The sequence below is a fragment of the Pyrus communis genome, chromosome 10, assembly GCF_041283825.1.
Source record: "Pyrus communis isolate YQ-2024b chromosome 10, ASM4128382v1, whole genome shotgun sequence".
Lineage (NCBI taxonomy): Eukaryota > Viridiplantae > Streptophyta > Magnoliopsida > Rosales > Rosaceae > Pyrus > Pyrus communis.
In genome coordinates this window covers 26190248-26328439 of record NC_142574.1, presented here as the reverse complement: position 1 = coordinate 26328439, position 138192 = coordinate 26190248, and the positions used below count along the sequence as shown (strand labels likewise).

Genomic DNA, 138192 nt, shown 5'->3' with positions numbered 1-138192 from the left:
TTCTAATTAGGGTAGTTGCCTTGGTAATATTCAGCCAAGCTTGACAATTAACTGGCCAAGCCATTAAAATCCAACAAATAACATCTCGTGTCCACTCCCCATGAGCCTCAGGCGTGTCATGTATTTTTTGAAAGAGAAATGATAAGAAGACTCATTTAAAGTGAGATTTTTTTATGAATTCTCTGGCACCTCACGGTTTAACATTATTTCATGCTAACATTATTAAAAAATATTGTGCCAAAAACATAAGGCGCCAGTATAAATCTCATGTTGTTCTTATTTTATATTAATCATTGTCCAATATTACAAGCGATAAATGATTAATTTATGCATCCAAACTAAAGACTCGGATTTCTTGATTCTTAAGCTCTGAGCAGTAATGTCCGGAGGATCCAAATTCCATTAGTACGCACCTTTAAAGTACAAAGTCCCAAAACTATTATTGTGACATTAGTGGGAATCGTTTTAAATATGCCAAACACCATCATCACCACTACATCGTGTTTTGACTTGTGACAAATAGGGTTATGGTTTAGATAAAGTTTACTCATTTTTATAGCGTACTTGTCAAATACAATAAATCACTCATTTTAGTTCCATTTCAACCGATTCGCCTCATGGATTTGAACACTATATAAATACACAAAGTTCATGGCATAATTTTTTTTTTTTTTTTTTTTTTTCAAATCTTGAAGTTTTCTGAATTTAAAACACTCTATATATGGTTTAGAATATAGCATAAGTTAGTTTGTTTGATTTTTTTGCTTTAAAAAACTCACTTACAAAAATACAAACACATTACGCAACAACGATAATTCATGGGTAGAGACAAATACAATTCTATTGGCTTATTAGTAATTCGATGTTCGATTTTATTCTTAATTTTTTATTTGAAAATACAGACATCAACTACTTGAATTACAATCTCTCAATAGATCTTCAAAACTAACCTTAAAAGACTATATTCTTTTATTTGAAAAGTCCATCAATTGCTAATAGTAATAGGTGTACTCTTTCTTTCTAATGTTTTTCTCTTTGTCTAAGGTTACTCTACCATCTCTAAAGACTTTGTTGCTCATATGATTAAAAAAATATTAGGCAATTGGTTAAAATGATCAGAAATTAAATCTTTGCCAAACTAATTACAAATCCATCATTATCTCATTTTTTATAAATCCACCCTTTCACCCTGATAAACTCATTAATTTTTTGAATTGGTTAGTTCAACACTTAAGTGGGGTAGAATTATTAGAACGAATAAGTTTTCAAAAATATTTGTCCAAGCATCCAGAACCACACCTCAGTCGCTTGTAAATATGAAAGAAAGACAATGACGAATGAGTCCTGACCAATAGCCAACCCCCTTCAGCATATACAAAGATTAGTTGCGCTATCTATTCAAGAGCTTGGAGTTTTGGCCATTTTGCTCCTACTCCATGCAACTTCTACCTCACATCTGTTCATATAATCCCCAAGTATTATGTGTACACGTTCACATCTACACAGTCAAAGAGTCATGTTGCTCAAGAGAGTATGAAACGGGTTCACCTCCACGTCATGTTTCATTTCACATGAATTGCTCTTGTTTTGCAAACTATATAATTGTTTCTAAATGATGTTCAACCAGTCGTCGTCTCTAATCATTTCAAGTTTTGGCTTGTGTTGAAATATTATTGTCACATGCAACTTTAACTGTAGTAAGTAAACCAGAAAAGGCCTTCCTTTTATTTGATTGGTCAATTTCTATTGCACAAATTTCAGCAATGAGCCATATTCAAAATATGACTTTGACAAAAGCAAATGTGGCCTAAGTTTTACAGAGGTATATGTATTGTATTTGATTAACTCAAACTACTACTACAAGCTACAACATATGTGTGTGTGTGTGTGTGTGTGTGTATTCCGTGGCATGATTGAATTGTATAAATCATGACCAAAAAAGAGTAGTTGATAAAAAAGAACATGACAAAATGTTGCCATCTTCCCCAACCTATTCACAATTTGTCCAGTCAATGATCTTGACACAAATTTAGGTCAGCTAGCTTCAGTTTGCCACTCCTTGATCAACTGTCACGAAAACAGAAGCCGGAGCCGCCACATTCGACTCGATCACAACACGGTTATTCGACACGTTCCTTAGGGTATGGTTAGGGAACGCATTGCCACCGGCGCTCAGCGTGTATTGGACATGCCGAATAAGGTTAGGAAATAGTAGAATTGGATTGAAATCTACGGTCCATGAGCTCCCATTGCCTTGCACAGACCTCCTTCCAACTGTGCCTTTTGTGTTCATGCCCCTCACATTGTTCCTGTCCACATATACTTGTTCAACCTCTTTGAAAGGCCCATTATTTTGGTCCAATTGAACAATCTCTACCCCCTTATCGAACCCACTAAACATGTTGTTTACAATATTGACCCCATTGGCAACCCCTTTTATTGATTTTAGGACAATGTATGCTTCACCAAGGAAAAAACTGTTGGAGATATCAAGCTGCACCGGATCTTCCGCAACAATGCCGCTGTAGTCCATGTACGAATTCACAATTCGGGTTTGTGTCAACCCGGGCAATCTCAAATAAATACCGGTGCCCCCAAATCCGGTAGCCTTATTGTAGCAATGTACCCCGGAAAGTATGTTGGCTGGACCCGAAATCATTATACCTACTGCAGCAGAAAAAATCACCACATCTGTCACAGCATTATCATTCCCCATTAGGTTAATCGCAGTCCCGGAAAAGTTTCTTTCACCGCAATCACTACCGGCGGTGATGTGCTGCCCTAGGAAGGAGTTTCGGATGTAAGTTTCGTGGCCACTTTGGACTAGGATTCCATTGGTGGTGAAATGTGTTATGTAACAATTGTCTATGCTTATTCTAAGTGAGTTTATGACTGAAATGCCCCCTCCCCTGTAGTTAGAGTTCAAAAATAGGTCCTTGAGAGTCATGTACTCATAGTTGTAGGATGATGAAGAAAGCTGTGCGGACATTGAGCTCTCCTTTTTGGTTTCTTCTTTCTTGTTAGCTGATGATGTTGGAGATAAATCAATTAGGTATCCGTCGGTTGGGAAATCGTCTGAGGCGCGTAATGTTCCTCCGTGAATCTGTTTGATAAAAAAAAAATGTTCAAATTATTACACAAACCTAATCACATCGCTTAATTCATATCATCATGTTGATATGTATTTGATCAACAATTAGGAAACACATATGAGACTCGGTACATTCCCGAGGGCGAGCCAAAGAATGAATATCTGGCATAACTCGCATGTATTGGAATCCCGCGGAAAATTTATGGTAGGATTTTATCAAATCTTCAAGAAAATAATGTTAATGGGGGCATACCATAAGATTTCCTACTCCAGCTCCAGGCAACCTCAGGGGTCTGCTGATCAGATAATGGCCACCCTCAAGATCGATCTGGGCACCTCCAAGATTGGCAATACCCTCAATCAAGAACCCTTCAGTTGGGCCTCTAAATGCATCTGCCATTGCTTGAGCAAGTGCATCACTGCTGTCTCTGCTCCCCGTCGGATCAGCGCCGTACGATGTCACGTGATAAACACGTGGACTAGTGCTCCCCTGCACCAACCATCACCCATTTTCAACATGGACTGACAAATCACAAATACTTTTCAACAACAAAGCTTCTGTCCCAACATTTTGACCAAGAATTAAACAACCAAATTATCAAAGAAAAATTTGAAAGTTTATGCACAAAGCGATTGAATTACCGTTGGCGGAACAATAGGGCTAGGACTAGGAGAGGGTGGGATTGAAGATGGTGCAACAGAAAGCGAATCGTGGCGGGTGAGTGAAGCCTTGAACTCTTGCAGTTTTCGCAAATGATCATTGTAATCGCCACCGGAAAATGGACGATAACCCATTTGAGAGTCCTCTGCGTAGACATGAATTACGATGAAGCTACAAAATGCCATGAAGAATGACCATATTAGAGCCGTTTTCGGCATTGTTGCCTCCATATCTAAACTCCTCTGTTTTTCTCTCTGGTTTTAGCAATGTTAGATACAAGTTGTTGGGATATATTTGATCACCTTATATGTCCGGGAGAGAGAGGGAGGAAAGGGGAAGGAGAGAAAGGTAGAGTAAAGGGACATGGAAAGAGATGGGGCTAACTAAGATTTGCCAAGAATGTTGGACGAAATGTTTTCATATAGATTATGGGATCATACAAAAGACACCACCCTTCAATTGTTGGTATTTATACAAATGATGATGACAAATCCTTAAAAATCTTTGTTGTTTTTAAAACTGATGAGAAATTTTAATTGTTGTTTTAATTAATCTTTCCATAACGGAAAAGTAGTCGGTTACCAACTTCATACTTTTGGGACCCCAGCAAGTTTGACATTGTTTAAAAGGTATTTTCACGTCGTTGGGTTTGGTTGATCTATTTATTGAATTTCAATAAGACACTTCACTCTTATATATTCATCAACAATATTTTTACCTATACTCATTTATAGAAATTTAGAATATATACAAGGGATGAAAATATGGTGCAATTACATGGCCCATGATAAAAAGGAATGTTTGAGCTGGAGATGTATTTGGTTAAAAAATAAGACTTTATGCACCGTGACTTTATTTGACACAATAATAATAAACTGATCGAAACTGTTCATTCTATTTGTCATCGTGAAGATATTATTATTATTATTTTTTTTAAATATTCGATTTAGAGACGATTTAGTTGTTCATGTGTCAAATAAACCGATAGTTATGGTAACATGTGATGAACTATAAATTTCTTAGATTCATATGAATGATTAAGCAGTCTCCAGAGTGAATAAATTCTTCTAAAGATGATCTTTGGAAAATGCTAGATAATAAATGATTCCAATTATGATATTTTAATAGTAAGTTAATGTCAAGTTAGTAGGAAATGAGGAAAGTTTTCAAGTTAAAAGGACATTGCATGTCACGAGTCATTCTTTATTGCAAAGAATAATTTTCATGCAACGGGGGTATAAGTGAGTAACATTTGCATATGGTCTCGAGAATGACTTCCGTGCAAAGAGGGTGCAAATGTGGATGTATTTTTGTTATATATGAGTTTCTCTTGCATGTCACAATTTAATTTACAAATAATAAGGAAATGCGCATTGCCCCATATATATAATCGAGAATATTTTTACTCATAATTAACCCTCAAGTGATGGTGATGATCACCGTCCAATTTAACACCTTTAGATGCATTTAAATTTCGAAATCAATGCAGTGGACAAACATAAATCTCAAATTCAAACTCATCTAAATGTAATAAATAAGATGATAGTGAGCATTACCACAATTCAAGAGCGGTTAGCAAAAATGCACCCTCTATAATCAATTTATTAGCATGTGAAAAAGTGCTTAACCTAATTGCTCTTGTAGTGGGTTCATTGTTTGAGACAAATCATGCGTCTTAAGTGCATAATTTGAGAAGTAAAACGACAAAGAATGCCTATGAGGTTTTGGCTCTTCCTCCTCCTTTTCTATCTTTTCTTTAGGCTATGAAAGAAAAGAATGCCTATTGTAATTTGTAATCTGCCATCTGAAAAATTTGGGCAAGTGAAAAACAAGACAACCTTAGGATAACATGGAAATAACTACACCTTCAATTGACAGCACACGATGACAATTGATTATAATTTTCAAGTACTGGAACGCATGCTTTCTATAATAATGTTTGACAAACCATGTCTGATGCCCGTGAAGTTATTAGGATGATAAGGACGGAGATCGGTGTTGATGCGGAGGTGGGAAGCATAGTGCATGACATTTGGGCTAATTACAAATGATGTGGGGTCTGTTTCATTCGAGTTTGTTTGTCGAGAAGGCAAACCGAACGGCACGTTCTGTTGCAGCGTTTATTGAAAAAATTGGAGGTTCTTTTAAATGGGATTATATTGATCTCGAGTTCCTTTTTAACATCTTGGCGGAAGATGTAAACATTTTAATTATAATTTAATAAAGTCTATCTGTTGAGGAAAAAAAAAATTAGAAAATTGTTATTAGACCTCCAAAATCTCATTCTACACTCCTCATAAGTGTATTTTTCTTTCTAATTATAGAAAGTTTAGAGTGCAAATGAGATTTTTGGAATAGTAATAACAATTCCCAAAAAATAATGCATGCTTTCTCGACTCATAAGCTCAGATTCCATGCAGTCAAGGACTCATGATACCAATATATTTTACAAGATTTGCAAATTTTTGGGTTAATGCTATTTTGTTTTTTACCTTGAAGTATTTTTTCTTTTGAATGCAAATTACTATCATAGGGCTTGTGTAGAATTGTTTTTAAAATGATTGAAAGTATTTTTAAAGAAAATGTTTTTGAGTTTTAAAAGCACTTAGTGCTTCTTGCAAGAAGCATCACTTCTTGTATGAAGCAATAAAGTGATTTCTTAGGATTCACTTGTCATTTTATTGAGGATTGATTCTAAAAACATTTTCACTAAAAGCGGTTTCAGCCATTTTACAAGCACTTTCAAATAAGCCCCTAATCAATAAGTGTTGTGGGGATCAAACCCTAGAATTCTTTCCAAAAAGAAAACCCAAGAATTCTTTCGGTCACATATACTTGTGAATAAATTTACGGTCATGAAAAAAAATAATAAAAACTTTTAACTTGAGGATGAACATGTGAACCTTTAATTTTGTCATTACTCTTTAATTTTTTTCATTAACCTAACTTTTCCCTCACTTTTCATTTCCAACTTACATGGCATGTTTACATTGGGTTAATGCAATAATATGCTGCCTTATCATATACCATGCAAGAGCGGAAACAAAGTTAAGCAACATTCTCCATTTTGGACTTGAAAAATTCTTATCCTTCTTTTTAACAAAATCAAAGAAAACAGCAATGGAAAAAGTTATGTTAAAAAGAAAACAGCAATGAAAAAAGTTGTGTCTATTTTTCATTATGCGATCTAAGAGCATCTTCGATAATATTAAACGACTCAAATGTTAATTTGGCTAGCCATCACAACAATACTAGCTTTTAGCTTAAGTTAAATTTTTTTAACATTATTTTTTCTAAACTTAACAAACCAAACTCCTTTTCTTATACTAAAAGCCGTGCTATTTTATAGTTTTTAACATTTAGCAAAAATTTAACTCTCTCTCTTTCTAGCTAAATTTAGCTAGTTTCTTTTCAAAAAATTAAGATAATTAGTCATTTAACTAGCATGTTGGAGCTTTATTTTTTTGTATTTTTTTATTAATGTGCCAAAAACCTCATTTAGTTAGGAATCCGGATCTTCTTTGTGAGGATTCTAGAAATTCGTGAATCGTGTCTATTCATTGTATATCATGTGGTTAGAAATCATTTTAAATATTTTTATTTAAAATTAAACACAAATAATACCTAACAAAAACTGACCGCACGATGTACGATGAATGTACACGATTCATGAATTCCTAAGATCCTCACCAAATGGATCTGAAGAGGATCCTGTTGGTTTAGTTATGATGTTGGAGATGCTCACGAGAAGATCGATATAATTTAATTTTTACTATAGTATTTCACTTATGGAGTACGTGGTTGTGTCCTGACTCATGATAACTAGTGGCCAAGTAGAAAACAAACACTTGGTTCCGACCATTTCATCACAACCCTAATTTATAAAAAGTTTAATCATTGTGTCAATGCGAGGCCCAGCAGATCATATGATGGAATGGTATAACAGAAGGTCACGGGCATGCATGAGTACTTTTTTTTTTCAGTGTGTGGAAGCCTGGAAGGACACCAAGCTGGATCAAAACAAAGAGTTCTTTCCCTCCTTGTGTGCCAATTTCAATATGTACATGAATCTACTATTGCTTGTCTTTGCTTTGTCACTTAAGGTCACAAATATCAATTGCATCACGTAGGACAATCAAGGAGGGGAAATATTAGGTAATTTTAGATGCCCTAACCCTCAAACTATATTCTTAGTTCAGATTATTATTAAAGAGTTCGACCGTATAGAAACAATAGCATATCAACTGTATACTTAAAGCGTTTATATATATATATATATATATATATATATATATATATATATATATATATATATAATGAACACTAAATTCAGCATATGATGCATTTCAGCGATCCAAACATTGCACATGTAGCTCCATTTTGATTGCACACCTGTGTGGAGCATATTAAAAGACAGTTTCTATGCCAAATTAATTATATGATTCACATAATAAAATTAACGGTGAAATCAATTAAATTGATTTGTTAAGATCGGCGTCTCTATGATATATGGATGTGAGGTTCTGAAGAAATGTTATGTATTAGAAGTTTATCAAACCTTGCAAGGAGTTGGACTATTCTACATATTGTAAATTAACTTTATGGTGGAATCTTAATTTTTTTCAGTGTTTATGTCGAAATTTCAATATGATTATTTTAGTTGAAATTACAACTTTCACATCACATTGTAGGTTTTAAATACGTTGATGAAGTTCCACTTTTAAAAAATGTCTAATGCCATAAAAAAAAAAAAAAAAAAAAAAGTACCGTACAAATGTAAGAAAATAAACCTTCAAAATGAATTGCTTCCTTTTAGTCATCAATTGGATATAAAAATCTTGGAAAGGTACAAAATTGGTAGATATTTCTTCACATCATACTTTGATTGAAGAATAATAGTGATGAGGTTCCTTTTGTTGGCTTGGGTTTACATGTCATATGCAATATATAAACAAATTTGACATGTCTGTTGGTGGCAAAGTTTCGTTGGTTTTAATCTGTGTACAAACAAAGAAAAAGAAAAAGTTAAACTCGCTTTTCATAGGTCATGCATATGTAGAGCGTATGACAATTGAGTTAAAATATATATATATATATATATATATATATATATATATATATATATATATATATATATATATATATAGGAAACATGATGTTTTGATGAACAGATGCCTCAATAGACTAAGAAATAACTATTTACATGAAGTTCATCATCTTTGATGAAATTTTATTTGAACATGTCAATATATTTTGAAACAACCAAGTTACTAGAAGGGGAAGAAAAAGTTTGTCACACCATTGGCCATTGTCTATAAAAGTCTTTATTACTGTATCAAGACATATATGTAAGTTTATATTTAATATATATACACACACACACATATATATACGTGATGTACATGTAGCATATATCCGTGGATTAGACCAATTAGTTAAAGTAGTGTACTTAGTCTTTACTCTCGAGTTTGAATTCCCTCCTCGTAAATTAAAGTAATAGTTTAGAAGTTGCTTTATGAAAAATAATATGTTTGTAAACAACTAATTATGTGTGAATTAGAATAATATTGTTCATATAATAATAATTGATTACATGCAAACAAGGAAGTTTACCAAAGATCTCCTGATCACATGAATTTCAAGTTTTAGTTACTGAAATGATGGAGAATATGATTGTATATCCCCACATTGAATAGACGAGAAAATTTATTTTCTAATGTTGTAGCTCTTTATTCTTAGCTGCTTAAGGCGTGACTTTTCCGTTTGAATTATCATGCATGCAACATCCATCCCCATTAGGCAAGGTTAATGGAGATCAAATCATATGGTTAATGAAAAATCTAGTCTTTTACTATATGACTAATATGGATTTGGGCTTCTTAAAATAAACCCAAATTTAGGTATAAAATATGGAAGCATTAAGGACTATGAGATTTCTCTGGCTTTCAAGAAAAACTTTATACGATGCATTGTAAAAGTAATCCGTTGTGAAGGAGGCTGTTGATATATATGTGTGTGTGTGAGGAATGTTACTAATTCATGATATAGCATGTACAAAATAAAAAACCTTTTTGATTCTATATCGCAACCACATGGGCGGGAATATACTCTTTGGTTAGAGAAACCATATAGCGTAACTAAATATTGCCTTCGGAGTAACTCCGACATTTGGTGGTATTCATCAAGAAGCGTTATACGATATACCAAACAGAAGTATATGCGTATCATAGGTTACAAATGATCATTCTATGTCTTCATGAAATTTGTTAACTACATTGCAGCGTTTGGGAATTGAAGGGAAAATCAAGAAGAAAGGATGAACAGAGGGATGAACACAGAGATATTAGAGAGAGTTTTAGGGAGAGAAATATGATTTTGTATTGATTGACAAAATGAAGATTACACACTGTTTTTATAAGAGAAATCCTAACAACCTTACTAACTATATTACTAAATGTATTTTTAACTGTATTACACTTGTACCCTTAATACTCCCCCTCAATCTCAACTGGGGAAACCCAGTTTAAGATTGGAAGAACATCTGCAATCACTACTATGAAACCCAGAAAGACAGAACAACTTGAACCAACTGCAACCTTGATTCTACAAATATGGAAATTCTCTCGAACCTTTTCTGAATAAAGAGTTTGTTATAGCTGCAGAGCAGCAATGAACATCAATCTGCCCCAAATATATTCACTGACTCACTGCAACAAACTCAATCTACCCCAAACTCAATTTGCAAGCTCAATAGGAAACACATCCAAAAGTCTAATATTTCTCTGCCTTGTGCAGGAGCTTCAATTAAAGAACAGCCTCTTGTAAAGTTGTAATACACCTTCATGCCGGTTATAACAATTTCTTGCGGGTTTACCCTTCGTGGGATTTACTGTCAACAATCTCATCAACTTGGCTTCAACCTTTAATATTTACAAAAACAAAAAATTAACAAACTATAGTGTGGCATCGACCTTAACTATAGCACCACGGGATCACCCTTTGTGATTTTACCAAAAAACTTCTTTGAACAATGGCATCGACCTTCACAATTTCAACAACTGAAAATCAACATCTATGTTGGATTACCTTTCGTGGGATTTACCTACTCAAAACACGAGATTATCCTTTGTGGGATTTACCGTTAACAACTTCTTCTACCCTTCGTGAGATTTATCGTTTACAACTTCTTCAAACTTCATCGTATAACCGAACTTACTGTAGATTCATGCTAACAACTGAGTTGGTTAGACTCTGAAATTATAGGTTGTGATAAGGAATATACTGCACAACTCCTCAGCTAGCACCTGAACACTCACTCCAGTAACCTCTGCTGAATCTAATAAACAGAGATTGATGCTTGCTTCTTTGCTTTGAAGGAACATTCTCATGCATCGTCGTCTTCTTCCTAAAGCCTCAACCTTTCACAAGAATTAGTACCCCAACAAACCCCCTAATCAGGCATATCACTCTGCGGGGTCAATTGTTGCAATGGGGACTCAGTCCCAACATATCAATCTACCCAAATCAAACACTCATCAAAACATTCACAAGAAAGATGAATAAAATCAAACATCCGTTCATCAGCAACTTGGCAACAGTCATCAAAAGATTCACAAGCACTTACCAAATCAATCTTCAGTACATCAATATTATGGGACTGAGATTCATAAACACTCATCAATATTGAAGTTCTTAGTCCCATATATGTAGTTGCAATGCAGATTTTGTTCATCATATTATGGGACTGAACATCAATCTTCATCGTTTTTTGAACACTCACCAGCATAACTCAGCAAATTAACCTGGCTGAAATTGATCTCCAAGACATTGTGCACCAAATCAAATATCCCAAATATCACAAACACTGATCTTGAAGTAATGACCAATCTTGAGTCCAAATATCACACTAATATTCCAGAAAAGATTCACAAGAAAGATGAACAAAATAGTGAACATTTTCTTATTGAAACATTTAATCAAACATATTATTTGCACTGTGAAAACCAGAAATCAAGAACCTGATAAGAACTTCAATCTTGAGCCAAAGAATGCAGAGGAAGCAAACCAACTAGAAACCTTGGCAAATCAATCTACCGACTAACAGCAACCATGGCTTCTTTCTCGCTCACACACACTATGAAATCCAAGGCTGAGCAAAACCCGAGTGAGAAATGACAGTGGGTTTTTCTCTAAACCCATGAAGATGGTCTGGTAAGGCACTCATTGGTCTCCACAAAGATGACGACCCAAAAAACGGCTGAGTGGGAGAAGGCGTCGAAGAGGAAGAGGCGCCGTCACGGAGGTAAAACACCTGAATCGAGCTGCCGAAGAAGGTGTTCAAGACTAATAGTATCAAGGCGGAGATGAAGAATGGCGTGTTGAAGGTGGTTGTTTCGAAGGTGAAGGAAGAGGAGAGGACCGACGTCTTCTACGTGAAGGTTGAGTAGTGGTGCCATACTGGTCTAGCCGGCTTCATCTTGAAACCCAGAGGAAAAACCCGGCTTCATCTTGAAACACAGAGGAAAACCCCAAAACTAAACACGAAACTTTAGGCGGAAAAATCTAGAGACCAAAAATAAGAACTATGAATACGGAAGCATAAACGATCAAATACGCAAAAACGACAGAAAGTAATGAAGAAAGATAGAAAGTAATGAGAGAAGAGGAATCGACCACCAAGATCCATGGCGTGAGCCTTGGTGGCTCTGATACCATGTTAACTACATTGCAACGTTTGAGAATTGAAGGGAAAATCAAGAAGAAAGGATGAACAGAGGGATGAACACAGAGATATTAGAGAGAGTTTTAGGGAGAGAAATAGGATTTTGTATTGATTGACAAAATAAAGATTACACACACTGTTTTTATAAAAGAAATCCTAACAACCTTACTAATTATATTACTAACTGTATTACATTTATACCCTTATAAAATCATCGCAACTCTGCGGCTGCCATTTATGCCTCGTGAATTTCATTCGCCATGCCACTACGGTTATGTGCATGTTGGAGGTCCAACGATCTACCTTATTCTACCGCATTCATGTGCCCAACCTCTACATTTTATCTTATTTTTGAGGCAGAAAAGATGCATGTTATTGTATTGGGGTATCAACTCACACCGAAAACAAAACTAGAGAGGGGTCAAACTTGTTGCCACTTGTTTCTTTGGTTGTGATACAACGAAGTCCCACATGTCTGAGATCTGTCATGTGCATGCTTGGCTGCTTTGCGTCGTATGTTTCTTTTCTTACTAAATAATGAGTTACGAAGCTTGTTGATGGAAGGGTTTCTTCCTTTCGTTTGAATAATGCTTGATTGGGTGTGGCTACGTGCAAAAGAAGATAATATTGGAGGAAAACAAGAAGATCACCGTAAATTCAGAGGCGTTTCCTTTATTTATATGGTAATCCTAATTTGAAGTAAGGCTTAACTAGGTTTTTTTTATTTTTTTATTTTTTATTTTTACTTTTTCTCTTTGAGGTTTCTAATAAAGTTTAATCTAATGGATGGATGAGTCATTTTTCTTTAGACACACAGAACATGTTACAAAGTTCTGAAGCTTTTATGTTTATTCATGCCTCACAAAAATATTAGGTTTTGAAGTCCTAAATTTATGTTGCTGCAATTTATGGCATTGAAACTGGCCTATTCTGTATTGACCAATCAACTGGGTGAAGATGATCTTCAAGCATTACTTCCGATTTCTTCCTGTTTTATGCCTAGCCTGACTTGATAGTAATTATATTGTTATGTGCTCCTTCACCATCAATATTTATATACTTATGCATAGGATTCTACTCTTCACCATCAAGATACACTTGCCCCCACACACAAACACGTCTCAATCTTTATGTCTTTTCATTTTCTCGGAGGATTATATTTTGATGTCCTAATTAACTTCATACTACTGCAATATGTAGCCTTGTAACTTATCCTGCTTGTGTAACCAATCAACTTGGCGAAAGGAATCTCCAAACATTGCTTCAATGTCAATCTAGCTAGATTTTTTTATGGTTATGTCAACCCTTGTACGTGTGTGTAAATAGGGTTAGGGCCGGAGAGATGACTTACTTTCATAAATGAGACCTGCATAGGTGCATAGATGCATGGTTTATGCCTGGCGTGACTTGATAGTAATTATATTGGTATTTGCTATGCTGTCAAGAATTCTTGACAATTAAATAGGAACATTTTCATCTTCGAAGTATTTTTTCCTTCTAAAATACAAGTACCTTTTTAGGAAGAAATCAAACTCCGGTTTTGTGTTGATCTTGTATTGCGTTTTATTTCTATGTTATTTCATGTTCGGTCCTATATAATCTTCTTCAACATCTATTTTTTTTATTTGAAGGAGCTGAAGATGCTTTATTTATCACCAAGTAAAAATGAATACTATATGGTAATGGCATGAAATTTTTTGGAATACATCATAATCATTCTCAACAAGTCCATAAGAAGTGATTGCATTTTTTTCATCGGGTTGGTGAAGATGGTAGCGACAGATCAAATGTTAAGATTGAAATTTGTCCTTCATGTTTTGACCAATCAGCTGGGTGAAGATGGTGTCCGCCCAGCTAATGTTTTCTTGTCAATCTCAAAGGATGTTATATTATATGGTGTGAAATGTCAAAATTTAACATTTCTCCTCTTCATAAAGTCAAATGTTCAAACTAATTAATTCTTAAACATGCTTAACCATCTGGCATCAATCAGATAATGACCTTAATTAATGAAATGGGTAGGCTGGGTAGGCTCCTTGTTTCGAACTCACACTTCATCTATCCCTTCTTTAAGCCTACGTTTTCTATGCTCAAATATAAGCTTTGACAGAATATGCAGCTTGCACTTGCAGTAAATATTATGTGCTGTACCAGTACAACATTTTACGATGTGTCCAACTGCATGAAACTATTTTTCTCATTTTTATATTGTTTCTTCCCCATGCATCCACTTTCAACGATTCTTGTGCATAAAAAAAGAATCTCGAGGAATATTTTGTAGGTCCACTACTGCTCCATATCAGTGGAATCCTTAGGAATTTTAGTGCATGGTAGCTTGAACTATATTTTAATAAAACTAAGGGAAAGATAATCGTAAAATATTGCATAGAGGGATATTCGTCACCACGCACATATATAATTAAATAACGCACTGCAGGCATTGCTCTCCGGTCTCCAGGGAATCTTCAGACCACCTTTGTCCTTCCCTTACAGGTGAAACTGGGAAAAAAGCCAAACATAAATAAAAGGAGTTCTCTGTTGTTTGGAGATGATAAGGAGAAACCGATTTGTTGAAATTTTTAGATCGACGGGTTCAGTGGTTCCATTCTAACGATATCGATACGATTCTCAATTTTACCGCATGTTCAATTCATCAGGTGTGAGGTTTTACCAGGGATGATCATATTTAAACCCATTATTTTCTTTTTGCACCCTCCGATATGGGATTCTACCACTCCTCCTCACGTATAACTCCATTTAGTGGTTCACATATGAGAATCCACACATTGGTAATTGAAACTCAAAGGTCGGCTCTATGTTAAGAGTCCAGATTTGTTTTCAATAGAACTCAGAGGCCAGCTCTATGTTAAGAGTCCCGGCTTGTTTTCTTCCTGGTGACAAGCTCGTTGGCGTGGACAGGCCCAAACCTTGGCTCTGATACCTTGTTGGAATTTTTAGATCGACGGGTCCGGGGGCCCCACTCTAACAACACCGATAATGTCCCCAACTTTACCACCTACCCAATCTGTCAAGTGTGGAATTTTACTACAAACGACATCGATATTAGTTAGAGTGGGGTGATCATATTTAAATCCATTATTTTCTTTTTGCATCCACTGATGTAGGATTCCAACACGATTGAAAAAGATAAGAGTGGGAAGGACAGAATTGTAATATAAGAAGAGGAAATGAATTTTGAAGCTACCAGTTTTGTATTTGAAAAGTTAGAATGGGGTGATCATATTTAAATCCATTATTTTCTTTTTGCATCCACTAATATAGGATTCCAACACGATTGAAAAAGATAAGAAAATAAGTGGGAAGGAGAGAACTGTAATATAAGAAGAAGAAAAATTTTGAAGCTACCAGTTTTGTATTTGAAAGTGAGTACGTTGCCATTTGCCCATAGTCCAAGTTTTGGCCTCCTTTTTTCGTCAACATTGAAAGAGAGGCCTAGCTTGTTTCAAGATTTGAGTAATACATACAATACATGTGATCATCAAGACAAGAACTTGCTTGGCTGGTTAAACTACTTGACAGATTATGACAACTTTAGTCTTACGTGATTTGTTTGAATTGCAAATTAAGCGAAGAAGTCACTCACGTAACTTCAACTTGTCCACTTTTGTGAAAAGAACATATATATCTACCTATTATATATGTCAATATAGGCTGGTTAACAATTTACTACTAATAATAGTGTTATTGCTTTAAATTTACTACTTGCACATATGCGTAGACGCATAGTTTCATCACGAAATATCTTGATATTTTTTATGGCGAAACTATTACAAGTAATAATATATTTTATTAAGTTTCCGATGGGTTATATTCTTTAAGCATGTATTTTAATTTTATTAATGGAGTCGTGGCAATCCAAAAAAAATTTTCGATGTGGGATTCCATTCTTTATGTCTATAATTCTATTTTCAAGGCAAACATGTGAATCATCTTCAAGGTAGCCTGTTATAATATAGTATAAATGAGCATGATTCTGTGGCTTATTGCGTTACTAATTTTCTTCAAGAAAATATGCCCATAGACAAGTGTGTCGGCCTTAAGCTTTTGTCTTCATCATAGGACGGTAACACCCGAACATTCTCAAACCAATCAGTTTGATGAGCAATCTTTTTTATTTATTTTGTGTTATTTTTTATTAGTTGACATGTGTTAGTCTATGACGATAAAGTTTAGAAGGGTTAATAAAATTAACTCGTATCAATCAATGATGAGGTCATTAAAAAACTACACATAAAATTGGTGCAAAAGATTTGAACTACTATTAGCTTACTGATTTTTCTCTTCTTAAATTTGAAAAAGATAAATGTTAGAGACTATCTTTTTAAATTATTTTTGTAAATCATATGATGTGGCGGTTAATGATTGCCACATCATGTGTCTACAAAATATAATCTAAAAATATGGTCTCTTTTTTAAAAAAATTTGGACAATTTAGTTCTAAATTCTCATATTGAAAAAAAAATATTTGGATATGTTTGTTATAATATTAGAGCATATTGTGCTATGTGACAATGCAGCCACTCAACTTTTCCATATCTTTCATCACCTATCATTCATGTTTTTCTTTTTAGTTATTCACCTTCCACTAATTTGTTTTCAAGCTTTTAACTTGTTTGTTCATTATATTCTTTTTGAAAGGGATGCGATTTTTTTCAATCCCTATGACACAATATCAAATTTCTTATTATTTGCACTGAAGGTCGAATCCCTCCTCAATCCTTTTTATAATTAGATTAATTTAGCTAAACTATAGCTTGTATAAAAAAATATTCTTATATAAAAATATTAATAATAGCTCTATAATAGTTTGAATTCTCCCTCTGAGTTATAGAAACTCTTCCTTTTCAGTTAACATACGCGGATCATTCGGGTGTGAAATATTTAATCTTTAATGTGAAATAAGTTAGAAACGAGAACAGAATTTATAAATTATATATATATGATATATATTTTTCTGGTAATAAATATGCTATAAGCTGCTAACATTAACAGTAGTGTCATTTTCTGCCAGATTCGACGTAATTTATAAAAGAATCCTTGTGGGATAAACCACAACATATATACCATTTTAAAATCTTGTTTTGAATTAAAATAATTAATATACAGTCTCATTTCTTGCATGGATGCTCTCCACATATTAAAATCAAGATTCTGCCAAGTCATACGGGACTCACATATATAGTGGGGTTCAGAAGAGGATCCTCTGATTCATTTTGTGAGGATTATAGAGATTCCCACATCTTAATCATTTATCTTATATCATACGGTTAGTTTTCGTCAGATACTATTTATGTTTAATTTTAAATAAAAAAATTCAAATGATTTCTTACCGCACGATACATGATTAATGACTAAAATATGAGGATCCCTAAGATGTGAGAATCCTAGGGATCCCCGCAAAGTAAATCCATATGGGATCCAATTACGTGGTGTCCACATCAACCCACCTGTCATCATCGTCACATTATCACACAACATATTGATAAATGAAGAAGTTCAACTTTTATATGGGATTAGAACATGTTGTTTATGCATAAATCTAATGAATACACTTCACGCTACCTTATTTGTGTTGTCTATATGTTAGATTTGAAAATTCGTCACAGTATAAATCTAAAAAAAAAACGCCAATGCACATGCTTATAAAATTAGTCTAATTTTCATATTAATTTTATTGTAGAATCAAAATATCTTTTATCATTTGCGTGGCACCCTGCCTCTCTCTGGTTTTGGTTCAGGTGGCAGCCATGGCAACTGTTACACATGTCGACAAGAGAACCTATTCAGCCATTAATCCCACCTCCATTTTCACCTCCTGCAGTTTCCATGATTCAGTGGTTTTGGTCAGCTATTTGATGCTTCTGCTTTCTTCAACCATCACTCCATCTTTTGGGGTTTCTGGTAATTATCAATGGCACTAATTGACATGTTTATCTTAAAATCTAATTTGTATTTGTCTTTTATCATTAATAATATTCGTACGAATAGGTGTTGGAGAAGAGAGCGGTTCGTATCCGGAAATTCTGAGGGATGAGGCTGTGGCTAGACTTCATCAGCTTGGACGGGTATGATATTTCCAGACTTCATGTTCCTTTTCTTTTTCTTTTATTTATGCTAATTTAATATCTCCATCTTTTATTTTTTTTGGAATATAAAAGAAGGAGATATTAAACTAGTTCGATATATACTAATTAATTTATCTAGAACCCATGAATTTTCCATTTTTCATGGGTTCGATTATTGTCTATTTGAAATATATAATCTTAAGTAGGGTTCTTGCAATTGTTACAACTACTGTAACAGTAACAGTAATCCTTAGCAGTTGATCCATGTATGGTTCTTGCATTGGTTTGGTGTTTCTTTTTGGTTTCTCATTACTCAATTTTGCAAATCCATGTATGTTATGGTGGTGAAACTGATCATGTTTTGATTTTGATTTTGTTGCCTTGACCCTTGAACATCAGGTGAGTGATGGTGATGGATATCTTGAGAGGACATTCATGAGCCCGGCTGCTCTGAGGGCAGGAAATCTTATCCGGGAATGGATGGAAGACGCGGGTTTGAGAACGTCAGCTTCTATCCATCTATGCATCCAAAATGTGTTTCAGGAATTCTTGTCTCATGTTTTTCTTGATTTTCAGATGGGTTGATTGCTTGGGGAATGTACACGGTCGAGTTGAGGGAAGGAATGCTAGTGCTGAAGCTCTGTTAATGGGTTCTCATTTGGTAATATTTTCTTCCCTCAGTTTCCTAATTATTTGAACTTAAACTTGGGAGTGTTGTTTTTGGATCCTGATATTTAACAATTCGGGTTATAACAGGATACCGTTGTTGATGGTGGGAAATTTGATGGAGCATTAGGCATCGTTTCTGTGTTATCTGCATTGAAGGTTTTGAAGGTCAATGGAAAGTTGGGAGAACTAAGCAGGCCAGTTGAGGTCAGTGAACAGTTAAAGTTTTATGGGAAAGATATATATCCGCGCTTTGTTGAAACGTTTTTTTAGAAGTTTTCTGTGGCAATATTCTGCTATGTGTTTATCTTTCTTGAATAAAGGTTTTTGTGAAAACATACCAATTTTTCATTTGGAGATATCTCAAAGTGGAATTGCGTGTAGGGTCTATTATGCCCTTTCGATTAAACTTCATCATTAACTCTCTATTTTCCAATTTGTGGCCTTTTCATTCAAGTTGTATATTTCATCGGAGTGAAATTAAGCCTTTTCATTCAAGTTGTATATTTCGTCGGAGTGAAATTAAGGGAAATGTAACCTGTTCAGTTTTCCAGTTAGTCCCTTCATGTTTTACAGTATGTAGGAGCAGAAATTTCTTGCAAAACTGTATGCGGAGTTGCTTTGTGGTGGCTACACCAGAAATATAACTATTTGTTTCGTGCTATCCATGCTTCACAACATTGCAGGTAATAGCATTTAGTGATGAAGAGGGAGTAAGGTATCAGTCTACATTCTTAGGCAGTGCTGCTGTAGCAGGAATTTTGCCGGTTTCAGCACTCAAAATATCCGATAAAAGGTTTCCTTGGATAATTCCCATTATATATCTGTTTGAAACACTATTTACCATCAATGTACTTAATATGTAATAAATCCTTGTTCAGTGATGTAACAATTGAAGATGCTCTTAAGAAGAACTCCATAGAAATTACAGAGGAGCACTTGTTGCAGCTTAAATATGACCCAAAGTCGGTCTGGGGTTACGTTGAGGTACAGTGACCTATGCTGGTTGCATTGTATTAGTATCATCGCCTTGTAAGTTATTCTAGCATTTGACCCTCAATGTTCATGTTGCAGATTCATATTGAACAAGGACCTGTACTAGAATGGGTTGGCTTTCCTCTAGCTGTGGTTAAAGGCATAGCTGGACAGACACGAATAAAGGTATACGATTATGGAATATTTCCGTTTGCATAGTTGCATCATATCTAAATTGTGGTCCCTTTTTTTCATGAAAAGAAGATAATTCTTATATAGTCAGTAATCAGTATTCTATTTTGTGGCTGGATATTATTTCCGGAATTCATGGGAAATTCAAAATCGAGATAAACATAATATATGAAAAATTGGATGAGTATCATGAACTACATATATGTGTATAGCTCACAAAGGGTACAATCTTGTAAAGTTTTATGGCAGAACTCAGTCGATAAGAGATTTGCACGGAAGCTCTTTACAAGTAATATAGACATTATTTGATCATTGACGTCTTGTTGCAATTTTAGCTTCTTATCTTGATTGAGCAGTTTGATATGCATAAATGTTGTAGGTTACGATGAGAGGTTCCCAGGGGCATGCTGGAACAGTTCCAATGTCTATGCGTCATGACCCTATGGCTGCTGCTGCTGAAGCGATTTATTCATTAGAAAGCTTATGTAAAAGCCCTCAAGATTTTTTGTCTTTTGATGGTCATTGCAAAAGTTTCTCGATGGAATCACTTTCAGCTTCACTTGTTTGTACTGTTGGAGAGATATCAACTTGGCCGAGTGCAAGCAACGTCATTCCTGGCCAGGCAAGAAGTTCACCTCACGACACTGTCAAATTTGATAACCAGCCCAAAGGTGGTTAGTTATCATTCACTTCTTAACATCTGTAATGAAAATGAAACTCTTGGTTTCAGGTAACATTCACCGTAGATTTACGTACGATAGATGACATGGGACGTGAAGCTGTTGTGTATGAATTTTCTAACCAAGTGTATCAAATTTGTGATAGACGCTCTGTTTCTTTTACAATTGATCGTAAGGTAAGGGACTTTCCTATCCTAGTTAATCCTTTTGCAAGAAGCTTAACCGTTAACATTATATGGTTTGTATTTTTCAGCATGATGCAGGTGCAGTCATTTGTGATTCCGAGTTGAGTTCAAAGCTGAAATCTGCAGCATATATCGGGCTCAAGAGAATGACAGGTGCAGCCATTGAGGATGAAATTCCCGTGTTAATGAGCGGAGCAGGACACGATGCAATGGCTCTATCTCATTTAACCAAGGTTTGTTTTCATTTTCCAGAGAATTATGAATCATGAACCATGTTATTGTTTGTTTTATTTTCTTGTGTACAATTCTGACCTGAGAAATTGTGAACAGGTGGGAATGCTTTTCGTGCGCTGTCGAGGAGGCGTAAGTCACTCCCCTGAAGAGCATGTATTGGACGACGATGTTTGGGCATCTGGTTTGGCAATTTTGGCATTCATAGAGACTCAACTGTAAACTGCAGGATCTATTGACATGGATTATTGCAGAACATCTAAATAATCTTAGTACGTATAAGAAATTTGTCAATTGTACAGTTTCAGGTGGCTGTTTTGTGTATAGTTTTTGCTCGCTCTTACGAGGTATCATATTCTCTGCAATGTGAATAATAGTCTTTTTTTCGTTTCGTGTACTCAAAGAGTGTTGTGTTATTTCTGAAACTAGTATTATTTCCGACTTGGAGGTTAAGATTGACCTACCCTCAAAACCAATGCTTTAGTCCGATAGGGCTATAAATTGGTGTTATGTGCAATTTTATTACTTCGGCTTTTATAGCGGTTGCAACTTTAAAGGGAACTTGTATGGCTCAGGTTAAATGCTACACCAGCGTTCAATGTTAATGACATGAGAAAATGTGAAAAAAAACATCCTTGTATTGTTTACACAAAACGGTACGTAGCTGTATATCCATGCCATGCAAATTCATCTTGGCTGCAAGAGCTTTGATGAATTGTTGATGTAAATGAGTACTTGTTTGAAATGTTTAAAAGAGTTGAAGTCAATTTGGAACGACACTAAAAGGTTGGGGAGTTTTAGGTATTTAATCTAAATAATAAATACTAATATTTTAATACGAATTGTCTGGACTATTCAGTTTAGGGGTAGATATGCACTTGAACAGTTACTGATTTAAAGAAACTGAGTTGCCTATTACCAACGGGAGCCTTACTACACTGGTACATATATGTGTCGATCATCCAAATCTAGAGATTTAGTAGTTTGCTTTCTTAATTATGATGGTGAACTTGTATTTTTTTTTTTTTTGTTGGGTTGGTTTCTTTTGTCAACACCTTAGATCTGTTCATACTTTACACCAAAGAATAGGAGTCCGGTCTGTCGTATATAACAACTCAAGAGATAGTGAGACTGATGAATTATAAAACGACATGGAAAAGATGAGGTAAAACATCTACTGCATTATCGGTTTTAAGAATTATTCTTCACTTTTTTTCATACCATTTATTTGTGTGTGTTTGGTTGTTACATAATTTTCTTGTCATTTGTTTCGTCTCTCAGTTGAGCACTCTTTGGATCAAACGTCGGATAATTGGCCAAGCACGAAGATATATGGTAATTCTTCTTAGGGATGTGTTAATCATAGTACCCTTGTTGTTTATGTACGTAATTTAATTTTCATTAAGTTTAATGATTTTTAGTTGTGGTGTGAATGTGTGCGTTGGCGGGTATTTTCTAATTGCGACTGCCGCATTTGGGATTTGGATCCCATCCAGATCCAAATTGTGGAGATCTTAGGGATCTTCACATCTTACCTGTTCATCGTGCATCGTGCGATCATAAATCATTTGACTTTTTTTTATTTAAAATTAAACACAAATAGTACTTAACGAAAACTGTTTATACGATATACGATCAACGGTTAGAATGTGGGAATTCCTAGAATCTCCACAAAATGAATTCGGAGAAGGTTCGCTTCTCCGGATTTGTAGAGCATATCAGTGAAATGGCTGCAAGGGGTGGCGACCGCCAAGGCTAATTCTTCTGAAATCGTTCTTGCATTTAGTTTAATTGAAAATTTACAAATTCAGATATCTACTTGAAATTTTAATTATTTAGGAATCTATGGACTAGTAGAAGTGGTATAATAAGGTATTTGTATTTTTTTTACATCGTTCACGCAACTGATATTGTCAGTAATTCATACACGTTTTGAAGGAAGTATAACTTTGTAGCGGTCTAACACTTTAATCATTGTAACAGATAAATCCTCATCCTTTATGCCTCTTCGCATCCTTAGTCAATCACTAATAACTGTGTCCCAAATTACAGATTTGAGTGTGAGGAATATCATATAATCCATAACTGTAGACATCGAAATTTCGGTGAAACAAATGTTCACCAACGCATTAAAGTTTTGACGTGTCAAGGCATACATGGCATACGCCACGTGTTGTACAAATTGTACACATGGCGTGTGACTCAACAAAATAGGAAGAAATACCCTTGAAGGATTAAACAAGTTTTTCTTCTCATTTTGGGCAATGACAAGGCAAGTACATTTCAATCCATTGAGGATCAAAACAAGTTTTTCTTCTCATGTTGGGCAATGACAAGGCAAGCACACTTCAATCCATTACGGATCAAAGCAAGTTTTTCTCATTTGGGCAATGACAAAGCATACACATTTCAAGTTTAAAATGGTTTTAAGTGGGAAATTAGGCCATAAGTTACACCACTTCAATTTCAATATTGCATTAAGTGGGAAATTAGGCCATAAGTTAGACCACTTCAAGTTTAAAATGGTATTAAGTGGGAAATTAGGCCATAAGTTACACCACTTCAATTTCAATATTGCATTAAGTGGGAAAATTAGGCAATGGTGCTTGGAAAGGAAAAAAATATTTTGTGGTGGTGATTCATTCTCAAAGCCTATAAATAGGCTTCTCCATCAAGGTATCAAGCATCAAGGAATTCACAAATACATTTCTCTACTCCCAAATTGGAAGAGAATTCCCCAAATCCTTGAAGCTTTGAAACTCCAAAGCTCTCGAGCATCCAAATTCCCAAGAATTCCGAAGGATCAAGAAAGCACTCTTCGTTCTTCGTCAAATCCTCCTTCAAGATCAAGCTCCAACGGCCCTTGAAGAACTCCCACCAACTCAAGATCAAGCCTCGACGGCCCCTTGAAGAAAGTGTTCATCATTCATCATCCGTTCATCCTAAGATCAAGCCCCAACGGCCCTTTGGATCAACAACCTCAACAAATCCACACATCCAATCGTTCTTCAAGATTAAGCCCAAAAGCCCTTGAAGATCCACTCATCCATCAACCTTCAAGATCAAGCCCAAAAGCCCTTGAAGAAATCCACACAACCATTCTTCAAGATCAAGCCCCGACGGCCCTTGAAGAAAGTGTTCATCGTTCATCCTAAGATCAAGCCCCAATGGCCCCTTGGATCAACAGCACAAACAAATCCACACATCCAATCGTTCTTCAAGACTAAGCCCAAAAGCCCTTGAATATCTGCTCATCCATCAACCTTCAAGATCAAGCCCAAAAGCCCCTTGAAGAAATCCATACACCCATTCTTCAAGATCAAGCCCAACGCCCCTTGAAGATCCGTGCATCAACTGTTCATCCTTAGATCAAGCCCCGACGGCCCTTTGGATCAACAACTCATCCACAAACCTACACCCTACGAAGATAGAATCAGAGGACCAAATTTGAGAGAGATCGTAACCCCAAAATCATAAACACAAAAATATTATTTTGTACACGTTATTCTGGTTTCTTGTTTCAAATAAACTTTCGTGTTCACAAATTTGGCACGCCCAGTGGGACATCTCTACCTCTCATCTCTATCCTCAAATCATCGAAAAACGCAAATGGCATCAAGAAAGGATCAAGCTGTTCCTGCAATCAAAGCAAAGAATAAGAACATCATCGCCGCAAGTGGTGATATTTCGGGCACCATAACCCGAAGTAAGGCAAGAGCTCTTTTTGCCGCGGCTTCCGCCCCTGCATTAACTCTGTCAAAGGAACAAGAGCACCTGAGGCACGAGCCTGTGATCACCCTAGCCTCGCTAAGGGCATCAAGAGGGGAAAACCTGAGGAAATACTCAGAGTCCCTACTCTCCGACGCTTATTCGAGCGGCAGTACAACCATGCAAGTCATGACCACTGGAGTAACTTCAATCGAGGAGCAGCTAGCTCAGATGAATGAAGCAATCACAAAGCTCACACGGACTGCAGAGGAGAAAAACTTGCAAACCGCCGGACTCATCAACCGTCTGGAGGCACAACATGGCCTCAAAATGAAACCAAGCTCTCTTCCAACTAAGAAGACCGAAGAAGGCTTTAACCCAAATGCCTACGAACTCATGTCAAAGGCTAGGCATGACTTTGCTTCCTCTTCAAATCTTGGAAAGAAGGTTTCAAACACCGTCAATGACAAAGATCGTGACCTCACCGAGACTCAAAAGAAGTTGAAGGAGCATGATTACGGAGTTGACAACAACAAAGCTGGACTTGGCTTCACACCAAATATACCCGTGAAGATTTCAAGCAAAGTGAAGAAAGCTAGCGCTCAACACATCAGCGTGAGCATTGAACAAGACCAAAAAGAGCCTAAACCCGCCCCTCGGACGTCGGTCTTCGATAGGATGAACCATTCAAGCTTCAGAATTTCAGTGCTTAATCGCATTGGTAGTCAAGGCTGAACCTCTGTCTTCAAGAGGCTTAACGCGCCAACATCCCAAAGCTCTGTTTTTGAAAGGTTGTTAAAGCCTAAGAAACAAAGCAACACAGCTATCTCTCCTCTGCGACGATCAGCTTCGGAAAGATTTGAAGATAATGAGAAGCCTTTTGGAAAGAGGAAGACAACACCAAAGGAAGAAAAGTTCGATGGGTTAGCAGAAAAAGGCGACGTTCGAAGCTTGATTCCTTCAAGGATGAAGCGCCAAGCAATCCTAGAGGTCGACACAAAAGGACCACTGAAAGTAAGGAGGCACATCATCGTCCACACTGGCAAATCTTCATGCCAACAAACCCAAGAGGACGGCACTGAAGATGAAATCCCTAAGAAAGATGTCACTTCTGGCTCTTTCGACTCAAAGTCTTCACCTCGACTGTTGGGGGCATGCTCCAAGTTAAGTGAAATTGAAGGATGGATTCATGTCACTCTGAAGAAACTGCACGAGAAACATATGTATTCTCCACAAGTGCACCAATCAGAAAGGAGGGAAAGCAGCTTTCGCCAACCTCCAAAGCAATGTGAAAATGTTGAAGATAAGAAAATTTCAACACAAAGATCGTTCATGCGCGATCTCTTCTTCATCGAAGACTTATTAAATTTCTCGATCAAGGCTCCTTGCTATGAAGATTGTGAGGAATGTCTTTCGAAGATCGCTTCGAAGAAATTGGACAAGCAGCAACCATCTTGTCTAGAAGCTCCTCGTTCGCACGAGCCTAAAAGGTGACACCAAAAGCTCCTTGTCTGCACGAGTTGAAACTGCAAACGACACCACAAGCTCCTCGTTCGCACGAGCCTAAAAGGTGACACCAAAAGCTCCTTGTCTGCACGAGTTGAAACTGCAAACGACACTACAAGCTCCTCGTTCGCACGAGCCTAAAAGGTGACAACAAATGTTCCTTGCCTGCACGAGCTGAAACTGCAAACGGCACCAAAACGCTCCTTGCCTGCACGAGCTGAAACTGCAAACGGCACCAAACGCTCCTTGCCTGCACGAGCTGAAACTGCAAACGGCACCAAACGCTCATTGCCTGCACGAGCTGAAACTGCAAACGGCACCAAAACGCTCTTTGCCTGCACGAGCTGAAACTGCAAACGGCACCAAACGCTCCTTGCCTGCACGAGCTGAAACTGCAAACGGCACCAAAACGCTCCTTGCCTGCACGAGCTGAAACTGCAAACGGCACCAAACGCTCCTTGCCTGCACGAGCTGAAACTGCAAACAGCACCAAAACGCTCCTTGCCTGCACGAGCTGAAACTGCAAATAGCACCAAACGCTCCTTGCCTGCACGAGCTGAAACTGCAAACGGCACCAAACGCTCCTTGCCTGCACGAGCTGAAACTGCAAACAGCACCAAAACGCTCCTTGCCTGCACGAGCTGAAACTGCAAACAGCACCAAACGCTCCTTGCCTGCACGAGCTGAAACTGCAAACGGCACCAAACGCTCCTTGCCTGCACGAGCTGAAACTGCAAACGGCACCAAAACGCTCCTTGCCTGCACGAGCTGAAACTGCAAACGGCACCAAACGCTCTTTGCCTGCACGAGCTGAAACTGCAAACAGCACCAAACACTACTTGCCTGACGAGGAGGTGTTCTACATCGACATCTTCCCAACATGGACGATGTTCTTCGACGGATCCGCACGAGCAGACGGAGCGGGGGCAGGAGTAGTATTCATGTCGCCACAAAGGCAAATACTACCTTACTCCTTCCAACTGAATGAGCTATGCTCCAACAATGTTGCTGAGTACCAAGCATTGATCATCGGGCTCCAAATGGCGATCAACATGGAAATCACAGCTCTTGAGGTATATGGCGATTCCAAGCTCATAATCAATCAACTCTTAACTGAATATGAGGTGAGGAAAGATGATCTCGTCCCATACTTCCGGCTAGCGACCCAACTGCTACAAAAGTTCGAAGCTGTGACACTAGAACATGTGCCAAGAAAGGAAAATCAAATGGCAGACGTTCTCGCCAATCTAGCCTCAAGTATGACACTAGGAAAAGATGAAGTTGCAGACGTGCCAGTTTGCCAAAGATGGGTGATTCCGCTCGTTAATGAAATGTCACTAGATGATACAAATGTCATCTCAGTACTTCCAGTCGATGCTGAAGAGTGGAGACAGCCGCTGATTGACTACTTAGAGCACGGAAAGCTTCCAGATGATCTCAGACACCGTTCCGAAATACGTCGACGAGCACCTCGCTTCCTTTACTACAAAGGAACACTCTATCGACGCTCTCTTGAAGGAGTGCTCCTGAGATGCCTAGGTGAGGAAGAAGTTAATCTAGCCATGGAAGAAGCACATTCAGGTGTGTGTGGGGCACATCAGTCTGGACCAAAGCTACATTTCCGGCTTAAAAGAATGGGTTACTACTGGCCGAGCATGGTGAAGGACTGCCTGGAACACGCCAAAAGGTGCCAAGCCTGCCAATTCCACGCCAACTTCATACATCAACCGCCTGAACCATTACACCCTACAGTTGCTTCATGGCCGTTCGACGCATGGGGATTGGACGTTGTAGGACCAATTACGCCAAAGTCATCTGCAGGGGAAGCTTACATCCTAGCTGCAACAGATTACTTCTCCAAGTGGGCTGAAACCATCCCTTTAAGGGAAGTAAAAAGGGAAACTGTTGTTCGTTTCATCAAGGAGCATATCATCCACCGATATGGGGTGCCTCACTACATTATCACTGACAACGGAAATCAGTTCTCCAACCGACTCGTGGACGAGCTTTGCGACAAATACAAGTTCAAGCAGCACAAGTCTTCCATGTATCATGCTCCGGCCAACGGCCTCGCGGAAGCATTCAACAAGACGTTGTGCAACCTCCTGAAAAAGGTAATCGACCGAACAAAGAGAGATTGGCATGAAAGAATAAGTGAAGCACTTTGGGCATATAGGACTACACATAGGACTCCTACCCAAGCTACACCTTATTCTCTCGTATATGGCGTAGAAGCTGTTCTACCGCTCGAAAGTCAAATTCCCTCACTAAGGATGGCTATACAAGAAGGCTTGATTGATGAAGAAAATGCAAAGTTGCGCCTTCAGGAGTTAGAAGCGCTGGATGAGAGAAGGCTCGAAGCTCAACAACACTTGGAATGCTACCAAGCACGGTTATCCAAGGCATTCAACAAGAAAGTCCGCCCAAGGTCTTTCCAAGCCGGAGATCTCGTGCTGGCATTGCGTAGGCCTATCATTACAACTCATAAGACAAAAAGCAAGTTCACATCAAAGTGGGATGGACCCTACGTAATACAAGAGATCTACACCAATGGCGCCTACTTAATCATGGCAGAAGACGGGTTGAAGATCGGCCCCATCAACGGCAGATTTTTGAAGCGCTACTACCCCTAAAGCAAACGCACCACGCTCCTGGCCCGCAAGAGCATAAACTGTGTACGGCAAAATCATCAAAAAAAAAAAAAAAACCATCACTCATTTGAACTACGTCATGACTTGATCCCTCCTCAACCAAGGGTACGTAGGCAACTTGAAACTTCAAAACTTCAAGTACAGTCACATCATCAAAAAAAAAAAAAAAAAAGGAAATAACACATCTTGGTGATGTATATGTTTTATCTGTATTTAGCACAATACACTAAATAAAATAAAGCATGTTCATTGATCTCCAAGAAATTACAAGTGCGTACAAAAAAAAAAAAAAAAAAAAAAAAAAAAAAAAAAAGATGAAGATTTCACAAAGGATGTTCACGTAAAGCCCCAGTACTTGGCAAAACTCTAGGAGCGGGAGGCATCAGAGTGGGAGGCATCGAAGCAGGAGGCATCGAAGATAAATCATTCGAGGCATCAATACTTGGTGGAACGCTGGATGACCCAGGAAAAAAGTGCCTCTGGAGATAAGCCGCAAGCCTTTGACGGTCACTTTGAATCCGACCTTCAGATTCTTGCAGCTCATCAAGCTTCCTCTTCATGCCTGTCGAATAGTTATTTGCAAGCACGTGCAAACTTCTATTCTCGTGCTTAAGCTGTTTGATCTCTTGCTTGAGATTTTCCACCTCTGCCATCAACGATTCAACTTGACGGGAGCGAGCAAGTAGGCGTTGGCCCATGTTGGACACAGAGCCCGCACACTGAACACTGAGAGCGAGGGACTCTTGAACGGCCAACTCATCGGACCGTCCTGAAAGCAGCCTACTATCTTTGGGAGTAAGAAGGTTCCTAGCTACTATCGCAGCTATTGTTGCATCCGTCATCACGGAGTCTTCACCTGTAAGAGGGCCATTAGAAGATAAAAAAGACGGGCACCATACCTTACCCTGACGCGGCGCACTGCTGAGACTCAAATCTAAGCAAATGTTAGATGGGTTGGCCATTTTTCAAAGGTGTTAAAAGAGAAGGGTCGGACGGAGAAAAATCTCAAGGGGCTGTTAAAACAAAATACACCGGAGATGATTTTCAGGAATGAGCAACCTTCAAGATGTGGATGTTGGAGGTAATCGATACCTCTATAAAGAGGAGAGGCGACACGACCACCGATTCAAAAATGGAAGAAACACCACTCTTCAAAATCTCAAAAGCCAGATAAAAGGCGTAAGTTAGGCGACGCTTTCTCGGCTTTTCAGAAAACGCGTGCAACTTTGTCAAAAGATCTCTGACAAAGCCGCATCCGCACTACTGTTTGCCATTCAGAAATCAAAGAGGCGCTTGCTCAAAAATCGAAGAAGCATTTGTTCAGAAATCGAAGAGACGCTTGCTCAAAAATCGAAGAAGCGTTTGTTCAGAAATCAAAGAGGTAACACCCTCCGAACCTCAAAAGTTGGGCCGCTTATTCAAGGATCGAAGAGTCATCACTCTCTGAATTTCAAAAGCTGGGCTCTTCCAGATTTGTCATCACCCTTCATATGCAACCCCAGCTTTGCAGAAATCACGGGCAACTTTGTCAAAGATTTCTGACAAAGTTGAGAACGCGTGAATCTTACTGTTCAATTACCCAACAGTTGTCGACAATGGTAAAGGAACAGTACCACCACTTGCTATTAGGAAATCCCTATATATGTCAACCTTCATCTTTTATGGCAAGGCAGACCTGCAAAAAAAATAAAATGCCCAACTCTTCCTCACCTCTGAGGGCGCACTCCCAGCAAAGCCTTTCGAAATACTCAATTTTTTCTTCTTCCCCAAAGAAGATACCAGATGCCTGGAATACAGATGAGGCAGGAGGAAACGGTAAATCGAAGCATGTGGAGACAAGCACAACAAATATATGTGCTGATTCATTCGCTGCTTCTTCAAAAGCAAAAGTATCTCATATCATCAAGGGCGAAAGCAAAGGTATCTCATATCATGCTTTTTCCCTGTCTTTTCCTTTGTCCTTGTTCTTACTCGCATGGCAAAGTGAAAGAAGCAATCAGCCGGCACTTGGAGTCAGTCTTCCGATCTGGAACCGACTGCCTGGAATCTATTCCCTGGTTGCTTACCTAGCGTTGCTCTCGAGTAGTCATCTTCAACGGTTGATACACTTCCAGAGAAGGGACCACTTCTGCAAAGGGGAGCAAGTAAGGCAAGTGAAAATGATATATTAAAGCATGTGGAGACAAGCAACAACTGCATATGCTGAGCTATCCTCTAACCCTCTTCAATACGAATTGGAGAGATTGAACAAAGAAACAGAAAAAAGGAGTAAAGCTCAGACCTTCGGGGGAGACCAAAAGAATCCTGCTGCCCAGTTCAAGAGTAGCACAAAGGAAAATCAACGAGCGGAGGAGACCAGAAGAATCCTCCAGCCCAGTTCAAGATCAAGCCTCAATGGCCCTTGAAGAAATCACAAGTCCGATTCAAAATCAAGTGTTCACCACCCTTGAATCAAATTCAACTCCAGATAAAAGGAGTAAGTTCAGACCTTCGGGGGAGACCAAAAGAATCCTCCAGCCCAGTTCAAGATCAAGCCTCAATGGCCCTTGAAGAAATCACAAGTCCGATTCAAAATCAAGTGTTCACCACCCTTGAATCAAATTCAACTCCAGATAAAAGGAGTAAGTTCAGACCTTCGAGGGAGACCAAAAGAATCCTCCAGCCCAGTTCAAGATCAAGCCTCAATGGCCCTTGAAGAAATCACAAGTCCGATTCAAAATCAAGTGTTCACCACCCTTGAATCAAATTCAACTCCAGATAAAAGGAGTAAGTTCAGACCTTCGGGGGAGACCAAAAGAATCTTTCAGCCCAGTTCAAGACTAAGCCTGTGGAAAATCAACGATTGGAGGAAACCAGAAAATCTTCCAGTCGAACTCAAGATCAAGCCTCAATGGCCCTTGAAGAAATTTCCAGCCCAATTCAAGATCAAGCCTCGACGGCCCTTGGGTTGACATCTACATTAAGGGACTTCAAAACGCATCTTCTACACGTGACAAGCACATGTCTACGACGCGCCTTGAAGTGGGGGCATTTGTAGACATCGAAATTTCGGTGAAACAAATGTTCACCAACGCATTAAAGTTTTGACGTGTCAAGGCATACATGGCATACGCCACGTGTTGTACAAATTGTACACATGGCGTGTGACTCAACAAAATAGGAAGAAATACCCTTGAAGGATTAAACAAGTTTTTCTTCTCATTTTGGGCAATGACAAGGCAAGTACATTTCAATCCATTGAGGATCAAAACAAGTTTTTCTTCTCATGTTGGGCAATGACAAGGCAAGCACACTTCAATCCATTACGGGTCAAAGCAAGTTTTTCTCATTTAGGCAATGACAAAGCATACACATTTCAAGTTTAAAATGGTTTTAAGTGGGAAATTAGGCCATAAGTTACACCACTTCAATTTCAATATTGCATTAAGTGGGAAATTAGGCCATAAGTTAGACCACTTCAAGTTTAAAATGGTATTAAGTGGGAAATTAGGCCATAAGTTACACCACTTCAATTTCAATATTGCATTAAGTGGGAAAATTAGGCAATGGTGCTTGGAAAGGAAAAAAATATTTTGTGGTGGTGATTCATTCTCAAAGCCTATAAATAGGCTTCTCCATCAAGGTATCAAGCATCAAGGAATTCACAAATACATTTCTCTACTCCCAAATTGGAAGAGAATTCCCCAAATCCTTGAAGCTTTGAAACTCCAAAGCTCTCGAGCATCCAAATTCCCAAGAATTCCGAAGGATCAAGAAAGCACTCTTCGTTCTTCGTCAAATCCTCCTTCAAGATCAAGCTCCAACGGCCCTTGAAGAACTCCCACCAACTCAAGATCAAGCCACGACGGCCCCTTGAAGAAAGTGTTCATCATTCATCATCCGTTCATCCTAAGATCAAGCCCCAACGGCCCTTTGGATCAACAACCTCAACAAATCCACACATCCAATCGTTCTTCAAGATTAAGCCCAAAAGCCCTTGAAGATCCACTCATCCATCAACCTTCAAGATCAAGCCCAAAAGCCCTTGAAGAAATCCACACAACCATTCTTCAAGATCAAGCCCCGACGGCCCTTGAAGAAAGTGTTCATCGTTCATCCTAAGATCAAGCCCCAACGGCCCCTTGGATCAACAGCACAAACAAATCCACACATCCAATCGTTCTTCAAGACTAAGCCCAAAAGCCCTTGAAGATCTGCTCATCCATCAACCTTCAAGATCAAGCCCAAAAGCCCCTTGAAGAAATCCATACACCCATTCTTCAAGATCAAGCCCAACGCCCCTTGAAGATCCGTGCATCAACTGTTCATCCTTAGATCAAGCCCCGACGGCCCTTTGGATCAACAACTCATCCACAAACCTACACCCTACGAAGATAGAATCAGAGGACCAAATTTGAGAGAGATCGTAACCCCAAAATCATAAACACAAAAATATTATTTTGTACACGTTATTCTGGTTTCTTGTTTCAAAGAAACTTTCGTGTTCACAATAACTTTCCAAAAAAAATTCTTGTATTTCCTACTGTGGTTTTGGAAACAAATGGCTTATTATAGCACTTTTACTTGCCCATGTATTCCTGAAAATTTTCGATTATTTGAATTTGTAAATTTTTAGTTGCACGAACCATGTCGAATAGGGTTTTTATTCAAGAATCTGGATATTGAGAAAGCAAGTGCAGAAATGAGAATTTCCTTCCAAAGCAAAGAAAGTGAGAGGTTGAAAAAAAAGGAGTTTTAACGAAAAATCATATTTTTACACTAAAAAAATCAAAGCTGGTACTATTCATTTTACCTTTTATTTTATCTTTGTAGTTAAAACTCAAAATTTTCAAACATTTTTCATTAGTTTTCTTAAAAAAAAAAAAAAAAAAAAAAAAAAAAAGAACCCTTTTGACAGGCCTGCACACCATCAACATTGGATAAGAAACCCCCTTGACAAAGCATAGATATTTGTTGGGTGGCCAATAGAAAGCCCCATCACCACTCTATATGGAACGCATGCTTGACACCTTCCTTGTGAAGGCTTTGCTGCCTACCAAACTAAGGCAGGGTCGCCCAGAGGGGAGTAAGATTATCTCCCATCTTATTTCTATCATCTTTTCTTTCTTTTTTTTTCATATTTTGTTTTTTGTCTTTATAATAAAATTAATATAAGATATTGATGTTGCTTAACCGTAGCTGTTCAAACAAAAAGAAAAAGAAAGGGAGAAAGATTAAGAGAAGAGAAAATCCTCGGCGACTCCCCTCTTATATGTGTGTCCATCATCCGTATCTAAAGATTTAGTAGTTTTCTTTCTTTTCTTTTCTCTTTTTTTTTTTTTTTTTTTTTTTTTCCTCTTGTGTGTATTTAACTTTTGAAGTTTACAAAAGTTAGGATCACTTGCATTCCACCGTTTGCTCATGTCCAAGAAAGGAAGTATCACTTTAATATAGTGGCGTTCTTGCATGTTCAAATATTTAAAAGTATCAATGGACAACGATGGTATATTTCATACAATAACAAAACATGAGCAGAGTTGTAGAAATCCTAAACACAATTAATGGAAGTGGAAATCAGCATTGTTTGAGAGCGTATACTATGGCCGAAATATCACTTACTATAACGATGGGCGAAGAGAATTTGAGTATGCGAAAATTTTATTTGCATTTAATCGATTAGGTTGTTTTTGTAAGTATAGTTTTATTTTTTTGAGGTTATTTATAAAATGATTTGCAAAGAGTGTTAACGTTTGTTTATTGTGAAAGATGCAAAGAGGTTAACATTAACACTCTTTGCAAATGGTTTCTTTGATATTATTATAAATAACCCCGAAAAATGAAAAACTACACTTACAGAAAACAGCGTAATTGATTATGTGCACAAATAAATTTCTCGTAAACTCAAATTCTCCCCAGTAAGTGATCTTTTGGCCATAGTATATGCTCAAACAATGCCCATTTCCACTTTGATTGATTGTGTTCAGACTGTAACTCTATGTTGCAGTTATTGTATGCAACAAACCATCATTTTCCATCGATACCCTTGAGAAATTTGAAAATGCAGGAGTGCCGTTCTAAGAAAGTAATACCTTCCTTTCCTGGACATGAGCAAAGGGTGTAACGCAAGGTTTGGCAGATAGTTTTTTGTTCATAAGCATGAAAAACCTTGCCAGTAATTCATATTTTTTTGTAGACCAAGGAGTAGAGTTCCTTGTCCATCAAGGTTTGGCAGATGGTTTTCAAATTGAAGAGATTTTTTTAATGTGTGCGAAACACGGGTCAGTACGTCATATGTTATTATACAGGTGGAAGGAAGTTTTTTTTCAAGTGTCCCTTTACTTATATAATGACGTATGTGCCCATGTTCCAAGCATATTAAAAAATCTCTTACAAATTTGGTCTAAAGAATTAATCTACCTAGCATTTCTCTTCACTAAAATATATATGCTTGGAATTCATATCCTAAACAACATGAGAAAATAATGTTCCGTAAGTGACATGAAATCACTTTTCATGCATGCATATCGGTAGTCCATGATTTATTTTTTTGCATAGTAGTATCATACATTACATTACAATAACAGCTAGGCATCGATTACTACCAACATTTCATTTTATTTTTCCCATCTCCTTCTCCAACGAGCCGCTTTGAGTGCAATTGCTAGGGCTGCCTTGTCTTTGATGTTGTCGAAGAATCTAAAATAGGCATACCTCCATGACTTCTTTATTATTAAAGTGCCACAAACTCCCCAGAAGCCTACGACAAAGCCGAGTATCACACTGACATACAACCAAAGCCTTTCTTCTTTATCTGTGTTGTCTTCTACAGGCAAAGGTTGTCTTGTAGGCGTCTCATCCCCGGGGCAAGCAGTTGAAAGAGGAGCGCCGCACAATGCTGGATTTCCCTCGTAAATGGATTTGTCAATCAGCGTTTGGAGCTGGTTGCCTGTAGGAATTCTTCCTGTCAAGTTGTTGTAGGACAAGTTCAAGTGAGACAGGAAGGTAAGAGAAGAAAGGCTTTGAGGAATCTGTCCCGAAAGGTGGTTGAGCGAGAGATCAAGATTTTCCAGCAAACGCAAGTTTCCAATCTTCGAGGGAATCTTTCCACTTAATTGGTTCATTGACAAGTTCAAGGTGCCCAATTCAATGAGACTGCATACTTCTTCAGGGATTTCTCCTTGTAAATTATTTGACGAAAGATCAACGCTCTTCACATATTGCATTTGGCTGCGTCCATAGTCGAGTTCTCTCCCTTTTGATGTGACCGTTGTTTGCGCATCGTATATATATCGATAGAGGTACCATTCACTGGAATCATTACTGCCTAGAGAAGCAGAATCCACTAGAGAAGTCATATTATTCAAACACTTTGGAATGCTACCTGAAATGTTGTTGTGACCAAGGTCGAGGATGTGAAGGTAGATGAGGCTGCAGAATTGTTGGGGAATCTGTCCGCTCAAACGGTTGGATCCCAATTGTAACAGTTGCAATGTTGATACATTTGATCCAATCCATAAAGGCAGGTTTCCCTTGAATTTGTTGCCTCCCAGATCAAGTCTCCTCAAAGTAGAACAATTGTTCAAGGAAAAAGGAATTTCGCCGGTGAACTTGTTGTTGTTCATCTTTAAAACTTGAAGAGACCTTGGGATACCCACTGAAGTCGGAATATTACCAGAGAGATTGTTGTATGCAACATCGACAACAGTTATTATGCTCCACAAACTCCATTCATGAGGGAATTCTCCATACAACCGATTTCTTCTTAGCGACAGGACCATCAGTTTGTGGATTTTGCATACAGAGGGTGGAATAATACCTGTCAAATGATTCTCCGAAAGACACAATTGTCGCAAATTGGGCATCAATTCGTCAATGTTTGAGGGAATTTTCCCGGATAACAAATTGCTTTCAAGATCAATGACGGTCGCATTAGTTGACCAAAGTGGTAGTAGACCATCAAACTGGTTATGACCCAAATTTATAGATTGCAACTCTGGAAACTTCAGTTGGAATGGAAGCCTTCCCGTGAATTGGTTGTAAGATAAATCCAGAGATTTAACTTGTGAAGATATCTTCATGAACCACTCCTCTGGTATGGAATCTGAGAATCCGGCTCTACTAATGGTGACATCAATGAGCTCAGTTTGAGACTGAAGCCAAACAGAAAAGGCAGGGCCTACTCGACAGTTGTTAATCAGAATTGTGTGGAGCTTGAAAGGAGGAACCCACTCAGAAGACACATTGAAAATGAGGGACATGGGTTCCTCGCTGTATATCGAAATATATTTTAATCTGGTGAGATTTAACATATGGGATTCTGTTAGCATGCCTGCCCATGAATTTGCACTCAGATAAAGATCAACTAGCTCGGAGAGTTGTCCCAAACTTTCTGGAATGGACCCGTTCATATGATTATAAGACAGGTCCAATTTTTTCAAAAACGACAGGTTTCCAATAGATTTAGGAATTGAGCCCCAAAAGTAGTTGTTCCCAAGGTTAAGATATCGCAGATTTTTTAATATTCCTAAGGAGGCCGGCAATTGGCTCGTGAACAAATTAAAAGACAAATCCAGTGACTCTAATGTATTATTCGGACAATCTGAGAAACTCCTCAAAAACTCTTCTATCCCCCCATCAAGTATGTTCCCAAAAAGATTTAAGATCTTTAGCTTGCACATATTTCCAATGCCTTTGGGAATGAGACCTTTAAATCCCATGTTAGATAAATCAAGATATTCTAGAGATTTGAGGCCTGCAAGTTCACTTGGAAAAGGACCACTGAAGGAATTCGAGCTTAGATCAAGTTTTGTGAGGCTAGTAAGATTAAAAAGCCAGTTGGGAAATGAAGAATTATTTATATGGTTCCATGACAAATCAAGGACCAGAAGTGACGTGAAGTTGATCCTTTGCAGTGAGAGTGGAAGGCTTTCAATTACAATATGACATGAAGATAAGTGCAACTCTAGTAAGGATGGAAGCATGTTAACAGCATGCATCCAACTTACTTCTGAGCCACCAAGGTCGATGCCTCCGAGGTTAAGGTATTTCAGGGAAGAGAGATGAGAAAGCCAATTCAAGTTTCTGGAAGGTATTTCCAATAAGGAGACATCAGAACGAAGGTCAAGATAGTTCAAGTATGACAAGTTACCAAGGGAAGAAGGAATCTCCCCCCCAAACGACGCAGATGAGATATTGAGATACCTCAAACTTTCAAGCCGTCCAAAGAACTCAGGAATTTGAATACCTTGAAAATTGTTGGAGCTTAGATCTAGGTAATTTAAATGTTTCAAGGTAAGCAAAGAAGGATTTATCTTACCACCTAAGCACGAACGTTCATAAGCAAGCTCGTCCCAGTTTTCATCATCACCAGTGGGATTTGGCTCATGCTTATTCCGGAGGTCCAGCTTCGCAACATGACCTGTGCGGTAGTTGCATGAAATCCCTTCCCATTGACAACAATCATTGCCCACCCAAGAAGAAAGCCTGCCAGAGGAATCGGTGAGATCTTGCTTGATGTTGAGAAGCGCACGTCTCTCTGCATCCATGCACAACTTCACAGTAGTGCCCGGAAGTCCATCACCCAAGCAGACTTTAGCAGTGTCTAGATATAAGGACGCCAACAACAAGAGAAGCAAATAGTGAGAATTATTGAGGTGATAGGTAGGGTTGAATAACTTAGCATACAGGGCATCCATCATACAAATTTAATGTTCTCTCAATTTTCTGCAGATGGCTAGTGAGCACAATAAGGGAACTCATATATAAGGTGTTTTTGCTGAAATTTCCAAGTGTGAACGGCCCAGTGTACAAGTCTTCGAGTCCCGTCGGACTCAGGTAGGTGCCCATATTCCAAGTCCTCAACTCATTTTCCAAGTTTTCGAGTCCCGTCGGACTCAGCTAGGTCCCCATATTCCTAGTCTTCTGATGAGAATGTGTCTCGCATTAATAGGACAAGGGATCTTGCATAGGCTTATAAGAGGTTGGGCTACTCCCCATAATACCAATTGGTTTTATGGTGGAACCTCAACTTTCTTCATGGTATCAGAGCAGGTTGTCTCATGTGTAAAGCCAAACGGCCACATGCGCTCCACGTCGCCTCGTTGTGTTGTCCACGTGTTAGGCTTGAAAATTCGCCACACGTGAGGGGTGCGAGAATGAGTCCCATATTGATGGGACAAGAGACCTTGCATAGACTTATAAGAGGTTGGGCTACTCCTTATATTGCCTTATCAATTGATTTTATGATGGAACCTCAACTTCCATTTTACAAGTTTATGAGTTCCCTCACACTCAGGTAGGTGCCCACGCGCTTTTAAATCATTTTCATGACTTTAGTATCCAAAGCAATTATGGTAGGATTTACTCATTGTACCACAAACGTGTTACAGTAGTGTATAATTGTACTACAAACATGTTTACTTTAGGTTTGGTAAGAAATTTTTATACAGCTTTGCAGAGGTAACTTATTTGGTATTTTCGAATGGCCTTGTCATGGTTTTGTTCCTGATACAATCGATAGTGGGGGAGGCTAGGAAGATTCAAAGTCAAGACCTCAGGTGCATGGGTAAATGCTCTTTATCAACTGCGCTATAGTCCCCTTGCAGCTGCTACATACGGTCTTCGCATTCTGTCGAACATGTCCAAGACATTCAAATAAATATGGAACAAATTAAGGTACAAAATCGTGAAATTTTCACATTGCCAGTCAAAAGGTTGGTAACTTGGTATCTTCCAAAATTGGTTACAGGGTGTGTAATTTGAAACTTCCCTAGCTCTACCGCGTTTTTCAAGTTTGCAAGTCCATCATCCAATGAGATAGTAAAGTTGATCTTTCTTCTTGACTAGGGTGTCCACAGCAATAATGGTAGGCTCTATTCATTGGACTTGTTTAGCGCGTTATACAGTTTCACACACAGTTGCCCTTGCTTTGTATAATTTCTGTCTGTACCCTACTTTCTTGTTGTTGCATGAAATCCCTTTCCATTGACAGCAATCATGTTCCACCGAAGAAGGAAGCCTGATTCCGATGGGTGGTCGCGTTGATGCATTTTCTCGACTGTGGGTGCCAAAGCTATAAATGCTTGGTCGAATCAGTTATTTTCAAAGCTAAGACTAGTTTGTCACTGTATTTGATAACTACTTTTACATGCCAAAGCTATATAATGCGTTGATGCATTTTCTCGACTGTGTTTGCATTTACTTTCTTTGATCTCCTATCTTGGAAATTAACATGCTCCAGTACTTTGTATTCATAATTAATTAAGGATTATTAAATAAAAAATAATTGTGTTACTGCACCTCCTTATAGTTATAAAATTAATTTAATTCTAACATTATTAGTTTATTACTATAGAGGTTTTAATTGCAACTACTTCTCAAGAAGCCAAACAACACTGACATTGAAAGCAATGTATGGAGTTCCTCTTCCCCCAGTTGATTGGTTCAAGCACAACATAAACTTAGGACTTCAGGAGCTATCTTCTGAGCAAATGAACAAACTTAAAGAATCATATAGTTTGTGAATGTATCCCGATACTGAAGTGCAGAGTACAAATATGCATCAGCAAGGTCGTCTTAAAAAAACATAAGTTCAACTTTTCATAATTAATAATATTTTTATACAACAATATATTTACATTAAGGGATGAGGGAATAAATTAGTTGTGAACTTGTTATTCTCGACATTCGAAACTAAGACCTTACTTATAACTACTAGACCGTAATACTAAGTGCTCTGCCAGACCCAACCCTAAAACTAATAAAAAGAAAGGGGAATTAGAGTGCATTTCCTTGAGAACGTAAAGGATGGGCAAGGAAAGTTTCCGTGTAGACTTCAAAAGAAAAAGGAGGCATTCGCCAACGTAGGGGGGCCCACCGAGCGAAAAAATCATAAAATAAGCAAGGTCCACAAAAGTTTGGAAAGTAGTACACCGGTTCACCTTAGCTGTGCTTGTTTGGTACCGACCTCTTTGATGGCCTTTCTTTATCCGAAAACGCTAAAAGGGAAGCGGCCTATTGACTTGCATGAACTAAGTCTTATCCTATCTACACCCCCTGTCAAATAAAGTAGAGGGAGAGAACAGGAAGAGAGAAGGAAAAAGGATTTCTACTTCTTTGTTTTCGCTCCACTCGTGACCGGCACCCCTTGCTTGTGAGAGGACCAATGAGACAGAACACTATTGTATGTTCTAACAATTACTATTAACATATTATTAACTATGCCACTTATAGTATTACGGTTTAATGATATTACTCTTCACATGATATTCAAATAATTCCTACCTAGCTACTATAACAAGGGGCAACCAAGTTTTTCTTTGTAGAAAATTAACAAATGCATATAGTAGGAGCAAATAACAATATAATTACTTTAAATCGGGCCTGACTTAAAACTACCAAGCAGATACGCGGAATTGGTCATGGACTTGTTAGACAGCTTGGTATCGCAATTAAAGGAGCGGGTGGCAAAGTGTTCGACCTCCCTTTTCCCCATTTTTGTTGGTTACATCTTTCACCACTTTGGTTTTGGGTTGTAAGGGCTCAAATTTTAGGACAGGAATCATTAGGCAACTATACACTGCGGATAAGTAGAATGGGAGATGAGCCAGATCAACAATCTGTAAAGAGAAACCATAGCTTCAAAAAATAATAAATTTATGTTTGTTAGTAATGTTTTTGTAAAATAAATTTTAAGATGATAGCGGTGGCAGTGCCAATAGCAGGGTATCCGGCAGACCAATCCTGCATAGTCACAGAGTTAAACCAATAGCAGCAAAAACCTAAGAAGCCTCGCCGGCAGGTTGACTCACGCTCCACTCTTCACCAACAGTTTGCTATCTGGTCAATCAAATCCCATTCCTTACAATAGCGGCAGCTGAAATTCACAATTTTGGATATGCGTTTCTTCACGATTCAGCAAGAAGTCGTAAAAAAAAAAAAAAAAAACCTGAACTGGGTATTGAGAAAGCAACTGCAGACAAGAGATTTTCCCGTGAAAGTGATGCGCTTGTTCTAAAGAGAGCAAACTATTGACGGTGATCACGATGGATGCTTGCTGCTTATTATGTAAATTAAGAGTGCGATGTCAATAAGCTTTTGGTGCTTGCTTATTAGTCAAGGCTCACGCTTCTTCTTGGAGTACGTTTTATGTCTCTTATGGCCAAATGGGGAGAATCATAATTACAATTCGACTTGTAAAGGACTCATTTGATTGCCATTTTGTCTTCAAATTTTACTTTGTGTTCGGGATTGAAAGAAAGTATGTGAGAGAAAAGAGCAGTGAAGAAGTGTGGAGGATGGTGGTGGGAGGGATGAGGAGAAATGAAAGAGAATGCATGAAACAAAAATTTAAAGTTGTTACAATTTTTTGTACTAACTTTTCATCTTACGTATCATTTCTTCTAAATATCTTCCACATCTCTCTCCCACTAGGTTCACGAATTCTAAAATTCACTTATTGAACTATCTGACTGTGCAACCAGACACAAAAAAGAGAGTCCTCTATGTTCCTCTTCCCACTTTCTTACCCATGGTCCCACCCGATTGAGAGAGAGGCAGCGTGCATGAGTTAGTCGTACAAAAGATTTTCTCGACCATGCTTCTTTCTTACACCCTTCTTCATTTTTCATTTACCTCTAATAAAAAAATTAAAACTAAACATGAAATTATTATCAACATAGCTCTAAGCTCTAAAGTTGTATAGCTATGCTGACATGATCTAAATTACTCCAAGTGCCAAGTTCTTATCGGCATGAATAGGGTAGAAGTTCAACTAGAGGTTCAAAGACAAAAGCATGCAAACAAATGTTTTTTTCACTTTTGGGGTCACTAAATTGTATTATTTGCCAGCATTTGGGATTTCAAAGTGCACCAAGAATCAGTTCTAAGATTTCAAGCAAATGACATAGCATCGTATTATTAGAGAATTTCTAAGAGAAAACTCTAAATTTTTGTTAAACTAGCAAGTGATTAGTGTCAAAAAACTATGATTAGTGTCAAAAAACTATGATTCTGTCAAAAAACTCTAAATTTTTATCATACGAACAGTGATTCTGTAAGATTTAAAGAGCAATTGTTCACTTCGCTATTATATATAGTTCTTTATAGATTCTCTTGGAAATGAGTTTTTTAGATTTGCTCTTTCAACTAGAGTTTTAATAGTTTTATTGTTTCTCTTAGAAATGCTCTAGAGCTCTGCTTGAGTAAGCCCCAACAAAAAATCTTTATTGGGGTACAACCAAAATGGGGAATCTCCTTTTGTTTATGAGCTTATTTTTAACACATTACTTGAAAGTATTTCTAAATCTTTTAGATTGATAGTGGTAGACTGAAACTGGTCCAAAAATTAAAATTCCAGTTGCTAAACATATTCCCTTCAGGAATAGTATTGTGTAGTCTATAGGACCACCAACCAAACAATATTGGAATTATGTTCTGAACCATTCAAATTATTGCTTTCTATAAATATATTTTTTGTTGGAAATTACTTCTTTGATTTTAGGCCGAAAAGGGAGATGCTGGGAAGGAGGAGGGAGAACATGGAACCACAGACATCGAATGGCAACAGGATTTCGTCAGTTTTTCATCCTCATCAGTCTTCTGCATATGGGATGGACAGGGAAGATTTTTTCTCTTTTCGGAAAGATATGTGGCCATGTGAACAATACCATAAAATAACAATCTAATATAGTAAAATTAAAAGGAAAATGTTTCTTAATTTTAAGAAGTGGGACAATTACTTAAATTATCGAATTTTCCATCACATATAATTAAGATTTTAAACTTTAGAGGTGGAAATTTTTGCCTGACGTAGAACATGTTTTGTTGTTGGCTCACATGCATGCGGGCGAATCGTGAAAAAAGTTGAAGTTTCATTTGAAAAACCAATTGACAATGGAGGAAGTGAGACAACTCTTTAAAGCTCTAGAAAGATTTCTGAACTTTCTAATGTGAGATTTTTTCCATCCTCACAATAGTCCTGGAGTTCTATTTTGAAGAACAACGAGCAAGAAGGCAATTTGTACACCCAACATGTGAAGAGTACTAGTAGAATATGGACACCCACCATGAAGTACATGCATAACAAAAAGTGGTGGAGGCTCTAGAACATTGAAGCCTAAGCTCCAAAAATGTATTGTTCCATTTGGTGTGGACATACATGTTCCACTCAACATGGGCCTTAAAACGTTGTAGGTTTTTTGGCTAGAATAAAGGAGCATCTCATCTTAGCTTTCTCAGTTCATCACAATTTAGTCTAGAAAGAATGTGTACTAAAATTTTGTTGCATGGCACAAACTTTTGTTCAGATAAGAAGTAGCTACAATGCAATTTATATGGGAAGTTTTACTGGCAGAAATTTTTTAGTATAATGGCCATACTATCACGTCGTATTTAACGCTCAAGTTCTAGTAGCGCATTATTATACCTTAAGTTTTAAAATTACTGAGTGTATTGTTGACCAATATTATAACACGTGAAGTAATAATATCACGTAAATTTACAACACCGACTTTGTTTGTAGCATAACATCTCTATCATAATATCATCAATATATTGGCTCAAACAGCACACTTGTTGTTTGTTCACTTCCACACAAACTGAATTCAATTCCATGTCGTCATTTTTACTCCAGCCTTTCTTTGGCCAAATTCTCCAACTCACATATATAAATAAACAGTGTATAGATTAGGCTTTGATAAGCCATAGGCTCACAACCACAGAAAGACCAGTCTATACCACTCCTTTTTCTTACATTCTTCTTCCTCCTCTTCTTTTCCCTTTAACCTCTTTTGTTCTGCAGAATGCACTTGCAGTACCGATGCCGAGCATCGCGAAGAAGCCAAAGCTCTCAAATGCAAGCTAGTTGTAATAAGTTCAATCTTTTTATGGCCAGTAGTGCCCTAAATAAGCATCGAACTTATTGCAACTAGCTTTAATTTTTGAGTTTTATGCCACCATGATTTGTTTTAATAACAACGTTGATCAAATGAAGAGGTAAGGAAGGAAAAATAAAAGGTCCGATATAAATCTGGACCTCCCGTGAAGTATAAATATGCATCAGGCAAAGTTGTCAGGGTACAATGGGTGGAGGTTCTACGACATTGAATGATTCTTAGTTCTGTATTTCTCTTTATAATCTAAAGTAGCCAGCATGTAGCATAAAGAATTAAAAAGGTGAAAAAAATATATATGTTATTCTCTAAAAGCTTTCAATGTGGGGAGTCTTCTTCTGTCCGCATAAAGTATCAGAGATAATCGTGTAACTTATTCTTTTTCTAGCATATATATATATATATATATATATATATATATATATATATATATATTTGGAATTGGATCCTCTCCGAGGCAAAGCCTTCGGATCCTTCTGACCGAACAACACGAGCTGTTGGATTTTGATTCAACAGCTACAAACAAGAGGATCCTTCTAAAAGTTATAATAATTGTAGTCATTGGATCAAAATCCAACAGCCCGTGTTGTTTGATGAGGAGGATCCCGAAGCTTTGCCTCGGAGAGGATCCAATTCCTATATATTTAACGCAGAACTTATTCTTTTTCTATATTTTATTGTACTTTTTGCGTATGGCATTTGATACAAACTATAAAGCTTGTTTCGGATGAAAAAATGTTGAAATGCAACTGGCATGCATATATTTTTGTTGTTTGGTTTCAGAAATAAATATCTCTATAATGTTTTGATTTTAAGGAATATCAGTAGTATTGTTGCCATCAATGTTAGAAAATCACTCGACTTCAACGTAAACATATAGGAAACAAGAGAAATACTACAGTGCTCAGGATATCAACCATTGATGCACGTGCAAGTGGCGTCTACAATGTTTTAGCGATTCCGCATTTACAAATTGTCAATGTGTTAAGCAACTGTCGTTAGCATAACTCATAGCTACAGTACGTCACTCTTAATTTCAAAGGCAGACCTCCTAAAACAAAGCTCTTTACCATATTGAACAGTACGTTCTTAGAAGAAGACTAAAAATGTTAAGAATTTTTTGTCCTTTCTGATAAATTTTGGTACGTGTGAGTGCAGTATGTGAAATTGTCATCTTAAAAGCTAGCACACTGTCACTTGTATAATATAGCTAGATAACATGATTAATACTTAATAAATAAATAAATAAATATATTACAACATAAATAAATTAACAAACAATATAACGATGTGACGATATACATTCTAATCTATGTTAAACATGACTATGAGTCAAGACCCAATACACATGACCAGAATATAACCTTTTTTTGTTAAAATCAAAACCGTTTTGGTGCTTGATGTGCCCCACACGACAAGTCAATTCCTTTTCCTAAGTATTGAACAAAAACCATGCTCATGCAATGGCCAATTCCATTCCAAAATGGAACATTGAGGGCTTTTTTCTGCCATCCCTAATAAATACTTAAGCCCCCGAGTCCCAGTCAGTGGTCATAAGTGACAGTTTAGATAGTGATCTCAAGTCTAAAACCTAACTAAAATCCTCCAACCTCCTTTAAACTGTTGCGTTAACACATAATGTCGTCATTTGGCTTCACTAACCATACAGTTCCCAACCCCACTTCCCTTCCTAACAAACAGAACTGAATTCCATGTCGCCATTTTTACCTTAATGCCTTTTGCTTTCCCCAAATTCTCCAACTCATATATAAAGTGAGCATTCAGCTCACCACTCCACAACCCCATTTCAAAACCTTCTCTCTCTCCCTCTTTCTCTCCCCCCCTCCCCCCTTTCACTGATAGCCATGAAAAAGCTCACTCTCACTCATACGCTTCCTCTTCCTCTTCTCCTTCTTCTCCTTCTTTTTGTCCCCATCTCGGCTTCCGTGGAATGTGAATGCAATTTGGAAACCCTAGACCATGACAAGTTCAAAGTCCTCAAGTTCAAGCTAGTTGCGATAAGTTCAATCCTCATGGCAAGTTTCCTTGGTGTCTCCCTTCCAATGTTGGGCAAGAAAATTCCGGCTCTAAACACCGAAAACGACATCTTCTTCCTGATCAAGGCTTTTGCGGCCGGTGTGATTCTAGCAACAGGGTTCATCCATGTGCTACCGGATGCTTTTGAGAGCTTGAGAAGCCCTTGCCTTAGCGAAACCCTGTGGGACAGCTTCCCGTTTACCGGCTTCATTGCCATGCTTTCGGCGATTGGGACGATGATGATCGACACCTTTGCCACCAGCTACTATAGAAGATCACATTTCACCAAAGCACTGCCAGTGAAGGAGGATGAAGAGATGAATGGGGTGCACCAGGGTCATGTGCATGTTCACGCACATGCCACACACGGTCATGCTCACGGTTCTGGCGCGATTGCACCGGAGGATTCGATTTCTTCTTTCGAAATTGTTAGGCATCGAGTGATATCACAGGTAGAGTTGATTTGGATTTTCAAGTTAATGGTTCAATTTTTTGGTGCTACATTTTGTTGGGTTGATCTGTGTTTTCACTGTTTCCACTGTTTTTTACTCACCAGTTTTATTAATTTCTTTTATATTAACCAGTTTTGGGTTATTTAATTTAATTTAAGATAATTATTGTTAGCACTCTAAAAATTTTATTTTTTTTCTCTATATTTTTTATAATTAATAAGAAAAATACACATATGAGTATTACATAATAAAAATTTTGAAGTGTTAATGGCAGTTTCTAATTTGTATATGTTTATTTTTATCTATGCAATTTTTCTGATTTAATTATGTAAATTCTTTGCATGAATAATTTTTAGGTTCTGGAGCTGGGAATTTTGGTTCATTCAGTAATTATTGGGATATCTTTAGGTGCCTCACAGAGTCCCAAGACAATCAAACCTCTTGTAGCAGCTCTTACTTTCCATCAATTTTTCGAAGGCATGGGCCTTGGTGGGTGCATAACTCAGGTATCATCAATTTCCTCAAACATTTCATTCTTGTTTCATTATCATTTAATCCCCCTGCATAAATGGTGACTAGCTAGTTAGGGCAATGTGCTTGTTGTCTTACACTTAAATTTGAATCTCTTTCAGTAGATTAAAATTGGAGTAGTGCTAGAAAAACCAACATTTAAACCAAATGATGTGGTTGATAATGATTAAATTATTACTTAAATATTGATTAACGTGCTTATTTTTTTATTGGTGACACATCATATTTGCAAATTTGGTTTAGAAATTTGGTTTACCTAGCATTACTCTTAAAAATATGGAATAGAAAATTAGATTGGTTATTGAATTTTAGTCGAATTGGAGTTTTGGTCCATGAACTTTCATCTATTATATTCTCCTTTAAACACTTTACTTTGACAAATGTTCTGATGCTATTACTAACCAGGACCCATTGCTTCACATTATGACATATTAAATGATTAATACTCACGAACTTTTAATTCATAATTAAAACTCTAATTAGGCAATTTTTAGAGACCAATACTCCAATTTTCTCAAAAGCTAAATATACACCACCTTTCCCCTCCTATGTGATATTCAATAGTAGGATACATATTAACATGTTTAATGTGTCAAACTTCAGGTGAAAACATGCTTTCTATGATGTTCTAGCCATTTACCGATTTTCACATGGCCACATGGGTACCATTTTGTGGGGTTTAGAGCTCCAAATGGTCTTGTTGATGTTGTCACGTAATCTTCTAGGTGCATATTCAGAGATCCTGCATATTCTTTGTAGGATTCAACTGCATTTCATCACGACTAAAATGCCTCACACATCAGTTCATCTCAGCATTTTTTGAAAGTCAACATTCATGTTTTAGGGTACTTGGATTGATGTGTCTTTTCACCAATGAGGGTCCCTAGTCCCACAAGTTTATTCATAATCCCACAGTTACGTAAAATTGTCTTGTCACTAGATATATACACTTGTCTTTGTATAAATTTCGTCGTCTGATGTATATACCCGATGGCAAGACAAAATATCCCCTCACTCCCCAAATCCGAAAACATTTTCGAATTGTGAGTTAGGTTAAACTCCATTACAATTTCTATATTTTAAATGATGTTTCCATTGTCTGTGCAGGCCAACTTTAAGTCCAGGGCCATTGCAACAATGGTACTTTTCTTCTCCCTCACAACCCCAATTGGAATTGGTGTTGGAATGGGAATATCAAACATTTACAACGAGACCAGCCCAAGTGCTCTAATCGTGGAAGGAGTTTTCAACTCTGCATCAGCTGGGATCCTAATATACATGGCTCTGGTTGACCTACTAGCAGCAGATTTCATGAACCCTAGAATGCAAAGCAATCTAAGGATCCAGCTTGGGGCTAATGTCTCACTTCTTCTGGGCTCTGGATGTATGTCCCTCTTGGCCAAATGGGCATAAATGCTTTAATGTAATTAGGGCTCCCTTGTGTTTTGTGTTTAGGCTTCTCTGTGTACTTTCATCTTGTAATATAGACTATATAGTCTAGTGGAATTTTAGTAATGCTCAATGTGTTAGTAAAAGCAATCTAATTCTTCTGAAACACCACGACCTAAGACGGTCGAAGCATGCTAGCCGTCACTGAACATCCTACATCAACCAACAAAGAGGGGGTGATGTGCCTTATATGTACATGCCCACCTCCATATAGCACGAGACCTTTTGGGAACTCACTGGCTTCAGTTTCCATCGGAACTCCGAAGTTAAGCGAGTTCGGGAAAAGCAATCTCAGGATGAGTGATCCACTGGGAAGTTCTAGTCTGAGTTCCAAGAAACAAATCTGTGAGGGAATGATAAGCCCAAAGGGGACAATATTGTGCTACGGCGAAGTCGGACTGGGATGTGGTAGAATGGTATCAAAGCTACTATGCCGTTCGGTGCGGATGTGTAGGCGATGACGCTGGGTTCCTCTTAAGTAGGGTGGATTATGAGATCCTACGTCGACCAACGGAGAGGGATAATGTGCCTTATATGTACATGTTCCCCTCCCTATAGCACGAGACCTTTTTGGAAACTCATTAGCTTCGGATTCCATCGAAACTCCGAAGTTAAGCGAGTTTGGGCGAAAGCAATCCTAGGATGGGTGACCCACGGGGAAGTTCTCGTTTGAATTCCCAGAAACAAATCTGTGAGGGCGTGGCGGGGGCCCAAAGTGGACAATATCGTGCTACGGCGGAGTCGAGACTGGGATGTGACAGAATGGTATCATAACCACTTTATCGTGTGGTCTAGTGTGCCGACAAGGATGTCAGGACCCTAAGGGGGTGGATTGTAACATCCCACATCAACCAATGAAGAAAGGGTGATGTGCCTTAAATGTACATGTTCACCTCTATATAGCATGAGGTGTTAACTCCCTTAACTTTGGAGTTTCGATGGTAAGCCCAAAGTGGATAATATCGTGCTACGGCGGAGTCAGACTGGGATGTGACAGAATGGTATCAAAGCCACTATGCCATTCGGTGCGGAAGTGCTGGTAAGGACGCCAGGTTCCCCTTAAGTGGGGTGGATTGTGAGATCCTACATCGACCAACGAATAGCAGGTGATGTGCCTTATATATACATGTTCCCATCTCTATAGCACGAGGCTTTTTGAGAACTCACTAGCTTCGGATTCCATCAGAACTCCGATGTTAAGCAAGTTTGGGCGAAAGCAATTCTAGGATGGGTGATCTACTGGGAAGTTCTCATCTGAGTTCCTAGAAACAAATCCATGACGACGTGGCCAGGGCCCAAAGTGGACACTATCGTGCTACAACATAGTCCAAACTGAGATGTGACAGAATGGTATCAAAACCATTCTGTCGTGTAGTCTAATGTGTCGACGAGGACGTCGAGCCCCTAAGGGTGGTGGATTGTAACATCACACATCAATCAAGGGAGAGGGGGTGATGTGCCTTATATGTACATGCCCACCTCCATATAGCACGAGGTTTTTTAGGAACTCACCAGCTTCGGGTTCCATCGAAACTCCGAAGTTAAGCGAGTTCGAGTGAGAGCAATCTCAGGATGGGTGGCCCACTAAGAAGTTCTTGTTTGAGTTCCCAGAAACAAATTCGTAAAGGAATGGTAAGCCCAAAGCGGACAATATCATGCTACAATGGAGTTAGATTGGATGTGATAGAATGATGTTAGAGCCACTCTGTTGTTCGATGAGGATGTGTTAGCGAGGACGATAGGTTTCCCTTAAGTAGGGTGGATTGTGAGATCCCACATCGACCAACGGATAGGGGGTGATGTGCCTTATATGTACATGTTCTCCTCCCTATAGCACGAGGCCTTTTGGGAATTCACTGGTTTCGGATTCCATCGGAACTCCAAAGTTAAGCAAGTTCGGGCGAGAGTATCCCAGGATGGGAGACCCATTGGGAAGTTCTCGCGTGAGTTCCCAGAAACAAAACCATGAGGGCGTGGCTGGGGCCCAAAGCGGACAATATCGTGCTATGGCGGAGCCGTGACTAGGATGTGATAGAATGGTATCAGACCCTACTCTGCCGTTCAGTGCGGATGTGCTGGCAAGGACGCCGGGTTCCCTTTAAGTGAGGTGGATTGTGAGATCCCACATCGACCAACAGAGAAGGGGTGACGTGCCTTATATGTACATGTTCCCCTCCCTATAGCACGAGGCATTTTGGGAACTCACTGGCTTCGGATTCTATCGGAACTCCCAAGTTAAGCGAGTTCGGGTGAGAGCAATCCTAGGTTGGGTGACCCATTGGGAAGTTCTCGTCTGAATTCCCATAAATAAATCCATGAGGGAATGGTAAGCCAAAAACGGACAATATCGTGCTACAGCAGAGTCGAACTGGGATGCGACGTCTTCCATCCACAAGAAAGTTTCCAAAAACTTCGAATGAAGATAACAATCATATGTTAGCGCAATAAGATGGGATATATGTCATGATTCAGTTTTAAAATCTTGAGCAAGAAACTAGTCTCCATACCTCAAGAGTTTTTTTATGTTAATTTATACCTTCCAACATGCCGGCATTACAAAGAATGGAAAACATAATCGAGAGGAGAACACCAGGAAAAAAATAGAGTGAGAAAATCACCGTTGATTGATAACCTGAATCAATTCTAACTCTGACGAATTAGACCACCCTCACTCGCCAGTTGATCTAACTCAAAGGGCTTTAGAAAATATAGGTTTATTATGTTAGCTAGATAGGGGAAATGATTTTTGCATTTCTGTTTTCTCCTTCTCAATTCATTATTTTATGTATATCCTTAATTCTCTTTTGACTTATTCAATCCAACAACTATAAATAATAATAATAATAATAATAATAATAATAATAAATGCATAAAAAGTGTGAAAATCACATTTCACAAATAAATAAGTTAAAAATGATAAAAGTTCAAATCCCACAAGGTTGATTTTGTCTTTGAAGTAAACTACTAATTAATTTGGTGGCAAAAGTAAGCGGAGTATAGCATTTTCTATTCAAAGTGGCATGTGCAACGATTATTTCATCCATTAATATATAACAAAAGTACTTAGTATGTGTGTTTGCCAATCGAGTTGGAGGTACAAAAAAAGGCCAACGAAATAGAACAATACTTGGCTACTAAAACATGAGTAGGAGCTCCTACTCAAAACTGTTAGTGTCTTAATCACAGAGCTTTGTGCTTATTGTGGATGCAAATCTCCATTTTCGTCTTCTTAGACAAAATTGCACCTACAAAACAATTAACACCTTAGGTTAAGGCCAAGAGCCTCACGCGCCCACAATGAATGGGGGAGCTTTGGCCGAAGAACCTCCAATGCCAAAGTTAGAATTTAGAGAGAAAAGTGTTTGGAGAGTTTTTGGGAGTTTTGTAAAAGTGTGGAACTAGTCTTTCAAATAAAATGGAGTCCTATTTATAGAGCATGGTCGACCCTCTTTGGAAGAGAGAGTGGCCGGCCCTTAGATGTTTTTTGGGTGGTGTAATGGTGATTAATTTGGTGATTAATGGGTGATTAATTGGGTGATTAATGGATTAATTAGGAATTAATCCATTAATTAGCCTAATTAATTTAATTTATAAGGAAGGTTTTGAAGGTTATGGAATGATTTCCTTGTAGAAGATATGGAGTAAAGATGGATGAGATAAATTTGAACTTGTTACCTATTTTAGGCACTCATGACTCGGTTGATAGATTCCTCCACTGCTTGCGTGTAGGAAACCCGGTATGTCTCGAGGGTAATTTTGTCATCTTCACCTAAAAATCCACGTGTCGCCTCTTAATTATTTTTGGCTCCATAAATGCCCCCACATCTGTTGGGCTGCTCGTAGGAAAGGGCAATAGGTGTAGAGATCTTCTTGCTCTAGGACTGCTTCCTATTTTGATGTAGATTCCCTCTTTAATATGAAATTAGATCATTCTAGGAAAGGGAAATAAATTTCTCTCAAAGCCTATTTAAGTCCACCTTAAGTGGTTTGTTATATCAACTTTGGAGAGCCATTTATTCTATCTTACAAGAGAGAAAACTCTTAGAGGATATTTGTTCCCCCTCCCCTAGCAATTTTCTACACTTGCCCGTGCAAAGGACCGTCTTTCGTTGCTTTCTTCGTCTTCTTCGCGTCGCACCGATGTAAGGAAAACTTAATTCTCTTTGTCTTCTTCTTGTGAGGTATTGCCACGGGGCAGCCGTTGGGGTGGTGTGGCACATCGGCTAGCAGGGGCCAGAAGTCAGCTTGTTATGGGCTAAGGAGGTGGTGTGACAGGGGCCATTGCTTGATTGAAGCCAATGATTGGCTCGGCATGGGCCAAGGAAGTGACGTGGCATGAGCAATGGTTTGGGCTGCTTTGCCAAAAATGAGGAAACTGCTTGAGTTTGATTTCTCAGCTGTCATAGATGGAGCAGTCAAGGATAAAACTGCTAAGATCGGAGCTGCTGAAGATGAAGTGTCGGATGAGTGAACTGTTAAGTGCAAAAGTGGTTGTTGCCCCCTGACCATTTGTTGCTTAGTTGATCTTCAAGCATTCGATCTTTTAAGCTATGCGGCCTTCTCGCACTGGAGAGCTTACCCAAATGGGTGTCAGGGAATTAGTTTACCCTCTCGCACTGGAGAGCAATTAGTTTACCCTCTCACACTAGAGAGCAATTAGTTTACCCTCTCGTACTAAAGAGTAAACCTATATGGGTGTTGGGGAATTGGTTTACCCTCTCGGACTGGAGAGCAATTAGTTTATCCTCTCACATTGGAAAACAGACCTATACGGATGTCAGGGAATTGGTTTACCCTCTCGCACTGGAGAGCAATTAGTTTATCCTCTCGCACTAGAGATCAGACCCATACGTGTGTCGGGGAATTGGTTTACCCTCTCGCAATGGAGATCAATTAGTTTATCCTCTCGCACTGGAGAACAATTAGTTTATCCTCTTACACTAGAGACCATACCCTTTTGGGTGTCGGGGAATTGGTTCACCCTCTCGCATTGGAGAGCATGGAAATCATTGTCGTGAGTGCAGCTATGAAAAGCTAGACTGCTGGGACAACTGAAATAATCCTTAGCCTGCCCCCGATTCTTGGTAGTGGGGCTAGGTGTGTCCTTTTGGTACTCGTCTGCCCTCGACGTGCCATTAGGCTGAGCTGCTACATTTGTTAGAATAGAAGTAATCTTTATATCCAGCAATCTTTATGGGGTGGTCCCGTCTGCTCGATCCTGTCATTGAAAGATGACTCGCTCATGTTGGTCATGTCTTATCGGAGCGCCTTGTCAATAGCTTCGTTGCGCGGGAAATCGGGCAATCGTTCGTTCAAGAGTATTTCTACTTCTTCCTGAATTTGCCTTTGTTGGGGGTGACAAAGCCCTCGGCTGCCCCTAGTCGTGACTTGTTGTTCTAGGCTGCTCTTCCATGTGTTTGGCTCGTCTATGTCATTGATGCGATGCGTGTGGTGCGTTCCTAGCAGGCAAGCGAGTTCTTCGCAGACTGCCGGTTGAACTTAAGCCAAATTGAGTGACTGCTTCTCTCCGTCCATCGTGCTGCCTACTCCGATGTGAGGTGGATGATGCTCTTTGCGGGCTTAGCTGCAAATGAACATTTCGCTTGAAAGGTTGCTCATGTTGACTATTGGAGTGTGACCCCAACCATGAATTTATGATCATCCATGGGCCTAACCGAGAGTGTACGCTCATCCGCGCGCTAAGACGGGAGTATACGCTATCTCGGGGGCCTAATTGGGAGTGTATACTGCCCAAACGCTCGGTTCGTGGCTGATCGAGTGGCTACTTGTCGGGACACTACTGGAGAGGTTCTTCGTCTGCCCTTATCCTTCTTCGGGACTTGTTTAGAACACGTTGCATCTTGGTGCACTGCAATAGCTGGTTCACCAAGGTTGTCTAATGTGCTAGGACACTCGTCAACTCTATGACTTGTTAAGACAAGTGTTGTTCGCCATTTGGATTGGAAGAGCTTAGAAGGAATGTTTCTCCTTGAGCAGTGGAAGTATGGTAGACTCCGGGAGCTAGATTTGAGCTGGGAAATGTTAAATCTATAGAAAAATATGGTGAAAATGTTCTCGGTTTGATCATCGGTCAGGAAATTTTGAGCCGGGATGATTGAACTAGTCTTGGATCGATTTGGGCTGCTTGGAAGGCCACGAAAGCAGACTGGGTTGCGGGAGCAGGCTGGGCCACAGGATAGGTTGCTCGGTGGGAGCAAGTTGGACCACGGGAGTTGGCTGGGCCACAAGATCAGGCTACTCGGTAGGAGCAGTTTAGACCACGGGAGCTGGCTGGGCTACGAGAGCAGACTGCTCAGCAATATCAGGCTGGGCCACGAGAGCAGGCTGCTCAGTGGGAGCAGGTTAGGCCATGCGAGTGGGCTACTCGGCGTGTGGCACACGTGGGTGTGAGGCTCAGGCTCGACTTGGCAATGCGTTGGGCTCACGGTGGTCTTGGAGTGACATGGCTTGGGTCATGGCCTTAGTGCCATGAACCTTGGATGGCACAACTTGGGCTTGCTTTGGTGGCACGGCTCGGCCCGTGGTAGTGGTGTCATGGACCTCGTTGCGAGTGGCCACCGCGATGGTTCCCATGGTTGAACCTTGTGGTGGTGGTGTCACTCCCCCTAGGATCACATTTAGTCTCGTGGATCGCCGCGGTCCCATTTCTTGAATATTGGAATTTTCACTCATGGAGTTTTCTAAATTTCTAGCCATTGTATTTCTCTTTTTCGTTTTATCAAAGAATCTTTTCAAATAAAAAATTCTAATAATAAGAACGTAAGAAAAATACAAATGGACTAGAAAATAGAGAAAAAACCTTTTTATGCGAGAGTCTTCTACGAGTGTGAATTTCAACTCTCAATGAAAGCACTAATTTGTGGATGCAAATTTCCTCCTTCTTCTTGGACAAAATTGCACCTACAAAACAATTAACACCTTAGGTCAAGGCCAAGAGCCTCACGCACCCACAATGAATGGGGGGGGCTTTGGCTGAAGAACCTTTGATGCCAAAGTTAGAATTTAGAGAGAAAAGTGTTTAGAGAGTTTTTTAGAGTTGTGCAAGAGTGTGGAACTAGTCTTTCAAAGAAAATGGAGTCCTATTTATAGAGCATGGCCGGCCTTCTTTGGAAAAGAGAGTTGCCGACCCTTTGATGTTTTTTGGGTGGTGTAATGGTGATTAATTGGGTGATTAATGGATTAATTAGGAATTAATCCATTAATTAGCCTAATTAATTTAATTTATAAGGAAGGTTTTGAAGTTTATGGAATGATTTCCTTGTAGAGGATATGGAGTAAAGATGGATGAGATAAATTTGAACTTGTTACCTATTTTGGGCACTCTTGACTCGGTTGATGGATGATTCTCCACTGCTTGCGTATAGTAAACCCGATGTGTCTAGAGGGTAATTTTGTCATCTTCACCTAAAAATCCACGTGTCGCCTCTTGATTATTTTTGGCTCCACACTTATGATCAGAATCATTCATACTATAAATCACACTGTAAATATCATCTATGCAAAAAAATAATTTAAACTAAGGTCGTTTAGTCTATCTATTGTAGCAAATACATAGACGGTTCGTAATGCTTTTACCAATACTGTTTATTTGTTTTCAAACAGTTTGATGACTAAACGACCTTATTTTTAATTCATTTTTTGTATATGTCATATTTATAGGGTGATTTATAATTTGAACGGTTCTGATTATAAACACAAAGTTCTATAAATTGACAATGAACAATTTTGAGAAATTTTAAGTAGGATTTCCTACTCATCTTTGAGTAGTCAGGTATTGTTCAACGAAATAAGAATCGAAGATAAGGTGGAACCAAAGCTTTGACAAGCTAATGTGGCAAACATGTCAGCATGTAGGTGGGCACACTAGAGTTTTCTTAAAAATTTGACAGAATGTGACAAAATAGACGAAAATTGAGTTTTAAAAAACAAAGTGACACAAATTTTGTTTCAAAAGACAGAGTGAAATTGAAGACAAATCATAGCAAAAAAACCAAAAAAAAAGTCCAAATTTTTTTTAAGTTTTAATGAAAAGAAAAAAATAAATGTATAATGAATAGTATAAAAAAAAAGTTAAAATATAATTTTTCGTTCAAACTTCAAATAAAAAATAAAAAAATTAAAAAAAAAACCGTTTTCTTATTTACCATAGTTGGGTGTTTCAAACGATCTCATGATATTTTACCCGTTTCTACACATGAGCTCGTTTAAAACACTCACCGTAGGATAGATCTCAACGGCTCATAATTGTAGCGCACCTAGCCAGCGCAGCAGGCTGCCTCTTGTTTTTGAAGCTTTGCCTCTGAATTCCAGCATCCAAAACACAGGTTTTGCTTCCGAAGTGAATTGTTCGAACACCCACTTCAGAGCTGTTTTATATCGCACAGAATATGCAATTTCTCTAGCGGAATCGATCGGCTTGCACAACAGCCAAGCTAACGTTGGGAAGTCAAATCGTTTCTAGTTTACTTTCAACCTCCCGATCCAAGGCTGTCGCTTAGGTACGCTCTTTCTCGCTCCATTATTTTGTCGATTGAGTATGCGCACACCTAGTGTTCGATTAAATGTGTGTGAGCTTAGATCTTTCTGGGTCAATCTCAAACTGTGTTACCCTGTTCAGAAACCTTGTAAAGTTTTGAAATTTGGGTGCCTTTGTTCACTGGTGATTGCTTCTTGATTGATTGCACTGAAAAGTTTTGGTCTTTATTTGTATATAGATTGCTTTCAAGTGGTATCTCATATCCCAGTAAAAATCTTGTAGTTAATACTTCAGTTATGCCCTGCATAGAAGTATCCTAAAGAGACATCCAGATCAAATTTGTATTTCACTCATGTCTGTAACAAATTTGTATATCACTCATGTTTGTAATTCTTTCTTTTCCGGGTAATTGATATAACTTTCGATTCGATGAATTTAGGATCATTAAAAATAATGTTTAGGTACAGATAGGAACTGGTTTCAGTTATTTGTCCCGAAATTCACTTGCATAAGCTAAATGCTAGCAATGATGCCAATGAACTATGATTATGGCCTATTGTTGCATATCTGGCTTGATAGTCTTGTACAGCTTTCCCTTTGTAATGTTTGCTTATGGCTTATTGTTCTCTGTGATTTGTTGTTCTGTTGGTTTTGATTGTTTTCCCCTTTCTTCTGTAGATTGGAGATAACAATGGCAGGAGTGATACAAAAGTTCGTTACTGCATCAATGTTTATGTGGATAATTCCCGTTGCAATATTATATGCGTTTAACAATAATTTGCTTCCTGGTAAGTCTATTGTGTCAAGTACTGCATCTTATTTGAGGTCCCTTATAGAGTCATTCAAAAAAAAACTTGCACTAGTGTTATGCTGGGTATTTTTTCTTTGTGCTATATTACTATCCAATTATCTACCTAAATATTCTTTTTTATAATGTTTGCATGCTTATCAATTTTTTTCTACATAAGCAGACCATTTCTAGTTCGCATTTTGTATTTAAGTCCTCATGACCTTTTTGTAGTTCCTACAGCACCTTAGAGTTTGTACATCTCACGCTTAGTGTCGTGATAATCGAAATTTTTATCTCAATCAGGTCTTCTAAATCTTGCTTCCAAATTCCAATTAATGACGTCTAAATTCCCATGAAAAAATTGTCATTAGGATCTATATTGTTTTTGCGAATTACGTAGTGGCTACAGTGAATGTGATTTATAATATGAAGATTGCATCCTATTGTCAAGTATAACTAGTGCCAACTGTTAGAACTTATATTTCCAATAGTGGGTAATCTTGTCTAAGGCACTATTGCTGTAGGAAACTTAAAAGAGAAAACGTAATCCCTTGCGTGCATATAACAAAATTACCGAGAAGGCATGCCCTTATCACAATCTTGTGAGTGAATGTCTGTGATCAACAATCTTAGGACTTGATCTCCTGACTTGCCTTGTTGGAGAAGTATATGATAACTGGATCAACATTTTTGTAGCTAGGATTAAATTGTTTTCTTGCCTCAGTTTCCTTTTGGGTTCTCTGAGCAAGGCTGTTATTCATTTGAAGCAGGTGTAAGCGACATGTCTCCCTATTCACTCACATTGTTGAGCGGATTCCTTGCTGTTATATCTGTCAACGTAGTTATCGCATTTTACATATATATGGCAATGAAAGAGCCTTCAGACCAACACAAGCCTGATCCTGCATTTCTTGCTGAAGCCGAAGCTAGTGTAAGCAAGTTAAAAGGTGGCGCTGATAGTTCTTCCCAATCCTCCAAGAAAGAAGAGTAGGATATGCTGTTTCCCCGTTTCCACTGTAAGAAGAACGAAGAACTCAAATTTAAATGCTGCAGTCTGCAGACTAGATACCGGTTAAGAATCCATATACATGTACGCTTACTTTCGTTTTTGCCGGCTGCTATTGAACCTGAGACGATGTCATCACAAGTTTCTTTCTGGTTGTAATTTCACTTGCAACTGTAGGTGTACTCATCACCCCTTATTTTTCAGTTAAATCTTAGTGTTGGAGGATGATGGTGCAATTACCCTTTTTTTTTCTTAACTCATGGCAATTGTCAAACATTTTGGATGGAACTAACCGAGAATCTGAGATGGGTTTTATGTGCAAAAGATGATGGAAAGTCACCTTAAGGGCATGTCGTGGGTCAGTAAATGCAAGATTGTCGGGAATGAGAATGATACCCATGAATACCAATTCCTGGTAAGTAACATGTCGTATATGTTCTTGAAAGAGCGTTATTAAATCGCAATATAATTAGACAAGATCAATTGCCAATGGCGGTTTGATTAAGTAATATCCGGTCTAAACTTTATCAAGTAACAAACTTTTCGTCTAAAGGAAAGAAAAATGATGAATTACATTCTCACGAGACAACATGTGTTTCAGTAAATTTGAGTGTGACTATCACGTTGTCATATGACATAATACGTAAATTAATGGCATCACGTGAGCTGGCAAGAAGTGAGTTGGCCCTCAACTCGGGTAAACCCAATATGTGCCCAGCCTTATATTTATTTCTTATCTACTAGAACGAATTGGAAAAAGCCCTAGCCAATTACTTACTGGGTAAAAATAAAAATTTATAAACTATAAATACAAATACATGATATTCAACAAATCACAGATCACAGGGAGAAAAAACCCCAAAACAAAAACCCAAATACCAAAACCAAAGGCTCACAGAGAGAGAGAGAGAGAGAGGAAGACAAGGAGGAGAAGAACCAGAGGAGAGGAGGAAGAAGAGGAGTTGCAGAAGGAGGGTAGAGGGGGAAGAAGGGAAATATGGGAAAGAAGAAGAAGAGAGTGGCGTCGAAGGTGTGGTGCTACTACTGCGATAGAGAGTTCGACGATGAGAAGATACTGGTGCAGCACCAGAAAGCCAAGCATTTTAAGTGCCATGTCTGCCACAAGAAGCTCTCCACCGCCGGTGGCATGGCCATTCACGTCCTCCAGGTCCACAAAGAGAGCGTCACCAAGTATGGCTTTCTATACCTTTTCCCCCAATTGTCAAAAACCCTAATTTTTTTTTTTCTTTTTGTTTCGTCGCTGAATTTGTTATTTTAGAATATGATATTGATCAGTTTTTGTTTTTTGCTGTGTAAATTTATGATATTTATCGTTTTTGTTTTGTTATAATTAGATTTGGGTCTTCAAAGAAATTCATGGTTTCGAAAAATCGCACAATTTGGACATTTGGGACTTGGGTGTGAATTTTGTAATGCGGGCTCGGCAGTTGTAGAACATTTTAGCTGAAGATAGTTTGGGATTTTAGCTTTTTGTTAGCTGCATAGGGGCAACTTAATAATCAATGGAATTGATAGGCTCTGACCGTTTCTTAGATTTTCGAGCAAAGTTGGGTTGTAGGTGTTTATAATTTTGGTAGCTTGAAGGTGGATCAAGCGCAAAAGTATGGGACTGGGGAATATTTTGTGAGTGCTTGTAATTTTGGTACAATTGGGAATCCAGGAAACAATGAGGCTGTTAATATGAATTGGGTTTCCTTTTGTTGGGATATACTGTAATCTGAACTCATATACATATGGGGCCTGCTTGATAATAAGAGAGCCCATGAAACCTCAGGAAGATAATCTATTGCTTTATACTCTTACCCGTATAAGTTTAAGAGGGTTTTTATGACCATAGGTAATTCTGTAATGGATATGAATATATGCTGATGATGAAGTTAAACTTAAACTTTGTCTACTGTATTAGGAGTTAGGACCAAAATGTAACTGTCAATATATTTCTACTTGAACTGTTACCTGTCTTCCATTTTTCTAATATGAAAAAAACATAATCAAAAGCCATGGTTCAATTTTTCTAACTGGAACATAATAAGTTTGTCATAGATGGTTGTAGTTACTAATTGTTTGTAGTTACACTATCTCACTGGATCTTTTTCATGAACTATTATACAGTAGGGTTAAACAATGTTGACTATATATAAGTTGTGCCTCAAATAATTCCTTATCATAATTTCATTCTACTGATTTTCAAACTGTTAAACCTCTGTTTTATAGAGTTCCCAATGCAAAGGCTGACAGGGAGTCAACGGATATTGAAATATATGGGATGCAAGGAATCCCACCTCACGTCTTGGCTGCACATTATGGAGAGGAAGGTAAAGGATCCATACAAGTAATTGATGTTTATCCAGACAATTTTTGATATTTTATTTTAATGTTATGTTAACATCATTGGTATTTGATGACGTGTGAATTTTTATTTTATTTTAATGCTCAAATTCAACTGGTTTATGATGTCGTTGGGTTTGACTCACATTAAATTATGACCTGGATGTGCTGGTACATGCAACTATGCATAGATGGACTCATTGATATTGAACTTCTTTGTTTGTATTGAATTAGACATACCATCAGAGTGTTCATAGCAGTATCCATGTAATACTTATTCAATATAAGTAGGTTGTATTTTGCCCATGTAATAGTTTTTCAAATTCTCATGTGTTCTTGGTTGAACCAAGTTGTGCTTATGTGTACTTTTGCAAATACACATTCACATGGATCCGGATGTCCTAATCTGTGCATATATGAATTCTGCATAAAATGTTTTGTCATGGTTTTATCTTGTCTGTGCAATAAAATTTGAAAGTGATATCTCATTTATAAGCTAAAGATAAATCAAACCAAGAAAAAGTGTACAATACCTATCATTTTGAGTAGTTTATGGCTTCTTTTGAAGTTATAGCTTTAATCATGTATATTAAGTTTATTTTCAAATTATCTCTATTTATATGCAGATGAAGACGGTCCATCAAAAGTAGCTAAAGTAGACATCCCAACAACCCAGTTTGTTGGTGGTATGGTGCCAGGTTCGATGGGGATTGCATATCGTCCCCAACCACCTTTGGGTGCAATGCGGCCAATGTATGTGTTCTGTCAGGTTTCTTGCATGTCCTCTCTAACCAGCTTTGTGAAATTTTAAAATTATGTTGTCTGCAGTACATAATTAGCATTTACATAAACAAGTTATCTGTTTGTTTCTTTTGGTTTTTGTTCACTCCAGGTACAGTTCTGCAGTTCCAGTGCCTCCGAATGCTTGGCAAGTTCCACCTCGTCCCCAGCCATGGTATCCACAGCCTCCATCAGTCTCAGTACCTCCTCCTTCCTCATTGGGTTATGTGCAGCAACCATTGTTCCCTGTGCAGAATGGGAGGCCACCTCTACCATCAACAACAATCCCCGGACCTCTGCCTCCACATGTAGCTCCTCCTGGGCTTACTACATCCATGCCTCCTGCTCCTGCATCACAACCCCTGTTTCCTGTTGTTGGTATAAATAATGTACCAACACAAAGTTCTCCCTTTTCTCCTCCTTTGCTTTCAACCAGTGTTCCCTTTAGTTCTCCAGCTGAAGTTAAAGGCTCAACAGATGCTTATCAAGGTGCTAAAACTTTCCAAACAAGTAGTTATCTAAGTGTCTCAGTTTTGATTTCTTATTATTGATTTACATAATTGCTCATTTAGTTATCGTTTTTCTACAATTGTTTTATCGTTTAAAGGCAATTCAAACTGTCTGCATTTCGAAATTTTCAAAACTGAAGATTATTTTAGTATTGGAAGAGTTCGACTCGTTTAAAGTCTCGAAAAATTCAAAAATATGTTTTTTTCGTTTGCGTTCATGATAGCAGTATGGTGTCAGAGCTGTCTTCTTGCTTTAACTTCGACTTATCCCTCATATCTGATAAAATAAGTTGTAGATGCCTCGGATTTTCTTTTGTTCTTTAGCATTCAAGTTGCTTTTTGAGATCCTTGTAGAGAGTTCTGTTTTAGTCACTTCAAATTTGGATATGCTATCAACGGCTAGTTTTCGCTTTGTTATCTTAAATGTTTGAATATTGCAAAGGCATCTTTTATGTTCCTTCTTGTAATTGTTCTGGTATGCTAAGCCTTATTTATTTTCCCACTGCAATAATGAATACCTCCCACATTGCTAAATTCTCCATGTTGATGCCTTTGGATTGTTGATTCCGTATGTGCAAGGCTTGTGAATCTGACATATCCTTTTCATTTAATTACTACAGGTGTTAATTCACACTCTTATTCATCTGGTCCAAACACTGGTGGTCCATCAATTGGACCACCCCCTGTAATTGCAAACAAAGCTCCTGCTCCCCAGCCAGCTGCTAATGAGGTGTATCTAGTTTGGGATGATGAGGCTATGTCCATGGTAAGTTGTTCTTAATTTTCCTAAACGATTATTTTTCCACTTTGCTAGTCTTGTTCGTTGTTGCTAACTTGTTACATTGGTTAATTTTATTTGCAGGAGGAAAGAAGAATGTCATTGGCAAAGTATCAGGTGCATGATGAAACTAGCCAGGTAAGTCATACTACCTCTTTAATTTACGGAGTTGCATTGCTCTAACCAGCTAGGTAGGCTTTATGTTCAGGCTTTTCAGATTGGGTTGTTTACCAATTGTTTCCTGATTAGAGAGGTATTTACTGTATGAATTTGAACTTTTACTTTTGAAACGAAACAAATTAACAAAGAACATGTGAACCTTTAATCGTCTGTCTTTCTGCTTTTCAACCCAATTGGTTGATGGGCATGCTGTTTTGTTTATACTGCCATTCTCCGGTTTCCACGCAACTGCATCAAAAGGTTCAAGTAGGTATTTACAATAATTTTGCTGTTAGTTAGTGATTACAATTTTGACAAGCTTGCTTCTATGGGCTCAAGGATTCTCCTATCTAGCATCGTACTCAGTTAAGTACGGAATGTATATATTTGCTCATTTAAAATTTACATTTATCCATTGTTCACTCTCCCCAAGCTTTCTTTTGCGGTGTGGGGGTTCGAGTGAAACAATGTCAAGATCAACAAATTTTTTGTTAATTGTAGCAACATTATTTTATCATTGAACAGTGAAACCAGACTTGGCCAGGTCAGATTCTTTCATAAAGTTTTGTATCTCGTCGGTTAGATCATAGGACCAATCCATTTAAGCTGGCTTAACCAAGTGAATCATGTACACGGTCCCTCTCTGATGATCTCATTGCGGTTTTCTTTTTCAGATGAGTTCAATTGATGCAGCCATAGACAGAAGGATTATGGAGGGCAGGCTTGCTGGTCGAATGGCATTTTAGATCAAATAGCAGCAATGGGACGACGATGACAGTGTTTGCGCCTTTGGAATCTCATGCTGGCGTATGGACCTGGGAATCTCATGCCGATGCACGCTCCATGTCCTGCAGAGTTTATTCGAAGTGAAGGGCGGTTTACAGGACTAACCAGTCATAGATTCGTGTTGTATTCTTTGCAAGAACGTTAAGTAGAAGAGCAAAAATGTCAAGTTATAATGTAACTTTCATATTCTTTTTCATACTCCCCATAGATTTTGTTGCAGACTTTTTAGGATTAGGGATATTTAAAGGATTCCATTTTGTTCATCGACAATATTCTTCAGTTGACTTAATATTTCAAATGTGGTTAGTAACTTGGTTGGTATTATTTATGAATGATGATGTTATTATAGGACTTTTGAACTTTTAGCTATGACTTTCTAATGCCATTATATTTTTGGCTGCATCATCCAAGGAGAAATTATAGTCTGGTAGATCAACCGTTATAGTACAAGTAATTGGATATTTGAAAAAAATATATATATATTTTCAACTACTTGTATTATGATATTTAGTGGATCAAGTTATGTTCCCGCCATACTAAAATCCATCTCGTCATAGCAGAAGAACACCTGGGGCCTTGGATTTTAAAGTAGTTGTAATACTGCCAAAACAAAACCACCAACTGATCCTTTTAATAAATAAAAAAAAGACTTAACTATAAGACTAACTCCAATGGTGCGCTAAAATCTAAATTACCCCTCAAAATTTCTCCCCAAACCCACTCCAACCTAAGGAGAAAATTTGGGCTAAATGCTAAACCAAGGTCAAATTCCTCTCAAAATTTAGCCCAGAAATCAGAGTGGACTCTATCCAATATTTATCTGAATTTAAATTTTTTTAGATTAAAATGTTCATAAAATTAATTTACGATAGTCTACATATTTATTTTTTTTTTAAAAAATTTAATTTAACAAAAAAAAAATAGCCTAAGTTCATTCTTTAATAATATCGGGCTAAAATTTTAGGCTAGAACGGATGGAGTAGAAAAGCTGTTTCTGGGTTAAAAGCTAAATTTTCTAGGTTAAAATATTTGACTTTTAGCCCAACCATTGAAGATGGTCTAAAAAAGAGAAAGAAATGAACAAAAAAAAAAAAAATCGACCATAGAAATTAAAAATAATAAAAATATAAACACTTGCTCGTGGCACTACAGAGTGACAAGACGAACCCTCAAGCCTAAACCCCTAAAACCCCAACAGCCCGCCCGCACACAAAGTCAATCTCTGTCTCCCTCTCTCGATGCTTGGTATCTAGCTGCTGAGATGAAAGCTCTGAGAGTTCTGAGAACCCTCTCTTCAAAACCGAGCAAAACCCCATTAAACCCAGCCTCCTTGTTCCACCGGTTCTACGCAGCTCAGCCGCAACAGGACGACTCCGGTCACAACCCATCTTTCTCAGACCCCGAAAATGGTTCAGACTCGGTTTTTGACAGTACCCATTACGCCATTCCATCCGTTGGTTCGGATTCCAAACACAAACCTCCTCAGAAACCGACTTGGGACAACAAGTACAGATCAAAAGCTAATAAATTGATTGGGGTGGACACCCAGAAGGAGAAATTGAAGCGTTTGGAGGAAGAGGAGGAGCAAAAGAGTAGAGTGCTCGCTAAGGTGCTTCTCGAGGCGGCATTGGAGCGCGCAGATGATGAGGAATCAGGGGATGAGAAGGAAATGGTGAAGGAGGAGGACCAAAAGGCGCTGTCTGTAGGGATAATTGGTGCTCCGAATGCCGGAAAGTCTGCTCTGACTAATTATATGGTTTGTTATTTTGGATTTTACGATTTAAATGTGGTTAATTTAGAAGAGAGGAAGAAAAAAGGGGGGGGGGCGGGTGAGGGAGGTTTAATTAATTGTTGGATATGGTGTTGGTTTAGTTAATGATGATATTAAATGACTGTGTTACTGTGGTTTATGATTTGGTTTGAACTGCTAAGTAGTTTTTCAGTTGATTAACAGTTTGTTTGATGATTTGGCGATTCATTTCCGGAAAAGAAGAAGATGATTTTGTGATGGGGTTTTCAGTAGGGTATAAGCAGGTCCTTAGGATGAGTATAATGAAGTGTTGGAGGCCTTTGATTGTTTCGTTGGACAAGGGTCTGGGTGAATTTGGTGTTGTGGATTCTTTCATTTGCCTAACTGGTCATGGTTTAATATTGTATGGCAACTAGGGTTCGTCTGTGTTGCTCAGTATTATGTTATATTCACCATGGATATGGTACAATCTGCCTAATTTGTCTGAAAGCGATATCAATAGCTGTTTCATGGTCACTGCACTTTTCTCAGATGGATATCAAATAGTTCTTAAGGCCAAAGTAGGCTTGAGCTTCTTAATATGTCCGAAGTTGTCCCAACAAAAATTTCTTTGGAGGGAAACACATGATGAAGCTTTGAAATTCCTCTATTTGAGATATTTACTGGCTTGGGAGATTATACTTTGTTCGTAAACTATGTAATTTGTAGGATACAAATGTTTTGTGGTAATATTTAAAAAAAAATAAAAAAATTTACCATATCAGAGGATTGTATACTTTTTACTGGCTTTTGTTGTAACCAGAACCTTTCTGGTGACAGATTGTGCAGATTTATCACATGTTTCTGCATTTCTTATAGGTTGGGACGAAGGTTTCCGCTGTTTCACGGAAGACAAACACCACAACTCATGAAGTATTAGGAGTTATGACAAAAGGAGACACACAAATTGTATGTTTCTTGTTTTTAGCTTATAATCAACCAGGTTTTCTGGACTGGGAATGCTTTGATTAAGTTATATTATGTCCTAATGAGCTCAGAAAATTATTCACAATCATTTGAATTACAATATGCAATTCATTTCTTTAACCTAGTTCTTTGTTTATGAATTTATGGTACAAAAAAAAATGTGATGAGCTTGCGACACTTACTTTCATATAGTGATGAGTGTGTTTAATACAGGAAAGGTAATGGTGATGGGTTGTCCTTGCATATTATTCTAGTCGATTACTTTCATCTAGTGATGTGTAGACATGTTATTATTATGTTTTCTCCTCACAGACTGGAGCACAGAAATTGTGGCGTATGACATATCTTGCAGTTGTTTGTCCACGTTTTGAGCCATTTATTGACTGTCTTCGTGTGTGCCTATGCAGTGTTTCTTTGATACTCCAGGTCTTACATTAAGCAACAAGGGATGTCCTTACAAGGATTTCAAGGTTCGCGTAGAAAGTGCTTGGAGTTCAGTTACTTTATATGATGTGCTCATAGTTATATTTGACGTCCATAGGCATCTTACCAGGTTAGTGATTTATTCCATATGATACCCTGTAACTTTATTATTATTTTTTTTTTGTTGAAGTAATCCCATGGTTGACTCTAAGGAAACCTATCCTAGCAAGCTATTAGATGGTCATATTTTACAATAGCTCACAAGTGTTATGGTTCTAAATATGCATGAAACAAACATAGGCATCAGAGCTAGATATATATGGCAGGCGTATTCCATTTGGGCAAATGTTTATCGCTTTTGATAATAGTGCATTTTTTTTTTATTTCAGCCATTATCCTCATTCCCTGCATTATTTCAGCCACTCAAGTTTATTAACAATTTGTTGTTCGGCTAGCTAAATGCCACCCCTCCCCCTTTTTTTCTAAATTTCATCAGTGTTTTGTCCCTAATCACCCGGTTCTTTGTATTTCCATCTATATAGGCCTGATGTAAGGGTTATAGGATTGATCAAGCGTATGGGAGCACTACCACACCCAGTACAAAAGCGAATTTTATGTATGAACAAGGTTGATTTAGTTGAGAAGAAGAAAGACTTGTTAAAGGTTGCTGAGGAATTCAAAGATCTTCCTGGTTATGAAAGGTGTGTTTCCTTTTACAAAATCAAAGATGGTGTGTTTTCTCTTTTCGCCAGGGTTCTTAAAAGTATATCTGACGATCTATTTCTTTCTTTAACCTTGTAGGCGTTTCATGATTTCTGGTCTGAAGGGCTCTGGAGTGAAAGATCTTACTCAATATTTGATGGATCAGGCATGTGAGCATTTTAGTATTGCCTTCATTGTCATCATTTCCTGTGACATTTACCTGTCAAAAATATTCTATTACAAAGGCCTTCTTTAGATTTATGTTTCGGTTGGAAAGAGTTTTCAAGATATGCCTGGTTTACATGTATCTGCTCATCTTTCTAGCTAATTTTACTGGTGTCCACTATATCCCACATCTCAGTTCTTCGGTGGTTTTTTATGTTTAGGCCATTAAACGGTCTTGGGATGAAGATCCATTCATCATGACTGAGGAAGTTATGAAGAATATATCATTAGAAGTTGTCCGAGAAAGGTTGTTAGACCATGTGCATCAGGTATATCTTCAGTTTCGAAGTACTTTGAGGCTATCGTTTGTATCTGATTATATTTTCATTCCCAAGGTCTGAATTTATAAGCAATTGGAGGATCTTCAGTAATGGCAATTTCTGCTTGTTTAGGAAATCCCATACACTATTGAACATCGGTTGATGGACTGGAAGGAGTTGCGAGATGGCTCTCTTCGGATTGAACAACATCTTATCACGAACAAATTAAGTCAACGCAAGATTCTTGTAGGAAAGAAGGGCAATAAAATAGGGTAAATACTGAAGTCCTAGCATATTGGAATCACTGCTTTTGCTTTCAACATGAGCCAATTTGAATTGAAATACATGCTTCTGAAACAGGAGAATTGGCATGGAAGCTAATGAGGAGCTACGGTCCATCTTCAAGAGGGATGTCCATCTCATTCTCCAGGTTAGACTTAAATGATACATTGGAAAATCGAGTTGAATGTCAAGAAGGGATACGATCCATCAGGAGATGGAAGCGCACCTTATTTGTAAGGTCAGACTTAACGACAAGTTTAATGAATAGAGTTGAATATCAAAAATTGCAACCCTTTGATCCACCCTATTTTGAAGTGTATATAAAGGAAGTTTCATCAACTTTATGAAGGCCATCTAGTGTTGTAGCTTTGAGTGGCAGAAACTTTGTCAGCTTTAGTTTGGGGATGAAGGCGGGTGACGAATAACTGGAAGACCCCAACTTGGCAGGCAAACACATTAGTCCCGAAATTTTTGAGAATATACAATAGCAAGTCTCTTGATCTTTTCATCATATACTAACCCTTTGTTTTTTTGTTTTTTTTCTTCCCTTAAATATGTGCTTATGTACGAACATAGGAACATAAGAAAGCTTAAGCTACGTTCTTTCATTTGATTTTAATTTGAACTTGTACCTTTTACATTATACTGTTCGAAATCCTCGTATCTGCAATTGATAAGAAGCCATTTATGAATGTTACTTTGCTTGTGGAACTGTAAAATTCAACATGTGTTAAAGGAGTACAGGAATTGATTTGTATGCTCCGCACGCTTCATGCTTGTTTGTATGGAAATGGAGTCTCCGTCCTGGACTCATGGCATTGTTTCACTTTCATTTGAACCGCGTAATGCAAAGTCATGTGTTGTTAAGAGAACCGTATAATCTCCATGTGAATGTCTTAGTCGTCGCGTATATGTCCCCATTCCCTAGTAGTAAGGGCTGGCTGGCAGTTTTTGTTGTCAACTAATCATTCGTTTCATCAATCGAAATCTTGTCGATCAATTTGATTAACAGTTGAAACAGCAGCTTAAGAATGGAGAAATATGATAGATCTCGGAAACGGCACAAGCGTCATCCTAGTGGTAACCCTAAGCAGGGAAGAGAAGCTTTGAAACATTCCCCTTTACCTAAAATTGGTATTCCTCTTTATTTTTAAGCGGGAGGTCTTAGCTTCGACCTTCAGAAATGGTACGTTATTATAATCGGTCCAATGGGTGGTTTAGCCGTTTTCAATCTTGTAGTTAATTCCAGGAAATATTATTACATTTATCACAATAGTTATGCAAACTATCTCCTGTTTCATACACCAGGTAGAAGAGAACGACAAAGCACACAGCAGATTACTTCAAATATAACAAGTAGCTCCTCAGTAGATTGGGTTAAACCTACTAACACCGACCTCAATGCCACTTTCCTACGGCTATGTATTTGGATCACATTGCAATTTGAACCTTCCTAAGCACTGAAAGCCTGAAAAGGAATTGTAGTGAGCTGATCAAGCAGCCCGGTGACCGGCGTAGCGAGCCGGGGTTCATAAGCAAAGCCATGCAAGTCCCCATCAACCCCAGCATGAACGTAAGGGCACGGAGGAATCCACTGCCACCTCTTCCTGGACATATCGAACAGCAACGCCTTGTCGGAACCCAGAATCATGATGGTGATGAACTCTCCATGTCCAACACAACGGTATCCATTCCCATTTTCCAGGTCATCAAATTGCACATAGAGCTGCTGTGGCATCCTCTCCATCTCAACCCAAGTTGTTCCACAAGCCTGCAACCCCCAAATCCTCAAGCTTTTCGGCACGTTGAGCTTGCTCTTCTCAACTGCAGAGACTAAAAGCAGCTTCCCACTGCTCTCCATCAAGGTTGGAGATCTCAGGGCCCTTCTCATGGGGGCCTCAATCGTCCAACAATTGTTTGCTGCCACATCATAGGCTAAGACACTGTAAGGACCGTAGTTCATGCAGTAGAATCTTCCTCGAACATTAACCATTTGACCTGATTCGAAATTGCAGAGTTTTGGGAGGGAAGAATTGATTCCCCACAGCGAAAAAAACCCGCCTGCGTCGATATGGAAGCTCTCGGCAGTCAAGTTTTTCACAGCGTATGGAGAGATCAAGTCGTCTCCAGCAACAGTTACGTCAATGGATGTAGGGTTGACACTCAACCCTATGGAAGGCAAGAGCCTTGGTCTTAGAGTTGGAGGCAATGGAGACATAGAACCAACAATTGGGTTGCATAGAATGAGAGTTTTCGGGCCAGCCTCATCCGAAACCCAACAGATTAAACCGCCGGAAGACGAAGTTGGGGAGAAGCCGGAGGGAAGTAGAGCGAACGAAAGGCGATACCATGAAAGTTCATAAGGATCAAAAAGATAACCATCACAATTAGTACCACCCGTGTTGCTGTCACCGTTGCTTCCTCCAATGTTTTTGTTCCTGTATATGTAGCTTCCCCTGAGGCTCTTGTTCTTGAAGAACAAGAACCAATGGCGGCGCTGAGATACTTCGAGGTAGAGCTGAAGAAAGGTGTCGGAGAACAAGAGAGCATACCACCTCTTGCAAACACATCGAGCGCGAAAAAAGGCAGGCGGTGGAAGAAAGGCGATGACACGGTCGAGGAGCCGATGGGGGAGCTTGCACCATATCCTAGCATCCATCCATGGATTAGGACATGATGTGGCGATATTTTCAGCAATGCCACCACCAAGTGCACTAGTAGTGGTGTTGAAGGTGTAGGAGAAGGGAAAGGTGAGAGAAGGATGAAAAGCTTCCATTTTTTTATGTGTTGGATGACAAGGGCTTATAAGTAAAATATGCCTCTAAATTTTAGTTCTTGTTCAGTGGAATGCAAGCAAAGAAATTGGAGGGAATTGAAGAGTAAGCCAATTTGGGAAATAAGTGCTTACATGCAAGCTTGCTTTTTTTTTCACAAGTTGAAAAGTAGGAATTTTGTTTTGAAAGATGTGAACATAAAAATGGAAAATCTCTCAGGTGGGTTTTAGAAAAGGCATGGGTTTCTATTGGGTGAAGAAGAAAGAACTGCAAGAGAGGCAAGTGAAGGCAGTCACCTGAAGGATGGTTTGCTGTTAACTTTCATGGGATTGGAATGAAGGGTTTGAAGGCTAGGAGAATGGAGCTGAAACTTCACTACATATATAGAAGAAAATTTTGGAGAGGTGAATTTTTTAATAGTAAACTGATTTCTGCATATTTTTCCTTTTTCTGAAACTCATTATTTTTGTCCTCCGATTTTCTTTTGTTTTAGTCGACTTACAAATAAGAATTAAACAGATATCTGTATGATCAAAGGGAAAAAATAGTGTGTGAAACTCATTTGCGTGTTAAAAATATGGCGCCCAAAATAGCTCAAGGGGCTTTGGTTTGTTTCGGATGGTCTCTTTAATGTTCGCTTTTGCGTATTGGTTTCTTTTATATTACCTTTTTCCTGAGCGCAGTGATTCTGATGGATGCATCAGTCAAGTTGGTGTTGTTTTGTCAAGGCCGAGGTTGCTAAGACGTGTAACTATTGAGAGAGAGAGAGAGATAGAGAGAGAGAGAGAGAAGAGAGAGGGAGGGAGAGAGGAACAGTTGGAGGCAACAGAAGTTGGATCCTAGCATTAAAACCGATCATTGTTCACAGTACAAGTACGAACTCATCAAAGTGAATGCAACCAATTCAACTTTCCACGAGTTGGAAGCCTCTGAAGTCTGAAACGAGCGGACAAGCATGCACCGTGAAGACTGATTTGTATGCGTAGCAATAAGCGGTTGGATAAACCTTTAAAAAGAAACACGTGTATACTATCTGGTGTTTTTCTCCTTGTAGTCAAGTGTCATCTTGAGGGAAAGAGAAGGGACTTAGAAGAGCATTCAATCGTGTTGGAAAAAGTATATCACCTAGGTTCATGAAATTTGTGAATTTAGAATTTCATAATTTTTAGTCTAAGATGTAATCTCACAAAAAAAAAAAAAAACAAAAAAAAAACAAAAGAAAAAAAACCTTTAAATGAAAAAAATTTCTCGGGCAAAATACCATTTCGTCACCTCTAATTTTGCTTGACAAAATTTCATAGGTAAAGTTATCTGATGACTATAACTTTGCCCGTGGACTCTATTCGTTTAGCCAAAGTCTCTGTAAAAACCAAAACGTTGACCATTTTTGTCCGACGAATCGTTATTCGTCAAGCAAATGATAATTTTTTATAGTGTCTTAAAGTCTCATATTAAATATCATATTCAGCAACTTTATTTCATGAAATTTAAGTTCTTGATCCTCCTTTGCACAGATGAAAACTTTACCCATACCAGAGACTCAGACCCCATGGCCCAACCTAAACCTTCAAACACAGCTCAAACCCTAGTTGACCTGTGATCATCAGCGTAAACTCGCACCATGAACTTCATGCTCCAATCCACCCATGTGCTGATGTGCTGTAGTTCACCCCTTCCTCAAACATAGGCCTTGAACCTAGCTACAATATAGGAGTCTAGGACCCTAGTTAGACTCGAGTAAACACACATGTAGATCCTCATATCACATGATAAGAAATGTTAGAACAAGTGATATAGGTTCATGCAAGTTTTTCTCTAATTTAAGATATTAATTTGAACATAGAATTTAGCTCATATTGAACTTTATTCTCAAGACACATATTTAGACATAGTCATTAAACCTCAACCATCTGATACTGAACTCGAACCTTACATCTCCGACAATGTGACAAAACTCAAATTCAACACTAACATGTCCTATAAATTTCACATGTATCTCTTTTAAATCTCAACAACTAACATATATGTTAGTAAAACGAGAAACTTAATTAACAACATTTGTATAAGTTGTTATTTTAAGGAAGCAAATAGAGTAATTATTTTAATATTATTTGGATAAGTTGGTATTATCACTACTGTTTTACTTGGAAATTGGACTTGACTGTTGAAAATTCAACAGCATTCAACAGCAGGTGCTGCTTACACCCAATTGTAACAGTATACATGTCTAAATTTTGATTTTTTTAATCAAAAATTGAACAAGTATTCAATCGGAATCGGAGGTAAGCAGGATCTGCAGCCAAGTCTTTTCCTGTGCTTGGTACTTGGTTGAAAAAGACATCCTGCAACCCTAAACGCAGGTGGTGTGTACGACGCAAAGACTTTGTCGGGTCATATGTCCAATCCAATCCCATTGATTGAAGGGCTTTGTTGCAGTAGTTGGACAAATGGCGTGAACAACGAAAAACTTTATTCGAATAAAAGATTTTCTTCCTTTTTAATCTCTCTTTCTTTTGACTCTTTTTCTATATGAATGGTTACAATTTAAATACGTATCTTATATTAATTTTTCTATAAAAATAATATGTAAGAAGAAAGAAGAGAATAAAATAAGAATAAAAGGAAGAGAACCCTCCTCCTATTCGAAGGCGGTTGAGCAGCTTCACAAACTTGCTTCAAATTATAATATAATAATTATATATAATATTTCACTTTCTGTAAAGAAGCTGTGTAATCTGCTCCTTCTGACTACTCTCCCTTCTCCTTTCTCCTTTCTTTGAGTCATCATATTCTCTTTCCGTAGGCCATTTGGCTTTTGTTTGGTATTGTTAGAGAAGCAAATCTGAGTCAGGACAATCACCGTGTCTTGTTTGCGTCAATCTATTTAGTGTTATCATTTGTCTGAGAATTTATGCTTCAAAAATGGAAAAAGTAGGGTCGCTCAGATTTGGAAATTTATTTCCTCCCTCAAGAAACTTCCATATACAGAAAAAGGCAAACTCCTCATATTTGGAGATTGTGTTTTCCCTTCAAGCAACCCAGCAGGTCAGTACAGTACCTCTCTCTCTCTCCCCTCTTTTTTCTAGCCTGTCAATGTTTCTTCCTTTAGCTAGCTAGCTAGTTTGGTCTCGATTCCTCATTAGTTTCAAGTTTGGTTTGGCACTTCGACTTGCCCAAAATTTCATGAAGCTTTTTTTAACTTTTACTTTACCTTCTTTTTGGGAAAGCAAGATTAACTAAAACGCATATACCTTCAAGCAATCTAAGGAAAACAAATATCCATTTGTAGATGTTCTTTCTTTCCAAAATTCAAGTATATAATTAGGGTTTCTTCCTTGAGCTAGCTAGCTAGCTAGTCAGTCGTTTAGAGACGTTCTAAACCAAAACTAGAGCATAATGATTAGGGTTTATTAAGGATAAATTAGGTTCTGATCCCTTATTTTTCTTCTCATTAATTGAAACCTTATTTCTTTTTCATTTTTGATCAAAGTCCCTTGACTAACCTCCATGTCATTGTTTGAATATTAAAATTATTTACAAGTCATCATTTGTTAATTTTAAAAATGAAAAACTTATTAATCATTTCCAAATATATCTTTTTAGTATTTTTTTTTTCATATGTTTCTATTTATAATTTGTATCCGTTTTTTAAATTTGTCCCAATATTCTTTTTAGTTTTAATTTGTACCCATAATTTTGAATTGTGATATCTACCCATATTTTTTATTTAATTTGTATCCATATTTTTTTTATGAATGTCCCCATGCTGATTATACGTATTTATTTTATATTTTAAATATGTTAATAGTTATTTCTTAAAATATATCAATAGTTACATGGGTACATTATCTTTTTTTCTACAACTATGTGAAGCATAATATTACTATATTATTGATATTTAAGTAATTGTTATATTGTAAAAATATTATTTAAATTTGTTTAAATTTTATAATTTGTGGGATATTGTATGCATAAATGTAGGAGTTAAATATATTAAATAATATCATGGTTTAAACGAATATTATTTAAATTTGATCAAATTATTTAAACAAATAAGGTTTAATTATAACAATTGGTTGATTAGACACCGGAATCAAAATTTCCCTTTTTTCAATATTAAATTTGTTAAAAAAAAAATCAGTCAAAAAAACCAGGTTCATGAATTAAATATGCTCCTTCAATTTCTTTTTTTTTTTTCTTTTTTTTTTTCATTTTTTTCAGTAGGCTTCAAAAAGTTGATTAATTACTAGTCAGATAGCTGCACTCATGTCCAAGCTTCTCATGATGATGGTTCTGTGGGAGAGAGTTGGTTCACATCCATCCATGTGATCTGCTGCTCAGGGTTTCTAGGCTCTTGATGAATCGCATGCTTATTAGTCCGTTAAATCAGTTTTCGCTTCATATGACATGCACAAGCAATCAGTAAAAAGTCAAAATTAAAGAAGCAAAATTTGACGAAAACAAAATTAAAAAAAAAAAACTCATGATAATCGAATTTTTAGTCAGAAAATACATAAAATAATGAATACAAAAACCCCAATGCAACTTTTTGTTTAGAGCAGTTAGATTTGAAATTACACTACATTATTTGTCACCCTTAAATTATTTTATAGGATGCTATCTACACATTCATTTTTACTTTTCACTGAACATCTCAATTGTAGGTATGTGGGAAATAAAAAGAGATGTGTGAATAGCAGTTGTTAAATCCCAGGCTCGATCCACACATTCATTTTTACTTTTCACTGAACATCTCAATTGTAGGTATGTGGGAAAATAAAAAGAGATGTGTGAATAGCAGTTGTTAAATCCCAGGCTCGACTCCACCGTAGCACGATATTGTCTGCTTTGGGTCTCGACCACACCCTCACAGTTTTGTTTCTAGAAACTCATACGAGAACTTCCCAGTGGATTATCCATGCCTCGTGCTATATAGAGGTGAGCATGTACATATAAAGCACACCACCCTTTTTTTGTTAGTCAATGTGGGATCTTATAGCAACACCACCTGTTGAAATATCCACATCGACCAAAATTCTGTGAAAAGAAAAGTTTAAATATCTCAACCCCACTCCAACTAATACCAAGATATTTTGTGATAAAATCTCACACATGACGAATTGTGCAGGTGGTAATTACGAAATTGGGTACCATATAGATGTTGTTGGAAATGGCCATTTGACCCGTCTTTTTGAAAATTCTACACCACCGTATTTATAAAAAAGGTGTGCTATCCACGTACCTATTTTTACTTATCTCACACTCTGTGTTAATTTCTATTATTTGATTTTCTTCAATTCATCTGACTCGACAATCGGAAATTAAAAAGATGTGTGAGAAGTAAAAAAATGTGCATAGATAACACACCCCTATATAATATGGCTTTTGATGAAAGCTCTCTCTTCATGGTTGGATTTACCATGGTTCAAATTCATCTAGCTCACTCTCTTCCCCTGACAATGGCAGGAGCCGGTGCAACAGTTTGCCCTATAGGCCTTTTAAGAGTTCAACTAAGTTCCAAAGACACAAGACGCACCATCCTCCTATATGGGTTTTGATAGAAAAGTTAAATTGAAGTTAGGAAGTAAAAAAAAGTTAAATTGAAGTTAGGAAGTCAAAAAAACGCTTCTCTCTCCCGAAAGGTGAGAGTTTTTCTATCCGCGTGAGAGGTCTTCTCACTGGGTTGTGAGTGGTAAAAATTCCAACGAATCGCTTGGTCGCCGGCCCTAGCAGTGGTCAGGGTCGGCGGCAACCCCTTTTTCTTTGTTTATTTCTTTTCTTCATTTCTCTTTTTATCTGTGCTTCCCCTGTTTTCCTGTTACTTTTTCACTGCCATCCCATCCCCTTAAGCCTTCGATCGGTAAGCCCCAAATTCCGACCTTCCCCTTCATCTTCTTCTTACTATTTTTTCACCTACATGGTTCTAATAAATCCATCTTCTGTCTATTCCATTTGGCTCTATCTTCCTTCACTCCCACAAATTTCCAGATCTGTACTTGCTTCCCCTTTCCACTTTTTGTGGGTTAATCGGATGGTGCTTAGAGTTCCAGCTCAGGGATAGGGATGGCAATTCTATCTATTAAATTCGATAACCGTAGATAACCGCTTGAATGGATTGGATTTGAATATGTAAATTCGGGAATGGTATGGATATGGGGAAAAACCATTAACTTTATTCGATTATGGTTTTGGATATAGTTATAGGGTCCTCAATCCGTATCCATCCCCAAATCCAACCCGAATATATATAAATATATATATGTATATATTTGATATATAATATAATTTTATTCAATTTATCGAACTCTCCTTATACTAATTTATTATGCATGTATCAAACCTTATACCATCTTTATTATGCATCAAACATCATGCATGAGACATACCAACAACCTCATCAATTCAATACTCTTATTGTATACTCAACCAAATTGATTCATTAAATTATTTATATATCAATTATCAAATATTACAAGTTTATCAGATTCATCAATCTTCAAGAGTCTCACGTCAAAAAATTGATCCATGTTATCATGAACAATTTCAAATATATTGTTAGTTTTTCGTATTTGGATGTTGCTATTTAATGACGGAACTAGTATCTACTAAAATTTATAATGTGTCAATTGGATAAATATATATATATTGGATATAACCGATAACCGATTGAAAATTCGTTACCTGATGGATATGATTATGGATAATCCTCGATAGTTCATTTGCGGTTATGAATATGGTTAATTTTCGTGGTTATGGGGATGGATATAACATTTCCGTTCCAAAACCGAACCGTTGTCATCCCTACACTACCGTCCACTTGTCCACCATTCTCGGTGCTGTTGCTTGTGGGATTTTCCACTGGCTTCTTTTCCTTGGTGGTTGCGATTTGGATATCTGTGGTTCTTGTTGCAGGTTCTTACCCTTGACTCAAATTTCAATTGTCTCACGTTTCGTCATTTCGAAGTTCTTAAAAACCTTAAGACCCGTTATAAGTTTTAATTTTCACTTTTTGTTAGTAAAAGAGAAATAAGGGATGATCAAAGATGAAGGTTGTTGGTGTCACCGTGCAAATTACACTCCCGGTATCCTCCCCTCGACAGAATATTAGGGTTTAGGGGTTGGTGACTGGAAGCACCTTTAGACAATGAAAAGTTTATAATTTTGGTTCATCACCTCTTATACAAGGCTTCAACTAAAACGCTTTGGTTTTGCTGGTTGTTTGGAATAATTCTTATGCCGCCTTCGTCATACGAGTTTTATATATTCATATAGTTTTGTGAAGATAACCTAGTTGCATATATATAAGCTTAGCTTCTTATGGAGTGGAGTTGCGTGGGAGAGATGAATAAAATTTGAGAATATAAATTAATCGCCTTAACTTTAGGCAATAAATACTATTTTAGGTTCGGTTTGAGAAAGAGAAAGATATTATTTTAATAAATTAATATAAAACGTTGAGTCGGCGAGCCAAATGCTGCTGTGAACAAAAGTAAGAGAACTTTGATAAAAAAAAATTGAAAGGTTTTAGTAAAAAACATCGCGGACAAGGGATGAGATCCTAATTTAACCTTTTATTATCTTCTAAAGACCATCTCAATAAAGTTTTATTTGATTTGGAGACTATTTGGTCATCAATATGAATCAAACAAATTGACAATTCATTATAAAAATACTATTTTTTATTATAACCGTTGGTTTGTTCAGAACTTGTGGAGAGTTAAAAGGTCCTAAAATTAAGTTAATTAATCTCAAGATGATTCCACGAAGATAAAAAAAGAAAGAAAAAAAGATGGATAGTTCAGAGAGGTGTGCTATCCACATACTCCATTTTATTTCTTACATATCCTTATTAATTTTTATCAGTTGATTTTCTTCAATTCATCCAATCCGATGTTCGAAAATTAAAAGAGTGTGTGAAAAGTAAAATAGATTGTGTGAATATCACACCCTCGTTCAGACCATGACGTTTGCAATATTTCGTGGGCCCACTCAAGCCCAAGTAGTCTGAATGCCGAAGCTTTCCATAAAGCCCAAAGGCAATGTGAGAGAGCAAACCTTGTGCGCACTTTAGACAAATGGCGTACGTCTTTACTAACTTACGCCCACTACAATTTTTGCCGGTCGTATACTATTACTGGAGGAAATTGGATTTGGAGGGAAAAAGAATAGAGAATAAAATGCCGGTGGCAAGGCCTGAAACCTCTGATTCCAGAGTCATTGCTCACGTCGACATGGACTGCTTCTACGTTCAAGGTCCCTTTCTCTCTCTCTCTCTCTCTCTCTCTCTCTCTCTCTCTCTCTCGGTCTGTAATTGTATTTTCAATGGGGACTGTTAGGGTTTGGAAATGTATAAATGGTAGTAAAAAAATGCAGTCTTTAGATACTCCCATGTGAGTTTTTGGTTAATTGGTATTAAATTGTGATGTAATTACTAAAAACCATACCTTTCCGGCCTTTGATCGAGAAAATTGAGACCGATTTCGCCTTTCTGAGCAGAACAATGCTGAAATGTAATCTTGTCAATGTGAATTGTTGATTGTTGTAAACTCTTGAAGTTTCACAGGCTGGCAGAAAACTAGTAGACAGTGAATAACACGTAGAAATGAAACATTTTCCGACTTGAGAAGGTGATTTACCTTACTTGGTTGATGATGGCCTAGTAATAAGCAACACATACGAAGGCTACTCTATGGGATTAAAATTGTTGTTGTTGAACTGATTAGCTTATGGAAATTGGAAAATGCTTCCACACACCCGTTTAATTCCGTTTGGATAAATTAGGATAAGTCGTAATTATATTACTTACACATTATCTTGGGACATTTCATTAAATGCTGTTAGCACTGTTGGGAGAATTTTTCTCTTCTTACGGCCCCATTTTCGCTAAATCTTAGAATTGTATCCATGGTTTTGTCGTGGAGTCATATTGTCTATCTCACTTACAGTGGAGCAAAGGAAACAACCAGATTTAAGGGGCTTACCAACAGCTGTGGTACAGTATAACGCCTGGAAAGGTGGGGCCTTGATTGCTGTCAGCTATGAGGCCCGAAAATGTGGTGTGAAACGGTATAATAGTGTTCTTGTTACAACTTCTAGTGCCTTTTTTTTATAAACAAAAAAGTTTTTTTGTGTCAAGTCTACAACTGAGGCATGATTTTCAGTTCGATGCGAGGTTCTGAGTCAAAGCAAGTTTGCCCACAAATTCAGCTGGTCCAAGTCCCAGTAGCTCGTGGTAAAGCTGACTTGAGCACATACCGCAATGCGGGATCAGAGGTCTCTATGGTTTGAGAGACATTAATGTCTTATGGATTTCTTATCATTAGCGACTCTCTAAGAGAATTGTTCTTATAGTGAACTTATTTTTTGTAGGTGGTTTCTATTCTGGCAATGAAGGGTCGATGTGAGAGGGCATCAATTGACGAAGTGTATCTTGATCTTACTGATGCAGCAGAAACCATGTTAGCGGAAGCTCCTCCCGACAGCTTGGAAGTAATTGAAGAGGAAGCTCTCAACTCGCATGTTTTGGGGCTTCACAGCGAGGTTAGTTAAAACTTAACACATGTCAATGAATTATGTTTATTTTTAATGTTAATGCGTAGTGTCAATTTGAATTATCATAAATAGCATAAGTTGGCAGAGATAATATATCTCCAATTCCCTTATGAGATAACATGATGAACATGTTTAGTTGGTCTCTTTTTCTTTTATTTGTGTGTGTTTGGAGTAGCAAGATATATCAATAGTTCAGGGAACATTAACGTTTTACATGGATCTTGATTATCTTTCTTCTTTCCATCCTCTCAGCTCTCTCTAACATGCATCATGAAGCAGAATAGAACAACGTAATATTAAACATTTACATACCCAGATTAAAATCCATTTACACACCATTTTTGAGTCTCTTACTGCATTTATTCCTTTGAGTTGGAGTTTGTGTTTATTTTTATTCAGTTTTTGACTATTTAGTATAGTATAGAAGTTTTAGCTTAGGTAATGAACTTGGGGATAATGGTGTACTTTCTGAAAATTTCTAGTAGGCCTAATTTTGCTTCTCAATTTTTATTATTAACGTTGTTTATTCAAAAGCATCCTGTAGTCAATATGGTATTGTGCAATTTATTCGATCCTCTAGTTTTATATATGCTCATCTTGCATTAGAAATCTGTTATAATACTGAAATTGGGTTCATTCAGGACAGCAGTGATGCCAAAGAAAATGTGCGAAAATGGCTTTGCAGGAGCAGTGTTGATCGACGTGATAGACTATTAGCTTGCGGGGCACTCATTGTTGCAGAACTCAGGTTGCAAGTGTTGAAGGAGACTGAATTTACTTGTTCAGCTGGCATTGCTCATAATAAGGTAGAAACCAAAGTGGTCCTTAGTCTCAAATTTTCTAATTTTGTTTTCCTTTGTGGACTATCATGTTGTCAAGGACACTTACCCTTATGATGAATTTTGATTTTTGTGTCATCAACTATATGTGATTTGTTATCAGATGCTGGCTAAACTTGCAAGTGGTATGAATAAACCTGCACAACAAACTATTGTTCCGTTCTCATCTGTAAAAGGATTGCTAGATCCCTTGCCAATTAAGAAAATGTGAGTTTTAGATTGTTCTACCCGGAATAAAAGATTTGTGTCAAAATGATATGCCCATCATGTGACTACAACCTGCATTGCAAAACTACATTGCTTGAAGCATGAACAAAATAAAACCAGATTTAATTATATGTTTCTTAGTTTTATATTTCCCAATAAACAGTGCATAGTTGTAAAGAAATCTTTGTTTTCAGGAAGCAGCTTGGAGGAAAGTTGGGAAGTTCATTACAAAGTGACCTGGGTATTAACACTGTTGGTGACCTTTTGCAGTTTTCAGAGGCAAAACTACAAGAACTCTATGGAATCAATACCGGGTGACTACCTATCATTGAATTATTTTCTTTGAATGACAACTTGTCATGATCTCATTTCTGATCTCTACATAATTCATGAATCACAGTACCTGGTTATGGAATATTGCTAGAGGGGTCAGCGGGGAAGAAGTTGAGGGGCGCCTTCTTCCGAAAAGCCATGGTTCTGGGAAGACATTTCCTGGACCTCAGGCTTTGAAGACGATTGCTTCTGTAAGTATGCTCTCCAATAGACAAATTCGCTTTGTAGCTTGCACTAGCGGTGAATGATTTTGATCTCACATACTAGGCCATCATGGGATTTAATCTCGTAAATGTCACTCAACTAATGGGAAATGTAAATATGCCAAGTCTCCTTGCTTCTATTGAAAATTTTTAGTTCAATATAAACATCATGAGAAGTTACATGAATGTCACTATTTAATTCAGCTGCACACATTCTTTGTTGTACTGGCACTCTGCACTCACTGGTTTACAGTTTTTCACAGACTTATGGTTCTCTCATAGTCTCATTTGAAATGACACAATCGCAAGAAATTGCATGCAGAAATGGCTAATGTGGCTTATAGGTATTCGAGCATAACAAAATTTCAGTCTTCTTTCAAGTAATCATATATTTACCAAAATTAAGGGGATGTGGGAAATTCCTCATTGTGTTACACATGGAATGAAAGGGGCTTCTATAATATATTCTCTTCAATGGTCGTCATACCAGGTTTTTGGTTCTTTGCAGGTTCAGCATTGGCTTAATCAACTTTGTGAGGAATTGAGTGAACGTCTTCAATCTGACTTGGACCAGAACAAAAGGATAGCTCACACACTAATGATGCATGGTACTGCATACAAGGTACCTATCTGTTTTGTATTCGAACCTTCTCTTTTTTACCATTAAATTTTCCCCTACCAGTGGAGATACTCTTAAATTTTGGGTATGGTTTCTTTCCATTTTGCTTTGTTCTGACCATGATTTACCCTTCAGGCCAGTGATTCAGATTCACATAAGAAGTTTCCTTCGAAGTCTTGTCCCTTAAGGTATGGGACAGCCAAGATACAAGAGGATGCTTTTAGTCTATTTCAAGCTGCATTACGAGAATACTTGGGATCATACACAGCCAAAATAAAAGGAAATCAAAACAACCAATGGGGAATAACGTCGCTTTCTGTTTCAGCAAGTAAAATTGTTCCTATACCATCTGTAAGTTTTACCAAACTTGGTTCCTAGTATATTGTGTATGGTTCATCCATTGTTTCTGCCTTTCCACTTTGATTTCTAGGTCTCTCTGCCCTATTTACAACCGCTTAAAACACTTCTAAATGGTCATTTGCAGCATGCCCTAAAGAACTTTACAAGAATCGTTAGATATTGATTCTTTTTTCTCAAAACGCCGTGTAACATTTGCGATCATTATCTGCTGGTTGGTGCTTCAGAATATTAGCATATTAAAGAAAGTGAACTATTCTATCAGGAAAGAAGTATTTGGACAAATGAAATCCATTTTTTTATAGCATCGTATTTACTTTGCGGATATGTCATCTTGCAGGGAACAGCTTCAATCACGAAATACTTTCATGGCAATCATACGTCTTGCTCTTCGACAATGCAAACACAGGATACCCTTTTTGAAGAAGCTGATCCTTTGCCACCTGCAGGTATTTCCAGTCTCCTAGTTGTCCTTTGTGTGTAATTACTAAATATAGTTTCAAATCAGTCTTAATCACTCTGATGGAAGCGAATTGTGGATTTAGGTAAAGAAAGCAACCCGGAGGTGAATGTAACTAAGCCACAGATTGAGTTCCCTGGTGAAGAAACCACGATCAAGCATGCTGTGCCTAGTTCGGATCAACTGGAAGACAAAAAGGATTTGTTGAATGACCAGGTTTTTCTATTATTTTTTTTTGAGGTTTACGTTTAATTGTGCACCTGAAATCTAAGCAACCAGAATGTATATACTATGAGATTTAATAGTAATTGTGTCTTATGGGCGGAAATATATCATCTTTAGATTCTTTGTGCTTCAACTGACTATGAGATTGACTCCATTATGACTCTTCTCTTGTGGCCTCAGTTTCCAATCTACAGTTGCTTTACTTTCTTTTTACCCACTTTCTCAGTTGTGTTCAATTTAGTTACTTTCCATGGCATTACTTCACTGGAAAATAGCACTTCTCGTATTTTCACTATTTTTATATGATAATTATACTATGCTGTGCGACGCTAATTACAATGATTTAATTGCATGCTTAGTCGTTTATTTGTCATCATTTCCTATTCTGCTCGGGAATATGAGAATCATGATTTACTCTTTCATTTGCAGAATCCATCTTCAGAAAATCAAATACAAGATGAATTCACCCAAGAATCTGTACCCTTGTCGACCTCAGGTAGTATCTTGCACAGGATGTAACTCTTGGTTATCCCACCTACTGCTTTTCTTTTCCTTCTGTCTGTATAATTAAGGATATCCATGCAGGAAGTGAGCACTGCTCACAAATGAATCAAAGTCGACAGATGAACATTAATTATGGGGATGAACCATGTGTTATTACATTTAACATGCCTAGTTCCAATAGACAGGAGCAGAAAAGAAAAGCAGTGAAAGACAAGGTTCTCAAATCATTTTTACCATCTCTTTAATTCATTTTTGTCTATGGCATTGCAATAATGTCATGAATGCTACCTAAAATCTAGGATGAAGAAGAATGAATATATTTTGCAACAAAGTTGTCGTCTTCCTGTTTTTTAGCCATCAAGTGCTCGTATATGGGAAGTTGGGTTTGTAGAAGATTTGGCTTAACTTTATGATGATACTGTATGGCAGGGAACATCTTCGATATTGAGATTCTTTAAGAATCAAGATCCATCTTGCGCTCCACAAAAGCCAGAACGTGTTAAAAATACTGAAGATGTTAAAGCACCGCTATCTGTTGGTAAATTTGTGTCCTGCCACTGTCTTGCTTTAAAATCGAAAATATGAAGACTCGTCCTTGCCTCTCTTGCTAAACTTGAGTTATATTGCAGGCTCCCAGTCTAGAAATGATAGCAGTTTGGATAGTAATCAATCTGAGCTGCCAAAAGAAAGACCTTTCGAAGAAGCTGGGGCTTCCATTGTGGGTGGTTCATCTCAAATTGAACAAAGAACAGGAGCATCATGGAGTTACAATGTCGATGAGATTGACCCCTCTGTCATCGATGAGCTGCCACCGGAAATACAACAAGAAGTTCGTGCCTTGCTCCGGCCTCACAAGCGGCATAATGTAGTAAAACGGGGTTCCAGTATTGCTCATTATTTCTCACCAACCAAGAACGCATAGTATATGATGTCGTTCTGCACATTGCTGTATTTAAATCGAAGTAATTAGTAAATACTTGTATAGAATCTGAGAGAACCTAAGAACCTTACAGATTTAAGGTAGCTCTTGGCAGTGCCTTGTGTATATTATAGTGCACTTGTATCATTCCTTGGACCACATCAGCTTTGCTGATAACATTATAAGCACAGTATAGTTTACTTATCTTCCACCCGATGTTAAATTTAATAAATGACCGAAAGTTGGTGATCGGATCTAATTGTAAGTACGAGATTTTAGGTTTGAATTTTGTGGTTAGCAAATTCGATACTAACGTATTCTTTCTGTCTGTAAATCAAGAAAACGGTACGGGACTCTTTAAAAATACTAAACATAACGGGTCGAAAACAAAGGGTCGGGTATAAATTTGGGCTGATCCAAGTCGTGCTTTAAACCAACGGCCCAGATTGATTGATGTGCACTAACCTTTTGCGCAAGACAAGAGAAGAGAGAGAGAGAGACTATACAAACACCTTCCATGGTTGATTCACCACTCTCTCTCTCTCTCTCTCTCTCTCTCCCCGATTTCGTGCTTCTCAGACTATCTCCGATTCTCTATTGCTCAAGATCTACCCAATCAGGTCCGCTTCTCTTCTCTCTTTGTAAATATCTGAATTTTTGTGTCTTGAATTTACATACGCATTTCTTTTCAGGGTAGATTCGTGCTAAATTTCTGGGGTTGTAGAGAGAGAACCACAGCAGGGTACTGTCTATTTGTTTTCAATCCGTCGGATTACTCGGCGTTTAGGAGGAATTAGTGACAATTTTTACTGGGTTCTTTTTGTGAGTTTTTTAGAAGTTGAATAAGGTAAAAGATGAAGCTTTTTGTTATTCTCTGGTTTTTCTAGGTCATATTGTGATAGTGTTTTGATCTTTCCTGAGAATTTCGGCACTTTAGCTTTGATAGTGAGATCAATTCTTCATCATTTTGGTTTTGAAGCAGAATCTTTTCGTATGTTTAGCGAAAATCCGGTTTATTGGTTGTGATTCTAATTCCAATGCTTTCCTTTCGACTTTGTAGTCAATGCTTAAACGTTGCTTGTCCTTGATTCAGTAGGCTTGTCGGCCTTGCTGATTCGTCGATGGTGCTAAATAAAACTCAATTTGTTTCCTTGAATGGTTTAAGTTACAGTATCTTCATTGGATGTGGAAATTAGTACGAGTTTTCTACTGCTACTGGACTTGTAGTATTTTTGACTGATTCCCAATAGTTTTGGAAGGAAATTAGAGTCAGACAAGACTGGAAATAAGCTATGGTTGTAATAAAGGTATAGGGTTTTAGCCTGGGTAGTGGATACTGAGATCAGTTTTTATAGTTTCCAGTTTAAAGTAGAATCTTCTCGTAAATTAAGCTAATATCAGGTTTATTGGTTTTGGGTCTAGTTCCATTTTTTTCCTTTTCTAGTTATGCTCAGAAGTAGTCTACGCCTAAACTCTGCTTATGATTGACCCAGTAGCCTTGTCCATTGTGTCAAGATGTGTATTGATGCCGTATAAAATTAAACCTTTTTCTTTGACGGGTCACGTTACAACTTACAATATCTTTACTGAATGTGGAAATTAGTGTGATTTTTCTGCTGCTGTAAAACTTGTTTGCCTCTGGTACATAGTACGTGAACTGTTGGCCCTGTAGTTGAGCAATGGTCTTAAAGAGTGGATAGTAACTTTCTTACTGCAAGTATTAGTGATTGCGGCAGATAGTAACTTGAAAATGGACAATGCTAGATCGTTATTTACGTCTGTTTGTTAGGAAGTTAGAATATTTGCAGACACATACCTAATTATTAAAATATGGGTTAATATACTGTAATTTTGACCAATGTTAACTGTATTCCCAGTCCATGGAAAGAGAAAAAGGGGTGGAAATATTACCACATTTTGAAATTTTAGCGACATAAAGTTTCAGTAGTATAAATGTATGCAATTTTGTTTGGAACCTTCATGTTCATTCAGCTGTTGGGAACAAGCAGGAACTCTTTGTGGCTAGAGTCAAAATGCAGCTGCAAAAACTTGTAGTGAATTTCAGTCTTTTATGTATTATGTCTAAATCTGACAACTTTGTGAGAAGTTTACCCCTTTGAGTCCAAATTTGAGTGCATACCATTGGAAAAAGTGATGTTACTGATATATGTTCTGTTTTAATTATTTTAACTTTATTAACTTGAAGCTACAAGAACTATTATTTTCTTCCTTTCCACTGTAGGGTTTATTCGAAGAGCCATTTCAATTTGTTCGAATACATTTTCATTGTTTCTATAGATACTATTTCTGAAGATGACATGTTTATTGGATGCATTCCTGACTCGTTTAATTCCTGAAATTTCATTTGTAATTCCATGTTCTTAAATAAACTTTGATAATTGCCATTGATACTTCTTATGAGCTGGTATTTAATCAGTTTCATTGTTTTACATATTTCAGTTTGATATCAAATGTCTCGAAGGTATGACAGCCGCACGACGATCTTCTCTCCTGAAGGTCGTCTCTACCAAGTTGAGTATGCTATGGAGGCCATTGGAAATGCAGGGACCGCAATTGGGATATTGTCGAAAGATGGAGTTGTGTTGGTAGGTGAAAAGAAGGTGACTTCCAAGCTTCTTCAGACCTCTACATCAACAGAGAAGATGTACAAGATTGATGACCATGTCGCATGTGCAGTGGCTGGGATAATGTCTGATGCCAACATCTTGATCAACACAGCCAGGGTCCAAGCACAGCGCTACACATTTGCTTACCAAGAGCCAATGCCTGTTGAACAACTAGTCCAATCTCTATGTGACACCAAACAAGGCTACACGCAGTTTGGTGGGCTCCGCCCATTTGGCGTTTCGTTTCTGTTTGCAGGTTGGGATAAAAACTACGGTTTTCAGCTGTACATGAGCGACCCAAGTGGAAACTATGGCGGTTGGAAGGCTGCAGCCATTGGGGCAAACAACCAGGCGGCACAGTCAATGCTGAAACAGGACTACAAGGATGAAATAACAAGAGAAGAGGCAGTTGAGCTTGCGCTGAAGGTGCTGAGCAAGACAATGGACAGCACTAGCCTGACATCCGATAAGCTCGAGTTGGCGGAAGTCTTTGTCTTGCCTTCAGGTAAAGTGAAGTACCAGGTGTGCTCCCCAGATGCACTGAGCAAACTGTTGGTGAAGAGTGGAGTGACTCAACCTGCCGCCGAGGCCTCTTAGGTTTTCCTTGTTCCAATTAGACGTGATTTTCAGACAATGTTTTGGCATTATAACATTTGAATTGCATGTTTCCTCACTTTGTATGACTTTCGTCCAAAACATATGATGGATTTTGGCTCTTGCACACAGACATGAGGCATCTTGAATAAGCTCTCTTGCGGTGATTAAGGGCTTGTTTGGAAGTGTGTTTAAAATGACTGAAAATGTTTTTGGTGAAAATGTTTTTGAAATCAATTCTTAGTAAAAATTTAGTGCATCGTGGAAAAACACTTTTAAGTATTTTTTGCAAAAAACATATATTTGGTGCTTCTTCTAAAAAGCAATTGAAGTGCTTTAAAACTCAAAAAAACATTTTAAGTCATTTTAAAAATATTTTCAAACGAGTCATAACTCGAGCAGGTACGTAGTGCATCTTGACAACATACAGTAGACAGATCCGCTTCATTTTGTATCTGTACTTGTTCTCGATAGCGAGCCAAAATACGCATTACGAACAAAAAACTGATACCATTCTTGTCAAAACGCAAGTTTGTAATCTGCACTGCGTTAAAGCATCATCTGCAAATAAATAAAGTGATTTGAAAAGAGTCCGGGACAAAAGTCCTATTAACTTTAGGTGCCTGATTAATTTTCAGGTTTCGCATTAAGTGCCACCAAACGCCGAGTTTTGGTCTCGAAACTTTGGATGGACCAAAAACCAGAAACCGGGAATGCGTGGAACATGTTTTCCCGGTGCACAATACCACAGGCAACCCAAACCAGCCCGCGAGCGTCCATAGTTTTCAACTTTTCACTGAGACCCTCGGATTTAATTTATTTATACTTGCAACTCCTAAACTTCTTTTTTTATTTATATTTTTGGTCACCTATGAGAAATCGGGACTTTAGTCTTTAATAGTTTATCTTTTGCCACATCGCAATCAGGTTCCAAATCATGGCAGAAAATGTGTGACAGCTTTATTTATTCCTAAGCATATGTTTCCACTAAATAGTAAATACAAGAGGAAATTATATTATGTTTAATTTATCAAAGTGAAATTTTCTACGGATTCTTTGCCATTTCAATTAATTTTTGTGGTAGCATTATAAAATATTATGTAAAAAATATAAAATAACAAAGACTCCATAAAGAGTTCCACTTTTAAGCGAGTCTTCTTAGCATTTCTCTTCAGTCGTTTCCAATTAGAGAGGAAGTTGAACCATATTAATTGGAATTCTCAATGTTTTGATGCTTAAACAATAATGCTACAGTCTAATGCTATTCATCTTTACTTGTAAATGAAATGTTTTAAGTTCGAATCTCGTAAATGGCGAGTTCGATACAAATTTATTCCTCCACTCCTTAGTACAACTATATAGTTATATCAAGAAAAAAAAAATGCCCCTTTCAATTTCTGCTTAACTTTCCCGTTATTTACAAGTTTATTGCTTTAATGAATACAATGATATCGGACAAAAAATAAAAATTCAAATTATATGAGTCAATCATAATTAAGTATCTAACATGTAATCTAAAATGTCGCATTGTCAAAAAAAATCGACCAAGATTTTCGGATAAATCTCAAAACATCTGAAAATATAATTTTCAAAAGACATTTATTTTTTGTCAATTTGAAAAAAACAAAGTCACACGGCAAGTCAGCAGGAGGGGCCGAAAAGAAACAAATAGTAAAAGTGCGGGGTGAAATTTTTAAAACCAAGAAATAAAGCAGTCAACCAAAATCCGCGGACGCAGATTACAATTAACTGCGCCTGCTGTATGTGATGTAATCCGCTTGAGAAGCTAGGAAGGTGACTGATTTATTTATTTCCTCGTTCTCCATGAACGTGCAGCTGAAGCTCTATGACCATAAACGGCTTTGCGTTTTCTCCTAATTCAGATTCTCTCGCCCATTTCGGCATCTGGGTAAGCTTCAAAATCTCTTCTTGCGCAGTATTTTTTATTTTATTAATTTATTTTGGTGGAAATTTGAGTTTGATTTGGTTGGTATCTCATAATTTTTTTAAAGCTGCATTTTCTCTGATTATTCTATATCCGTCAGAATCTGATGTGTTTATTAATTTATTCGGTTTTAATCTTTGCTTGGAATCTTTTGTTGGAGTGCTTTATATTGGATGTTTCTTGAAAAATTAGAACATTAAAATTAAATGGATTGGAATATCTGCATTTTACGGCAAGTTCGTAATTTTTTAGTTGTGGTGATTGGGGATGAACAGAAAGGCTAAACTTTTGATGATACAGATAAAATTTGGTGTGATTTGGGCATCTGGGTAAGTTGGAAGTCTGATATAGTAGTTGGATTTGTTACAGATTCATCCTTTAATGCTTTTGTAAATCTAAAATTATATGTTGGGGGAAGGGCATTTTGTTATCATCAAGATGCTATGTAAAAACAAAACATAGGATGTATTATCTGTTTGATTATTGCTTTAAGTGTGCCTTTGACGAAGTATCTAATGCTATTAACTATGCAACTCAGAAATCATTTGATCTTGATGTATAGCATTTGTTACATCTGTCATTTGTTGAAGGGTGTCCGGCGAAGGGTTAACTCGCTTTGGTCCTTCGTAATTTTGTAATTAGTGATTGTGATCTGCATCTGTATCTGATTCCGATTTATGTTTGCGGGGTTTTTGTGTTATTAGAAACTGAGAAGCAGTGCTTTTTACATTTTTTGTTATTGTATACTAAGAAGCAATGTATAAGTAGGAAATGTAGATATAGCTGAAGCAGGTCATCTTTTTCCATTCCGGTTTTGTAGACCAAGAAGCAATGCATAAGTAGGAAATTCATCTTAGTTTTATTTGTACTAGGAAGAAAGAAGAAAAGAATGATATTTAGACGGGGTGGTATTCATGGAGTCTTTGTAATTTGTTTGAGTTGTTTTCATCTCTGTATAGAATTCCGAGTCTGATGACAGTAATGCTATAAGATAAACGCCGCAGGATTACAAATCTGAATCTGATGCTATTTTGACAGTACTAAGTATCTGTAATTGGAACGTTCACATCATAACCTAATAAATCTACTGTGAAAATGCAGTGATAACTGGAACTCCTTGAAGAGGTTGGTTGACTGCAGCAATATTTGGTGCTTTGATCCCAACGTATACTGAAAGTTCCTGTATAGGCATTTAGTGGTTCATTTTTTGGGATTCACTACAAAACAGTTTTACAATGTCATTGTTGTCAAAGTTGCGGTGCATTACTGTGGATGTTACTGGCACATTGCTAGCTTACAAGGGGGAGCTTGGTGACTACTATTGCATGGCAGCCAAAGCTGTAGGGCTGGAATGCCCTGACTACAAAAGGGTGCATGAGGGCTTCAAATATGCATATAAAGACATGGCCACCAAGTATCCATGTTTCGGGCATGCTGCGAAAATGCCCAACATCGTATGGTGGAAAACTTGTGTCAGAGACTCCTTTATAAGGGTAAGATATTTGACATGGGTTCTCGATCTTGATCCAGTTCTCTGTGATAACTAGCTTCTTGACAACTGTTGTATCCGATGCCAAGGTTTTGTGGTGCTTCTAAATAACTAACAGAACTTGCTAATCTAGAAAACTGAGAACATCATCCCCCTAATAGAATTTAGACAATAAATAGTATCAGCTAGGACTTTCCAACAAATTTTCTCGAATAATTTTCTTAATAATGAATTGTGAAATGGACATCTTTTTTTTATTTTTTATAATAGGCTGGATATCATTACGATGAGGAGACATTTGAGAAAGTGTTCCGACGTATATATGCATCCTTTGGTTCCTCTGCTCCTTATTCCATCTTTCCTGACTCCCAACCCTTTCTAAGATGGGTCCATGAACAAGGTCTTAAAGTTGGAATTATTAGCAATGCAGAATACCGTTATCGAGATGTAATTCTTCCAGCCTTGGGTGTGCACCAGGTAAATTAGTTAAATCTCTGTTTCAGCAGCATTACTTGACACTTGGGTATGCAGATCCCTTAGTTTTGGTTTGCTTTCATGTCTTTCTCATCCTGATTGTATCATATCAATGGTTTTTTCAGGGAACCGATTGGGATTTTGGAGTGTTCTCTGGTATAGAAGGTGTGGAGAAACCAAACCCAAAGATTTATGAGCTGGCACTCGAAAGGGCTGGAAATCTGTCACCGGACGAGGTTCTGCACATAGGGGACAGCATGCGCAAAGACTATGTCCCGGCAACAAGTATAGGGATGCATGCATTGTTATTGGATAGGTTCAAGACATCTGATGCCGATGAGTGGAGGAAATCTGGCGCAGTTGTCCTTCCCGACTTAGAAGCTGCAAAAGAATGGATTACTTCAGAGAAGTCAGCAAGCTGAGCTGCTGAGGGGCATTTTCGCCGGTGATGCTGCTGTTAACTTGTAATCTCTTACCCATAATCGATGCAATTCCGTTAACTTGTACCTGGCCGGCGGTGCGTTTGTGCAATTTGTTTCTGTACCATCTGAATCAAGGCTGTAGCATTTGCAGCAAAATTACAATGGAAAAGAGATGCTTTTGGTTCAATCATTTTTGCTTCCTTTGCAAACAACTAGCAATAATTTAAGATCTTTCTGAGATTCAGATAGTGATGGTTAATCCGGAAATCAGTCACGTTAATAAAGCAAGCCTACAACTTTGCACTCCAACTGTCTGTGATGATTACAGGAAAAAAGGAGAGCTGTGAGCCTGCAAATTTTGGCCACCCAAAGTGAGAACTTTACCTAATTTTCTATGATACAAAATACATCACTAGATGAAGAGTTGACTCTAATTGACCCTCTTTTGCCCTCTTCATACTTTATATTATCCCTTTTTCTTTTAATATTTCCTTATCTTTATAACCCTTAAGAATGTTTTTATATATTAGAGATGATATGCAAGTTGTTCAGAGTAATGCACTCACTATCTTGTACTTAAGTTCGAATATTTAGCAGGCTAGTTGGTCAAGACGGTATATCTGCTCTTACAACAAAATTTGAATTGATCTTCCATAATTTGGAATGGTTTTGAATATCATTTTGTCAAAAAAAATTAGAATGTTTTTAAGTGAAAACTATGTAGAATTTTTTCTTTATAATTTCCTTTTTGGGTCGGAAGTTGATTCAGTTTTTGACTACATTTGAGAGTGGTCATTGTCACTGGGTCCAATGGGACCAAAGGGGCCAGCTACCAAGACTGCCCCATTGTTGTGGGGATAGACAAAGCTCACTTGGGTTCCTCTCAGCCTCCAACCCCTTTGCTTCTTGTCGCTCATTGCCGCTTCTTGTCGCTCATTGCCACCTTCTTCCCCCTCCCTCCCTCCCTCCCTCCTCCCTTTTTTATTATTCTATTGCTATCCCAGCTTTACAGGCCCCCTCCCTCCCTCCCTCTCCCTCTCTCTCCTCCCTGTCTCTGTCTCTCTCTCTCTTCTCACCTACCGACTCCTGAGAGGTGGTGAGAGTTTTTTGGACCCTCCTCCCAAGGCCAATGCACCAGCACGCCTACAACTAGAGACAAGAAAAGCAACCGTTTTTTGGGGTTAAAAACCAGCCATTTTTGTTCTCTGGTAAAACAAGCAACCATTTTTGAAGGTGGAGGAGAAGAACCCGTCTGCATTTTTCAAATGCTTTTCACATTTCCATCCACTTTTTCAGTCATCAATGCTTCAGAGATCTGGATGGGACTCTCGATGCTCTTGGGTTTTCAGTAAAATTTCAATCTTTGCCCCACCTTTCATTTTTTCTGCACATTTTTTTAATTCAATGAGGGTTCAAATCTCCATGTTGTGACATTGCAAACCATGTTTTTGTATATTGTGTTGTGAGAAATGCAAGTTTCAGACTCCCCAAAGAACTCTGAATCATCAGCTCGTTGTTGTTGTTGTATTCCTGCTTCTGGGTTTTGTTGAATGTTAGCAATGAAATTAGGTAATCAACATAACGATTTCGATTCGTCTTTTGAGCAAAGTTTGAGTGGAAGTTTTAGAAAGTTTACATCTGGTTTGCTACAAAATGATATGGGATTGCTGTCTCCGGGCCATAGCTCGAATGGTAGTTTTCGGAGGTCTAACTCCGTTATGTCCACACATTCCGGCGCTTCAGCTTCAAGCAAGTTTGCCTCTTCTTCCAGAAGAGTGTCCAAGGGGCTAAAGGACTATTCAAGGAAACTTGTTGACCTCGAATTGTTCACAGATTGTATTGGGGATTGGGTTTCGGAGAATTCGTGCGAAGATTCAGCAACTGGTTTTGGTCCTCCCTTTATGATCGATGAATTGCGCAAGCTTGATGTGGCATTGGAGGGTGTTTTGTTTCAGCAACTTGTCCGGATGCCATGCTCACCTTATGCTTCCGGTGATCCAAATGAAGACGAATATCTTGCGTTGGAAGACTTCCTTCATGCTGTAGTGAGTGGTTTGTGGCATGCATTTTGGCATAAAAGAGGTGAGCTTCCGCTATTTGTATCTTGTCCGCGTTCTCTTGGATCCAAGTTTTATAGTGTAGAGAAGGCGATTTCAAGGGGAGGGCTTAGAAAGCTCTGTGGTTTAGCATTGATATCGAAAATTGGGAGTGATCAGCAAGTCCAATGGGATCAAATCATGGAGTTTGCCCTGTTTAAACCTGATATATTGTCAGGAAATGAGTTGAAATTATCAGCTTCCGTTGTCTGCGAAGCCCTCTTTTATGGTATTCATATACTTGTTTCTAGGTGTTTGAGCAAGGTTAAAGCTACAAAGAGCAGTTCTGTGTTCCTTTTGGTTCTGGATTCTAAATATGGAGGGGTGGTTAAACTTGGAGGTGATCTTAGTAAACTCGAATTAAACTCAACTAACCCGTACAAGTCTGCGGTTGAATGGATCAAGAACCATGCTGAAGTCTCTGTGTCTCCAGTGGACCGGATATGGAACAAATTCGGGAATGCAAATTGGGGAGACCTAGGAACTCTGCAGGTACTTTTGGCAACTTACAACGCTATTGTACAATGGAATGGACCGCCAAGGAAGTCAATAGCTTCATTAGTCTCGAATCACAGCCTTCGCCTTCAGAAGCGTAGGATGGAGTTCTGCCTCGGTGGGAATGAGAATGGTCTGGTTCCTTACCTACAACAATCTAGTCATCAACAAGGAGAGATTGTTGAAGTTGACCAAACTAATAGTCAAGTTTTCAAACACAGTGCTTCGCGTTTAAAGCTTAATCAGGGTGAGGTTTTGCTGCTGGAAGAGCAACAGCAGGGGCAGAAAACTTTCCAAGTACAAGAGTCTCTGGTGGCAGGGAACCATTACCTCTACAGTGCAGTTTGTCTAGATTATCCGACACAGTTGTTGACTTTATACATCGGCGCACATCCGACCAAACTTGAACCTTGTTGGGAGGACATGAGTCTTTGGTACCAAGTGCAGAGGCAAACAAAAGTGCTAAACATATTCAAGCATCAGGGAATTACAAGCAAATATTTGCCGGAAATGATTGCCTCTGGGCGAATTTTGCATTCTGGCCCTTGCAAGAAGCAGACCCCCGGGGGTCGATGTGATCATCCGTTGTGTGGGACGCCAATACTAGTGACATCTCCAGTTGGTGAACCTGTTTCATATGTTGTTTCTCAAGATGGACCCCTTTCCCCTGAGGAGGCAATTCGCTGCTGCAGAGACTGCCTAGCTGCTCTAAGAAGTGCCACAATGGCAAATGTCCAACATGGTGATATTTGTCCGGAAAACATAATTCGTGTCGTTGACGAACAAGGTTCAAGAAACAGTGGTTTCTACGTTCCAATATCATGGGGCCGCGCAGTTTTGGAAGACCGGGACAGTCCAGCTATAAACCTACAGTTCTCTTCATCTCATGCACTTCAGCATGGGAAACTTTGTCCATCATCAGACGCCGAAAGCCTTGTTTACCTTATGTTGTTCGTGAGCGGGGGAACAATGCAGCAGCAGGACTCAATCGAATCTACCTTGCAATGGAGGGAGACAAGCTGGGCAAAGCGTTCGATCCAACAGCAGCTGGGTGAGGTTTCACCTCTCCTCAAGGCATTTGCAGACTACGTGGACAGTCTCTGTGGAACACCATATCCTGTGGACTACGACATATGGTTGAAGAGATTCAGCAGGGCCGTGGATGGCGTCGGAGATAGGGGTAAAATGATCGAAGAAGTGGCGGTAACGTTGAGATTGAAGGATGTTGCTGAGTCCTCAGGAACATGTGGAGGGTCCTAGTTTTTTTGGGAGGGAGTGTTTGGTTTTGTAATTACATTTGGTGAGAGGAGATTCAACTGCATTTTGTGTTAGGGGCTCTCCGGGATGTCTGAGATCTTTACAGATTGGTGTCGTGCATGGCACCGTGATTGGGATGGACTGAGTGCAAATGTATCTGACTTGTTTTTGTGTTCGTAAGTTCTTGTTTTGTCTTTGGATATGAGATTCTGGTCTGTTTCCGTTGGAAAAATGGGTAATAAAGTAATTGCGCACGCAAAAGAAGTAGGAAATAAAAGAGTGGCTTTTTAGCCAAAATTGTCTTTGAGATTTGTATAACTCTTCACTTTGGTCCCTGATATTTGAAATCAATAGAAGTGTTCATTGAGTTTGTCCACCATCAATCATTTTGGTCATTTCTTGAAAAATCTTCATTAAATAAGGATAAAATGACAGAAATGTTCTCAATTTTTGTCAAATCATTTTGGCCTATTGTTTATTAAATTGAGAGTATTTTTGTCATTTGATCCTTATTTAACATAATTTTTTAAAGAATGACCAAAATGATTGATGGTAGACAAACTCAGAAACCACTTTCTATTGATTTCAAATCTCAAGAATTAAAGTGATGAGTTATGCAAATTTCAAAGACCATTTTGGCTAAAGAGTCTAAATGAGTGATGTGCCATTTAACAAGGTTCATTTAGCAAAACGACACTTTTTATTATCTACCAAAAAAAGCAACAATTTTGTTAGTAAGAAATGGGGAAATTTTTCGAATTTGCACCAGAAAATTTACCCAATTTACAACTTGTCATGTGAATTTTCATTTTTTGATTTACAAATGGTATTCTTTACTAATTTATTTAAGGGGAGAACTTTGAATTCGAGTAATAAAGTTAAAATTATAACCACCAATTCATTCCACCACTTGCATCACTTGAATTACCCAATTAATTTCAAATTTTCGTTAAGTCATGTGTGTGATTTATCTTTTTACGCCAATTGAGGTAACCATAGGTGGCAAATTACACCTAACTATTTATTCATGTGACCCTTGCTGCAATATTTTGTCAAATAGCAATTTGAGAATTTCTGTCTTCATCATTTTCCCCTTTCACAAGTAAAACTAAACCATTTTAGCTTCATCATAATCCGAACCAGCATGTCAGCATCTAGCATCCAGTACCCAATCGAACCACCAAAACCCTAAACCCCTGATCTATGTTGCACGGACGCTCCGCAATTTCGAAGTATCAAAGTGTCGGACATCTCGATGGGCAAAAACACTTCAGACACGGTTTAGACAGGTCAATAATTTGGACACAATCAAGACACAACTAAACACAACAAGGCATTTTTTTTGTAAATATTTAAAGGCATTTTGAGGCAATTTTGTTTTTGTTTTTTTTTTTTTTTTAACATGTTTAAGGTTTTTGTTACTGTATCTTCCGAAAAAGTTTGAAAAATAGAATGACTTGTTTACTATGTTAGTTTTCAACATTTTGTTCAGGATGTTCTTTTTGTCTTCGATTCGTTACTGTCGAATCTAAGAATATCTTACCAATCTAGTCGTGTTAGGTGACATGAAGTTCTGCCAACTCGTTTGGCTTTGCACATTTTTCACTGTTCCTCGGGTATATGTAGTTATTTTTTTAGGAATCCGGATTCCTTTGTCCTAATTCATTAAGTTCGAGAATCTGAATCATTGAAATTTGATTCAACGGCTAAAGTTATTATGACTTTTAAAGTGAGCCCTTGTTTGTAGCTATTGGATCAAATCTCAACGGTTCGAATTCCCGATAAATAGTATCAGGATTGAAAACTTATTTTTTAAGAAAAACTAATAAAAATAGCTTGAAAACTTTGAGTTTCAACGATAAATAGTATCAGGATTGACTTTTTAGTATAAAAACGTAATTTTTAGTAAAAATGAACAGTATTAGAAGCTTTTCGTTAAACTCCTTTATTTTTTATGTGTTGGGTTCATCTTTTATTAATCTAGTTCTGCTTTTGAAGGATCAAACTTGGACTTTTTTGGTTTGTTGTTGTCACGCGACTGCCTTCAATTATTGATAGTGAAGCTGAGGTTGTGCGTGCTCCATTCAGAACTCTTGACTTTTACATTGTTGCGTACAATCGATAGCGTGAGGACGAGAAATCGAAGGTAAGATTTGGTATGCGGTGATAAATAATCGTAACCACTTGAATTACGACGCGCTTGCATAATAACTGTTTATTTGAAGTGACTCAAATGATGCGGACGATAAGGTAATCCAGTGGAGTAGGCTGGTTTTGTCGGATTGTTTATTGTGATGACTTGGCATATTTATGCGGTGCAACTTGGCTTGAATGCATTATTGTCATTTACTTTTAGTCTGCAGATTCCACTGCTTGAGCGGTATTGTTTATCTTATCTACCATAAAATAATATACTGCCGTTTGTAGTAATATTTATTTTTACTTATAAGTTAAAGATTTAGGTTCGATTTTAGTAAAAAAATTCTGAATTTTATAAATTACAGTTTCTTTTTTCTATCTCATTGGTCCTTATTTACAATATCAGCATATCAATTTACGCTTAGCTTATTATTTTTAGCCTAGTATTTTTCGTGTTTATGGACGCATTCTGCATAAACCAACCTTGTGGATTGCTACGAAAAACACCATCGGATTTCAAAGTAGCACGATCTAATTCAAAAATCTCACCCAATTGAGCACGTCTAGCATATTTTTTTCATAGTAGCAGGATCATAAAAATTATTAAATTAATAAGGGCGTCCCTCAATTATAGGAATTGAAATAGGGAATTGACGAAATATGGGCTTCTGGTAGCAACATGCTATGGGATGGTGGTCCCGCTTATGGGGTCAAATCAATACATTCTAAGAAGATATTTGAATATCAATCTTATTGATGATAAACTTGTTTGGAAGTACTTTCAAAATAACTGAAAGCGTTTTTTGATGAAAATATTTTTGAAATCAATCATTAGTAATCAGAGTGGATCCTAAAAACGCATTTGAAGTGTTTTTTGCAAGAAACATATATATAATGATTTTTTCTTTGAAACCGAAAATCAATTTATTATAGTTTTTCCATAACAATAGTAAATAATAATAATGGGTCTTGATTTTGACACTTTGACCGCTAGAGCCTAGCTTGATGGACCTCTTTTAACTTAAAAAGAAATGGCAAGGGCAAGTTGTTGACAAGATTCCAAATCTTGTGACTGGTTCACATATATTCTATCATTTCACACTGACCTTCAATACGTTAAACAGAACTCAAAAGTATCTAGCATTCCACAGTGCCTTGAGTGCTAAGCAAATTACAAGGGACAAGAGAGAGTAATGGGTTCCATGGAAGTAGTGGGTGAAGATGTCCAGCCGAGAAGTTACTGGAGATGCAGCAAACAAGATTTCCTGCCCGAAGAATCCTTTCAGAATTGGAGCACATACCGAGCGGCCCTGTCGCAAACAGGCCACAGGTTCAAGAACCGTCTCCTCAGCAGATCGAATGACAACAATGAGATTCGGGAGCTTCGGAAGCAAAGTGAGAACGACATGAAGCGCTGCCTCACGTGGTGGGATCTCATCTGGTTCGGGTTTGGTTCGGTCATTGGTGCAGGCATCTTTGTGCTTACTGGCCAAGAAACGCATAAGCATGCTGGACCGGCTATTGTCTTGTCCTACGTTGCGTCTGGTATCTCGGCAATGCTCTCTGTCTTCTGCTACACAGAGTTTTCAGTAGAAGTCCCGGTGGCCGGCGGAGCTTTTGCTTACCTGCGGATAGAACTGGGGGACTTTGTTGCATTCATAACAGCAGGAAACATACTTCTAGAGAGCATTGTCGGAAGTGCAGCAGTTGCTAGAGCATGGACTTCTTACTTCACAACGCTCTTGAATCGTCCTTCCAACTCGCTACGCATCCACACAAATCTGGCGGAGGGGTTCAATCTGCTGGACCCGATAGCCGTCGCTGTACTAGCAATAGCTGCAACAATTGCAATGATCAGCACAAGGAAGACCTCTTATTTGAACTGGATAGCATCTGCAGTCAATAACGTTATCATTTTGTTTGTGATAGTTGCAGCGTTTGTCCACGCCAAGCCGTCGAATTTGAAGCCCTTTTTTCCCTTCGGGGCCAAAGGAGTCTTTCAGGCAGCTGCAATTGTTTACTTTGCTTATGGAGGATTTGACAATATCGCCACCATGGCCGAAGAAACAAAAAATCCATCCAGAGACATACCGCTCGGATTGCTTGGATCAATGACAATCATCACCGTCGTATACTGTTTAATGGCACTTTCACTGCCTATGATGCAGAAATACACAGATATAGACCCAAATGCAGCCTACTCTGTGGCATTTCAAAGCATCGGCATGACATGGGCCAAGTACCTGGTAGCTCTTGGTGCGCTTAAGGGAATGACCACTGTTCTTCTGGTTGGGACACTTGGACAGGCACGGTATATCACTCATATTGCACGAGCCCACATGATTCCACCATGGTTTGCTCTTGTTCATCCAAAGACAGGAACCCCCATAAACGCTACAGTTTTGATTGCCATCTCAAGTGGCTGCATCGCTTTCTTTTCGAGCTTGGATGTCTTGGCGAGCCTGTTATCAGTGAGCACGCTCTTTATCTTCATGATGATGGCAGTCGCACTTCTAGTGAGGAGATACTATGTGAGAGAAATCACCCCACAACAACACCTCTGGAAGCTAGCAAGTTTCTTGCTGGTCATTATTGCTTCCTCAATGGGGACTTCAGCTTACTGGGGGCTGAATCCCAACGGTTGGGTTGGCTACGTCGTGACGGTTCCTCTTTGGTTCTTTGGGACTTTGGCGATGGCGGTGTTTTTACCTCAACAAAGGTCACCAAAAGTTTGGGGAGTTCCGCTGGTTCCTTGGTTGCCATCCTTGTCAATTGCGACAAACATCTTCCTTATGGGATCCTTGGGTCCTGAAGCTTTTGAAAGATTTGGAATCTGTACTGTGGTAATGCTTATTTACTATGTCTTCTTTGGTCTGCATGCAACTTACGATATGGCGCATAAGCAAGACACGCCAGAATCCCTGAAAGTCGATGGCGGCAATATCAGAGAGAAGGCAGAGCCTTGAAATCATAGAACTCTCTGAATGTTTGTATGAATGCTGCTTCAGTTTCTTTTCATGTTATGATGCAACGTGTTCCGAGTAAAAATTGTTCTTAGTGTAACAGTAAACAAAACTATACTACTTGCAGCAATGTGATGATTACTTATAAATGAGTATCAAATGTCAGAATAATGCTGGAAATAGAATGCAAGCTGAACATATGAAAAATATGAACAAATGCATTAATCTGCGTACAAAAGTTAAAATATACAAGGCTGGGTTCATGGTATCCTTGCCACAGTAGGAAGAAAGAAGGCGCACCGATACAAATAGCTATGTGGAGATTTTGTTTGGTAACATGCAATCTACAATCAATTGACAGTTGAAGTTTGTTGTTCACTTTCGCTCAGTCTTGTCAGCAATGAAAGCGGTACAAAATAGTAAGAGAGAGTTAATTCTCAGACACATTTCACCACTAACCCAACGGTGTCACTACAACGCAAATAGATATTGGAAATTCGTTATGCTAGTAAAAGTTGTTCCACATTTTAGCATTAATACATTAATAGCCATCTAGTCTTAGACACAAAATGGAACAAAAAAATAAAATAAAATAAAATAAATAAAAAATAAAAAGAAGAAGAAATAAGAGTAATTCCATGTTCAAGAAAATCGATTACCATAACATGTCAGGCATAAGATGAAGAGATCAGTCTTCAAGTCTGTACCTGACTCCAAAATCACCTTTTTACCAACGGACATTTCAATATTCTCCAACAAGCTTATTGCCCCAGGTCGACCTGCACCAACTTAGAACCAAGGAAAAATCAAAATTTAGTTGTCTGTCTTTTCTGAAGAAAAAAAAAGAAGTAAATGCCTAATGAGAGATTTGATTGCAGTTCGTATAGTTTCAGTCAAGTACCTTTGTCATCTGCAGATTTGACCTATGCTGCTTAGAGGAATGAACTATTTTGCTCACTTCATAAAACAGCTGTCCAAACGTCACAATTTGCAAGAGTGCCGACTGTAAGAGACCGTGAAGCAAATCCACTTTTTCAGAAGTTTCATATGAGAACAATTTGATAGAAAGAAACGTAAAGCAGATAATGCCAATGGTAGTAATTCTAAGTACCTATGAAAGGCTGGATCACTTATATCATTAATCCTTCAACCGAAAGTTAGCCTCATTATTTCTGGTTTCCTTCTCCAAACCAATGGACAGAAACTGAAATATGCCAACCGAATATGAAAATTATGTTGTAGAACGATCACTGACATTAAAGTAACATTACTCTACGCAGTAGAAACCAATATTGATTTTCCAATCCTTGGCATACTATGTGCCCTTATATCCAAAGACAAATTTGTATTATCAACAATCTTCTAAGTTACAGCGTAGACCGCCAACTATATAAGGCAAGCGTACTGCATGCCAGTAAAGTTTAGATTGTAGTATGTGAGAAAATATGGGAGATTGAAATGAAAAGACATCACCTCCTATTTTTTACTCTAAAGAGTTTAATACCTAGCTCCGACAACCAAAGTAAGAAAGAAATAGTTCCAGTCACCGTCTAACCAAGCTTTGGTGAGAAAAATAAATAAAAGCCTTACTTTAAGACTAGCAATATAGGCTGCTCCAACATTTGTCAATGGCTGCTCTAACCTTCTTAGGCTTGCAAAGCTCTTGCACAACTTTTGTCCACACAGAGGCTTTGGGTGGCAAAAACTTTTTCAGCATTACTTCCACAATCTGGGAAGCACCTACTATCCTCTGCTGCTTAAATAGACGGACAACAAGCTCATTTAAGAACTCCCTTCCATCTTGAGGCGGGTTGAGCTTTTCTCTCAAAGTTCTCAGGAAGATGTCACATGTAACTGAATCGGGATCACAACCCCTATCCAGCATTCTATTTAAAATATCAATGGCAAGGGAGATATTACTCTGCTTGCAGATAGCATCGAAAAGTATGTTAAAAGTGATAACATCTGGTTGACATTCAGGCTCCTGACAAAGCATTTCATTGAAAAGTTTCAAACCCTGCTCAACCAAACCATCATTGCAAAGGCCATGAATCATTGAACTATAAGTCACAACATCAGGTTTATGTCCACTTCCCAACATCTTCTGCCATGCCATCAGGGCCTCTTTGAGTTGCCCATCCTTGCATAAACCATGAATTAGGACACTGTAACACACCTCATTATGCATAAAATTCTTGTTTGCCATTTCATTCCACAAACGAATGGCTTTTTTACTCTGACCCGTCTGAAAGAACCCCCTCATTAAGGAGCTATAAGTGAAGGAATTGGGCATGTAACCATTACTCAACATCTCACAGAATACTTCCTTGGCTTCATCTGGTTTTCCTTCTCGACAAAGGCCATCTATCAGAGCACTATAGACAACAGTGTTGAGTTTACATCCCTTCTCCATCATCGCCTTCCACAATGTCATTGCATCATCGGATTTTCCCTCCTTGAACAGTCCACTAACAAGGACCGAATAAATATACTCATTTGCATGACGCCCTCTTTCCTCCATAGAGATCAACACTCGAGCCCCATCAACTGCTCGTCCTTGCTTAACAAGTCCATTGATGATTGTTCCGTATGTCACATCATTAGGCACACATTTATTTGAAATCATTCGATTCAAAAGACTAACTGCCTTATCCAACTTACCCTTGAGACACAAACCATGAATAAGGGTGTTATAAGTGACTTCATTTGGAACACAGCCTTTGAGAAACATATTATCAACAAGCTTCGCTGCACGTGCCAAGTCACCCTTCTTGCACAATGCGTTTATTAACACATTAAACGTCATAGGACTCGGCAAGCATCCCTCAATTTGCATTTCATCCAACAAAAAGACCGCCTCATCAATCCTATTATCCTTGCATAATCCATCCATCAATGTACAATACGTGAACACATCAGGAGTGCAATTCCTACTCGGCATTTCTCTAAACAATTCGACCGCTCTATCAACCAATCCAAACTTACACATGGCCTTGATAATCAGATTATAACTGAGTACATTGGGCGAAATGTTCAAGTTTGCAGTACCAACAACACGGGAATAAAACTCTATAGCATGAGAATAATGGCCCTCCTGTATAATGACATTAAGAACCGAATTAAACGACTTAACAGTTCGTCTACACTGAAATTCATCCACCATTCTGTAGAACAATTCTACAGCTTTATTGGGTAAATGCGCTTTTCCAAAAGCTCTAAACATCAGAATAAAGCTCTTCTCAATAAAAACCCGCCTTTCGCGCTTCATGCGATCCAAAACCTGCTCCAAGGACCGAAAATCACCCGAATTCGCGTAATTCTCAATGAGTGAATAAAATGTCGAATCACCCGATCTGTAAGAACCCAATTTGGCACCTTTCCTGAACATTTCATCAGAAATTGGGGGCTGGATTTCGTCATTGTTTACAGGTTCGGCTTCGAGAGTCTGGTTGGATGGAATTGCAACAACTGAATAGTGAGAGAGAAGTGAAGAAGTTAACAACTCACATAGGGGGATTGGATAAAGACCCAGCTTCCAAACGCCCTGTAGGATTGAGCTGCCGAGGAGCTTCGAGTAGTAAGTTGAGAAATTTGGCATGGGATTAGAAGGGTTTCTTCTGGGTTTTGGATTGAAACCTGCATAAATCTCCAAATGGGTAGAGAGATACCGGAATCAAAATACTGGGTCTTGATGCGTTTTTTGGCGTTTCAGATAGAGGCGAAGTCTCCGAGTGAACTCGCTGAGTGGTCTCAGAATATCACACAGTCCCTTAAACCAGAGCAGCAGAAAGAAGGTAACGTGAAGAAATCCTGGTCGGAAGAAGAAGGAGACGCCGTTAGTAAGGGATTACATGCGGGACCGTTAGATCTCCTTCTAATGAGATCGTGCGGTTAATAATTAAACATGCCCTCAGCGATCCCATTTGAATACCAAAGGTCGAAAACACGATTGTTACATAAAACAAATTTACTGTTACGTGATTTCTCATGTTTAATAATATATTATTATGTGTAAGTTTTTTCTTACGTAATGATAAATTATTGAATAAGAATATCACGCGACGATAAACTCATTCTATGTCAGTTATTCTTTTGTTCCTGAGTTTGAAAGATATTTTTGTGATTTGGGTAAGTTGGATAGAACATTATGTTAGTCATGATTGCACTTGAGTTCAAATTTCCTTCTTTGTCTCGACCTTTTGGCTAAGATGCAGTGCAAGTGTTGCTCATACGGTGCATTACAGAACGTGAAAGCCGCCACTGATTGCTACGGTGTCCAGTACAACACTACAGTCGGCACTCACTTCCACATAAAAGAGTAAATTGTAGTAATGGTCCCTCAACTTTAATCAAATTGGAGCAATGGTCCCTCAACTAAAAGTCCATTACCATTGGTCCCTCAACTTATCAAAATGTGTAGCTATAGTCATTTTCATCAATTTTGTCAAAATAAGTTATGTTGGAATGCCCATTTATACAATTAGGGTCTCTCAACTCATCAAAGTATGTAATTATGGTCATTTTCATCAACCACGTAAAAAATTTTGTCAAAACGAGTTATGTTGGAAAGATCATTGCTACAATTGAGTTAAAGTTAAGGGACCATTTCTCAAGTTGAATTAAAGTTAAGGGACCAATGGTAATGAATTTTTAGTTGAGGGACCATAGCTGCACGTTTTGAGGAGTTGAGGAACCAATGATAATGGATTTTTAGTTGAGGAACTATTGCTTCAATTGAGTTAAAATTAAGAGAATATAGCTACAATTTACTCCACATAAAATCGTAGAATATGTGAATGATGAGGATGTCGGGCAAGCAGCCGAGCGTCAGTGGAAGGCTAAGGTGGAGGACATGAGGATCAACTTAAAAAACCAACAGAAGGGCAAAGTCGAAAGAAGAATTTGAGCAACTGCTTGGCTGTTCGTGATGTCTCCCCCGAAAGCCAATTCGGCAGGGATGTATCGATAGATTTGGGACTGTTGGTGTCCGAATTGACAAAGAGGCGGTGATCAACTTCAGACGAAACCCCGTGTTGCATTCGCTAGGAGGCCATGGTCTCAAGTCCAAGTGCGAGTTTGTAAGCAAGATGGACTGCCCGGATTGGGAAGTTCAGTTCCAGGTCTACGTCAGTGCCTTGTACAAAGCCAGAGGTGGCCACATTCAGCGGTTACGACAACAATTTAGTCAAGTTGTTCTTGGACAATGATTGGGAAATATGTCCGTACCATGCCATGGAAGCAGCCATCTCTGACCAACCCATTCAAGCTCTGGTTGTGGTGGACTGATTGTTGTAACTTAATTGTTTCCCCACTTTTATAACCTAACAGTTACGAGGACTCGCAAATATAACCTACAAGGGTGGTGATGTCCCTCTTGCTCTTTAAATATGTAAAACAAGCTTTTAGAACACTACGGCAAAATGCAATTGTATTATAATTTATTGGAGAGTTTAGCTTGGCCACACGCCAAGAAAGGCATCATCACATATCATTCATCATGATACAAGCAGCCCACTTGTTATTGTGCACTAGCGTGTAACAGAAAAGTACATATTCTTCCACATTCATGCTGCTGCTTCATCAGTAGAAGAGACTTTGTTAAGGACATAAACCAGATCTCCAACCGTTACGACATTTCCCTTCTGCCCAGTAAGGAAGCTTTTGCAAACTAGGTTCTGCCCAAAGTAAACCTGGAAATCCATTTACTACATGTGAATCACTGCATGGATACTGAAGGAATATGGTGCAAAGCCCTACAGTTACTACCTGTACTCACCTTTCCTTGCTGTTTTCGCGTCGGACGCAAAACTGTATCAGATCGGATATTCTTAAGAGTGTTATTTGGCTCGGGCCCTGCAATGCCAGTGTCTTGATTGATCGTAGGTACCTTAAAAACACGAAAATTCATTTGTAAACATCAGACGATTCATATTAGTCTTTCTGAAACGCTCAGCTCTTAGTATGATTTTGAGACGAGTATTACATAAATGTTCTTATGTAATTTAGCCTGAGTGTCACCACATAGCAAAAAATGCAGAAAGGGTAAGACTCTTAACCTTACAACGGGAGCACAGCTTGACACCGAGAAATGTGAGTTTGTCTATTTTGATTTCTGTCCACAAGTCCTCAGAAAATGGTTCGCAACCATCAACAAGAATACTGTGACATGCAAGTAAGAGTTTTCAAGATTCAAAACTGTGAGTATCTATATAAATATATGTTACAACACTGATAACAATTTTGGTAGAGTAGAAAATTACTTGGGTGCTGAAACATGTCATTGAAAGTTCAGAAATTTGGATGCTTATTAAAGAATAAACAGATGGAACGACAAATTTAGAATTACTTGGGTCTAAAACGGTTAATTGGTATGGGTTCCATCAGAAGCTGATTCAGTGCATCCATTGATCCCTACGGAATATGTAATGACAAGTTCCAGATTAGAGCTTCCCTCGTAAAAGCAAAAGGACGTACTTTTCACATTGCAACTTGACTAACCTGAGATATTAGCATGTAAGGATACATGTCGGAGAACATGGTTTTGTATCCTGGAGCATATTCGGGTTCCACAGGCCTAGTTTCTGAAACTGCATTGGAACACAGTGGGCAGATTAATTAGTTTTGTCCTAATAATACCTGTGTGCACCACACTGGATGCTATTGCATCTTCAAATTGATTTTCCCATCCAGAATTATGTTTTACAGATAATCTCAGGTTTTGATTGATCAGCCCTAGTTGGGGCGCTCAGTGCCTAACTCTTTGAAAGCACCATTATAAAGTCTACCTGTATTAAAGCGAACAAGTCGACTGGGTTTCCCAATATAATCTGAAAACCATTTTGATGCAGCATTTCCTTCATCTAATGCAGAACCAGACCATTCCCACATGGAAACCCCATCTGCTATTTCTCGTGGTGCACTCAACGAAACCTTAAGTACATCCATGCCAGGTGCTTTTAGTACTGCAAAAAGAATGCCAGTTCGTTATTCAATTTAATAACTTCAACAGAACTCACTGAATGTTGAAAGGTAGTGAGCACAATGACCATATGCTATGAACAACTACTTTGATTGCCAGTACCTCATCGAAATGATTATTTTTTACTACAAAGGGTGAATGAACTTGCAACCAAATTCTATATGGGCGAAGAAACAATGATAATATAATATACAACAAAAGAATGTGACTACTTCCAAGTATAAGAAGGAGATTAAAATTCCGAAAAGAGTAAAGCTCCACTTCAACGTCCAACTAAGCATCGCTAATTACAGAAACAGGTACATATCACGTGAGAATTTGATCACTAGTTAGGAGAAAGACATATGAGTAAATCACCAAATCTCCTGCTTAAGGATAAAGTTTTTCGGCTACAGAGAGCATATACACAGTAAAAAATGAGGGAAATCAAACTTTGTAGCAAAACAGAAAATTACTTTCTTTTTACCTAGATAAGAGCTTTTGGTAGGTTCCCAACCCTCAACAAACGCCTCATTTGGCAGCTCTACCTCAACCAAAGCAAGCTTTGGTTCAACTCTTTGAGTATATGCCCTTCCTTTGGAGTTTACAACTAACCACTGCCGATCCCATCGAAATCCTGTACATTCAAAACATGTTGGAAAAATCAAACATGCCCTGCACTTCACAATCCAACCAACAATCTTAATTTCAATAATTTATTCCCTGTTACCAAATTAAGAAATATAAAGGATCATCAATCAATAGTGTAAGAAACAGTAAATTCAGCTAAAATTTGTGCTTTTGTGGATGCATTCATTTGCCAGCTCCTATGGATTAACTGAATAACTAAAAGTGATCGAATTCGAGTAACAAGGATAATCAAAATGTTACAAAACCATATTTTCCAAAACCCAATTAGAGCCTCCTGCATAATACTCTTCTCATACGTTTTTCCCCTCCTAGAAAATCAGTGGGTAAAAGAAAACTCCCAGCTTTAATAATGTAAATAGAATAATCCAACAAACTGATAACAGCACTAGAAAAAGTATGGGCGACCCCAAGCCTACAAGGCCCTCCGCTTTGCAAGGTTCGGGAGATGTCTATTGTACGCAGCCTTACCTTTGCAAAGAGACTGTTTCTGCGACTCGAAAAGGCATGGAAATAAAAATAATTAATTTCATGTACAATTTCAACAAATAGGGAGGAAACTCAATTGGGTCAATTTAATATGGATCCTTAATTTAACTGAATCATGCAAGCAATTTGATTTAAAAGCTAAATGATCATTTCCTTCTGGTGCCTCAAGAAAGAAACAGACTTTCATGTACTTTTCAATCATATGGTTAAATAGATTCAACTGGTTCAACAGAAATATCACTAGTGAAATTGAAAGTGGAAGAAATGAGAGTAATAGAGAGAAGGATTGACCGTTGTGAATTAATACATACCAGTTGGAGTGAGAGGAGCTTGGGACACTGAAATTCCGCGGCATGATTTTACTGGGTATATGAAGATTGATGAGACCTTGGCTATGGCTTCTGCTGCTCCTGCCTTCTCCATCCTCTCTCTCTCTCTCTCTCTCTCTCTCTCTCTAGCATTCAAGTTTCAGAAAAGGGCCTTTTGGAGTGACGAGCTATCACTTCGTTTTAGTGCAGCTGAACAGTCACTGTGGCGGCTTACCAGTTTGACATATGTCCATGTTTTCCTTCTTTCTTAAAAAAGTTACGTAATATTAAAATATCATTAAATGACGAAAATACCGTTATACCCCCGTTCAATTTGTCCAGTCTTCTCCCTTTCCTTTCTTTTGTTCACAGGCCCCAACTTTGCTTTGTTCCTCTTCTTGGCAAAAGCATATGCACGCACCAGTTTTCATTTTCAGGTTTAAGCAAATTTAATTAAGAGAATTTTAACGAAAAATCCGCGGTACTGTTTACTTTAACGAAAAATCATATTTTTACACTAAAAAGTCAATTATGGTACTATTCACTTTATCTTTTATTTTATCCTTATCGTTAAAACTCAAAGTTTTCAAACCATTTTCATTAGTTTTCCTTTTAATTAATGGGTTCTTTAATTTTTTATATTTTTTATGCAATTTTAAAAATACTTGTATAAAAGATTAGAATAACTATTTTAGAAAGGAGCTATGCCAATTCAAAGACAATTACAAGTTATTTTAACTTAAGATAGTACAATTCAAAAGGAAAATGGTGCAACCTCCACTTCAACTTTCTATACTGCGCAAAATTTGCCAAAAACAAAAAGAAATATCTTCCAATTTTTTCTTCATGTTGGAGGACGCCAAAATAATAAGTGGATACTCCACACCTCCGATTTTCCATTTTACAAAAAATCTACAAATGAAAATCCTGCTCAATTTCCATTTTGTTTGGCTCTTTCATCTTGTGAAAAGGCATGGAAATTTGTTGTTGATTCCTACAAACAAAAAGTCAAGCGGCTAAATATATAATAGGATCAACATTTTCTACACATCTATATTTGTTTGTATGTATTATAGTTGTCGTATATGTAATACTCACATTAAACAATTGAGCGAAAGAGATATTTTGTTGCCAACATGTAATCTCGTCCAAACTTCCAGAAGTTCAAAATGAAAACTTGGTTTCCTTTGGTATATACTATGAGAGGCAAAAGAAAAAAAATGAGTGTTGAAATTAATATATTAGAAAATAAAAACAAAATAAAAAAAAAAAGTTGACAAGCTAAAAATTCTTTCAAAGTAAGGCAATACATTGGTGCACTAAATTTCATGTGTAGCTTGAAATTGTTGTTCTGAACCAGTACCAACATTGACATATCCCTACATTTATGTTTAAAGAGTAAGTTTGAATTCTCAAACTCAACTCTTATGTCTAGAAATTAAATTTTGATATAACTTTATTAAAATTAAAAGAGTTAAAAGTCCTTACTTGAGACAAGCTATCGAATAAATGAGCCTCATGTCCTACACCCTGGAGTGTTTGTGAACTTTCACATGTGCAAGTAAATTCCTACAAAAATTTTGACCCAAAAAAAAAAAAAAAAAAAAAAAAAAATAAATAAAAAAAAAACATTTGCAAGATAACACATTAATCACTTCGTACATGCACAAAATAAAATTTAGGTACCTCCATAGCTATTTGTCGTCTTGCAGGAGTTTTTTGACTCTTGGATGTCGACTTAGACTTTTTTTGTTCAAGCGGATCCTTCAGTCGACCGCGTGGATGTCCGAATGTAGCTTTTCTCTTAACTCCATGAACAATTGTTGTTTCACAATTATTAGGCTCAACCATTATCTCAACATGTTCTTTACCAGTTGAATCAACCTTGCCTTTCAAATTTTGAACACCACTTGTGCAATCTTTTTCACCAATACTTTTCTTTATTTCTTCCAAGCCTTTAAACATCTCAATTGAACAATGATGTGCATACTCAGTTAACTTGTCATATTCTGCAGCTAAGGAAGCAATTTCACGAAAATTGCGACACAAATGACTATAACGCTTTCCCATAGACTCTTTAGGATTGTCATGAGCACCCACTCCATGGTAATCTTTCATACTTCTAGCCTTCGCCGCTCTTTTTCCATCGGTTTAATATGTAATGGGATGGGATTTTTTTTTCACATTCTTCTTATCAAGCACTTTGATTGCATGACCACATAAAATCCCAACAAAAGAGAATTTCATACAGCTACAATCAACTATATGTGTTGAAGCTTCAAATTTAACCAAGTGTTCTTGACGTTTACTAGCACAAAATACTTTGTACTCCGTAATCATCTCAGACTTATCAACTTTGTGAATACTACAACCAAGAAAGCATGTATACTCTTTTTTGGAAAAGTTTAAATACCTCTGGGGTATAAACCTCCACCACTTGCTGCAACATTTCTACATTTGCTAATAATATAGGACTAGTCTCAATCATCTTGAAATCAGCAAGTAATTCTTGATATCTTCGATCTGTCAACACTCTCTTATAATTCTCTTATAATGCTCAAAGAATCGTAGAAAATCATGTTTAAGCTTCAAATATTTTTTTAAGACATTGTTCATAGATTCACTACATTGTGTGATCTTCATGTCCATGGTGAAAGCATGCCGCCCATACACCAAAACCCATTTTTCTCGCAAGTAAAATATGTCACGCAACCAATTGTTGTCTTGAAGGCTATATTTCTCAAGCTTATTATTCCATGCTAGTAGCCACTCATTTCCATCTTCATAATCATATACACATGTGCTGAAATCATGAGCAAATTCTGCTGATCTGTGAAAAACATGGCTCAAATTCTTGGCTGCATTTTGATAAATGTGCCAAACACATAATCAATGACAAGTTTCAGGAAAGACTTCAAATATTGCCCTTGACATTGCAGCCGATTGATCTGTAAGAATTGTTCTTGGTTGTTTTCTGGACATTGTTGAAAGAAAAGTATTAAATAGCCACCGAAAAGCAGTTATAGTTTCATCATGCAACAAAGCTATACCAAATACTACAGTTTGCTTATGATGGTTAACTCCAACAAATGGTCGACCATATTCGTTGGTTCGATAAGTGATATCAAAGCACACAACATCACCAAAGAGATTATAATCACTTACCGAACATGCATTAGCCCAAAATATGTTTGTGATCATATCATCATCATCAACTTGCATTGCATAAAAATAGGAGGAGATTTCCGAGTGCATTTTTTGGAAATACTACAATATAGCACCAACATCTCCCCTTTCATTTTAGTCTTTCGCTTGCTATGTATATAATTCCTATAATCTTTATCCAAAAATCCAAGATTGTTACGACCTCCAACTTCTATGCTCCTTAGGTCCACAATTGCTTTAATAGGTAATTCTGTCTTTTATGCATCATCAACGTGTGATTTTTGAGCCTCAGACATGTTCTATTGATTTTAAGCATATGCTTCATTGGTGTTGCAATCAAATCTTGATTATGACCTTCCTCAAATGACACAACCCTAAATTTTCCTCTCTTCTCATATGTGCTCAGCAACCAACTCTTGAAATTGGTTGCGAATAAGTTACAACTTCACGCCGTTTGTCTTTTTGTCGGTAACCTTCTTTTGAGCAACAATAACTTACTTGTGACACCAAATTCATCTTGTTTTTTGTCTGGTGATGTTTCCGTACATTGAAACCACATTTTTCGACCATAATCTACATAAAACTTATATGCACTATCACACGAACTAAATTCCCTTCCAAGTACATCCACATGAACTTTCGGCCTATACAGATTATTCGCAGGTGGATTATTAGTTTGGGCCTCAGCTTGTAAATCAACTCCGGAATCACCACATGGCCCATTGATTAAACCTGAAGTGTCCATCTCTAGTAATCTGAAAAACAAAAATATTGTGAACAAATGAGTTTTTAAACTTAAACAACCACCACATGAGTAAATTTTTTTTTTTTTTTTTTTCAAATATATTGCTTGCAAAATGATGAATCGAAAAAGACAACTTTGGATTAACTACACAACCCAATGAACCATATACATGAAAAAGAATCAGCCACTTTTCAAAATAATAAATTATGGATTTGTATATGCACACTGTACGGGGAACAAGCATCGAATGAGAAGAAAATTAGATGCTTGAAAAACAAGTGAAAGAACAGTAACCCTAAATAACAAGAATTAGAGTCATAATTCCCAAATATCAAAAACCGACTAATTAAATTTGCCAAAACTTGAAATTAAAATGGGTGCATATATACCTGATGTTGCTGATGAGATATGGAGATTAAAGAGAATCCATGATCAAGAGGATTGGCATTTGTCTAAGAAGAGGAATAAAAGAAAAGTTGGGGTCTCTTCGAAACAAAAGAGAGGAAGGGGAGAAGACTGGACAAATTGAACCAGGGCATAAGGTTATTGTGGTCTTTACATAATTGTTTTAATATTACATAATTTTTTTAGAAGGGAGAAAAACAGTGGACAAGTGTCAAACTGGTAAGGAGCCACAGTAGCTATTCAACAGGACTTCCTGCTAACTATTAAGCAGTCAAGTTTTGTCCTTTCAATACTACATGATTACTCAAACGATGAGTAGTTATTTCTATTCAAAATGATTCGTTGTCAATTTATAAAATTATGTGTTTAGGATCAAAATTGTTTATAATACTAAGGTTGTTTTGTTATCAACTGTATAAAAACAAATGAATGGAATTGGTAAAAGCATTACGAACCGTTTATGTATTTGTTATAATAGATTGACTAAACAACTTTAGTTTTAATTCATTTCTTGCAGAAATTTTTTACAATGTGAATCATAATATGAACGATTTTGATTATAGACATAAAGTCTATGATTAAAATACGAAGAGTTTTTAAATAGTCAAACATTATTCGAAAAAGGCAAAACTTTGTTGGTGCTTCCATACATGAAAAGGGTGTGCAAAACATGTGACATAATAAGAATGCATGTTGAAAATATGCAAACACATGTGAAAGAATGGTTCCGCATGTTTGTTGTATGTCACATTGAAAGAGCTCCCCAATGTAGAGGTGTGGATGAGGACACATTTCTGGGTGCTCGTGCAAGCTTTCTTATGACACAATGAGTTATTCAGTTCAAGACATCCAACGAGCCCAAACTCATGTTTGTATGCATAAATAAACTTTCATATGAATGCAGTGAGTCTGCCAGTTCTAGACATCGAAAGAGCTCGAAATACTAAAATGTGCATGTTCTTGTACTTAAATATGTAGATACAAGTGAGAATGGTCCTACAACGAAGAAATGCTCAATGAGTATATTTTCTTAAGGGATTTTGTGTAAGTACTATCTGAATTTGTAAGCATGTGCAATAATACTACATGAACTTTCAATTTTTAATTTTTACCACGTGGACTCTTTTAACTATTGAAATCTATCACTTACATTACTTTCATCCATTTTTACCGTTAAAACATGCAATATTTACCATAATTTGGGAGTTCCCCAGCAAATCTGAACTCATTATCCTCCATCCCTTTTCACTTCGTGCCAATGTAGATGCCAGTAATCAATTTTCACTTCAATTATTCAACAACCATTGCCAAAATTAAACTTGAAATCAACTTCTCATTTCTGTTCATGACTTGACTCCAACGCCGCCACACAAACAATGCATTTTGCCTTTGTACAAATTGATTCCAGCGAGCCCTGAGAACTAAATCGAAAAAAAATATACCTCCATGTGAAGGGCGTGTGACATGTTTTAACATCAAATAGATGAAAAGTAACGTAGGTGGTAAATTCCAACAGTTGAGAGAACTCATGTGGTAAAAATTAAAAATTAAAAGTTTAGGTGGTATTAGCGCACATACTTGCAAGTTCAGATGATACTTATGCAAATCGTATTTTCTTATTGATAACTTGGTAAGCATTTTAACAGTACTTTCTCTTATCAATATTGAAAGAAGTTTCAAGTTCAGATAATTGTGTTTGAATTCAATTGAAGAATATAACAAATTGCATTTAAACACTAATGGAGTAACAAAATTAGGGAAAGACAAGTGAGCAAGCAAGCATAAATTGACGGTCTTTTTTTCTTTTGGATAGTTTGATTTATGAAAATCTCATTAAACAACAAAATAAATTTTTAAAATTGGTCAAAATATAATCAAAGGAAAATAAAAAAGATAAAATTCTATCAAGTGGGCCCAATCATTATCCCTTCGGAAGGGGATCCTCTCCGGATTCCTTTCATCTAATCTTCATAACCCATAAATTCGGACTCTTGAAATTTGATCTAACGGTTAAAATTATTATAACTTTTAATGAGACTTCCTATTTGTAATCATTTGATCAAATTTTAAGAGATTAGATTTGTGGGTCACAAGGCTTCGGTGGAAGGGATCCGGGATCCCTTTCCATCCCTTCAGTACATGAACCGTGCAACTCTTTTCCGTTTTAGAACTAATCCAGTAACTGCTCCAACTGTAATAACTACCAAATGTCCTCCTACACTCAACTGCTCACACCTCTCTCTGGCCCCTTACCTTCCCAACCACTTTCTTCCCTCCAAATCCACCAACCCACAACTCTCAAGACACACACTCTAAAGCCCTCTCCTTTACTCAACCCACCCACCACCACCGCCGGCGGCGGTTCTGCACCGAAACTCGCATCCCACTCTCGCACTCCGGCCACATGGGTCGAGACCCTCCGCTCCCAAACCCGGTCCAATCATTTCCGAGAAGCCATTTCTACGTACATCGAAATGACTCTTTCAGGTGTGGCACCCGACAACTTTGCTTTTCCTGCAGTTCTGAAGGCCGTCACGGGGATTCAGGACTTGAATTTGGGGAAACAGATTCACGCCCATGTTGTGAAATTCGGGTATGGGTTATCCTCGGTGACCGTGGCTAATACCCTTGTTAATGTGTATGGGAAATGTGGAGATATTGGAGATGCGTGCAAAGTGTTCGATGGAATAACTGACAGAGACCAAGTTTCTTGGAATTCCATGATTGCTGCGTTGTGTCGGATCGAGGAATGGGAACTTGCTCTCGATGCGTTTAGGTCGATGTTATTGGAGAATATGGAGCCTAGCTCCTTTACTTTGGTGAGTGTGGCACATGCTTGTTCAAATTTGCATAAGCGTGATGGATTGCGGCTTGGGAAGCAAGTTCATGCGTATAGTCTGAGAGTGAGTGATTGGAAAACATTTACAATCAATGCTTTATTGGCAATGTATGCTAAATTAGGATTAGTTGAGTACTCGAGAGCTTTGTTCGAGATGTTTGAGGACTGTGACATGGTTTCGTGGAACACAATGATAAGTTCGTTCTCTCAGAACGACCAGTTTATGGAAGCATTAGAGTTCTTCCGCCTAATGGTTCTTGCAGGACTCAAACCAGATGGGGTTACAGTTGCAAGTGTTCTTCCGGCCTGTTCTCATCTGGAGATGTTAGATACAGGGAAGGAAATTCATGCTTATGCCTTAAGAACCACTGAATTAAGTGAAAATTCTTATGTTGGTAGTGCTTTAGTTGACATGTATTGCAACTGCCGACAAGTTGGAAGTGGTCGTCGAGTTTTTGACGCTGTCTTGGAGCGGAAAATTCCACTTTGGAATGCAATGATTACTGGCTATGCACAAAATGAGTACGACGAGGAGGCATTGAAACTGTTCCTTGAAATGTATGCTGCCTCCGCGCTTTCCCCAAATTCCACCACAATGTCGAGTATTGTGCCAGCCTGTGTGCGGTCTGAAGCATTCGCTGATAAAGAGAGTATCCACGGTTATGTAATAAAGAGGGGTCTGGAGAAGAACAGGTACGTGCAAAATGCGCTTGTGGACATGTACTCCAGGTTAGGAAAGACAGTAATTTCAGAAATCATATTTAACAGCATGGAGGCAAAAGACATAGTGTCGTGGAACACCATGATCACTGGTTATGTTATTTCTGGACGCCATGGTGATGCGCTTAATCTGCTATGTGATATGCAAAGAGTAGAAGAAAAGAAGAACACAGATTATACTGGTTATGACAATGAAAAAAGGATTCCTCTTAAACCAAATTCAATAACATTCATGACAATTCTTCCTGGTTGTGCTGCACTGGGAGCACTCGCTAAGGGGAAAGAGATCCATGCTTATGCTATTAGACACTTATTGGCATTTGATGTTGCAGTAGGAAGTGCGCTGGTTGACATGTATGCGAAATGTGGCTGTATAGATTTAGCTAGAGCTGTGTTTAATCAGATACCAATAAAGAATGTGATAACCTGGAATGTACTTATCATGGCTTATGGAATGCACGGGAGAGGGGAGGAAGCATTAGAACTACTTAGGGATATGGTGGATGAAGGAAGACGAAACAAGGAGGTAAGGCCTAATGAAGTTACGTTCATTGCACTTTTTGCAGCATGTAGTCATTCTGGGATGGTTGATGAAGGCCTGAATTTGTTCCGAAAAATGAAAGAGGACTATGGAATTGAACCTGCACCAGATCATTATGCTTGTGTTGTAGACTTGCTTGGTCGGGCTGGTAATGTGGAGGAAGCATATCAACTCATCAACTCTATGCCTTCTCAACTCGATAAAGCAGGTGCTTGGAGTAGCTTGCTTGGTGCTTGTCGAATTCACCAGAATGTAGAGATTGGAGAAGTTGCAGCTAATCATCTCCTGCAATTGGAGCCTGATGTGGCTAGTCACTATGTTCTACTCTCTAATATCTACTCATCTTCCGGACTCTGGGAAAAGGCAATGGATGTTCGGAGAAAGATGAGGGAATTGGGAGTGAGAAAAGAACCTGGTTATAGTTGGATTGAGTTTGGCGATGAGGTTCATAAGTTTTTGGCTGGAGATTTGTCACACCAACAAAGCAAGCAGCTCCATGAATTTCTCGAAACCCTGTCAGAAAAGATGAAAAAGGAGGGTTATGTGCCTGATACTTCTTGTGTACTTCACAATGTTGACGAGGAGGAGAAAGAAACTCTACTCTGTGGGCATAGCGAGAAACTGGCAATAGCGTTTGGCATTCTCAATACCCGTCCCGGGACTACCATTAGAGTTTCCAAGAACCTTCGAGTTTGTAATGACTGCCACACTGCGTCAAAGTATATCTCCAAGATTACGGACAGGGAGATCATTCTGAGAGATGTAAGAAGGTTCCATCACTTTAAAAAGGGGACTTGTTCATGCGGAGATTATTGGTAAGAAAAATGTAAATTATTTTGTAAATTTGGTAGCATTCCTTTGATTGTATAAGTTCCCAGAAGCTCTTGTATACATGTCAAGCTTGATGCTCGAGAATCCTTTTCGAAGGTTTCGTGATAAAAGTGATTATTTATGTGTCTTGCCATCGCTTGATTTTCAACGAGAGTTTTGTTTGTGTCATTTTTCAGCCCGTATTATCGTTAATTCCTGATTTGGTTAACATCACAGATAAGTAAACAGGCTCAAAATTCATTGCTCAAGTATCGTCGACAAACGAAAACGGGTTGAATTCTTAAATCTTGTATCATATCAGCTGGAGCCTGGAAAATGTTGGATGCCAAAATGTTCGACTGAGCAATATATTCCCCGCATGTAATAGTTACCATCGTTACAAAAGTGAAAAATGGAACTTGAAACAGAATTTAAGGAACAAATTGTTACAAGATGTCTAAATACTAGTATTCTCTTCTTATTCAAAACGCTACTCACGAACCAAATCCAACATGTCAAAATACTACTTTTTGTTACGCTTGGCAGCACGCCTTCCTTGACCCTTCTTCGGTGGTCCTTTTCCTCGACGTTTCAACATTTCAAGCTTGGATAAGCGCCTAGAAAGATACCAAGTAGAGAATCATCAGGACTATTAGTCACCAAAGGCTACTACCAGTTGTTATGATACAAAATCATGAAACCAGCACAAGTTACATTCTGCTAACTTGGATGTAGAACAAAGATGAAATACATCAATCAAACGCTAAGTTGCAACACTTGGAATGAGAGGCGGAAAAAGAATATCGTGATCTGTTACGGAAATCACAAGTTTTGCATTGAAGAATACAACACTAAAACATAAAAACAGACGTTTAGTAGACATTAGAGAGAGGGAGGGGTAGAGAGAGTACTCTTGTTCTTCCATAGCCATGATTCGGGGGTCATCTTTCTTGATGTCATATGGGTACCACTGGGCAACTTTCTCACCAATCAACTTCTTGCGCAAAATCTTATGGGCAGATCTCTGGCCCGTTGGGTTGAGTATGTGCCCGAATATCCTCGCCCTAGCCTCAGTCACCCCAGTACTGACTGCCGCAACCAACATGCTCTTTAGACCACCAGTAGCCATCTCGCTTCACCTCTCCAATTCAAAAAAGATACACACTTTCAGTATTTGAGGAATATTTGTGGGGTTCTACAAATTTCCTTACGAGCACAAGGCGAAGTCCAAATCTTTCACAGTTACAAGACTATCCAAAACAATTTGACACTACCCTAGTGCTTATATACCACACTGCAATTGACACTGCCATTGTTACCTCATCAGTCACCAGATTGACATTTTATCAAACACCTAATGTGCAACTCAATCAGCTACTCTACTGATGCAATTAAAGAGCGATACATAGAAAACCCACAAATCAAACTGATCTTAACTAGTGTTTATCAAACACCTAATGTGCAACTCATCGGTCCACCGAATTGAAATTTTATCAAACATATGGTGTGCAGCACATTCATCTGGTGTAAGACACCCACAAATCAAAATGTTCCTAACTGTTTTCACGATTCAACAGTAATGAACAAACCATTCTTGTTATCTACTAGAACCGGAAAAGAGAGAGAGAGAGAGAGAGAGAGAGGAGAGAGGGATACCTTTAAATGGGAACGGTATACGACGGGTGCGGTGCTGGAGTCCGTCGCTTTTACGATGGAAGCCTTTATGCTTATGTTCTTAAATAAAAGTTGAAATATATAAATTAAATTTTATTTGATTAATTTAATCTCAATGGATTCAATTTTTTCTGAAAAAATGAAGTTGAATTTTTGTGCATTCGGCAAAATATATTATGTTAACTGTCACATCCCGGCCCGGGATCCAACATATTCCGAGCTCGACTCCGCCGGTTGAACTTCCTAATGAATCACCTATAACTCATTATGTTCTTAAATAAAAGTTGAATATATAAATTAAATTTTATTTGATTAATTTAATCGCAATGGATTCAATTTTTTTTGAAAAAATGAAGTTAAAATTTTGTGCATTCGTCAAAATATATTATGTTAACTTCGAAGTTCATCAGTGAGCTCCCAATGGGTCAAACATCATGGGATTGCTCTCGCGCGAACTCGCTTAACTTCGAAGTTCATTAGTGAGCTTCCAAAAGGCCTCGTGCTAGGTAGAGATGTGAATATACATATAAGGCTTACAAGATCCACTCCCTTAGGCGATGTGGGATGTTACATTGACCGACTTAGATTTTTGCCAAAATAGCTTTAGAGCAGTGTGCTTCTATAACTGTGTGACAAATTGCATCAAAACGCCTTTAAGTTCATTTGAAAGTGTTTTTAAAATAATTAAAAACACTTTTGGTGAATAGCACAATCTCTTATAAACTCTTACAAGGTTTCTCCTTTCACCGATATGGGATACGTGAACAACCCAGATTAGGTGACATGGAGGGGCAACATATTCTAATATCATGAAGAAAGTTGAAATTTCACCATAAAATCAATTGACAATACGGGAAATAGTCCAACCTCTTATAATCCCTTGCAAGGTTTCACCGATGTGGGACTCTTTTACCTTCACATCTTCACACTTGTAATTGCCGATTCTTGTCTCGTGACCTTGTAACTAAGCAAAACATTAAAGTGATTTGCTACGTGGTGAAGGCTACCAACCTGAGAGTTTAAGCTCTGTTTAATTTTATTTTACAATGTTGGATTCTTGCCTTGCATATACAGAAACACAAGTAGAAGATGTCGAACTAGGTTTATCATTTAATCGTTAATCCGTAAAGTAATTTTTCTACAAATACATTAGAACTTAATCAGCCACGATTTGGGAAGAAAAGACATACTAAAAATAAATATAAAAATCTTTGCACAAACTCATACATGTTAAACATGAATTAACTTTGCTGTAATCAGCAGAGTTTTGGTACAATTGAATGCCACAAAATTTTCCTAGCCTTCTAAACTCGTAAGCTTTTTATCAGAACAGTATCCGCTCTTGGTATATATCCAGTGCCTGCATGACCTTCTCTACGAACAATTTCCGGTGCAATCTATACCTGCACAGGTCGAGATCAGCAGTTAAATCATCGACAGTGGTTTCAGTTTGCCATAAATTTTGGTTCAAAAAGCTCCGGTATGAATCATGTCGTGATCACATACTTGATTGCAGCTTCAAGCGTCCTGCTAGCATTTGGCATTGAATCTGCAGAGGGGATGATGGGAAGAAACATAAGTTTCCAGTGTCAAATTAAAGTTCATCTTACCTATAGGTTACAAGAAAAAACACATGGCAACTCGGTTTCACCTTACCTAGGATTTTTTGGTCTTGCTTAGAGTTGGTAGGAAACACTGCAAGTATCTGTCGGCATTCTTCCTGTAATTCCTTCACGGATTTTCTTTCCATACTTGGGATCGGAGGCACATCCCCATCAGACCACGTGGGCAATGTTCTTGCTGCTGCTATGATCGCTCCGTCAACAAAAGTATCTCCATCATTAGATAGTCGACCTGCTACATTTTTATACAGATCTTTTAACTACGATGCTGTTAGGTTTGAAGGACTACAAATCTAAACAGAACAAGCCACAGAGAGAATTCAAATGTCTCATACTGTTATGGTAGTACTCTCCGTGAAGTCCGGATATATTGAATACTGACAAGAAGGAATCCAAATGAATACGTGCATTTCCAGAGAACGGAATCACATCCCAAGGATTCTGCAGTTCCAAGCCAGATAAAGAGCACTCAATTTTAGAAAAGTACAAATGACACCATGATGCTTCTAATTACTGAATCTATATATTCAAATATTCATCATACTTAACCTAAACAGAAAAATAATCTGAAGCAAGAGTTTTCGGGTACATTATGCATTACAGTCAAGAAACTTATACGTAAAGTCAGCAGACACAGCTTTTAGTTGTGCCTTTCGGTGTCTAGATTTCATTTGTGCTTCCATATCCATTATATGTGCGGTCATAAATCATGACTCTCGTCTTCATGTCTACAAAAACTGATACTCAAAAACTAATCACGCAAGATTCAGTATTCCAGAGCACCGAGAGTGCCATTACAGTACATAAGTGTTGTACGAATCTAAACTATCAACCTTGAACACAAATTTCGTTCATGGAAAAAAAAAATATTCCTCCGCTTGACCAATAGCTCTATTTTCTATTATGTTACTCCAATTAACTACACTGACAATTCAAATCAGTATATAAAGTATATATATACGCACACTTCTTTTTACTAGGCAAGAGAACATTACCACAGGAGAAGAGAATCCATATCTTTGCATCAACATGTCATTCTGTTGTCCGCTCATGTAATTGACGGTCATCTGTAATACCCGTCCAAATCAGTAGCAGATCATCTTCATATATGTGCCACATTAATATTATGGATAACCAATCGTAGGCTTTTATCATGGCATTAAATTTGTTATTTGATTTTGTGGGTTAACGGTAACTTGAGGGAGGGTGAAATATTGAAATAAAAAACTGAACGAGAAAGAATTTGAATTGGGAAGGATGGCTGAACACAGTGCTAAGGAAGCACAAGTTACTCATGACAACTGTTAGTCAGGTTAACAAAAAATGAAACTCGTCCCTGCATAAGTATCCTTGCAAGCATTTAAATTTGAAAGGAATTTATCAAAGCCAATTGATAAAATAGAAATAGACATTACCTCGTCACCTTTCTTAATCCGTTTTCCAGCATTTATCATCACTTCAAGCATGCGATCCTTAAAACGCCAATGAAAAAAGCAGTTTGGCTCAAACGAATGGTTTAGCATGTCTGCAAATTGTAGCAAATTGATTAGACAGCCACCTAATAACATAAAAGGGAACATAAATTGTAGCAAATTGTACCAAACGAATGGTTTGGCCACTGAACACGGTTGCTTCTTCACCAAATTAACATGTTACTTGAGCAAATTAACAAAGAATATAATATATAATAACAAAGATAAGTTCTTGATTCTCCCCTCACAATTGCAATACTACATCTAGTTTAATATATACTCACGATAGCGAAATTATAATCAAACTTGGAAGATTTGAAGAGAATAGAAACTTACCTGCATAAGGAATTAGCATATTTGCATCTTGAACAAGTGCACCAATTCTCATTTGCATGCCTATGCATCGTGTTTGTGCCATACTCAGAGCCCAAATGAATCTCTCAGAATCACGAGCAAGGCGTTTAATTTTTAGTGGTACACCAGAGTGCTGATTGAGGTTTAGCACACATACAAGCACGTGCATAATGAGTTAAAACTGAGGGTAATCAATTTTTTCTGCAGAATAATGATGACTAGAATGATTGATGATGTACAAGATATACAGGCTGATAATTACCCAATTCTTTTCCCAAAATTCCAGGGCTCGGCGTTGCTGTTCCCTCATAGTCGAAGCAAGATTGGGATCCTGCAGTTCTGAAAGCTCCTCCTATAACATTTATGGAGCAGAAGCAAAGAAAAACAAGATTATTTGGATCTAAATCTCAAGAGGCCAAAAACTGTGGATGCATTCTCGAAAACTCTATCACAGCTATGGATGTGCCTTCAACATCAGGCACACTCAAGGCCTTGGATCCAAATCTTACTTGGATCTAGTCAAAGAAAATAAACGAGAATAAATTACGCAAATGTTTAGAAACAATGAAGAAGAATTATGTTCTGTAAAGTTATCCACCTCACTAGCCAGAAGCAAGTTGGGGCACTCATCAGCGCTGGGTAGAAAATCACCGTACAACTGCCAAAAGTTATCTTCCTTGTCAAATGCGTACAAAAGAAGGCATGCTAACCTCAGATCCCAATCTGTCTGCCACAAAAATGAAGGCAATAGAATGAATGTCATTTCATAATTTGAAGAAAATGCTATTGCCCATTAAACAAATTGAAGAAGTACTAGAATACTTGATAAACTTCTCCAGTAAATTCTCGCTATCTGAAATGAAGTGAAACACACTTACCTCTGGATCTGTTGAGTTAATGATATCAAATATTGGATGACCCACTGGTACTATATCTGGAAAAAACATCCATGGCAGCTTTTGGCTTACGGTTAACATCAGTTCTAGAGGAATTTCCATTATTACCTAAGGAAATTGAGAACAAAAACACATTAATACCAAAAACAAGCCATCGAAACCGAACACTTAATCAACAACTACGGACAGTGAAACCATCATAGACACTGACACTGACACTGACACTAAATACGGTGTTGTGCATCTAACTCGACAGACTGCAATGAATTAATAACTCACTCTAGCCCGGCGAAGTGGTTCCACATCCTTGGAAGCATAAACCCCAAATCCATCTGGCCCTTCCTTAAATTCGATTCCATATGCTCTCATACTTCTAACATACCCTATCTTGTAGAAATCGGGGTCCGCTGGCTCCAACTGCAGGTATTAGAAGATAAAGGCATGATCTTTCTTCTTAGTAACGAATCGAAAACAAGAAAATCAATCCTTATTTAAAGGGCATACGTAGAACAGAACAATATAGCTCCATTTGGATTGAACTACAAACAAAATATGCTGTTCTGATTTCTTATGAACATAAAGCACTTGAACATACACATATTCTTACAATTTAAAACTTCAGAAGATTCAGTTATCAGTAGTTAACCAAATGAAACCTTAAACAATCTGAAAATTGCTGAAGTTTCTAATTTCCATCTCTACACTTTCTTAGCAACCAACAGAAAGTAGTGGGAGAATGCGTAGATTACCTCAGAGGGAGAGTCCTCGTCTTTGGGAGGCTGAAAGAGAGAAAATGGAGGAGCCTCCGTGGCTGCTTTTGCTTTGATGGGTTGAAAGCGAACGCCTTTTTCTGTGTCTTTTGTGGGGAAATAGCTTCTGGGTCTTGGGGAGCATCCATTGTTGGAACCTCTAAACTGCTTCTTCACATATACGTCAAAATTAATAACATAGAAAATTTTGAAAAATAAGAGAGAGAGAGAGAGAGATTGGGACCTGTGGATTGGAGATGAGACAGTGGGAGGGGTGATGGAGAGGAAGAGAAGAGGCCATCGGAGAGAAGAGACGACAGAGATTTAGGATTGAAACTCCAACGACATAGTTGATAGCAGCAACTGGGAAGCGAAGGAGCAGCAGGAACAAGAGTGAAGTAGGAGTCTGGGCAGAACGTTATCCACTTTGACAGTCTCCTCCTCTGTTCTAGTGTTTTTACTTTTAACCGCACAGAGTACGAGAAAAGACATGTTTTGCGCTCTCTTTATCTTTTACCGTACCATCTTTGTTTTTTGTTTTTTTTTGTTTTTTTCTGGTCTGGAATTATTGGTAATTTCTTCCAATTTGGTTCTGAATCCCCTATTCTTTTTTAACATGCCAATTTGCCTCCGGTCGTGAATTTTATCTAATTTTCAGTTGGTTTTTAAAACTTAAATAGGCACAAATAACATTAATTTGACGAAAAAATTGACAAATTGTTGATAAGCGTAAATTGATATGTTTTTATATAAATTAATGAAATTGATATGAAATAATTAAATAATTGGACTCATCTTCAAAAAACCATAGAACTGGACTTAAAAATGGGGGGCGTGGAATGATCATCTCAAATTGGGGGGAGTTGGAATCATAATTAGGAATGATCGGGGTGGTTTTGTGGCAGCAGCAACGATAATGTGCGATCATATTTTTCTCATCTTCAAGCGGAGGTGACGGCAGCCAAATACGATTTAATTTTGGCGATACAAAAGGGACTTCACAACTTCACTATTGAAAGCGATTCTCTTCAGATTATTGTCGCTCTTTGTGAAACTTGTCCTAATCTGTTTGTGATTGGGAATATCATTGAAGACACGAAGACGTTAATAGAAACGGTTGCTGGAGTTTCATATACCCATGTCCATCGTCAAGCCAATGGCATTGCTCATTGTCTAGTGCGTACCACTTTTCTCTCGGGAAACAATTGTAAGTGGGATGAGGTCCCTCTAGATCTCATTACAGATTTATTAGTTGAGGAAATGGCTTCAGAAGAATGAGGGAGGAAGCTGGAATTTTCGAGAAAGTTTTTGAATGTGAGGTGTTTTCATAAAATTGTGGGATGTGTATAAAATAACCCTAGCTATCAAATGATATTTTTGTTTTATATATATGCGTGTGTGTAATTCTTAATTTCATGCTTTATTTGTCAATTAATTTTCATGAATTTGGTATTTACTTTGCACGACAATTGTTAAGCATATGATCCTTATTCATGAATACAAAACAATCCAAAACCTTCACTCACAAGTCACAAGTATACGAAGAGCTGTTGATTTTGTAAATTATATTTAGAAGAAGAAATACACATTACACACACAACTTCTCCTTTACTGTCTTATTTTATTTCCCTCTTATACATGTGTGTCGTTATAATTTCATATATATATTGATCCTTGTTTTTCCTCAAACCAAAATTTACATCTGAGCACTTTTATCTACACACAGAAAAGAGTGGTATGGGAAGAAAATCTCCTGCATACGTACATACAGATATCTCCCAAATTCATCCTATACTATCGTGTACTGTATCCGAACGGGACCTTTTCCTGATTTACCTATGAGCTAGTAAATGGAGTTGAGTATCCGCAGGGAGCGTTTGCATGAAAACAGTCCGGCTCGCGGATGCCCTTGACCGGAATAGGTTGTTTAGCTTGTGTTTCTGCAGGTAGCAGTAACATTTTTAAGGACAAACTGTTAACAAGAAAGAAGACTGCTTATAAAGGCAAATAATTAGTTACCTTATACTGAGCCTCGTCGTAGAGGTTCTGAGTCGGCGGTATGTACTTGACTGGCCTGCTGGCTGTCCAGAGGCATGTATTGCGACATGATAGCCATGATCTCGGAGTCCATGTAAGACTGCAAGTGAAAGCAAAATTTTGTAACAAGTGTAGAGTTCGTAATTTAATAAACAAATTAATCAGTACAGATATGTAGAGCTCGCCAAGGGAGAACATACTCGAAGCCTGTATTTGTAGAAGATGTAACCAGCTAGGCCAACAGCTGACACAGCCGCAAGGACCGTGAAAGTTAAAAACCAGGCAAATCTCGATCCATGTCTCTCTGCATTTAAATGGATGAACAATTGTTAAGACATACGTCTTGCAGGATTGCAAACTTACCCACTATTAACGTTGTGGGGTGCCAATCAACAATTAATTAGTGATTACGATTCAAATTTGATGTCTTACCAATACAAGTATCCTGCTCCTTCATATACAGCTGGCCTCCCTTACATTTGCAGTTGTACCCGCCCCAAGTGTTCTTACAGCTGCAGCCATCACACTGACAAGCACTACGCGCCTTGCATTCATCAATATCTGATGCACAATAAAAAGGAATGGAAGAGGGAATGAAAACATGATTTACGAATATGTCACAGGAAGAAATTAATGACCATCCCCTGAAACAGTAAGAAAATTATTCTTTGATAGTTATTGGTCACACTGGAACTCAAATCACCTTCGCATTTATGACCGTCCCCATGAAAGCCTTGTGGACATTTGCAGCCGGATAACTCAGAGTTCTGTTTGTATACCGAAAGGGAAAAAAATCAATTTTGATGAGAACAAATGTGGAGTTTTGTGGTCTAAGCACTTGAAACAGAAAGAGAACTCTATTCAAAAAATGGAGAGAACTACTAATAAAGTGAAAGATTATGATAAAGATCACTGAACTGAGCATGCCGAGAAATGCAATCCATTTCTGGATTCTGACCAGCAACCTCCATTGTTTATCGCACATCTTGCAGGTCCGAAAGCTGCCAAGAAAAATGTAAATGTTTTAGGAGTAACTCTCTTCCAAAACCACATGTTTTAATAAAGGGGAGAATTTTGCTGCATTTTTAATAAATCAAGGATCTACCATCACAAGATGTATAACCATCGCCTCTATACTGAACACCGTTCACTAGAGGGCACTCGCAAACTCTTCCCCTAAATGTGTCCTGAGAAAAGGTACCAATTAACATGGAGTTAAAATTTGTGACGCACATAGGAACTTTTCATAGGTGGCATCAACCATAAACGTCAAATGTAAAATTTTCTGTATACCTTGCAAGCAGTTATATTAGATTGGCTGTCCTGCCAACAGCCACCATTCCTCTCAAGGCACTCATTTGTCTCAAGTTCTGTTGAAATAACACGGTTGATTGGGAGGGAGAAGGGAGAGGAACACAAAAGGACATCAGTACGTTATTCAATCATCAAGAAACAGATATGAAACGGAATAGACTGGAAAGTGAAAAAAGAAAACTAACCTCCACTCAAACAAATAGGAGGATCAGTCGTCTCCTTAAATCCAGCACATATGGCCTTTAGCACAGCAGTTCTATCTAATTTTCCTTCAGATCAGTTAAATGACAAATTTCAGGATTCTGATTTAGTATAAAAAAATTTAACGAATGAAATGAATGGTTTCTGGCAATAGCTTAAATGAAATCAATCAAGATTAATAGTTATGTCCGTGAGTAACTGGACGAACTGTAACAAAGAAGTGAATACACAACAGCGCGAAAGTTGTGACAAACCTCGAAACTGAGCATTGTTAATAACCAATGTCGGCAAGATGGTAATGTCACCACGAGATCCTCTTCCAACCTAAATATAACAAAAAGAAAAGGAAAAATGAGATAACCCTGTGGCCAAATTAAAAAAGCCAATTGTACAAATCCATTTTTCCTATGCATCTTTGTAAATATTGTGGTTTTGAAATATATGTACAGTAAGCATGTATGACCTGGATTTCTTGTTCGGCTTTGAGTACTGCATTCTCGACATCATCTTCAGGATTACCCATACATTTTTTTATCTTGTCAACAGGCAAATCTGCAGCAATCAGATTAAAGCTATTAAGGCCATAAAACAATCATTTTCCCATACACATTACACAGAAATATCAAAACATGCGATTACCAAGTGATTTCATGACATCCTCGGCGCAATCTTTGCTATACTTCTTTTCTTTCATGGAACATCTGATATGGAAGTCTGTCACATAATCCCACCAAACCCATGACCGGCCACTCTCATTGGCAACTCTATGCACACAAAGCTGCCTCAAGTTCTCATATACCACATCCTTCCCTTGGTACCCCTCTCCTAAATCTCTCTCAGGATCTGGTGCACAATATCTCCCATGGTTTATGCATTGAGACTTGCACTGAGTTGTGAGAACAAATGCCCGAGGACAATACCAAGTTATATAATGTGGAGTGAAGAGCGTGTAACCCCCTCTCTCCAGAATTTGAGCATGACCCTTGAAATTTTTCACAAAAGCCATTTGCTCATCACAACGAGCTCCACACTCGTCGTTGCTGTTTGTCCAGAACTCGTATTCAACTCTTTGATCGGGGTGTGGCACTGACTCTCTCCAGTCTAGTTTCATCACAACATCTTCCTTGTTCTTTAGTGCTTCCTTCAAGCTGTCACCAAAAGCTTTGTCTATCAAAGCTGACGGAATTCCAATCTTCTCTATGTAACCATCTGCATCAGTGCTCTCTTCCGGGGAATCCATTGTTATTAGAGGCTCTTCAATGTTATCTGCCACTAAAACGGCTGAGGCTCCAGCCTGTTGAGCATTCCACACCTTCAAAGCAAAGTAGCAACCTACAAGTGCAATAGCAAAAAGTTCAAACTACAATCCCAATAACATGGTTTTTTTGGTCAACATAAGACTCGGTTAGAATTCAGACTGTCACTTACAGTATACACAAGGTTAAGTTTGACGAGAGATTCTACCATACAACCGGGGTTATATACCCGCTTCTCTCAATCTCTCACATCACGTGATGAGAGAGATAAACCGGGTTACTAGAATTTGCCCCTCTTGGCACAGAGGGACTACTAAATACAAAGAAGCCAATATCTTTTTTACATCTATTGAACAGTTAAGCTAAAGCGCCAACAAGAAATTTAGAGGAAGACTGGTAAGAGACTTTTGATAAGTCGATTCAAATAGAAGGAAAAGTGGAAGAACAGGGGACAAAGCAGAGCAAACACAAGAAAGTATGCTCAAATCCAGTCTCCAAAAAAGCATCCGAATTCCGAAAAAAGAAAAATATGAGTTTTCATAAGCAAAATTGAGACAAATTTAAGTCCAACAAGCAAATTAATCATCACCCCTTTGCTATATCTATTTGCTTTTTTAAAAGAAACTCAAAACACACATCCAGAAATGAAATTTAACTATTAAAGGAAGCCGTTGCCAAAAAAAGACAAATACCAATTTCATTTCTAGGCACACTGATAGAATGATGTAAAGTCACCCACTAAGACATTTTTTTTTTTTTGCTACAAATTGGAAGAGGGGATTCGAACACACCGACTCTATAAAAGCTCTTAATCACTTGAGTTACAAACCGCCTTCGGGTTTTTGGATTTAATAAATGCGTAGAGAAATTATAGATTGATTGATTTACCTCCGCGATCAAGAAGAACAATGGTGGAGCGAGAATTTTTCGACTTGAAAGGCTTGTCACCCTCAAAAGCTTCACACCCGGAAGACCCTTTTTCAGGATAGACAACAGCGCCCACCAAGGAGCCGCCATAGTCCGGCAGCCCAAAGTTGCCGATAGCTCCGTCGTGCTTCGAGCGCAGGCTCATTGGATACAGAACCCTAACGCTTCCCGTCTCCACCACAAACCTTGCATGCACATGGTTCTCAAAAAATGATAATAACACCACGAAAAAAGCTGCGAGCTTTGGGAGAAAAGCCATGCAAGCAGAGATTTTTCTCTTTCCTCTGTTTTTTTTGGGAAAATGAGAAGCGGGTTTTCTGTGTTTTGGGGGTTTGAGAGCTAGAGAAGGTGGAGGTGGAAGAAATGGGGGCGTATCTTTGAATGAACCTCGCAACGGTCTACGGGTAGAGGGAGAGTGGAAGACTAGATAATAAGAAAGGTTTTGGTTGGTTTGGTTCACACATAGAGAGAGAGAGAGAGAGAGAGAGAGAGAGAGAGATTGTTTGTCGTGTAAGAGGAGGGTTCAACTTTCTCTTTCAATCTGTAACGTAAAGGAAACGACTGGTGAGAGGGAAGGAGGGTGGTTGACTGCGTCATTGGAACCACTTCTACGGAACCACTTCTACTGCTAGGAATCTTGGCATGGTAGAGAAAAGACCGGGAAAGAGAAGACATACAAATATTATCATGAATTTGAAGTCGTTAATTACTTAATTCTTTGATTGGACAAAAATGCGTGTTGGTTGATAAATGTTTATTTGAACTTTATTTACTTCATTTTGAAGGTACTTATTAATGTTAAACATAAAAAAACTAACACATCCTCTGATAGTAAAGATTAGAATTTTTTTTTAATGAAATGAAGATAATGAATTAGGTAAGTCGAACTACACATAAGACTTAGACATCAGATTACATTATGGATGAACGATAATTTATTTAATTGGTGCAGGTCGAATTTATATAGGAACTGTAAATCTATGACCTTTCTCTTTTATATAAATATGGACAAATCTGTGATATTATAGACTTTTGTTGAAATTAGAATTTGCATGATTGTATGATGTTATGAGGTCACGTCTTATAATATAGATGAATGATAAATTTATATTTTAAAATATATTTTGAATAAAATATATGTAATAATCGAATTAGTAACATGCGCAGCAGTTAATGCCTCCCCATTTGAAAGGAAGTGAGATTGAAAGATGTGATCAATACTTTATATAATTAGCAAGTTTCACTTATGTAGCTAAAAAAATGCATAACACTTGCATGCACGAGTTCAACCTCTTTTATATAAATATATAATTATCAATGTTATCATTATATATTTAACTATAAATCTTTTGTCCTTTCAAAACTAATCTCCATTTGGAACTTGCATTTACGTGCCTTGAAAACGTCAAGATTCAACAATGAAAGCACACCAAGCTAAGCAATGTATATGAGACAGACTTCCCATTAATTAATTAATTAAACTAGTTTTATATGAGGTAATCAAAGTTACACTTTTTTAGCAATATGAATATTCATATTTAAAGCACAGTGAAGCAAGCAGATTAAATTTTTTATGTGATAGGTGCAACTATATTGGATGATGTTTTGAATTGGAATTGTGATTAGCATTCCAAAATTTTCATTTAACACTCTAAACTTTCTATAATTAGAAAGAAATATCTATTTGTGAGAAATGTAGAATGAGATTTTTGAAGTGCTAATAACAGTTCCTTTTGAATATGTAATCACACTAACACGTTTGTAAAATTACTTTAAACTTTTAGTATCAGCTTAACTAAGTCATATTTAATGCGGGGCAAGTAAAGGCTGAGTAGAAAAATAAATTGACATTTTAAATTGGGAAGTGTTATTGGCGCTCAAAAAATCTCATTCTACATTCTTCACAAGTGTATTTTTCTTTCCTAATATAGAAAGTTTGAAGTGTAGAATGAGATTTTTGAAGTGTTAATAACAATTCACTTCAAATTTGAGATTGATTTACGTATACATTTTGTACTTTTCGCACGCTATCAGCTTATGATTTGCCTAGACTAATGCCTAAAAACAAGTGTACAAAATAAAAATAAAATGTGCAGAAATTATTTCTCTAATTTACTTTAAGCCCTCGATCCAATATAATCTGTTACTCTTCTGTTCTCATTTTGATTATCTTTATTTTTCACAAATTTCTGGATGTGATTTCTCATCTGTATAGAATCATAAAAACCTAAATTTCTAATCATTATTTCTCTCAATTGAAGCAAAAATAATGTGACAACAATTTCTTGTTCTAAATAATCCATTTTCGTAAGTCAAGTTTGCAACCACATTCTCTGCAGAACGGGTCAATTGGACAAGGAGAAGGAAAAAAAAATATAGAGTAAGAGGAAGACTTGACTTAAAAATTGTACATCTCAAGTCTTCTCTATAATGGTCAAGAAAAATGGCTGACTTAAGAAGGCATGTTAGAGTGCTTAAGCGGGCAAAGAAGTTAAAACACATAATAAGCATCTTATTAGACGAGAAGAATAAAAGATCATAAAATTCTATGAGCCTATTGGGGGGAGGTCAGTTCCAACGATTGTGATGTACTCTTATCATAATTGTATGTTTAATCCTTTTCTTCTTTTCTACTTTACGAAGTCTAAGGTTGCATATCTAAGCATAATTAAATTAACTAAGCCACAGAGGTGCCATTCAAATCTCTTTCCACATAGTTTAGATTATGAAAGTTTTAACGAAAAGTTTACGGTACTGTTCACTTTAACGAAAAACTATATTTTTACACTAAAAAGTCAATCAGGTAATATTCACTTTACCCTTTATTTTATCCTTATCATTAAAACTCAAAGTTTTCAAACCATTTTCATTAGTTTTCCTTTAGATTATTTTGTTTCCAACGGTTGAACTTTTTGGGTTTCTTCGGCCTTTCCTTTGCCTTTTTTTCGTTTATTTGAGCAATATTCTAATCTAACACAAGAGGACTATTGCTCGAGTCGAGTAGTCACGAGCATTCACAACGCTACAAGAAGAAAAGAATCTCAACATAAGATCGTCCATAACAACTCCACTCAAACTCAAAAGTTAAAAAATATGACAAGGGCTCTAGATTAAATTTTCAGAAGGTAACTCTCATATATTCTATAAAATAAACCCTAATTACAAGACAACCTTAAAGATACTGTTATCCTAATAAGCTACAATCGGGCATCGATCTTCTCATAGAGTTAAATGTGACGCTTTTTAGCCTTCTTCTCCCACCAGCAGGTTCAGTGCAGCTATTCTTTGATTGATCGCATCCATGTCCATTTCTATTAGAACAAGACAACATCCAGATGGTTAAACTTGAAAATCAACGACAGATAAAATAATTGATCGATGCTGAGTAGCAAGAAAATAATATGCCAATGAAATTGCTATGCATAAGATGATCATAAAATGTGCATTTGTTTGATTCTCTAAGTTCCTAACCATATATTCTGCAGAAAAGGTCAATTGTTGTTGGAACACCCATTGTCCCACATCGGCCAAGAGGGAAGAGATAAAGTACTTTAAATTGAATTACCTCACTCTAACTAACATCGAGGTCTTTTGTGATAAAACTCCACACCTGAGGATTGTGCAGACGGTTAAGTGGAGACAATATCGATGTTGTTTGGAGTGGGCCATCGGCCCGTCGACTTGAAAAATTCTACAATTGTTCCAAGGAGAATAGCACTAAACAAAATGTCAGGATATGGAATAAGAGCAAGACTTGACTTAAAAATTTCTACATCTCAATTAATTCTTCTCAAGAATAGTCAATGGGAATGAAATTACAAGGCAACTTTGAGTGCATAAAGGGCCAAAGAAATTAAAATAAAATCATTAAATATAGCCTACTTACCCACTGCATGCATCTCATTGGACAAAAAGATCGTTGGTCAACTTCATCGATCGATCGTGATGTTCTTTTTTTTATTTCATTTTTTTTTTATTTTTTTTTTATTTTGTTTTGTGTGTGTAGAGATCATGCTGCAACTATAGCAGTCATTTATTCCAGATGCAACAAAACCAAACAGTCCAACAAGGCCTAAAGTTGCCCGTGATCAAGTTGGCTACGCTAAGCGGCTTGGTTCCTCCTTTGCACTTAACCTTTGAATTTCTTCTAAGTAGTTTAGAGAATCTTCAATGCTTGTTCTCAAATGAGTCCCCACCACCGTATTAGCCTATAACTGAGGAATAAGATACTCCAACACATCAGAAATCGAGTTTCTAAGGTATAGAGACTCACCAAATACATGAGGTAAGACCCTAACTTTATAGGGAAGTAACTAGTGGAGCCCAATGGGCGTTTTGATTGGGAAATGAGGCTCACCCAAGTGAAACCTGCTGTGCAGCTACTTTACTTCCTTCACACACACGAGTGCCCAAATACTCGTGAGACAGTTGCTGATGCAGCGGCAGGTGCGAGTCCCGCAGCGCACATCTGCTTAATGGTATAGATGCAATCTGTTTTTTTTTTTTTTTTTTTTTTTTTTTTTTTTTTTTTTTTTTCACTTTCTACCGTTGGAGATCAACGGTTTGAATTAAATTTGAAAGTTACCATTAGAAATTGGGGACATTGTTGCACTCA

The 138192-nt window shown here is 37.9% G+C and overlaps 19 protein-coding genes and 1 pseudogene across 36 annotated transcripts; 11 read left to right on the top strand and 9 right to left on the bottom strand.

Annotated features, from left to right (window-relative positions):
• Nucleotides 1-1702: 1702 nt before the first annotated feature.
• On the bottom strand, nucleotides 1703-4228 carry LOC137727379 (polygalacturonase QRT3-like). Its single transcript, XM_068466248.2, has 3 exons — nucleotides 3734-4228; nucleotides 3345-3581; nucleotides 1703-3103 (listed from the first exon to the last, which is right to left on the bottom strand). Exons 1-3 carry the CDS (start codon nucleotides 3980-3982, stop codon nucleotides 2045-2047), a joined length of 1545 nt encoding a protein of 514 aa, XP_068322349.2. The 5' UTR covers nucleotides 3983-4228; the 3' UTR covers nucleotides 1703-2044.
• Nucleotides 4229-17989: 13761 nt separating this feature from the next.
• AAH (allantoate amidohydrolase) lies at nucleotides 17990-21886 on the top strand. Its single transcript, XM_068466903.2, has 12 exons — nucleotides 17990-18396; nucleotides 18484-18560; nucleotides 18960-19063; nucleotides 19137-19221; nucleotides 19317-19433; nucleotides 19913-20022; nucleotides 20108-20213; nucleotides 20301-20387; nucleotides 20773-21015; nucleotides 21124-21249; nucleotides 21327-21491; nucleotides 21589-21886. The coding sequence occupies exons 1-12, from the start codon at nucleotides 18243-18245 to the stop codon at nucleotides 21709-21711; spliced, it is 1497 nt and encodes a 498-aa protein (XP_068323004.2). The 5' UTR covers nucleotides 17990-18242; the 3' UTR covers nucleotides 21712-21886.
• A 13969-nt stretch (nucleotides 21887-35855) lies between these two features.
• Nucleotides 35856-39199, bottom strand: LOC137728922 (receptor-like protein EIX1). The gene has a single exon (XM_088678333.1). It carries the CDS (start codon nucleotides 39029-39031, stop codon nucleotides 35948-35950), a length of 3084 nt encoding a protein of 1027 aa, XP_088534459.1. The 5' UTR covers nucleotides 39032-39199; the 3' UTR covers nucleotides 35856-35947.
• Nucleotides 39200-47005: 7806 nt separating this feature from the next.
• Nucleotides 47006-49798, top strand: LOC137730241 (zinc transporter 1). Its single transcript, XM_068469305.2, has 3 exons — nucleotides 47006-47712; nucleotides 48069-48218; nucleotides 49351-49798. Exons 1-3 carry the CDS (start codon nucleotides 47089-47091, stop codon nucleotides 49654-49656), a joined length of 1080 nt encoding a protein of 359 aa, XP_068325406.2. The 5' UTR covers nucleotides 47006-47088; the 3' UTR covers nucleotides 49657-49798.
• Nucleotides 49799-58007: 8209 nt separating this feature from the next.
• Nucleotides 58008-60221, top strand: LOC137729622 (uncharacterized). Its single transcript, XM_068468602.2, has 3 exons — nucleotides 58008-58211; nucleotides 58868-58977; nucleotides 59750-60221. The coding sequence occupies exons 2-3, from the start codon at nucleotides 58881-58883 to the stop codon at nucleotides 59968-59970; spliced, it is 318 nt and encodes a 105-aa protein (XP_068324703.1). The 5' UTR covers nucleotides 58008-58211; nucleotides 58868-58880; the 3' UTR covers nucleotides 59971-60221.
• A 249-nt stretch (nucleotides 60222-60470) lies between these two features.
• LOC137728047 (protein SUPPRESSOR OF FRI 4) lies at nucleotides 60471-65694 on the top strand. Its single transcript, XM_068466925.2, has 7 exons — nucleotides 60471-61176; nucleotides 62221-62321; nucleotides 62961-63087; nucleotides 63227-63603; nucleotides 64244-64389; nucleotides 64486-64539; nucleotides 65235-65694. The coding sequence occupies exons 1-7, from the start codon at nucleotides 60983-60985 to the stop codon at nucleotides 65304-65306; spliced, it is 1071 nt and encodes a 356-aa protein (XP_068323026.2). The 5' UTR covers nucleotides 60471-60982; the 3' UTR covers nucleotides 65307-65694.
• Nucleotides 65695-66487: 793 nt separating this feature from the next.
• Nucleotides 66488-70646, top strand: LOC137729872 (GTP-binding protein ERG). The gene is made up of 8 exons (XM_068468922.2): nucleotides 66488-67102; nucleotides 67955-68044; nucleotides 68470-68615; nucleotides 69028-69186; nucleotides 69287-69353; nucleotides 69574-69681; nucleotides 69805-69944; nucleotides 70033-70646. Exons 1-8 carry the CDS (start codon nucleotides 66608-66610, stop codon nucleotides 70115-70117), a joined length of 1290 nt encoding a protein of 429 aa, XP_068325023.2. The 5' UTR covers nucleotides 66488-66607; the 3' UTR covers nucleotides 70118-70646.
• Nucleotides 70647-71178: 532 nt separating this feature from the next.
• LOC137730305 (protein UNUSUAL FLORAL ORGANS) lies at nucleotides 71179-73335 on the bottom strand. Its single transcript, XM_068469373.2, has one exon. The coding sequence runs from the start codon at nucleotides 72728-72730 to the stop codon at nucleotides 71408-71410; it is 1323 nt and encodes a 440-aa protein (XP_068325474.2). The 5' UTR covers nucleotides 72731-73335; the 3' UTR covers nucleotides 71179-71407.
• A 7369-nt stretch (nucleotides 73336-80704) lies between these two features.
• POLH (Y-family DNA polymerase H) lies at nucleotides 80705-87198 on the top strand. The gene is made up of 16 exons (XM_068467387.2): nucleotides 80705-80981; nucleotides 81674-81794; nucleotides 81890-82001; nucleotides 82098-82268; nucleotides 82922-83086; nucleotides 83223-83326; nucleotides 83521-83640; nucleotides 83727-83850; nucleotides 84371-84484; nucleotides 84617-84832; nucleotides 85179-85287; nucleotides 85384-85514; nucleotides 85953-86019; nucleotides 86109-86242; nucleotides 86457-86565; nucleotides 86657-87198. Exons 1-16 carry the CDS (start codon nucleotides 80804-80806, stop codon nucleotides 86947-86949), a joined length of 2268 nt encoding a protein of 755 aa, XP_068323488.2. The 5' UTR covers nucleotides 80705-80803; the 3' UTR covers nucleotides 86950-87198.
• A 207-nt stretch (nucleotides 87199-87405) lies between these two features.
• LOC137728663 (proteasome subunit alpha type-4) lies at nucleotides 87406-90338 on the top strand. 2 transcript variants are annotated; one of them, XM_068467388.2, is made up of 2 exons: nucleotides 87406-87566; nucleotides 89407-90338. In XM_068467388.2, the coding sequence occupies exon 2, from the start codon at nucleotides 89418-89420 to the stop codon at nucleotides 90168-90170; it is 753 nt and encodes a 250-aa protein (XP_068323489.2). In that variant the 5' UTR covers nucleotides 87406-87566; nucleotides 89407-89417; the 3' UTR covers nucleotides 90171-90338. The 2 variants fall into 2 exon arrangements, with proteins under 2 accessions (XP_068323489.2, XP_088534028.1); XM_088677902.1 differs by lacking the exon at nucleotides 87406-87566 and adding an exon at nucleotides 87770-87793.
• Nucleotides 90339-91897: 1559 nt separating this feature from the next.
• LOC137729400 (Haloacid dehalogenase-like hydrolase (HAD) superfamily protein) lies at nucleotides 91898-94684 on the top strand. The gene is made up of 4 exons (XM_068468343.2): nucleotides 91898-92076; nucleotides 93214-93605; nucleotides 93872-94078; nucleotides 94201-94684. The coding sequence occupies exons 2-4, from the start codon at nucleotides 93348-93350 to the stop codon at nucleotides 94495-94497; spliced, it is 762 nt and encodes a 253-aa protein (XP_068324444.2). The 5' UTR covers nucleotides 91898-92076; nucleotides 93214-93347; the 3' UTR covers nucleotides 94498-94684.
• Nucleotides 94685-95315: 631 nt separating this feature from the next.
• Nucleotides 95316-98728, top strand: LOC137728472 (uncharacterized). Its single transcript, XM_068467251.2, has one exon. It carries the CDS (start codon nucleotides 96048-96050, stop codon nucleotides 98346-98348), a length of 2301 nt encoding a protein of 766 aa, XP_068323352.2. The 5' UTR covers nucleotides 95316-96047; the 3' UTR covers nucleotides 98349-98728.
• A 2849-nt stretch (nucleotides 98729-101577) lies between these two features.
• On the bottom strand, nucleotides 101578-107257 carry LOC137728909 (pentatricopeptide repeat-containing protein At4g20090). Of its 11 annotated transcripts, none has more exons than XM_088677128.1 (5): nucleotides 105038-107257; nucleotides 104559-104651; nucleotides 104349-104417; nucleotides 104155-104226; nucleotides 101578-103405 (listed from the first exon to the last, which is right to left on the bottom strand). In XM_088677128.1, the coding sequence occupies exon 1, from the start codon at nucleotides 107043-107045 to the stop codon at nucleotides 105045-105047; it is 2001 nt and encodes a 666-aa protein (XP_088533254.1). In that variant the 5' UTR covers nucleotides 107046-107257; the 3' UTR covers nucleotides 101578-103405; nucleotides 104155-104226; nucleotides 104349-104417; nucleotides 104559-104651; nucleotides 105038-105044. The 11 variants fall into 11 exon arrangements, with proteins under 11 accessions (XP_088533254.1, XP_088533253.1, XP_088533246.1 ...); XM_088677127.1 differs by having other exon boundaries at nucleotides 104349-104450; nucleotides 105038-107243; XM_088677120.1 differs by having other exon boundaries at nucleotides 104155-104235; nucleotides 104349-104450; nucleotides 105090-107242.
• LOC137727303 (cationic amino acid transporter 5-like) lies at nucleotides 101678-103618 on the top strand. 2 transcript variants are annotated; one of them, XM_088677129.1, is made up of 2 exons: nucleotides 101678-103007; nucleotides 103091-103348. In XM_088677129.1, exons 1-2 carry the CDS (start codon nucleotides 101678-101680, stop codon nucleotides 103294-103296), a joined length of 1536 nt encoding a protein of 511 aa, XP_088533255.1. In that variant the 3' UTR covers nucleotides 103297-103348. The 2 variants fall into 2 exon arrangements, with proteins under 2 accessions (XP_088533255.1, XP_068322268.2); XM_068466167.2 differs by having other exon boundaries at nucleotides 101678-103618.
• A 1590-nt stretch (nucleotides 107258-108847) lies between the features above and the next one.
• On the bottom strand, nucleotides 108848-112091 carry LOC137729173 (uncharacterized). 2 transcript variants are annotated; one of them, XM_068468022.2, is made up of 8 exons: nucleotides 111854-112091; nucleotides 110893-111042; nucleotides 110233-110409; nucleotides 109946-110034; nucleotides 109794-109858; nucleotides 109504-109606; nucleotides 109224-109334; nucleotides 108848-109137 (listed from the first exon to the last, which is right to left on the bottom strand). In XM_068468022.2, the coding sequence occupies exons 1-8, from the start codon at nucleotides 111963-111965 to the stop codon at nucleotides 109012-109014; spliced, it is 933 nt and encodes a 310-aa protein (XP_068324123.2). In that variant the 5' UTR covers nucleotides 111966-112091; the 3' UTR covers nucleotides 108848-109011. The 2 variants fall into 2 exon arrangements, with proteins under 2 accessions (XP_068324123.2, XP_088533245.1); XM_088677119.1 differs by having other exon boundaries at nucleotides 110893-111080; nucleotides 111854-112025.
• A 1406-nt stretch (nucleotides 112092-113497) lies between these two features.
• Nucleotides 113498-115760, bottom strand: LOC137728471 (protein FAR1-RELATED SEQUENCE 5-like; annotated as a pseudogene).
• Nucleotides 115761-118247: 2487 nt separating this feature from the next.
• OTP84 (Tetratricopeptide repeat (TPR)-like superfamily protein) lies at nucleotides 118248-121264 on the top strand. Its single transcript, XM_068468940.2, has one exon. It carries the CDS (start codon nucleotides 118373-118375, stop codon nucleotides 121082-121084), a length of 2712 nt encoding a protein of 903 aa, XP_068325041.2. The 5' UTR covers nucleotides 118248-118372; the 3' UTR covers nucleotides 121085-121264.
• A 148-nt stretch (nucleotides 121265-121412) lies between these two features.
• On the bottom strand, nucleotides 121413-122835 carry LOC137729446 (37S ribosomal protein S27). Of its 2 annotated transcripts, none has more exons than XM_068468394.2 (3): nucleotides 122732-122835; nucleotides 121987-122216; nucleotides 121413-121692 (listed from the first exon to the last, which is right to left on the bottom strand). In XM_068468394.2, the coding sequence occupies exons 2-3, from the start codon at nucleotides 122202-122204 to the stop codon at nucleotides 121599-121601; spliced, it is 312 nt and encodes a 103-aa protein (XP_068324495.1). In that variant the 5' UTR covers nucleotides 122205-122216; nucleotides 122732-122835; the 3' UTR covers nucleotides 121413-121598. The 2 variants fall into 2 exon arrangements, with proteins under 2 accessions (XP_068324495.1, XP_068324496.1); XM_068468395.2 differs by having other exon boundaries at nucleotides 121987-122208; nucleotides 122732-122798.
• Nucleotides 122836-123839: 1004 nt separating this feature from the next.
• Nucleotides 123840-128357, bottom strand: PTAC14 (plastid transcriptionally active 14). 4 transcript variants are annotated; one of them, XM_088678658.1, is made up of 13 exons: nucleotides 128087-128357; nucleotides 127843-128007; nucleotides 127373-127510; nucleotides 127076-127201; nucleotides 126796-126924; nucleotides 126460-126549; nucleotides 126180-126330; nucleotides 125787-125896; nucleotides 125367-125438; nucleotides 124707-124812; nucleotides 124406-124603; nucleotides 124256-124298; nucleotides 123840-124152 (listed from the first exon to the last, which is right to left on the bottom strand). In XM_088678658.1, exons 1-13 carry the CDS (start codon nucleotides 128141-128143, stop codon nucleotides 124074-124076), a joined length of 1464 nt encoding a protein of 487 aa, XP_088534784.1. In that variant the 5' UTR covers nucleotides 128144-128357; the 3' UTR covers nucleotides 123840-124073. The 4 variants fall into 4 exon arrangements, with proteins under 4 accessions (XP_088534784.1, XP_068324211.2, XP_068324208.2 ...); XM_068468110.2 differs by having other exon boundaries at nucleotides 124406-124606; nucleotides 128087-128295; XM_068468107.2 differs by having other exon boundaries at nucleotides 124406-124606; nucleotides 127843-128013; nucleotides 128087-128284.
• A 1021-nt stretch (nucleotides 128358-129378) lies between these two features.
• LOC137728896 (vacuolar-sorting receptor 6) lies at nucleotides 129379-134297 on the bottom strand. Its single transcript, XM_068467689.2, has 13 exons — nucleotides 133539-134297; nucleotides 132034-132726; nucleotides 131858-131946; nucleotides 131649-131718; nucleotides 131379-131462; nucleotides 131173-131249; nucleotides 130985-131066; nucleotides 130798-130880; nucleotides 130583-130646; nucleotides 130312-130440; nucleotides 130080-130183; nucleotides 129862-129979; nucleotides 129379-129782 (listed from the first exon to the last, which is right to left on the bottom strand). The coding sequence occupies exons 1-12, from the start codon at nucleotides 133834-133836 to the stop codon at nucleotides 129863-129865; spliced, it is 1890 nt and encodes a 629-aa protein (XP_068323790.2). The 5' UTR covers nucleotides 133837-134297; the 3' UTR covers nucleotides 129379-129782; nucleotide 129862.
• Between the last annotated feature and the right edge of the window lie 3895 nt (nucleotides 134298-138192).

Excerpts from the sequence above, each read along its gene's own strand:
- PTAC14 (XM_068468107.2), bottom strand. The coding sequence starts at position 128,143 with ATGGCCTCTTCTCTTCCTCTCCATCACCCCTCCCACTGTCTCATCTCC. Across the intron at positions 125,897-126,179 it reads TATGCTAATTCCTTATGCAG|ACATGCTAAACCATTCGTTT; the intron begins GTAAGTTTCTAT and ends TACAATTTGCAG. Across the intron at positions 124,299-124,405 it reads GCAAGACCAAAAAATCCTAG|ATTCAATGCCAAATGCTAGC; the intron begins GTAAGGTGAAAC and ends TCCCCTCTGCAG.
- AAH (XM_068466903.2), top strand. The coding sequence starts at position 18,243 with ATGGCAACTGTTACACATGTCGACAAGAGAACCTATTCAGCCATTAAT. Across the intron at positions 20,214-20,300 it reads CGGTCTGGGGTTACGTTGAG|ATTCATATTGAACAAGGACC; the intron begins GTACAGTGACCT and ends TTCATGTTGCAG. Across the intron at positions 21,016-21,123 it reads GCAACGTCATTCCTGGCCAG|GTAACATTCACCGTAGATTT; the intron begins GCAAGAAGTTCA and ends TCTTGGTTTCAG.
- LOC137729872 (XM_068468922.2), top strand. The coding sequence starts at position 66,608 with ATGAAAGCTCTGAGAGTTCTGAGAACCCTCTCTTCAAAACCGAGCAAA. Across the intron at positions 67,103-67,954 it reads CTGCTCTGACTAATTATATG|GTTGGGACGAAGGTTTCCGC; the intron begins GTTTGTTATTTT and ends CATTTCTTATAG. Across the intron at positions 69,187-69,286 it reads GATCTTCCTGGTTATGAAAG|GCGTTTCATGATTTCTGGTC; the intron begins GTGTGTTTCCTT and ends TTAACCTTGTAG.
- LOC137727303 (XM_068466167.2), top strand. The coding sequence starts at position 101,678 with ATGGGTTCCATGGAAGTAGTGGGTGAAGATGTCCAGCCGAGAAGTTAC.
- LOC137729400 (XM_068468343.2), top strand. The coding sequence starts at position 93,348 with ATGTCATTGTTGTCAAAGTTGCGGTGCATTACTGTGGATGTTACTGGC. Across the intron at positions 93,606-93,871 it reads TCAGAGACTCCTTTATAAGG|GCTGGATATCATTACGATGA; the intron begins GTAAGATATTTG and ends TTTTTATAATAG. Across the intron at positions 94,079-94,200 it reads CAGCCTTGGGTGTGCACCAG|GGAACCGATTGGGATTTTGG; the intron begins GTAAATTAGTTA and ends TGGTTTTTTCAG.
- LOC137728047 (XM_068466925.2), top strand. The coding sequence starts at position 60,983 with ATGGGAAAGAAGAAGAAGAGAGTGGCGTCGAAGGTGTGGTGCTACTAC. Across the intron at positions 61,177-62,220 it reads CACAAAGAGAGCGTCACCAA|AGTTCCCAATGCAAAGGCTG; the intron begins GTATGGCTTTCT and ends TCTGTTTTATAG. Across the intron at positions 62,322-62,960 it reads TGCACATTATGGAGAGGAAG|ATGAAGACGGTCCATCAAAA; the intron begins GTAAAGGATCCA and ends ATTTATATGCAG.
- LOC137730241 (XM_068469305.2), top strand. The coding sequence starts at position 47,089 with ATGAAAAAGCTCACTCTCACTCATACGCTTCCTCTTCCTCTTCTCCTT. Across the intron at positions 47,713-48,068 it reads GGCATCGAGTGATATCACAG|GTTCTGGAGCTGGGAATTTT; the intron begins GTAGAGTTGATT and ends AATAATTTTTAG. Across the intron at positions 48,219-49,350 it reads TTGGTGGGTGCATAACTCAG|GCCAACTTTAAGTCCAGGGC; the intron begins GTATCATCAATT and ends TTGTCTGTGCAG.
- LOC137729173 (XM_068468022.2), bottom strand. The coding sequence starts at position 111,965 with ATGGAGAAGGCAGGAGCAGCAGAAGCCATAGCCAAGGTCTCATCAATC. Across the intron at positions 110,410-110,892 it reads TACCAAAAGCTCTTATCTAG|TACTAAAAGCACCTGGCATG; the intron begins GTAAAAAGAAAG and ends TTCTTTTTGCAG. Across the intron at positions 110,035-110,232 it reads ACTTGTTCGCTTTAATACAG|TTTCAGAAACTAGGCCTGTG; the intron begins GTAGACTTTATA and ends GTTCCAATGCAG.
- LOC137729622 (XM_068468602.2), top strand. The coding sequence starts at position 58,881 with ATGGCAGGAGTGATACAAAAGTTCGTTACTGCATCAATGTTTATGTGG. Across the intron at positions 58,978-59,749 it reads TAACAATAATTTGCTTCCTG|GTGTAAGCGACATGTCTCCC; the intron begins GTAAGTCTATTG and ends CATTTGAAGCAG.
- LOC137728663 (XM_068467388.2), top strand. The coding sequence starts at position 89,418 with ATGTCTCGAAGGTATGACAGCCGCACGACGATCTTCTCTCCTGAAGGT.
- LOC137728922 (XM_088678333.1), bottom strand. The coding sequence starts at position 39,031 with ATGATGGATGCCCTGTATGCTAAGTTATTCAACCCTACCTATCACCTC.
- LOC137730305 (XM_068469373.2), bottom strand. The coding sequence starts at position 72,730 with ATGGAAGCTTTTCATCCTTCTCTCACCTTTCCCTTCTCCTACACCTTC.
- LOC137727379 (XM_068466248.2), bottom strand. The coding sequence starts at position 3,982 with ATGGAGGCAACAATGCCGAAAACGGCTCTAATATGGTCATTCTTCATG. Across the intron at positions 3,582-3,733 it reads GCCCTATTGTTCCGCCAACG|GGGAGCACTAGTCCACGTGT; the intron begins GTAATTCAATCG and ends TGGTTGGTGCAG. Across the intron at positions 3,104-3,344 it reads CTGGAGTAGGAAATCTTATG|ATTCACGGAGGAACATTACG; the intron begins GTATGCCCCCAT and ends TTTATCAAACAG.
- LOC137728896 (XM_068467689.2), bottom strand. The coding sequence starts at position 133,836 with ATGGCTTTTCTCCCAAAGCTCGCAGCTTTTTTCGTGGTGTTATTATCA. Across the intron at positions 131,719-131,857 it reads AAGCCGAACAAGAAATCCAG|GTTGGAAGAGGATCTCGTGG; the intron begins GTCATACATGCT and ends TGTTATATTTAG. Across the intron at positions 131,250-131,378 it reads TCCTATTTGTTTGAGTGGAG|AACTTGAGACAAATGAGTGC; the intron begins GTTAGTTTTCTT and ends TTATTTCAACAG.
- OTP84 (XM_068468940.2), top strand. The coding sequence starts at position 118,373 with ATGTCCTCCTACACTCAACTGCTCACACCTCTCTCTGGCCCCTTACCT.
- LOC137728472 (XM_068467251.2), top strand. The coding sequence starts at position 96,048 with ATGTTAGCAATGAAATTAGGTAATCAACATAACGATTTCGATTCGTCT.
- LOC137729446 (XM_068468394.2), bottom strand. The coding sequence starts at position 122,204 with ATGGCTACTGGTGGTCTAAAGAGCATGTTGGTTGCGGCAGTCAGTACT. Across the intron at positions 121,693-121,986 it reads ATGGCTATGGAAGAACAAGA|GCGCTTATCCAAGCTTGAAA; the intron begins GTACTCTCTCTA and ends GTATCTTTCTAG.
- LOC137728909 (XM_088677120.1), bottom strand. The coding sequence starts at position 107,045 with ATGCCAAATTTCTCAACTTACTACTCGAAGCTCCTCGGCAGCTCAATC. Across the intron at positions 104,652-105,089 it reads AGCTTTGCAAGCCTAAGAAG|TTTCTGTCCATTGGTTTGGA; the intron begins GTTAGAGCAGCC and ends GGCATATTTCAG.
- POLH (XM_068467387.2), top strand. The coding sequence starts at position 80,804 with ATGGCGTACGTCTTTACTAACTTACGCCCACTACAATTTTTGCCGGTC. Across the intron at positions 81,795-81,889 it reads CGAAAATGTGGTGTGAAACG|TTCGATGCGAGGTTCTGAGT; the intron begins GTATAATAGTGT and ends CATGATTTTCAG. Across the intron at positions 82,002-82,097 it reads ACCGCAATGCGGGATCAGAG|GTGGTTTCTATTCTGGCAAT; the intron begins GTCTCTATGGTT and ends TATTTTTTGTAG.